This window comes from Hyla sarda, chromosome 10 (assembly GCF_029499605.1).
Source record: "Hyla sarda isolate aHylSar1 chromosome 10, aHylSar1.hap1, whole genome shotgun sequence".
In the NCBI taxonomy this organism is placed as follows: domain Eukaryota; kingdom Metazoa; phylum Chordata; class Amphibia; order Anura; family Hylidae; genus Hyla; species Hyla sarda.
Window position 1 is genome coordinate 4,387,022 of NC_079198.1, and position 119,270 is coordinate 4,506,291.

Sequence of the window (119,270 nt, forward strand, 5' to 3'; positions counted from 1 at the left end):
ATATATATATATATATATATATATATATACACCCACTGCACAGTATCACTTCTCCTGTCCTGTATACTGGATGTTAACCTCAGTATCTACTCTTATTCTGTGTGTGTGTGTGTATATATATATATATATATATATATATATATATATATATATGTATGTATACACTGCACAGTACCACTTCTCCGGTCCTGTATAATGGGTGTAATTCTCAGTATCTCCTCTTATTCTGTATATATATATATATATATATATATATATATATATATATATATACACTGCACAGTACCACTTCTCCGGTCCTGTATACTGGGTGTAATTCTCAGTATCTCCTCTTATTCTGTATATATATATATATACACTGCACAGTACCACTTCTCTGGTCCTGTATACTGGGTGTAATTCTCACGATCTGCTCTTTTTCCTTATACATACACACTGCACAGTACTACTTCCTGTGCTGTATTTTTATATATAAATGTATCATTGTCCTGTATTAATCCATTCTGCTTTTCCTCTCTGGTCAGATGTTGGCTGAAGGCTACGTTATCGGTTCATCGTTCCAGGCTCCTGACTCCCTTTGTCGCCATGGTTACTTAAAAACCTCTTGGTCGCCCACGATGACAGCCCCCTTGCTCAGATGGCGTGATGGTCCTGTGTCCCAGGTAACAGTGCTAAGCAACAAGCTACCGTATGAGAGCACAGATTGGGGGGGGGGGGGGGTCACATAAAATGGCCGCTGCTTATATATTCAGGGGTCCTTCAGCAGAGACGTCGAGCCCCAATAATCTGATCAGGAAAATCATGGTGTTCAGCAATCGCTCATATCTGTAGACCCTTGGTCTCCAAACTGTGGCCCTCCAGCTGTTGCAAAACTACAACTCCCAGCATGCCCGAACAGCCGTTGGCTGTCCGGGCATGCTGGGAGTTGTAGTTTTACAACAGCTGGAGGTCTGCCTTTCGGAGACCACTGGTGTAGAGCAGTGATCCCATATTTTTAGACTCAGTTTCCTGCGTTTTAGTCTGTTTCACAGTATATTTAATTTTGCTATATCTTTCTATCTATATATGTAAAAAAGATATATATATATATACCAGATTGGTATCCCTATATAGTGTGTGACATGCACCAGTTGTACTGCGCAGATTTTCTGTGTGTGTGTATATATATATATATATATATATATATATTACATTATTTGAAAAAAAGAAAGAAAAGAAAAAGTAAGTCAATGGGAAACAGATAGCATACAGCAGCATCCAATAGTTACTGTCATTTGAACAAACTTTGCATAGATCAATAGTACAAGCAAATATTAGAAACTTTGTAGTATATCTTTTTAGGCAAAAATGCTTCTTTCTCCTGTTATCAAACTTCTTCCTCCCCCCCCCCCGCCCTCATCCTTACCTGATGAGGAGTCTGTTTCAGATCGGAAAAGCGTAAATTTATGTGCAATCTACAATAAGTGCTTTTGTTATGGGATTGAGTGCCGCAGACTTTATTGCGGAGATAGCACCCATTTAAGTTCCCGCTTTTCTACATCCCAGTTACTGTTTTGTACTGGTCGGAGATACCTGTATCCAGTTGGTATAAATGCTGCATTCCCGCTATTGATAGGTCTGAATAGGTGTGGCGCCCTACGCGCAACAATACTGGGTGAGGGTGTTTCCTTATCACTCTGCCAGCCTCCATTACGGGGGCTTTAATATGGATGCGCAATAAAAAAAATTTGGTTTTCAACCTGAAATGAAAGGTACACTTTAGGGTAGGGTCACAAACAGCGCATACGCAACATATTTGTCACTGCAAGAAATCTGCCGGGCAGCGGGAAAAACGCTAAATATGCACTATGAGCAGACAAAAAGGATCTCCCCGCCACAGCCCTGTGTGTGCAGTAAAATTTGAAGGCAGGCCTCCGAACCTTACTGCACACACAGGGCTGCAGCAGAAAAAAATGTGCCTGCTTCTAGCGCATACACAGTGTATTTTTCTGCTGCCTGGCAGATTTATCACAGCATCAATTATGCTGCGTATGTGCTGTGTGTGTGACCCTACCTTTAACACCTTCTCGCCCGAGAATGTATAATTACATCTTCGGCGGAAATACATAAATGTTAAAGGACGTATATTTACGTCCTTCCATTTTAACTGTACTCACTGTTTGTTTTCCAAAGCGAAAATGTTTTTATTAACGCAAGCCGGGGGGGGTCACATAAATAGTTAATAAACATATTTTCACATTGGAAAAGAAAAAGCGAATGCCGGGATTCATTTCATCACATTTGGATTCGTATTGTCCTCATGCACCACGGCACACTCGAGGGCCGCCCTCCATCTTTGAACTATGAAGAGGTAGTTGCTGCTATGGGCAGTCAAGACTCTCTGCTAATGCCAAAGTTGATTGCGGGATGTAAAAGCTAAAATTACTGGGGCTGGTGGGTTTGGAGGTTCTGATGGGGACCTCCGAGGGGTAATCGCTGGATCCTTACCAGCTAGGATGACGGCCAGAAGTCACATACCCTTCGCTGTGCCATCTGATCCCAATTTTCAAATAAAATCATGTAAATAAAATATCATATGTGGTATTTGTCACATGCGGAAAATTTCAGAACTATTAAAATATTACGTTAGTAAAACCGCATGGTGAACAGCATATATAAATAAAAAGCGATCAAAAAATATTGTCAAAACAAAAATAGTACTGATAAAAACTACAGATCACGGCACAAAAAAAAAACCTAGCCCTTATACGGAAAAATAAGTAACACGCGTACTTATTTTCTTACAAAAAGTTCAAAAGTTTTTTTAAAGTAGTAATATAAAACTTGGGTATCCTTGTATTGATACCGACCTACAGAATAAAGATAATGGGGTTTATTTACTAACGTGATCCCGACTCTTTTTTGTTGGGTTTTCACCCAAATTGTGTTGCACGTTCCATGCGACACAATTTGTGACCAAAAATAACAAAACCCTTCATTTTACAAGAAGACCCCCAAAAGGGGCGTGGCCATGGGAGAAATTGGGCGTGGTACCGACAAAAGGGGCATGACCTGACAGTTTTTAAAAATCCCAACATATTTACTAAGGTTTCCACCGAAAATGTGGTGGATTTGAGCTGAGGAAAACCCTACAGATCAGAACAGTTGTAAAAAAAAAAGCAAAACGTAGGGAAAAGTGCAAAATGTAGGGAAACCTTAGTAAATACCTTGGAAAAATTCCTGACGGAAATCAAAACCAACAAAGAAAACTACACTCCACTCTTAAATAAACCCCAATATGTTTTTACCAATAAGTGCACTGCGTTGATACGAAACCCTACAAAAGTAGCAAAATTGCTAATTTTTTTTTTACTTTTGCTGCACAATTTTTTTTTTTTGTGAAAAAATTTATGAAGTCAGTACAAAGTACAATTGGTACCGCATAAACATGCCCTAATATGGGTCTGTAGGTGGAAAAACGAAAGAGTTTTTAAAGATGAGGAGGAAAAACCAAAACGCAAAAACAAAAATTGGCCCGGCCATTAAAGGAGTACTCCGCCCCTGGCATCTTATCCCCTATCCAAAGGATTGGGGATAAGATGTTAGATCGCCACGGTCCCGCTGCTGGGGACCCCGGGGATCGCCGCTGCGGCACCCCGCCATCATTACTGCACAGAGCGAGTTCGCTCTGTGCGTAATGCAGGGCGATACAGGGGACGGAGCAGCGTGACGTCATGGCTCCGCCCCTCATGACATCACGGCCCGTCCCCTTAAGGCAAGTCTATGGCAGGGGGCGTGACGACGCCCCCTTCCCATAGACTTGTATTGACGGGGGCGGGCCGTGATGTCACGAGGGGAGGAGCCGTGACATAACTGTTACGCCGAGCGCTCCGGGTCCCCGTTCCTCCCCGGAGCACTCACAGCGTTCTCCTATTCGCAGCGCCCCGGTCAGACCTGCCGACCGGGTGCGCTGCGATAATGTTCCCAGCCGGGATGCGCATCCCGACTCGCTTACCAGACCCGTTCCCCGTCTGTGCTGTCCCGGCGTGCGCGCGCCGCGCCGGGTCTTTGCAATTTAAAGGGCCGGTGCGCCACTGATTGGCGCATTAGGTTTTAATCAGTACCTTCACCTGTGCACTTCCCTACTTATACCTCACTTCCCCTGCACTTCCTTGCCGAATCTTGTTGCCATTGTGCCAGTGAAAGCGTTTCCTTGTGTGTTCCAGACCTCCTGCCGTTGCCCCTGACTACGATCCTTGCTGCCTGCCCTGACCTTCTGCTACGTCCGACCTTGCTCTTGTCTACTCCCTTGTACTGGGCTTATCTCAGCAGTCAGCGAGGTTGAGCCGTTGCCGGTGGATACGACCTGGTTGCTACCGCCGCTGCAAGACCATCCCGCTTTGCGGCGGGCTCTGGTGAATACCAGTAGCAACTTAGAACCGGTCCACCGACACGGTCCACGTCAATCCCTCTCTGGCACAGAGGATCCACCTCCAGCCTGCCGAATCGTGACAATAACGATGCTCCGGCCCCTGTATTGCCCGTCATTACGTGCAGAGCGAACTCGCTCTGCGCAGTAATGATGGCGTGGTGCCGCAGCGGCGATCCCCGGGGTCCCCAGCAGCGGGACCCCAGGGATCAGACATCTTATCCCCTATCCTTTGGATAGGGGATAAGATGTCTACGGGCGGAGTACCCCTTTAACATCAAAATGACCCCACATAATTAAAGGGTTAAAGTATATGTTTTTTTTCTTAAAAAAACTAAACAAAAAAAAAAAACATAACAGAAACAAAAACACGTGAACGCACGTTAACACTGATAAGCACAGAGAAGTAGCTTCAGTACATTAGCAGTGCAACCTATTAGCGGTACAGGCAGAATCATAAAGTATTTATAGCGACATGATTTACGTAAATGCTCTAAGAATATGTGAATGCGGCGTATTTTTCTCATCTGATTTCTGCCGTGGGTTTTTACTCTTCTGTTTCGTGTTTGTAAACGGATGAGCTATTGGCTTCCTGCGCGGATGTGTCAACTGAATTGCCCAATATTGCCCCATGTAACAGACCCAGTGATCAGCAGATAAATGAGCAAATGAGACTTCTGAGGGAGGAAAAAAGGCTGAATTCACATTAAATTTGCTGCATATTTTTTTATAATGTACACTGATTTTTAATATAAAAATTTCCACATTTTGCAGGATACCACTCCTTAAAGGGGTACTCCGCCCCTAGACATCTTATCCAAAGGATAGGGAATAATATGTCTGTTCGTGGGAGTCCCGCCACTGGGGACGCCCGCGATCTCCCTGCTGCACCCGGCGTTCGTTTAGAGCATCGGGAGCAGCACCGGTGGCTCGTGACGCCACGTCCCGCTCGTGATGTCACGGCCATGCCCCCTCAATGCAAGTCTATGGGAGGGGGCGTGACGGCCGTCACGCCCCCTCCCATAGACTTGCATTGAGGGGGCATGGCCGTGACGTCACGAGCGGGGCGCGGATGTGGTGTCACGAGCCTCCGCCCTGCATCCAGCACAGTGGAGTTCGCTCTGTGTACTGGATGTCTGGGGTGCAGCAGACATTGTGTGAACCCAGCTTCACTTAACATTATGGACAGAAATGTACATCGTGATGCGCTGGGACTTAAAGGAGTAGTCTCATGGATAAAAACGTATCCCCTATCCAGATACATTTTAGATTGCAGGGGGTCTGAATGCTGGGGCATCAAGCCCCCTCCATATAGCTCTATGGGACAGCCATTTGACTATCTTCGGCTTTCCCATAGAGCTATATGGAGGGGTGTGGCGGCCCCCGCTTCAGGCGGGGGTCTTGACGTGTCGCTCTGGGGGAGAGCCGGGGCTCCATATAGGACATCCATTTATGATCACGGACACACCTGAGTACTGATGCCGACACTCCAACGTGTCACACCCTGCCCTAGACAGTCCAGGGGGAGGGGCCAGAGCCGGCAGCAAGGGGCCCCATTTTATGTTTAACTTGGCCGTAGCCCCTGACAGCACTGCCCTGATAGTGGCCCTGGATATACCAATGAGTACACACAGCAAAATGATAAAATTGTATGACTTTCGTATACTTAAATAGGGGGATCATTTATCACTAGCGCAGATTTTTGCACAAGTTAGTGGTTGTCACGGCTGCGGCACAAAATTTATTATGTTATGCCCATATGACAGGAAGTTGCTGGGAAGGAAAAAAAAAAAGAGAAGGGGTGAAAATCACGCCCTCATCCCCACGCCAACCGGAGTACAAATTATTTTTGTGCAAGTGATAAATTCAGCACACCAATCAGCGCACCTAATTACCATACTCCGTTTGAGGTGCAGAAAGCCAGCGCAGACAACATAAAACAGCGCAAATTCAATAATTTCTGTGCAAGTTAATGCACAAAATAAAAAAAACACAATCTTTGCGCAATTTTTAGATGTTTCGTGACCACGTTGCGGCGCGTATTCAGTAATCACTACCCCCCTTCCCCGTATGGGCGTTTATATCCGGTACAGTTGCTGATTTTTGACCAATAAATCATAGCGATAATTACCACACTCTGTTTGAGGTGCAGAAAGCCAGCGCAGACAACATATAGTAGGGTAAATTCGATCATTTCTGTGCAAGTTAATGCACAAAATAAATTTAAAAAACACAATCTTTGCGCAATTTTTAGATGTTTTGTGACTACATTGTGGCTCCTATTCAGTGATTACTACCCCCCCCCCCCCTTCACCGTATAGAAGTCTACATCCAGTACAGACGCTGATTTTCGACTAATAAATCATAGCGATAATACGGCCCTATCCTGCGCCGTCCGGAGTGCGTTTTGATATTTCACACATTTTTGACTTCCTGACAGGCGCCCCTGACATTGACAAGTCTCAAGCTATGGGCTCTGCGCCTAGCAACCGATTACCGCCAGTAGAACCGCACCGCGCATGCCCAGCTCCATTTCACGCGCCCATCTCCCCCCTTTCTCATTGATCAAACCGCCTGGTAACCGAGTGCACCTGCGCAGAACGCCGCCCCCTCTCGCGCGCTTGTGCGCGTGCTCGTCTCTGCGGCAGACATCGCTGCGGATTCGCCTTACGCATGCGCCTTGCTTTCAGACAAGCCCCGTCAGAGGGGGGAAGAAGAAAGGGAGGGGTTGGTGTGGAAGCTTCTGGAATTAGCGGAGGCAGTAGCTTCCGAGAGCGGAGGGGTTCGGCGGCGGTGGCGGCAGCAGCAGCTACGGAACCGGGATTTAACCCTTGTGGATTATTAAATAAAATGTCGTGGTGTGTGTTATAGTAAAGAAGCGCGGTCACGGAATGAGGGCGGCCATGGAGCTCTTTATCTACCCCCCGGGATATAAACGCTTCTCTGACCGGATAATCTCCGCAATGTTTCCTCGCTGCCTCGTTATGTGGGATCTTTATTTTGCCCCGGTGTCGCACTTTCCTGTTGTCTGGATTATTATTATTGGCGCCGCCATTTTGTGACAGCAGAACGCAGAGAGCGGCCGACATTTTGAGTGTTGTGTGGGCGGCGCATGCGCAGAACGTTGCTGGTCATCTTGCCGCTTTTCCCGCCCTTTTTTTCCCCTGTCAGGTTTTGCAGAGAGGCTCTGGTTCCACAATGAGTGAGGAGACGCGGCCAGTGAGGGGGCTCCAGTGCTCCCAGTAACCGGCTCTCATACTGGGAGGTTTTGTGAGGTGATTTCTATGTCACGGTGGAATTTGCTATTCGTGCCTATGAGGCTGTGGTGATTTTGTCAGTAAAAACAAGATAGTGGCCGATATTTGGCTGGGGCTATGTACTGCTTCATGCACATGTCATTTTTCTGCAGTGTGATGCAAAACTACAACTTCAGCTGCCAGGGCATGATGGGAGTAGTAGTTCTGCAACAGGTTGAACACCACATTACCATAATGTAAATCGTGGGTTCATTTCTAAAAAGTAAAACCGCAACGTCCTCGAACATCTGTTTGAACAGAGGCAGATGATCCTTTTTCACTATTGCAAAACTACAACTCCCAGCATGCCCTGACCTGGAATACTGCAAAATATGTAAACCGAGGGAGAAAAACCAGCGCAGCAGCTTCTTCCCACATAGCGTGTTGCTTCTATTGTAATCTGCTGTAAGAAGAAAACTAGTTTAACCCTTTAATTATCTAGATTGTTGTAAAGAACTGCAGGGATTTTTTATTTTTGTTAGACCTGGTTCACACTGTTTTTGTCTCTTTTAGGGCAGGGTCACACATGGTGCTCCTGCAATGGCTGTCACTGGGTAGCTCTCTGTGTCTGCAAGTAGTGGTGGATTTCCCGCTGTAGAAATTGGACACAGAGCTACCTCTGCTTTTTGTCGGTGACTGTCGTCGGCGCATGCGCAGAGTAAAATACGCTACTGATGTGACCCTGCCTTTAGGGCACGTTCACATGAGCGACTTTCCTCCAGTAATTTTCATCCGTAGCTAAAAAAAAATTCCACAGCAAAATGGAATCTGCTCTGGCATTTCAATGAGATCTGTTGTGGACAAACTTGCTGCGGCCATCTTGGTTTTTTTTGAACAGATTTGATCAAATACAAAATGCAAGTAAAGGAAAATTTAATCCCAATACATAACAATCTCCTCATAAAAACTAGTGAACATATTGGGGGAGATTTATCAAAACCTGTCCAGAGGAAAAGTTGCCCATAGCAACCAATCAGCTTGCTTTCATTTTTAACAAGGCCTCTGCAAAAATTAGTGATCTGATTGGTTGCTATGGGCAACTGGGCAATTTTTCCTTTGCACAGGTTTTCATAAATCTCCCTCATTGATTATAGAATCTCGCTTCTAAATCTGTCTGTGTGAACTTACCCTAAGGGCTCGTTCACATGGACTGATCCTGCTGCGGATCCGCCAAATATGGACCCTGCAGATTTGCCTCCAGCTGTGCCTGCTCATAGCGGCAATCCGTCGATACAAGCAGACACGCTGCGGTGTGCGAGTCTCTACACGCATGCGCAGTAGGGATCAACCAATATCGTTTTTTAGGGCCGATACCGATAATCGGTGGAGGTTAGGGCTGATAACTTATACCGATATTCCGGTATAAGTTATCGGCTATTTATCCCCCCGCGACAACGCTGCAGATCATTGATTTAAAGCGGGCGCTTTAAATCAATGCACTGCAGTGGCTTTTGCGGTGCCAAAGGCCGCCGCCGCCACCCGCTTCTCTCCCCCTGCCTGTCTGGGGGTCCTGAGACCTATCACCGCTCCCCGCACCGTGACCGCCCCCGCCGCACCGCGACCGACCACCTGCAGCGGCCCCATTGCCTCCCCCATCTCCGGTTTTATAATTACCTGTTCCCGGGGTCCACTCCACATCTGGCTCCGGTGGCGTCGTCCTGAACTGTCACTGTACGCACTGACGGTGATGTCACGTCACTCATCATTGCACACAGCGTAACGCAGGACGGAGCAAGAAATAGCGTGGGTTCTGGGAACAGGTAATTCTAAAACCGGGGATGGGGGAGGCAATGGGGGCCGGGGGGGGGTGCAACCGGCTTATCGGCAAGGTAATTGCCGATACCGATAATGCCCAAAAACGTGATTATCGGCCATACCGATAATCGGGCGATCCCTAATGCGCAGTATACGTGCACACATCGCGGCCGCTCTCCCTGAGCCATGCAGGGAGCAGCCGCGATGTGTGTGAATATACTGCGCATGCTCACGGCGACTTGCACATTGCAGTGTGTCTGCTCGTAGTGGCGGATTGCTGCTCCGAGCAGGCACACTGTAGGGGTCCATTGTCAGCAGATCTGCAGCGGAAATTACGCTGTGGATCCACTGTGCGAATGAGCCCATACGAGTGCGTTCACATGTGCATATGCCCATTGACTTCAATGGAGGTTTCCAGATTGAAGACCACTGATCTTGTGGATGGTTCTCGTCCCCACACACAATGTAGAAGGGCATTGACAAATACTATTTAATTTTTTTAGTGACATACTTTATCTGGCACTCTTCAAGTTTCTACCGTATGTGTGTTCGTATGAAATACTTTCGTCTTTAGTTGTGGCTAAAGTTTCCACTATTGCTCCTCTAGATTCACACAACATCAAAAAGATTAAAGGGGTACTCCGGTGGAAATTTTTTTTTTTTTATTTAATCATCTGGTACCAGAAAGTTAAACAGATTTGTAAATTAAATACAACAACCAAAGAAAAACGTAAGTGCACTCACTGTCGCGTCTGGATGTCTGGTAACGGGTAGCCGGGTCATGGCATAGGTGCTGGTATTGTGTGGCGCTCTGAGGCTACGCCGGCAGTTTTGCACTTAAAGGGGGTCTCCGGTGCTTAGACATCTTATCCCCTATCCAAAGGATAGGGGATAAGATGCCTGATCGCGGGAGTCGTGCCGCTGGGGACTCTCGGGATCTTGTACGCGGCACCCCGTTTGTAATCAGTCCCCGGAGCGTGTTCGCTCCGGGTCTGATTACGGACGACCACAAGGCCGGCGGCGTGTGACGTCACGCCTCCGCCCTCATATGACGTCACGCTCCGCCCCTCAATGCAAGCCCACGGGAGGGAGCGTGACAGCTATCACGCTCCCTCCCGTAGGCTTGCATTGGGGGCGGAGCGTGACGTCACACGCAGCCGGCCTTGTCGTCGTCCATAATCAGACCCGGAGCTAACACGCTCCGGGGACTGATTTACAAATGGGGTGCCGCGTGCAAGATCCCGGGGGTCCCCAGCGGCGGGGCTCTGCGATCAGGCATCTTATCCCCTATCCTTTGGATAGGGGATAAGATGTCTAAGCACCGGAGAACCCCTTTAAGTGCGTGCTTCCGGCAGAAGAAGAACGCACTTACGTGCGAAACTGCCGGCGTAGCCTCCGAGCGCCACATGATACCAGCGCCTATGCCGTGACCCGGCTACATGTTACCAGACATCCAGACGCGACAGTCTCAGCTCTGCGGTGAGTGCACTTACGTTTTTCTTTGGTTGTTGTATTTGATGCTTCATATCTGTGTACGTGCACCCCGCAGGAGACTCCTATCTGAGGTCGCCGAGGACTTTGCTATACGCATCATTAGGTGATATAGTTCTGTGTGCTCTCCCTACATTTCTATCTTGGAATTTGGCAGATTTGTAAATTACTTCTATTAAAAAATATTTATCCTTCCAGAACTTATTAGCAGCTGTATATTAAAGAGAAAGTTCCTTTCTTTTTGGATTTCTTTTTTTTTCTGTCAACAGTGCTCTCTGCTGACACCTCTGTACGTATCAGGAACTGTCAAGAGCAGGAGCAAATAAACATAGAAAACCTATGCTGTTCTGGAGAGTTCCTGATATGGACAGAGGTGTCAGCAGAGAGCACGGTGGACAGAAAAGAAAGAAATCTAGCCCCTAATAAGTACTAGAAGGATAAAGATTTTTTTTAATAGAAGTCATTTACAAATCTGTTTAACTTTCTGACACCAGTTGATTAAAAAAAAAGTTTTCCACCGGAGTACCCCTTTAAGGACTAATGTATTTAGTTTTTACGCAGTGCACTCTATGGCAAAACTAGACACTTTGTGGGTCAATACTAATAAAACGATATCAATGCTCGACTATAATTGTACTGCTTTTAAAAAAAAGTTTACTTTTTAACAAAATAAGTGTGTTTAAAATATCTGACCACCTATAACTTTATGTATATAGGACACATCATGTGTGCCGTGTTCTTAGTTTTTATTGGTACCAGTTTTGCATATATGCTACTCTATATAAAATTTTTTACAGGAATGTGATGTGACCAAAAATATACTCCAACTTAACCCCTTAAGGACTAAGCCCATTATGGCCTTAAAGGGGTACTCCAAAGTATAGGGGATAAGATGTCTGATCACTGGGGACCCCGCGATCTTGGATGCGGCACCTTAGACATTCGGTGTATGGAGGGAACTTTACTCTGTGCCAGAAGACTGGCAGTGCGGGGCAGAGGCTCGTGATGCCACGGCCGCTCATGATGTCTTGGCCACGCGCCCTCAATGCAAGTCTATGGGAGGGGGCGTGATACCTGTCACTCCCCCTCCCATAGACTTTCATTGAGGGGACGTGGCCGGGACATCATGAGCGGGGCGTGCCTCTGGCGCTGCACCCGACTCTCTAAACGAACCCCTTTAAAGGACAAAGCCAATTTTTGTTTCTGCGCTTTTCGTTTTGTTTCCTCCTCCCCTTTTAAAAATCATAACACTTTTAATTTTGCACCTACAGACCCATATAATGGCTTGTTTTTGAGTCATTAAATGTACTTTTTGTAATGACATAATTTCATAACAACATCTGCAGCAAAACAAACATTTTTATGGGATGGAATTGAGAAAATGTAATTTTGTTACTTTTGGGGGGATTCCGTTTCTACGCAGTGCACTTTTCGGTAAAAATGACACCTTATCTTTATTCTATAGGTCCGTACGGTTACAAGGATCCCCAATTCAGGTAAGTTTTTTTTTTAATTTCATTTTACTTTAAAATAAATTATAACTACATGCTCTGAAATTAGTATGTTTAAAATTGTCAACTTCTTACCCTTATAACTTTTTTATTTTACCGCATACGGGGCTATATGAGGGCTCATTGTTTGCGCAGTGATCTGTAGTTTTTATTTCTACCATTTTTATTTTGATGGGACTTTTTAATCACCTTTTTATTTTATGCCATATGAAGTGACCAAAAACTCATCATTTATTTATATTTTTATAGTACATTTAGGCACGTGGTGGTATCACATGATTTTCATTGATCAGTGTTATTGGTGCTCTGCTGCTCCAGCGTGCTCAGCTCGTGAGCACGCTTCAAACAGTAATGGGTAATGGGACCAGGGAGTACAGGTACGCCCTCCGTCCTTAAGGTGTTAAGGGATCACTTAAGAGGTGAAACCAAATATTTTACATTTCTTAAAAGGGGGATGGGGTCAATTTGTTTTTTGTAGGGGATGGCTTATTCACTTATTTATTTTTATTTTTTTCACATCCCCATCGAGAACTACACTGCTCAAAAAAAATAAAGGGAACACTAAGATAAAACATCCTAGATATGAATGAATGAACTAATCGTATTAAATACTTTTGTCTTTACATAGTTGAATGTGCTGAGAACAAAATCACACACAAATGATCAGTGGAAATCAACTGTATCAACGCATGGAGGTCTGGATATGGAGTCACACTCAGTGGAAAACCACACTACAGGCAGATCCAACTTTATGTAATGTCCTTAAAACAAGTCACAATGAGGCTCAGTAGTGTGTGTGGCCTCCACGTGCCTGTATGACATCCCTACAATGCCTGGGAAGGTTCCTGATGAGGTGGAGGATGATCTCCTGAGGGATGTCCTCCTAGACCTGGACTAAAGCATCCGCCAACTCCTGGACAGCCTGTGGTGGATGGAGCGAGACATGAAGTCCCAGATGTGCTCAATCGGATTCAGGTCTGGGGAACGGGCAAGCCAGTCCATAACATCAATGCCTTCCTCTTGCAGGAACTGCTGACACACTCCAGCCACATGAGGTCTAGCATTGTCTTGCATTAGGAGGAACCCAGGGCCAACCGCACTAACATATGGTCTCACAAGGGGTCTGAGGATCTCCTCTCTGTACCTAATGGCAGTCAGGCTGCCTCTGGCAAGCACATGGAGGGCCGCGCAGCCCCCCAAAGAAATGCCACCCCACACCATTACTGACCTACTGCCAAACCGGTCATGCTGGAGGATGTTGCAGGCAGCAGAACGTTCTCCACAGCGTCTCCAGACTCTCACATGTGCTCAATGTGAACCTACTTTCATCTGTGAAGAGCACAGGGCACCAGTGGTGAATTTGCCAATCTTGGTGTTCTCTGGCAGATGCCAAATGTCCTGCACGGTGTTGTAAGCACAACCCCCACCTGTGGATGTCGGGCCCTCATACCACCCTCATGGAGTCTGTTTCTTAATGTTTGAGTGGACACATGCACATTTGTGGCCTGCTGGAGGTCATTTTGCAGGGCTCTGGCAGTGCTCCTCCTGCTTCTCTTTGCACAAAGGTGGAGGTAGCGGTCCTGCTGCAGGGTTGTTGCCCTCCTACGGCCTACTCCACGTCTCTTGATGTACTGGCCTGTCTCCTGGTAGCGCCTCCATGCTCTGGACACAACGCTGACAGACACAGCAAACTTCTTGACAGAGCTCACATTGATGTGCCATCCTGGATGAGCTGCACTACCTGAGCCACTTGTGTGGGTTGTAGACTCCGTCTCATGCTACCACTAGAGTGAAGCACAGCATTTAAAAGTGACCAAAACATCAGCTAGGAAGCATAGGAACTGAGAAGTGGTCTGTGGTCACTACCTGCAGAACCACTCCTTTATGGGGGGGGGGTGACTTGCTAATTGTCTATCATTTCCACCTGTTGTCTGTTCCATTTGCACAACAGTATGTGAAACTGATTGACAATCAGTGTTGCTTCCTGAGTGGACAGTGGGATTTCACAGAAGTGTGATTGTCTTGAAGTTACATTGTGTTGTTTAAGTGTTCCCTTTATTTTTTTGAGCCGTGTATGTATAGCAATATTTTGATAGCCAGTGCATTACACTGAACAATATTAGCAATCTGCGATCCACTTGTATAGCTAATCCATCCAACGTAGTGCAATCTCCTTTGTAACTAAAAACAAAGATTCCCTAAGGAAAGTACGGACATGATGTTGCCATACCTCTTCATCCAAAATACCAAACAAACCAAATCAAGGGGTCAGTCGGAATAGAAGGGGCCAATATAGAATTTAGTTAACATAAGACTTCCCTCTATAAGGATGCCACATAGGAGCACTCCCATATAAGGTGCCAAAAATCTGCCCTAGGGGTCGAGCACCTGTGACAGGCATCCGAGGACACATGTCCCATCTGACACAGACTAAGCGGAATAATGTAGCAATAATGGATTATATACAATTGGATAAGTTTGTTATTGGCAGCTGGAGAAATCAACAAGTGGGAAGACTGCATGTCCTCACAGTTCTCAGTAGTTTTAGAAGGGATGTGGGGCCTCCAGTGCCATTCAGCAGGGAGAGGAGACAGTGAAATCTTGGCTTGGATGAGGTGAGTATACAGGATGGACACCAGATCCCTAGGACCCTGTGACTGCAACACCCCAATCAGAGGGTAGGAGGAGATGGGAGGACCAGTAGCTGTAAACTGGGCATTCACGGCATGGCGCAGTTGAAGGAATTTATAAAACGCTTCCCTAGGTACACCAAAAACTGTTTTTGAAGTTGAAGAAAGGAGCACAACACACCATCCTCAAATAGATGCTCCAGCATAGTCAAACCACACCCTGACCAGAATTCAGTATCCGGGGAGCTAACTAACTGGGAGAGATGAGGATTATGCCATAATGGCAGGTCAGACATCAGTGAAACAATGAATCTGCTTGGTGGCCCTCCAAACCTAAATGGCCAATTTATGTAGAGGGAGCAAATCTCCTGCGGGAGGACCCTCCAATAAGGGGCAAAGAGAGGGGAGTTGGACATATCTAGCAAGAGTACACTCCGCACCAGGCAGGGGATCTGGAAGTACCCAATGTCATAAATATCGTAATTGGCCAGCTAAATAGTATAAATGAATATCTGGCAGAGCCACCCCTGCCGCCAACTTCAGACACTAGAGTGTAGACAGTTTAATTTAGTGTCTATTAGGGCCCCAAATAAAGGGGGTAAATAAAGAATGCAAGGTGGTAAAAAAGGACTTAGGGACAGGAACAGCAGCATGTTCCAATATGCATAAGCACTTAGGCAAAATGATCAATTTAATCAGGTTAATAGAGAGAGATCCCCACAGGCGGAATCTGTCCCGTATATAAGGCAGCAATGGCATAACATTAGTGGGTAGATCACGGGAGGAGCCCCTATTAATGTGAACGCCCAGGTATTTAAACGTGGAGACCACCAGCAGACCACACATCACCGATGATCATAGGAATCTAGAAGGGGCATGAACGCAGACTTGGACCAATTAATGCAAAGTCCAGAAAATGTACCAAATCTACCAAGTAACTGTATGGAGTATGGGAACATAACAGTGGGGCGGGATCTAAAGAGCACCATGTTGTACGCGTAAAGGCCAATACATTCCTCCCAACCCCCAAGGGACATACCCATATAGAAGGTATCCTGTCTAATTAGCAGCGCCAGGGGCTCCACCGCAAAAAGAAGCGGGGACAGCGGGAACCCCTGTCGTGTACCCCGGCCCGAGGTAAATGATTGAGAGGAGATACCATTAACTAGGACCTGAGCCATAGGGTTCTTGTACAGTATAGAGACCCAGTGTCTGAAATTTGCACCAAAATCGTACCTTGGAAGAACCTCAGAGAGGTATCCTCACTCAACTGAATCAAAAGCCTTGGCCGCATCAAGTGCCGCCAAGGCCCAGTCCCCATGATAAGCCACTCCCACCTGGACAGCCACCTGCACCCTTCTGATGTTATCTGAAGTCGATTTGCCGGGCATAAAACCGGACTGGTCCAGGTGAATGATGGATAGAATCACTTTATTCAGGTGATTGGCCAGTCCTTTAGCAAAAAGTTTATAATCCAAGTTTAGTAAAGATAGAGAGCGATAGAAGCCACAATCTGTAGGGTCCTTATCCAGCTTTAAAAGAACTATAATGGTAGCATCGTACAAGGAAGGGGAAAAGCCCCCTTCCCTAAATGCCACTGTATACATATCTAGGAGCGGCGGCAGAAGCGTTTCAGAGTAGACCTCCAGAGGGAGACCATCCGGTCCAGGAGATTACCTTTGGCCATGTCAGAAACGACATCTTGCAGTTCAAGCAAGGTAAGGGGAGAGTCTAGAAAATCACGATGCTCAGCAGAGAGGGTTGAAAAATCATTGGCATCCAGGTAGGCATGTAATTGAGCAGGGCTATAACTCACCTTAGACATATATGTCAGCATAAAAGGAGGAGAACCGGCTGGCAATGTCAGAGCTGTCAACCAGCAAGGAGCCATCTAAGGCTCTACTCTTTAGGAGGTGTGGCAGTATGCTGCCGAACCAAGTGTGCTAACAATTTGCTAGATTGATTCCCATGTTCAAATAAAATTGCTTTGTAAAGAATAATTTCCTATTCATTTTCTCATTGAAGTGAACCATTTATAAACGGCCCATAGAGAGCCACGCCTGCTTATTCGGAAGGGTCCAAGATATATGCTGCCTCCAGCGCCGAACACTTGCCAGCCAGCTCCACCTCCCGCCTAGAAGTGTCCTTCTTAATGAAGGAGATTGTAGAGCGAAGACACCCCTGAAGGAACGCTTTCATAGTCTCCCATATCAGGCAAGCCCTCAAGCAAGTTATGTTGCAAAAATACTTGTAGTTGGTCCGGGATCCTATCATTCTCCCCAATGAGCTCCAACCAAAATTAGTGAATTTTCCACCTCCTAGGGCCTGGGGAGCTAGACATGAGGAGAGAAACACACAAGGGGGCTCATAAATGAAGAATCCACCTGGAAATAACAGCATTACAGAAGGCCAAGTCACTGCGTGAGAGGGCATTCCTACCAATAGTAAAGCAGGAGTATACACGGAATCCAGGGCAATGAAGTAGGAACGCATCAAGCCACCCATCCCCCTCCAAAAGTGAGGAGAGTGTGGTCGAGTATCGGTTGGGTACAAAATTAAAATGGGGTACATATACAAAAAGAAAGACATAAGGACTATTATTCACAAAGGCATGTATGAAAATAAATCTCCCATGCGGGTCTTTACGGACAAGGGTGGGCTCCCATCTTACACACCTATGCACAAGAACAGATACCCTCCGGGAAAAGGAGGTGTGGAATGTGTGCTGCGACCACTGTACCCAGGGGCGAATAAGTAAATTAACTCTTATCTGGAGTCTCCTGAAGGGCAATAATCTGAGGGTTAAGTTGACATATTTGTGTAATAACTATCTCTTTTTAGGCGACCCCAGCCCCCTCATATTCCATGAAAGTACCTTTAAAGGTGCAATAACTAGAGATGAGCGAACTTACAGTAAATTTGATTCGTCACGAACTTCTCGGCTCTGCAGTTGATTACTTTTCCTGCATAAATGAGTTCAGCTTTCAGGTGCTCCGGTGGGCTGGAAAAGGTGGATACAGTCCTAGGAAAGAGTCTCCTAGGACTGTGTCCACCTTTTCCAGCCCACGGGAGCACCTGAAAGCTGAACTAATTTTATGCAGGATAAGTAATCAACTACCGAGCCGAGAAGTTCGTGATGAATCGAATTTACTGTAAGTTCGCTCATCTCTAGCCATAACCTTACATAGTCATAAAGGAGTAAAATCAGTGGCAACATAGGCATAAAGAGTGAATATTAAGGACCGTGACACATACAGAGCATCATGGGTAACAAAACATAATGTGGGTATTGAATAGATAGGACCCACTGACCAGAGTACCGACCAGGTAACGAGGAAAGAACAAACATACTGTGAAGAACAGCATACAGAGGAAGTTTCCCTGTGATTATAGCTCTATCTAGTGGGGAGAGCCTGCAATGACATGTAAGAACGTGCTTCTCAGAGACAAAAACTAGATGAGAAGGGCCAAGGAGAGTAAGAGGAAACCAGAAGAGAAAGAAATGAAAAAGGGAGAGGATGGGGAGACATGGGAGGAAGAGGGAAGAAGAGAAGGAAAAGAGGGGAAGAGGAAGGGAGGGGAAAGAGAGAGAAGGAGGTAGAAGGCAGGAGGTGCAAGGTATAAAGGATGACAAGAGGAGAAAAAGAAGAGAAGAGAGAGACCAGAGACAAGAAAAAGGATGCAAAGGGAAGAGGAGGAAGAGCAGGAGAGAGGGAGGATATCCAGATGGGCAAAGCAAGGAGAAGAAGGGACAATAATATGGTAGGAAAGGGACCGAGGGCAGAAGTCAGGAGAATAAGGGAGTGATCCCAACCAAGCAGTATGCACAATAGCACAGCAGCAGAGGTAGTCAGCGTCCAGCCAGTAAAGAAAGTGAAGCCAGGGATCTTCAGCAACAGCGCACGTGACCACGCCATCAGAGGAGGGAGAGTAAGTCACTAAGCAGCAGCATTGGATCACACAGTCCCGGATTAGCTGGGACGCGGTGCGCCCCCTCCACTGCAAATGCCGGCAAAGAGTGCACATCAGGGAACAGGTCTTTGAGCCAGCTCTCTACAAATGCACCCGGGTTTTTCCCCTCTGCACGTTCAGGCATGCCTATAATCCTGATGTTGTTTTGGCGCAGCCTGTTCTCTAAATCATCATTCTTCAGCTTTGTCTGCTCCACCTGAGTACGTAAGGTAGCAATAGAGTCCGGGATTGGGCCCATGGTGTCCTCCAGCACGGAGACCTGCTGCTCCGCCTCCGTCACCCGGTCTCTAAGATTATGTATGTCCTGGCGCAGGAGCCCTACGTCCACCCGCACCTCTTCCATCTTTCTCGTGAGGAACGTGCTGCTGGTCTGTTTAGTGGTAAGCAGCATCTCACTAACCTCCCGTAGAGTCAGCTCGGGGACATCTGATTCTGGCTCCGAGGTGTCAGTTAGTGCAGGCTGGGGTAGAGAGTCAGAGCAGGAGGCCTGGGCCACAGATGCGCGGCCGGTGCCATCTTGTTTACCAGCCCGGGCGAACCCTTTTAGTTTTTCTCCTGCCCTTGGCTTGGATCTTGCTTAGGGGCCATCTCCTTAGCTTTAGATCTGGTAATCGGTGTCTGGGAAGCCAGGATGGGTATTTAGGATGGAGATTCAGCAGGTTCTGAGCGGGAGCACTCACTCTGTGCGACCGCTCATACCAAGCTCCAGGCCACGCCCTGCAGTGTCTAATGTTTGAAAGAAAAATAAAGTGAATAGTAAAACTCTTTTTGATTACATCCTGTGGATTTTACCCACATGAAATCTGCTTGTGAGCATGCTACATGTGAACATACCCTTGAGGTGCTGGTTACTGTATGGGAATCAACCTCATTATACAGCATGTGCCTCACTACATGGCTCATTGAGGACTATTATATGAGCCACAAAGGCTGTTATAAAGCTTTCCTGGGTTGCTAAACTACAAATGCCTAGTTACTATGCAGCAGTACAGGAGCTGTCGCTGCATATGTAGTTGTGCTTAAAAAGCAGGTTATAACAACCCCTTAGAGATGTAATGGCGGCCATTTTGGCTATAAAAGTGCAATAGGATTCTACATAGGGGGGGGGGGGGGGGGGATTGTAAATGCTGCACACTGAGGATCTGACAGCTGTGACCTCTACTAATTTGGATGGGAATAGGAATTAATGTTCAGATATTTATCTTCAGGCACTGAAATCTTACTCTGACCCTTAGTCCTGCTCACACACCTGACATCTATGTTAGTAACTTGCATTTCCCCATCAAATTACATAGCAGATTGGCTACGAACGAGGGAGCTAGACAGACCAATATCTACTCAAGACCCCTGCAAGTAGAACAGAGTATTGAATGTGATGAAATCCAACATGTCTGATCTGTCTGTGCCCTGGGGGAAACAGTCGGGCCGCTCCGTATGCATAAGATTTTCTGTGAATTATCATGTCCTGTAAAAGGGCAGCTTTCCCCTCACTGATATATAATGTGTTTGGCATCTCTTCCTTCACCGTGCGACATCAAAATCCAATCACAGAAGAGCAGACGCCGTCCTGAAGGATAGATGGCTTTGTCTTATGGCCATTCTCACTTGTGTCTAGCACAGTGTTTCTCAACTAGGGTGGCTGCAGCTGTTGCCGAAGGCTGTCCTGGCATGCTGGGAGTTATAGTTTTGCAACAGGAAACATTGGTCTAGCATTTTGTGATGCATTTAGGCTTCTATTTGCCAGTTTTGACAAATGCGGTGGAAAGAATTGCACCGCGTGCAGCACTATTCATATGGTTATAGCAGTGGAAACCATGACATACCATATTATAAGTGTGATTCGTTGGGCACTGGTTTTATCCATGTTATGGCTCCTGTTGTAAATGAAAGCTACAGCATTAGTGTGAACAGTGCCTAATTTTTATTTTCATTTTTTTTTGTTTGGTAGGATAACTGCAGCATTGCCCTTGTAACGTAATGTCACCACGTAGCAAAAAAAAAAACACTCAGGTTTTTTTTTATGTTGTATGAAAAAGATTTATAAAATCACTACAGTGTGGTAAATGACTGTGTCCACCAAACTACACAAGCAGCAATACATGATGCCACGTTGGCCTCTTTTGCCTCCTTGGCTTTTATGTCGGTAGTGATGTGGCGCAGCAGAGAAGAGGATCTGAGAAGAACGCCTGGGCTGATCCGGCACAAGGCATCCGCGCTAATTACACACAGGAGATTTGTGCTGCTGATCAGATGATACAGGGCGCAGCTCCGCCGGCACCCTCAGGGGGTCCATGTGTGAATTTCTCTGAACTCATTATGCTGGGAAAGTGTCTTTCCCATGGTGCCCCGCTCCCAGCACATGTACCGAGCCCCTCATTACATGGCCGACGGCTCTTTTTCCTGCCTGGTTTTCCAGTAAATTCTAATAGATTCACAGATGACGCTGCATGGGAAGAAATGCGGATCTGCACCTAATGAACCAAGTGCTAAAAATAAGAGACAGACTGTATCTGCTGCAGCCGCCCATCCTGACCCAAATAAATAACATGCTTAATGGGCACATTCACACGTACAGGATCTACTGCAGGCAGGGGCTGCAGGTTTGATGCTTTGATAAATAATTTAGTATGATGTTACATGTTGTTTTTTTTTTTTTTTTTTTTTTATTAACTGATGTGTTATAGTTGCAAGTGTTTGTTTTTATTTTTTTTTTCTGTAAGGCTTGTGTTCACACAGAGTAAATCAAGATTAATTCACGCCGAAAAATGTATGGGCGGAAAACAGAATTTAATTTTCGCGCGGAATTGCGCGTGGAAATGGGGGAGAAGGAAGTGAAGGGTTTTTCAGCCATTTCCGCGCAAAAATGATGTCGGGTGGAATTTTTTTTTTTTACCATTGACTTCTATTGATTTCTGCTAGCGGATTTTGGTGGAAGAATGAACATGCTCATTCTTCAAGCGGAACGGAATTCAGCGTCGGAATTCCGCTAGCAGAATTTCCGCAGTGTGAACAGGACAGCGGAAAAAACATTAAAGTCAATGGGCAGAGGAGATGTGAATTAGTTTGGAGCGGAGAATTCAAGAGGAATTATTTGAGTAAATTCCTCTTGAATTACTCCGTGTGAACGCAGCCTAAGGCCGCATTCACCTCAGGATCTGACCTTCCAATGCACAGATACAATTTCGGAAGCTCAAATTGCCTGAAATCGTGTCTGTGCATGGATAGGTACAGACAGATACGGAGCCATTAGATGGGCACTCTCATTAAAACAAATTTTTGCACTCCATATGGTAAATAAAAAATATTTCTAATATACTTTGTTTAAAAAAAATATAGTTTTCTATGTTTTATTTGTGCTTAAAAAAGCTCAAGAGCACATTTTCCCCCATCTTATACACAGACTTAGGACCGAGGTCCAAACACAGGATGTGCAGCCTGGAGTGCTGAGGGGGGGGGGGGGGGTCATCCAACAGCATATGGCAGTTAAGTGTGAGAGGAGCTATGATTGGATGAGGCTGGACACATCCTACTCAGCACTCCAGGCTGCACTTTCTGTTCTAAGTCTGTGTTTAAGATGGGGGGAAAATGGGCTCTTGAGCTTTTTTTAAGCACAAATAAAACATAGAAAACTTCATTTTTTTAAAACAAAGTATATTAGACATATTTTTTATTTACCATAAGGAGTGCAATAGCAAAAATTAGTTTTAGGATGCGTTCCCACACGGCATATACGCAGCGTATTTCACGCTGCGCAAAATTTACGGCAGCAGCGGGAAATACGCTGCGTATTCCTTGCTCACTATACACACAGGGCTTTCCGGCGGCAGCCCTATGTGTGCAGTGAGTTTTGGAGGCGGAGCCGCGCATCACAGTCACTCCGGCACACGACCCCGCCTCTAAAACTCACTGCACGCATAGGGCTGCTGGTGGAAAGCCCTGTGTGTATAGTGAGCAAGGAATACGCTGCGTATACGCCGTGTGGGAACGCACCCTTAATGAGAGTTACCCTTTAACTATTATGGGGCTGCAGACCCGATCGTAGTCAGCTAGTGAGAAAATGACCAGATTGTATTCACTAGCTGACTACAATCGGGTCCGCAGCCCCACAATTGTTAATAGCTCCGTATCTGTCCGTACCTGTTCATGCACAGATACGATTTCAGGCGATTTGAGCTTCTGAAATCGTATCTGTAAGGTCAGATTGTGGTGTGAATGCAGCCTAACAGATCCTGTGATCCAGTGATTCTTCCTAATGTGGAAATGCCATTAAAACAAACTACACATGTTTTTGTCAAAGCTAGAGAAAAAACAAACAAACAAAGGCTGTCTAAGGCCGCATTCGCACGTCAGAAAATGTGTGTCATGTCCGCACGGAAAACACGTGAACATTCCGCACATTTGACTAATCTGGCGGGTGTTAGGACCATTAGGAAATGCGCGGGATTAAAATACCGCACCTGGAGCATGTTGCATTTGCAGTGTGGCATTACTGCAACAAAAATGCACCCAAAGAGAAGAAAGGTGAAACAGAAAAGAATTGTTTGTATTGCATTTATTCTGTTCTTCTTGCCTCTATATTTGGCTGCAGTTATTGTTTTTTACTTACTTATTTATTTTTATTTAATAAATTGCTATGATTTTTTATAAGTCTTCTAGGGTAGAGATAAACGTGCCATTTTTTGTTTACATCATTTTATTTTGTAAGTCTACCCTATTACTTGTTTCATCTTTACTTACCGTATATGATGATTCAGGGATTTTTGTGTACATAACTGTGTTGCTTATCTTTATAATAAATCTTCACTGTTTGAATCATACATTGGTCTCCTGCTCATTCTGCAGAGAGACTCAGCTCACGCTGGGTGGTACAGTTGCCAGGGTAACAGTACGATGCCCAGTGAGTTCCATATACGAGGCCTTTTCTGATGACTTGTGCACAGAGCATGCTGGGCATCTTTTGGTTGCTCTGGTAACTGTACTGCCCGATGTGAGCTGCGTCTTTTGCAGAATGGATGTGAGACCATCGCTGGATATACTCTTTTAAGAGGCTATTCATTTTTTGTAAAATTGATGGCCTTTCTGCTTGTTCCCTTGTCGCCGTACAGTGGTCCCTCAAGTTACAATATTAATTGGTTCCAGGATGACCATTGTATGTTGAGACCATAACTCTAAGGAAACCTGGTAATTGGTTCTAAAGGCACCAAAATGTCATCAAAAATTGGAAAAAGTGATAATTAAAGAAAAATAAGTAGATAACTAATACAGATAAAGAAAATCCTTACATATAAAAGTAAGAAAGATCTACTGGGAGCTGTAAATCACTGTATGTCAGTGTTTCCCAAGCAGGGAGCCTCCAGCTGTTGCAAAACTACAACTCCCAGCATAACCGGACAGCCAAAGGCTGTCCGGGCATGCTGGGAGTTGTAGTTTAGCAACAGCTGGGGGCACCCTGCTTGGGAAACGCTGGTCTATGTATAGGACAGGAGCTTCTTCAGGGTCCTGTACAGTACACGCAATGTACTAAAAAAAGTAACATGGAGCCGCCCTCACCTGGTATCCAAAGGAGCAGCTAACCCTGGCACAGGTAAAGAGTACAGAACATGTAATACCTCCCTGTACTGTAGGGGACGCTACCAGACACCAGTCAGTGCATACACTTCAGTATTACAGGTAAAGAGTACAGAACATATAATACCTCCCTGTACTGTAGGGGGCGCTACCAGACACCAGTCAGTGCATACACTTCAGTAATACAGGTAAAGAGTACAGAACATGTAATACCTCCCTGTACTGTAGGGGGCGCTACCAGACACCAGTCACTGCATACACTTCAGTAATACAGGTAAAGAGTATAGAACATGTAATACCTCCCTGTACTGTAGGGGGCGCTACCAGACACCAGTCAGTGCGTACACCACTAATACAGGTAAAGAGTATAGAACATGTAATACCTCCCTGTACTGTAGGGGGCGCTACCAGACACCAGTCAGTGCATGCACTTTAGGAATACAGGTAAAGAGTACAGAACATGTAATACCTCCCTGTACTGTAGGGAGCGCTACCAGACACCAGTCAGTGCATGCACTTCAGTAATACAGGGGTTTTACCAGTAAATTGCCCATTCTGATTGGTCAGTTCCAGCCATTGACACATTTCACAGATCTGGACTGTCCGTACATTGTATGTTGAGTCTGGTTTCAACTTACAATGGTCCAGAAAAGACCATTGTATGTTGAAACTATTGTATGTTGAGGTCATTGTAAGTTGAGGGATCACTGTATTTCTAGTAACATTGTCACATTCAAGTAAAAGCGGTAACGTTGCAGTACCATTCCAAGCTGCCACAGATGGTTTTGTAATGAGGGAACAAGCAGTAGTGAACACTAAAGAAGCTGCTGCAATCACTGCAGCCTCTGTGAACAGATGGATGCTAGGAATTAGACCCCTGCCAATCTAAAATAATTCCACATGCCCAGGAGAGGCCTTAGGTAAAGCAGGACAACCCTCTGAAAGGTATTTTAATGTGGATTTTTGCAGCGTATTATAGTAGCAGCAATGGGAGGAGGTTGTTATTTATTATACGGTTTGAGTATTGGCTAGAACTGATTGTACAAATCTATTGACATAAATAAAAATAAATATTTAAATAAAATTTGCCATGTGAACAAGCCCAAAGGCTGTGGGGCATTATGCCATTCAGATTATGACGCAGCACAAGAGTCTATATTGAAAATCCATTACCATTAGAGCATACGGATGTAATGGAGGAATGTTATGAAAAGAGACTTGCTATGACATTCTGCATTGAACCAATGTTGTACTGCTCTACTATTCATGCACCAATTGACTTACTGTATAATTATCAATGTATCTCTCTGCAAAACAAAGTATTGGGCATGAAAAAATCCAATATGTCTGCTGTTTGTTCCCCGGGGGATAGCTTCACATATTAATGTACTTGTATGAGGGCCGTCGGGGCCGCCTGGGAGAAAAGTGGGAGAAAAAATACTGTGCAGTCTTTTCCTCCCGCTACTCCTGATGAGGAACAGCGCGCCTGACGGACCCCATTGACTATAATGGGGTCCATTGGGACCCGCTGTTGCCCGTTGTGCTGGCCACTAAACTCATTAAAAAAAAAAAAAGACTGACGGCCGTTCTCAACATGGCGCAAAGGCAGTGTGAAAGAAACCTAATCTGGATAGGCAGCTTTACCTTAGTCTGTGTGACATCACCGTCCACACTCTATGACATCACCATCCAGTCAGAGGTGAGCAAATAAGAGAGGGCCTTGTATTGATTCACAGCTGTTTCTAGCATTTCATAGTGTTTTTTGCTTGGCTTGTCACTGCATCATTACCTCTGTACTGTAATGTCACTATGCTGAAGAAGACACGCTGAGGTTTTTAACATTGTGTGAGGAAGATTTTATAAAATCAGAGTGTGGTAAATGATTGCGGCCACCAAACTACACAACCAGCAATACATGCCGCCATGTTGGCCTCTGTTGCCTCCTTCACTTTTCTCTAGATAGTGATGTGGCACAGTACATGAAAGGATCTGAGAAGAACACCCGGGCTGATCCGGCACAAGGCATCCGCGCTAATTACACACAGGAGATTTGTGCTGCTGATCAGATGATACAGGGCGCAGCTCCGCCGGCACCCTCAGGGGGTCCATGTGTGAATTTCTCTGCTCTCATTATGCTGGGAAAGTGTCATTCCCATGGTGCCCCGCTCCCAGCACATGTACTGAGCCCCTCATTACATGGCCGACGGCTGGTTTTCCAGCATATTATAATAGATTCACAGATGACGCTGCATGGGAAGAAATGCAGATCTGCACCTACTGAACCGAGTACTAAAAATAAGAGAGAAACTGTATCTGCTGCAGCCGCCCATCCTGACCCAAATAATATACTAAGGCCAATTTCAGATGAGTGTTGAACGTCACCTTTTTACAGCCATATTACAGCATGTCCCAGCCTGCAGACCCAAACTGAATACATCATAGATCAATATAATACTGTCAGTTCAGGCCATTAAAGGGGTATTTAAAGTTAGTGTAGTTCATAATATAGTGTCTGTACCTGTGTTTCATGGTGGTCTCGCAAATCTGTGACTTTTGCCCCTGTTTATTTTTAACAGCATACAAAATTAGTGTCATCTTAGGTTTTCCCAGGTTACAGTGCAGCCACAGACATTACATCACTAGTCAGGTGATCAGAAGGAGCCTGTCTGTGATTCAATGGGTGGAGCAACTGCTGGGTGGGAGGAAATTCATTCTGTCATTGCAACAGCTGGAGGCACCCTGGTCCGAAAACACTGGTCTATTGCATTGAAGGGATTACAGGTTTGTTTCAATCTGTGGGGTGGTTGATGTGTGGGAGGAAGAAAAATGACCTCACACAAACAAGGAATCATGGGATTTGTAGTTTAAGGGAACAAACTCCAACAGGAAATAGCCAGTTCTCTAAAAGATAGCCTCGGCTTTATGGTAACCTCACAACACCACAACACAGCCATTTAGCCCCAAGACCAGCCCAGATCCTTCCTAAGCATGGCTATTACTGTCTGGCAGGTAAGTACAAAAATAACCTTATGGTGAAAAACCCCTTTAAACTCCTGGTCGGGCCCAGACACAAAAATGCTGCTGTAATTACACTGGTTTAAAACCATCTGGAGTACACTTTTTTTAATGTTATTTACTGTGCTAAATAAAGAAAATAATTAGTTTGATAGTATGGCTCATAGACGGTAATACCAAGTAAGTGCAGGCTTTTCTGTCATTGGTTTTACCAGTAATAAAGTATTTTTATTAGTGCCATGGTGCTTTTTGTATTTTTTTTTTTAACACCCTAAGGGTACATTAACACGAGCGGATTTCGCTGTGGTGAAGGCCCGCTCTATGCTGTCTTTACATGTACCTGCTCGTAGTGGTAGTATGCCGCTACGAGCAGACACACTGAGATGTGTGAGTCGCAGTATACTCGCACATTGCAGGAGCTCTGTGCCTAGCTCAGAGCAGGGAGAGCGGCTGCGATGTGCGAGTACGCCATTCAGCGTATTGCAGCTACGAGCAGGCACATGTAAAGACAGCATAGAGTGGGCCTTCACCAGCGGATCCGCAGTGTAAAATGCGCTGTAAATCCGCTCGTGTGAACGTACCCTCAATGAGAATCTGACAGCTGGTTCACCTGTACTAAACCCAGTATACTGGGCTATAGTGCTGGTGAAAAGCGCTTTTTTTTTTTTTTTTTTGGGTGGCCTTTGTGCAGAATTCTTTTATTCATATTGCGCTCCATAGCACAATGGAGGTGAGGAGCCAGCTTCCCTGCCTCATCAATGTTCACTCCCTGGCCTGCCTCTTTTGTTACATGACAGCCTGCAGGGGGTAGGGATGAGCCTGCAGGCTTTCACGTCACGGAAGGGGTCGGAGAGTGAATATTGATGAGGCAGGGGAGTTGGCGAGCCAGCTTCTCCCCGCCTCTACTGTGCACTGGAGCACAATATGAATAAAAGCACAGAACTCTGCACAGAAGCTACCAAAAAAAAGTAAATGACCCTTCATTTTAAAAGAAAACTGTCAGCCAGTTCACCCACACTAAACCCAATACACTGGGCTATAGTGTGGGTGAACAGGAGTCCATACACGGGTCGCTTACTTTTTTAGGTCTTCTTGCTGCCAAGTTGTCATCTGCTAAAGTTCTATAATTTTGGCCTTCATTTGCGCTCTGAAGGTTTGTCCCCCACCGGCAGCCTTGCTTTGGGTTTCGGAGGAATTGGCCTTAGCCCGCCCCCCTTGTTCGCATATTCATTTTCCCCCTAAGTGCAGCGCTCTGTCTCTGCAAAATGCAGATTTTTCTCCGCAAAATGCAGATTTTGTGCGGCATTTGCACGAAATTTAATTCAGCAATGAATTAAAAGCACTAAAGAATTTATGCGAAAATTACGGAATTCCGTGGCTGCCTTAAAGGGTAGCTCCCACCATCCTATTTTTTTAATTTTAATGCTAGCCCGTTGTCCCCCCCCCCCCCCCCCCCCGCTATGGCACTAGCCCGTTCCCTCATTACACTTGCAGTTACTGCAGAGTCCGGCAGCGGTCGTGCAGGGACAGCGGCGGCGATGTGCGGGAGGAGTGGCCTCCCAGCCAGTGGCCGGGGAGCCAATGCACTCGCTCCCGCCTGTGTGATTGACAGGCAGGGAGCGAGTGCAGCCTAACTGAAAAAGGACTGATTGCCACTCCAAAATCAGTCCTTTTTCAGTGGCCGGTTTTTTAATGTAAATTAAACCTTTTTAATGAAAAAAATTAATAATAAAAGTATATTAGAGATATGTTGTAGTACATAAGTACTACAACATATCAAAAAATAAAGTTGGTGACAGTGCCCATTTAATTTGGCCGGAACTCTGCATCTTTCCACAGAATTTCTGACGTGTGAACATACCCTAACTCTTATTTTATTTATATGCAGACCCCATATGAGGGGTGGTTTTTTGTGGTACCCATTGAACTTTGTAATGACACCTTTCATTTTTCCAAAAATTAACTGTAAAACAATAAGGATAAGCGGACATAGTTACATAGTTAGTACGGTCGAAAAAAGACATATGTCCATCAAGTTCAACCAGGGAATTAAGGGGTAGGGGTGTGGCGCGATATTGGGGAAGGGATGGGATTTTATATTTCTTCATAAGCATTAATGTTATTTTGTTCCAGGAATGTATCTAATCCTGTTTTAAAGCTGTTAATTTTTCCTGCTGTGACCAGTTCCTGAGGTAGACTGTTCCATAAGTTCACAGTCCTCATGGTAAAGAAGGCGTGTCGCCCCTTGAGACTAAACTTTTTCTTCTCCAGACGGAGGGAGTGCCCCCTCGTCCTTTGGGGGGGTTTAACCTGGAACAGTTTTTCTCCATATTTTTTGTATGGGCCATTTATATACTTATATACGTTTATCATATCCCCCCTTAAACGTCTCTTCTCAAGACTAAACAATTGTAACTCCTTTAATCGCTTCTCATAGCTAAGATGTTCCAGGCCCCATATTAGTTTAGTCGCGCGTCTCTGCACCCTTTCCAACTCCGCAGTGTCCCTTTTATGGACAGGCGACCAAAACTGAAAAGCATATTCCAGGTGAGGCCGTACCAATGCTTTATAAAGGGGGAGTATTATACACTATAGACTGTACCAATGCTTTATAAAGGGGGAGTATTATGTCCCTGTCCCTTGAGTCCAGGCCTCTTTTTATACATGACAATATCCTGATGTTATCTTGATTCTTCAGGCCAGTATAAGAACAATACCCATGCTTGTGACTAAGGGATGAACTTTTTCTTTAAAAATGAATATGCCTAGAATTGTCATTTTCTGACCCTTTATAAACTTTTTTTTTTCTACCTATGGAGCAGTCTTTGGGGCTCATTTTTTGCACAGTGATCTGTATGTTTTTTTTATCAGTATTTTTTTGGCATAGAGTGAACTTTTTGAACATAAAAAAAAAAAAAAAAAAAAGCTGACAGATACCGAATATGGAACAAGCTTGGCTCACATGTTCTTTCTATTCACCCTAAATATCACCAAGACAGATATGTAATGAGTTGTTAAAGGGTTAACACTTGACCACATTTAGCATAGCATATTTTTTTCACATTTATTTTTTTAAGTTTTTCTGTGACGGTCAGAATTCGTAATAATCCAGAATGGTAGTGAACTGGACTATGCATAGAGTTGTGTGTTATGAGACAGCACTCAGTCTAGACGCAGAGCAGTGTGGATGCCCTATGCTGTCATCGCCACCTGGTGGTCAGAAGTGGGTAATGTGCTAAATAACATCTGGCTTTATTTCTGACCCTTCAAACTGAGGCTGCTTTCACACTCTGAGCATTCATCCATTATTAAACGTCCGTTTTCTGTGTAAAAACGTACGTTTAATAACGGATGAGATAACGGGTGCTAACGGCTGAATAAATATTCATCTGTTACCCTTATCCCTCATGTATGGCCGAACACCTCTGCCTACAGACTCCCACAGCTGGGACTACTACTACTCCTCCTAGGACAGACAGAACAGACTTGTTTCCATGATGGGAGTAGTAATTCCCTGGCTGCGGGAGTCTACATTAGTGTTTGTACTACAACTCCCATCATGGAACAGAGTATGTTCCATGAAGGGGGTTGTAGTACAGGGGCTGAGGGATTGATCGCACCGGGTTTCACTTCTGAAATCCGATGCGATCTGAAGTTATTAAGCAGGGGAGCGGGCGGCAAGCTCCGCAGCTCTGCGATGTCTCAGTGTGTTTTAACTTTCATTTTTTACCGAGGAGCCATTCAGGGCTCTCAGCGGGGGATTTAAAAATGAACATTGGAAGTAGCAGGGGGGCCATATCTATATTAAAAGCACTGTGGGGACGGGGGGGAAGACATATAGCCTATATATCTAGCACCCCAGCAGCGCATTAGATATGACCCCCGCTGGCTCGGTAATAAATATATACCCCCTGCTGGCGCATTAAATATATACCCCCCGCCGGCGCATTAAATATATACCCCCTGCCGGCGCATTAAATATATACCCCGCAGCGCACAAATAATGTAGCCTTGCAGCGCTTCTATATATCTATGCCGCTGCAGCGCTATATCTGAAAAGCATTCTAGCAGCAGCATCGGGCGCCCGATGCTGCTGATAGAAATACTTTTCATACATAGCGCTGCAGCGGCATATACCTCACCAGCTGTCTGCAGACTCCCGCAGCGAGGGAATTACTACTCCCATTAAGGAAAACAAGTCTGTTCCATGATGGGAGTAGTAGTAGTCCCTCAGCACTGCAGGAGTCTGCTGATGTCACCCCTTCTGAGCATGCTCAGTAAAAATAACATCTGTTATAATAACTGACATTAACGGGTGTATTTATTGACGTCTGTTGGACATAGACTTCAATGTTAAAAATAACGTCTGTTAATTTACCCGTTTCTTGTGACGGGCAAAAAATGAGTGCATGTCCCGTTATTTCTCCCATCACAACTAACGTCCGTTAGTCATGACGGGCTATAACGGGTGATAACGGGTAAATGAAAAAACCCATTGACTTGAAAGGGGTTGTTTAACTGGCGTTAATAATTATTTTTCAAACGTACGTTTATTAACGGGTGAACATCATAGTGTGAAAACAGCCTGAGTTGAATTATCAGTAAATTGTGAAGATAATGCAGTATTAATGTGAGCACTGACAGACTCTTTTCCATAGACTTTCATACAACTAACTGGCGGGGGAAAAAAAAAAAAAAAAGTAAAGCATGTATTGTGAAAACCAAACGATTTAGGAGATTTATCATTCTTTTCAAACATGTGACTTACTTTTGCTTACATGTGACCTATTTATCAAATAGTCGCACAACCTTGATAAACAAATCACATGTAAGCAAAACGCGGGAAACCCGTTTACAAAAGCATTTTTTAAAGAAGAAAAGTTTTCCCTTATATTAATAGCCGAAGTTCTTTATCTACCCTTTATTACCAGTAACGTTGCTAGAGAGTGACAGGGAGGGGGGCGTACTGCATCGGGTGACACCCTGACTGGCCTGCCATCCACCCTCCCCAGAAATAAAAAAATATTAAAAACATACTATGCCGCACCATGAATATCCGTACTCTGGAGGCTTTTTTGTGTAATTCTGAGCCCGCATTCTGTGATGGTTGGTGGGCGGAGTCTTGTGTTGCTGCGCTGAGGCCGGAGTTTACATCAGGAAGGAAGACAGCGCAACACCAACAGGAGCCACGGGAAAAAAAAAAAAAAAAAAAACAGCTTGGTACATTACCCACCCCAAAATGTGCATGAAGCTGTATTACTATGGAGGTTTCTTTTTTTTTTTTGTAGGAAAAATGTTAGTGCCACATATGGGTTATTTACATGGTCTGTAAAAATTCTTACACAATTATTTTGTGCCTTATTCTGTTTTAACACAACATTCATTTTAAAATTTAGCGGGTATGCCAGCATGTACGTGTCTTAAAATTAACAAGGTGTGCGGTGTGTATTTTCAACCTTAAAATTAATAGTTATTAGTTATATAATTAATTTTTTCTATAATTAACTAACATTAATGTAGTAGCTTTGTTTTATGATGCAGAACAAGAAGAGTTGTTAAAGTGGGTGTTAAAGGGGAACACCGGCGCTTAGACATCTTATCCCCTATCCAAAGGATAGGGGATAAGATGCCTGATCGCGGGGGTCCCGCCGCTGGTGACCCCCGTGATCTTCCACGCCGCACCCCGTTAAAATCAGTCCCCGGAGCGTGTTCGCTCCGGGTCTGATTACTGTCTATCACGGGGCCGGAGCGTTGTGATGTCAAGGCTCCGCCCTGTGTGACATCACGCTCCGCCCCCTCAATGCAAGCCTATGGGAGGGGGTGTGACAGGGGTATGCACTTTCTGTAAGCCAGGTTGGACCTGGAATACATATGCAACTTTTTTTCTTCATAAATAGCGACTATCGCATTTGATAAATACCTGACCACTGCAAAGTAAAAAAAAGAATTACTACGTGAGGAGATTTCAGAAATGTGCTTTGAAATAAGCAAAAATCAAAAAGTCACAGCAACTACGTGCGACTCTATGCAAAAAATCTACTACGGAGCTTGATAAATCTCCTTCTTAATCTTTTTACAATAATTGAAACTGTGTTAGAACTTTGGCAAAAATGTACTTGTACTATCCACAAGATATGAGATGAGTAGCTGATCTTGGGGGGTCCGACCACTGGGATACCTCGCAATCTCCGGGACCTGACACTCAGTGAGGCGTGTGTACTTCAGACAGCACGCACTCCATTCATTTCTATGAGAGTGCCGAAAAGACCATCAGCGATCCCATAGAAATGAATAGGAGCATGTGGCGTTAACTTATCCCCTATCCTGAGGATAGGGGATAAGTTAACTTTTGCTGGAGTTCTCCTTTAATTATCTTCCGAAATTTTGGCACACACCACGTGAAAAGTGGTACCTGCTCCACTTTTTAAACCATGCATATCCTGAAGTCAGCATGCTGTAAAAAGTGCCACCGGTGTGTGCCAAAGTTTGTGCAAATAAATATTAAGCTGTGTGTCAGAAAAAGCAATATTGTTTGATAAAATCGGTGAAACAAAATACACGCAAAAAAAAAAGGGAAACATGTTTCTGCCCCAGGAAAAATTTTCAGGCATTAAACCATGCCCCTTTTTGTGAATGCTGGGAGTTGTAGTTTTGAAACAACTGGAGGCATCCTGTATATTACTGCTGCTTTATGATGTCATCCTGTATATTATTGCTGCTTTACGATGTCACCCAGTATATTACTACTGCTCTGTGATGTCATCTTCTATATTACTGCTGCTGTGATGTCACCCTGTATATTACTGCTGCTGTGATGTCACCCTGTATATTACTGCTGCTGTGATGTCACCCTGTATATTACTGCTGCTCTGTGATGTCACCCTGTATATTACTGCTGCTCTGTGATGTCACCCTGTATAGTACTGCTGCTCTGTGATGTCACCCTGTATATTACTGCTGCTCTGTGATGTCACCCTGTATAGTACTGCTGCTCTGTGATGTCACCCTGTATATTAGTGCTGCTCTGTGATGTCACCCTGTATATTAGTGCTGCTCTGTGATGTCACCCTGTATATTAGTGCTGCTCTGTGATGTCACCCTGTATATTAGTGCTGCTCTGTGATGTCACCTTGTATATTACTGCTGCTTTACGATGTCACCCAGTATATTACTACTGCTCTGTGATGTCACCTTCTATATTACTGCTGCTCTGTGATGTCACCCTGTATATTACTGCTGCTCTGTGATGTCACCTTCTATATTACTGCTGCTGTGATGTCACCCTGTATATTACTGCTGCTCTGTGATGTCACCCTGTATATTACTGCTGCTGTGATGTCACCCTGTATATTACTGCTGCTCTGTGATGTCACCCTGTATATTACTGCTGCTCTGTGATGTCACCCTGTATATTACTGCTGCTGTCTGATGTCACCCTGTATATTACTGCTGCTGTGATGTCACCCTGTATATTATTGCTGCTCTGTGATGTCACCCTGTATATTACTTCTGCTCTGTGATGTCACCCTGTGTATTACTGCTGCTGTGATGTCACCCTGTGTATTACTGCTGCTGTGATGTCACCCTGTGTATTACTGCTGCTGTGATGTCACCCTGTGTATTACTGCTGCTGTGATGTCACCCTGTGTATTACTGCTGCTCTGTGATGTCACCCTTTATATTACTGATGCTGTATGATGTCACCCTGTATATTACTGCTGCTCTGTGATGTCATCCTGTATATTACTGCTGCTCTGTGATGTCACCTTGTATATTACTGCTGCTGTGATGTCACCCTGTATATTACTGCTGCTCTGTGATGTCATCCTGTATATTATTGCTGCTCTGTGATGTCACCCTGTATATTACTGCTGCTCTGTGATGTCATCCTGTATATTACTGCTGCTCTGTGATGTCAGCCTGTATATTACTGCTGCTATGTGATGTCACCTTGTACATTACTGCTGCTGTGATGTCACCCTGTATATTACTGCTGCTCTGTGATGTCATCCTGTATATTACTGCTGCTCTGTGATGTCACCCTGTATATTACTGCTGCTCTGTGATGTCATCCTGTATATTACTGCTGCTCTGTGATGTCACCCTGTATATTATTGCTGCTCTGTGATGTCACCCTGTATATTACTGCTGCTCTGTGATGTCATCCTGTATATTACTGCTGCTCTGTGATGTCACCCTGTATATTACTGCTGCTCTGTGATGTCACCCTGTATATTACTGCTGATATGTGAATATGTGATGTCAACCTCTATATTACTGCCGCTCTGGAATATAGGTTGATGTTAAAATATCGTTCGCAGACTACAGACATGTTACATTTTGCAATAATAACCTCACAGTTCTAAAAATATCGTAAATTATTCATGCGATTCAGCAGCCTTAGTATCATAGACACATGTCTCACGTGTCAGGAATGTTTGGCGCAGCGTGTTATCAGACTGATACCAGAACAGAACAGGCTGTGCCCCCCCAGCCATGTGATAACGCAGGTTTATATAAGGAATAATTGAGTCGGGTCTGTTGTGATTGAATTTATCACTGATAAGTACAGGATGTGCGGACACGGGTGATACATGTGGAGACGACGCTCCATACAATCAGCACAGTCTATATTAAGGTGCAAGGAAAAGGCGTCCGAATTCTATGTAATGTTTTGTCTGGCAGGAGGAAGGGTTTGGAAATGCGCCACATTGAGCCCCCTCCTATTGCGTAGCTTGGGGTGCTGGGTGAGCCTGGCTTTTCCTGGTGTCAATTGTCAGATTTTGCTCTTATTATAGGGAATTTGGATGTGATAATAGTGAAGTTCGGGTGCCTGTGACATCAGGATTGGGTTGATTCAGCATCATATCACCCCCCCATAGTTATGACACCTCTTTTTTCTCTGACAGGTGACAGGACTTGCACAGTAAATAACCATTCAGGGGGAAGCAGCCGCTATCTGTTGGCTCCAAGGAAAGCAGTACTTGACATTTCTGGAAGAAAATACAGAAGATTTTCAACATACAATGGTATTTCCTGGACCAAACTCAACATACAATGCTACAGAACAGTGTTTCCCAACCGCTGTGCCTCCAGCTGTTGCAAAACTACAACTCCCAGCATGCCCGGACAGCCAAAGGCTGTCCGGGCATGCTGGGAGTTGTAGTTTTGCAACAGCTGAAGCAGTGTTTCCCACGTAGGGTGCCTCCAGCTGTAACAGAACTACAACTCCCAGTGTGCACGGACAGCCTTTAGCTGGCCAATCATGCTGGAAGTTGCAGTTTTGCAGCAGCTGAAGCAGTGATTCCCACGCAGGGTGCCTTCAGCTGTTGCAAAACTACAATTCCCAGCATGCAATACTGACCTCACAGCGATAGCAGTTTTCATGGTAGTTATTTCCCATACACTCAATCTTATAAGAATCCTGCCCATTTTTCGGTATAATGGGTTGATGACACAAACCACATATCGGAGCATATTTCCTAAGGGAAAATATACATTGTTAGTATTATATATATATATATATATATATATATATATATATATATACACACACACACACTATATTACTGCACTGTATCATATACACTGAGTGGCCCCTTTATTAAATCCTGTTGCCCACTCATGAATGGATCTTTACTGTATAGAGATCAGACCCATAAACCCTGGAGTGTAGCATAAAATCCAATGATCAGTTCTCTGGGATCAGTCTGTGTCACTCCAAATTAGATAGGAAAATCCACTGATTGGTGCAAGGTCTGGTCATTAAGGTAGACGAGTCAGGTCTGGATGTTACTGCCAGCCTTGGGAAGTTTTCTAATGTTATGATGGAGAAAGTATACATAGATAGGTGGATCCAGATCTCTGTGGAGAAATATGGCCTGGTCAGATGGATCCAGATCTCTGTGGAGAAACATGGCCTGGTCAGATGGATCCAGATCTCTATAGAGAAACATGTCCTGGTCAGATGGATCCAGATCTCTATAGAGAAACATGGCCTGGTCAGATGGATCCAGATCTCTGTGGAGAAACATGACCTGGTCAGATGGATCCAGATCTCTATAGAGAAACATGACCTGGTCAGATGGATCCAGATCTCTATAGAGAAACATGACCTGGTCAGATGGATCCAGATCTCTATAGAGAAACATGACCTGGTCAGATGGATCCAGATCTCTATAGAGAAACATGACCTGGTCAGATGGATCCAGATCTCTGTGGAGAAACATGGCCTGGTCAGATGGATCCAGATCTCTATAGGGAAACATGGCCTGGTCAGATGGATCCAGATCTCTATAGAGAAACATGGCCTGGTCAGATGGATCCAGATCTCTATAGAGAAACATGACCTGGTCAGATGGATCCAGATCTCTATAGAGAAACATGTCCTGGTCAGATGGATCCAGATCTCTATAGAGAAACATGGCCTGGTCAGATGGATCCAGATCTCTATAGAGAAACATGGCCTGGTCAGATGGATCCAGATCTCTATAGGGAAACATGACCTGGTCAGATGGATCTAGATCTCTATAGAGAAACATGACCTGGTCAGATGGATCCAGATCTCTATAGAGAAACATGTCCTGGTCAGATGGATCCAGATCTCTATAGAGAAACATGACCTGGTCAGATGGATCCAGATCTATATAGAGAAACATGGCCTGGTCAGATGGATCCAGATCTCTATAGAGAAACATGTCCTGGTCAGATGGATTCAGATCTCTATAGAGAAACATGACCTGGTCAGATGGATCCAGATCTATATAGAGGAACATGACCTGGTCAGATGGATCCAGATCTATATAGAGAAACATGGCCTGGTCAGATGGATCCAGATCTCTATAGAGAAACATGTCCTGGTCAGATGGATCCAGATCTCTATAGAGAAACATGGCCTGGTCAGATGGATCCAGATCTCTATAGAGAAACATGGCCTGGTCAGATGGATCCAGATCTCTATAGAGAAACATGTCCTGGTCAGATGGATCCGGATCTCTATAGAGAAACATGGCCTGGTCAGATGGATCCAGATCTCTATAGAGAAACATGGCCTGGTCAGATGGATCCAGATCTCTATAGAGAAACATGACCTGGTCAGATGGATCCAGATCTCTATAGAGAAACATGTCCTGGTCAGATGGATCCAGATCTCTATAGAGAAACATGGCCTGGTCAGATGGATCCAGATCTATATAGAGAAACATGGCCTGGTCAGATGGATCCAGATCTCTATAGGGAAACATGGCCTGGTCAGATGGATCCAGATCTCTGTGGCACCATGCTTATTGGATTGTATTTTGCAGCATAAATTGCTGATCCCTTTCTATTAGGTATGAACAGTGGTGAAGAAGGTGTAATAGTGGGGGCATGTTTCCTTAGCGTACCCTGGCTTCTCTGATCCCTTTGGATGGATATTTGGACAGTAATTCTTATCTAAGCATTGTGGTGACCATGTTCATCCCTTCATGGTAACTGTTTCACTTATGGCAGAAGAAGACTGTCAGCAGGAAAATGCATCTTCCAAAATCTTTTTATAGTCATAGGTTGGCTCCAGGAACATGACAGGGAGTTCTCCTTTTCCGGCCTTCACAGTCAACACATCGTAATCCTATAGACATCTCTATGCCGAGGAAGAACAAGATGTTCAGAGCACATCAGGGCCTCTATCTAAGGCGCTGCGACAAGAAATCCTGTCCACAGGGGCAGATATTCCTCCAGAACAATTTCATCACCTAGTAGAATCTATGTCACCACGTACTGCTGCGGTTCTGAAGGCCATAGGAGGTCCAACCAGGACTATAAAAATACTGTACACAACATATAACGTTATATTATATACATGCCGTTCTCTTCAGTCTCTACCTGTAATAATCCTCAGCGCAGTGAACGTCATTATACTCATCCACAGCAAAACTCTCATCTGCGATTGGCCGGTTACACACCACACACGTGAAGCATTCTGGGTGGTATCCATTACCCAACGCACGGACGATGTGCTGCAGGATCAGCGTCTGGCACTTGGCGCACTTCTCCAACGTTTCCTAAAATAACACAAAACACACAGTAAGTTAAAGTTTTGCCAGCAAAACCTTTAATGTAGGAGTTCATTTAGTAACATAATAGAAAGTCACCTTTTAATGTAAACATTGTTCCTATTTTGTTCTATTTTCAAGTTTTCTGCATTTAGCCTGCAGTGTAAAGCATGGAAATTGTAATTGCCAGGGCTATGTACAAAGACTTGTGCAGATGTATATAGAGAATGGGGACAGAAAGGTCTGGAGGAAAGGGCAGGGGAGTCTGGAGGGAGGAGGGCAGAGGAGGGAAGAGGGCAGAGGAGTCTGGAGGGCAGAGGAGTCTGGAGGGAGGAGGGCAGAGGAGTCTGGAGGGAGGAGGGCAGAGGAGTCTGGAGGGAGGAGGGCAGAGGAGTCTGGAGGGAGGAGGGCAGAGGAGTCTGGAGGACATAAGGGTCTAGAGCAGTGATATTGCAAAACTACAACTCCCAGCATGCCCGGACAGCCATCGGTTGTCTGGGCATGCTGGGAGTTGTAGTTTTGAAACATCTGGAGGTCCACAGGTTGAAGACCACTGTGGACTTCGTCATCATCCAGATGTTTTCTACTCTCCTCCCCTCGGTGGGAAGGAAGGGTGAGCTGGTCCGGACCATCTATGCTGCAGGGACCGACCGGTGGGGAGGTTAGTCGTTCCAGGCTGTCCATTTTCACCGGGAGGCCCCCTTCTCCGCTCCGGGCCGGCCCCGGCCTAGTGACTTTACCTTGACGATGACACACAGGGACATACCTGCGCATGAACGTTCCTGTGCGTCATCGTCAAGGCAACGTCACTAGTCCGGGGCAAGCCTGGGCTGTCCGGGCATGCTGGGAGTTGTAGTTTTGCAACATCTGGAGGTCCGCAGGTTGAAGACCACTGGTCTAGAGGGAGGAGGACAAAGGAGTCTGGAGGGGGGGGGGGGGGGGGGAATGGAGGAGGACAGAAAAGCCTGGAGGAGAGGACAGGGGAGTTTGGGGAAAGAAAAGAACAGAGGAGTCTGGAGTAGAGCAGAGGAGTCTGGAGGAGGACAGAGGAGCATGGAGGACATAAGGGTCTAGAGCAGTGGTCTTCAACCTGCGGACCTCCAGATGTTGCAAAACTACAACTCCCAGCATGCCCGGACAGCCAACGGCTTTCCGTGCATGCTGGGAGTTGTAGTTTTGCAACATCTGGAGGTCCGCAGGTAGAAGACCGCAGGTCTAGAGGGAGGAGGACAAAGGAGTCTGGAGGAGGGGGTGTGGGGGGGGGGAAAGAATGGAGGAGGACAGAAAAGTCTGGAAGAGAAGGACAGAAAAGTCTGGAGGAGGACAGAGGGGTCTGTTAGGCTGGGTTCACACCACATTTTGTTAAATACGGCTGGGAGGAGGCGGGGCTTAATCGCGGCGCCCGCACTCAGCCGTATTCGGGAACCATATTTAATGCATGTCTATGAGCTGACCGGAGTGAACCACAGCCTCAGGTCGGCTTCGTTTTCGGCCGTATGCGGTTTCCCGACCGCAGGCAAAAACGTGGTCGACCGCGTTTTTTGCCTACGGTCGGGAAACCGCATACGGCCGAAAAACGAAGCTGACCGGAGGCTGTGGTTCACTCCGGTCGGCTCATAGACATACATTAAATACGGTTGCTGAATAAGGCTTAGTGCGGGCGCCGCAATTAAGCCCCGCCCCCTCCTCCCAGCCGTATACGCGAACCGTATTTAACAAAACGTGGTGTGAACCCAGCCTTATATGTATTGTTTCCAGTACAGATAATTGTTAGAAAGCTGAATACATCAGCACAAATCTCTTTCCTGCCATATTTCCTACAATGTATCAGTTGAGGAGACTATCTAGACTGGATACAACATGTAAACAGACCCTGATCCAGGTTGGCTGTCTATATAAACATTCATGTTACCAACTTTAAATTCTTAAACTAGAAAGAATTCCGCTTCTGTTTTGCTGTCATCTATTCTCTGTTAGGTTGCGTTCACACGGATTAATTCCTCTTGAATTCTCCGCTACAAACTAACGCACATCTCCTCTGCCCATTGACTTTAATGTTATTTCTGCTGTCCTGTTCACACTGCGGAAATTCTGCTAGCGGAATTCCGACGCTGAATTCCGTTCCGCTTGAAGAAAGAACATGTTCATTCTTCAATCGGAATCCACTAGCAGAAATCAATTGAAGTCAATGGTAAAAAAAAATTCCGCCCGACATAGTTTTCGCGCGGAATTCGTGCGCAATTTGCACGGAAATGGCTGAAAAACCCTTCACTTCTTTCTCCCCCATGTCCGCGCACAATTCCGCATGAAAATAAATTTCTTTTTTTCGCCCGTAAATTTTTCGGCGTGAATTACTCTTCATTTACTCCGGGTGAAGGCACCCTTATCAGCCATTTTAGCAGGGATACTATACCTTATAGCAATGGTCACATATGGGCTGTCCATCTTTCTGGTAGTACATCTGCCCGGCCAGAAGTCGGTGACACTTCCGGCAGGTGAAGCAGTTGGCGTGGTACTGCTTCTTCATGGCTTCTATGGTGGGGACACTGGGTTGGATGGATTTATGGCAAAAGGCGCAAATGTCTGAAGTAAAAAAAAAAAAAGAGAAGAAAATTTTTTATTACAACCATAGCATAGTGATCCTAAACCTGCAGCTGTAGAGTTATAGCAAAACTACAGCTCCCAGCATTGGAACCGTGGAGGACAATGTCCGGTCAGCGTTACTGATCATCAGACATGTATATAATATGCTGGACAATCCCTGGGTCCCACCCTTCACCCACTTACACTAAATGGCACATTCTGCCCCATTCTACATGTAATTGTTTGGATCTGAGCTGTATAGAAAGCAACAACTTGCCAGGGAGCCATATTTTATGCCCAAGTCTCCTGGGTTCCCTTTGGCCCAGTGCTGACACTTAACCAATCATTTACTATCTTTGCTGTGCGCTGGATCATGAGAATTTTCCGCATGCTGGATTAGTGGATTTTAACAGAAGCTACATTACAAAGCAATTTAAAGCTGCTGCTGTTTCATGTTGATGCCTTTCTTGCCTCGCGCTGCCTTCTGAGCTATGATGCCAGGTACATCTGCCTCGGCATGTCCTCCCTGGCACTCCCTGCATTTTTAGTCTATCTTGAGAACGTTTCATTGTGGGATAGGAACGCGCTGCACTGACAGATTCTAATGTACCTGAGCCCTCCTGCTTCCCTCTGTGGCCATTTACACTCTGTTTCCCTGGAGTGAGTTCCTCTCTCTTCTGTTGGTTATGGGGCACAAGAGGCGGCTTTATAGACTGGGATAATGGAGGTATCGCTTGTTTCTGTACAAAATAGATAAAAAATGTTTTTTAAGAAGTCATGTGACTTGTATATGGTGTTGTAATCTGTATACAGTACAGTGATGATCAGTGTGAATTGAAAAAAAAAAAAGAAACAACTGTCCTGTAGCCGAATGTGACCTGAGCTCAGCACAATCAGCCCTTCTCAGAGCTGATCACTGTTAGGGGTTAAGGTTACCTTATTAGCTTCTCACATGTTGAAGATGGAAACCATATAAATCGTTTCCAGTACTGAATATTGCAGAGCTGCACTCATTATTCTGCTGGTGAGGTCACTGTGTACATACATTACATTACTTATCCTGTACTGATCCTGAGTTATATCCTGTATTATACTCCAGAGCTGTACTCACTATTCTGCTGGTGAGGTCACTGTGTACATACATTACTTATCCTGTACTGATCCTGATTTATATCCTGTATTATACTCCAGAGCTGTACTCACTATTCTGCTGGTGGGGTCACTTTGTATATACATTACATTACTTATCCTGTACTGATCCCGAGTTATATCCTGTATTATACCCCAGAGCTGTACTCACTATTCTGCTGGTGGGGTCACTTTGTATATACATTACATTACTTATCCTGTACTGATCCTGAGTTATATCCTGTATTACACTCCAGAGCTGTACTCACTATTCTGCTGGTGAGGTCACTGTGTATATACATTACTTAACCTGCACTGATCCTGAGTTATATCCTGTATTATACTCCAGAATGTACTCACTATTCTGCTGGTGAGATCACGGTGTACATACATTACATTAATTATCCTGTACTGATCCTGAGTTATATCCTGTATTATACTCCAGAGCTGTACTCACTATTCTGCTGGTGAGATCACTGTGTACATACATTACATTAATTATCCTGTACTGAACCTGAGTTATATCCTGTATGTTATATCCCCAGAGCTGTACTCACTATTCTGCTGGTGAGATCACTGTGTACATACATTACTTATCCTGTACTGATCCTGAGTTATATCCTGTATTATACTCCAGAGCTGTACTCACTATTCTGCTGGTGAGATCACTGTGTACATTACATTACTTATCCTGTACTGATCCTGAGTTATATCCTGTATTATACCCCAGAGCTGTACTCACTATTCTGCTGGTGAGATCACTGTGTACATACATTACATTACTTATCCTGTACTGTACTGATCCTGAGTTATATCCTGTATTACACTCCAGAGCTGTACTCACTATTCTGCTGGTGAGGTCACTGTGTATATACATTACTTAACCTGCACTGATCCTGAGTTATATCCTGTATTATACTCCAGAGCTGTACTCACTATTCTGCTGGTGAGATCACTGTGTACATACATTACATTAATTATCCTGTACTGATCCTGAGTTATATCCTGTATTATACTCCAGAGCTGTACTCACTATTCTGCTGGTGAGATCACTGTGTACATACATTACATTAATTATCCTGTACTGAACCTGAGTTATATCCTGTATGTTATATCCCCAGAGCTGTACTCACTATTCTGCTGGTGAGATCACTGTGTACATACATTACTTATCCTGTACTGATCCTGAGTTATATCCTGTATTATACTCCAGAGCTGTACTCACTATTCTGCTGGTGAGATCACTGTGTACATACATTACATTACTTATCCTGTACTGATCCTGAGTTATATAATGTGTTATCCTCCAAAGTCTGCATTCACTATTCTGTTTTCCTGTTTGTTCTCAGATCTTTATTTTTTGGTTCAGCATCTGTACAGAGACTAGTTGCAGTGCATTGTGGGAGACAATAGTGTTCACCCCAGACGAAGCATGATAATTTGGGGTTTAGTAAAGCTAAAAAGTTTTTGCACAGCAGCGTTGGGAATGCAGCTCTGGGTTTCAGAGTATGTTCCATCAATGTCTCCAATGGGTGATAGGAGGACCTGCAGATACCTGGGAAGGAGGAGGTCGGCTGAGTTCCAGTTTCTGTAGTTCCAGATTTAAAGAGTCTGGGATAGGAGCAGGAGAAGGTTTTAGGGGGACACGTTTAGGGGACAGCAGCAGAACTGGAGGAGGTGGGGGCGGAGGTGGGAGGTCCGGACTCAGCAAGTCCTCTGTGCTTGGGATTTCATCAAGGAATGTGGTGGGAAATGATGGAAAATCTGGAGAAAAAAAATGGATAAGTTGTTAGCACAGACGTCACCACTATATGTGGAGAAACACTCAGTGATACCATCAGTATTACACCAGCTCAGATGTGATGCTGCTCCGCCATGACTGTGGCCCTGGATGGCGGTAAAGGGGCAGCAGGAGGTGACTCAGGAGCTCGACGAGGGCGGAGGGGAAAGTCTTTTAGATACTTGACTTTCTGGAGAAATGTTTGCACAGAGATCTTATCGGATATGAGGAATGTGTGATGTAATATCCCGTATCTCCTCATCGGGTAGAGCAGCTCTGGGTAACTCCTAGTCATGTTCCTGCAGAAAGCGCCCTGTAATCTGCATGCACAGATTCTGCTGCGTGTGAACAGAGTTTTCTCCCAATCCCATTCACATGCACTGAACCTTTGGATTTTCTGCAGGTAATGCATCATGTGTGAATGTGGCCTTAATGTGACTTTACATTTAATGCAATTATGGCAAAGACTATCCAGACAGAGACAAGTCTGAGGAGATGATACAGATCTGCTGATCCTCCGTTACTGATTCACCTTGGGCCTTACACCCCCTCCCCAGTATAGAATGCAGATGACCCAGGCGGCCCAGGGGCGGAGGGGGGTAAATTCCTGGAATTTCTATGTGGGGCTGATACAATACAAATGTCTACTTTATCTGGAATGTGGAACAATGGTGGCCCCTGTGTATCTTTCACAAGATAAATGTCACCCTATCTGACCAACAACAGAGCTGCCATCTCCAAACAGGGACAATAGAGATCTCCAGTGCTGAAAAACTTATCCCCTATCCTAAGGATACAGGATAAGTTTCAGATCGCGGGGGGGTCTGACCCCTGGGGCCCCCCCGCGATCTCCTGTACGGAGCCCTGGCTCGCTGGCCAGATAGCGAGTGTCGACCACCGCACGAAGCGGCGGCTGACACGCCCCCTCAATACATCGCTATGGCAGAGGCTGAGATTGCCGAAGACAGCGCTCTGGCTCTGCCATAGAGTTGTATTGAGGGGGCATGTCAGCTGCCGCTTTGTGCAGTGTACAACACGACCCCTTCCCACGTGCTGCCGGGGCCCCGTACAGGAGATCGTGGGGGGCCCCAGAGGTCGGACCCCACGTGATATGAAGCTTATCCCCTTTCATTAGGATAGGGATAAGTTTTTCAGCACTGGACTGCTCCTTTAATCTAAAATATCGGTACTGGAGCGTTATAAGAGGAGCGTCTGATATCAGTCACATATGATGTAATATATAGAGGTTATATCAGTACTGGAGCGTTATAAGAGGATGATCTCATCACATATGATGTAATATATAGAGGTTATATCAGGACTGGAGCGTTATAAGAGGAGCGGCTGATATCAGTCACATATGATGTAATATATAGAGGATATATCAGTACTGGAGCGTTATAAGAGGAGCGGCTGATATCATCACATATGATGTAATATATAGAGATTATATCAGTGCTGGAGCGTTATAAGAGGAGCGGCTGATATCAGTCACATATGATGTAATATATAGAGGTTATATCAGTGCTGGAGTGTTATAAGAGGAGCAGCTGATATCATCACATATGATGTAATATATAGAGATTATATCAGTACTGGAGCGTTATAAGAGGAGCGGCTGATATCATATATGATGTAATATATAGAGATTATATCAGTGCTGGAGCGTTATAAGAGGAGCAGCTGATATCATCACATATGATGTAATATATAGAGGTTATATCAGTACTGGAGTGTTATAAGAGGAGCGGCTGATATCAGTCACATATGATGTAATATATAGAGATTATATCAGTACTGGAGCGTTATAAGAGGAGCGGCTGATATCAGTCACATATGATGTAATATATAGAGATTATATCAGTACTGGAGCGTTATAAGAGGAGCGGCTGATATCAGTCACATATGATGTAATATATAGAGGTTATATCAGTACTGGAGTGTTATAAGAGGAGCGGCTGATATCAGTCATATATGATGTAATATATAGAGGTTATATCAGTACTGGAGTGTTATAAGAGGAGCGGCTGATATCAGTCACATATGATGTAATATATAGAGGTTATATCAGCACTGGAGCGTTATAAGAGGAGCAGCTGATATCATCACATATGATGTAATATATAGAGCTTATATCAGTACTGGAGCGTTATAAGAGGAGCGGCTGATATCAGTCACATATGATGTAATATATAGAGGATATATCAGTACTGGAGCGTTATAAGAGGAGCGGCTGATATCACATATGATGTAATATATAGAGATTATATCAGCACTGGAGCGTTATAAGAGGAGCGGCTGATATCAGTCACATATGATGTAATATATAGAGATTATATCAGTACTGGAGCGTTATAAGAGGAGCAGCTGATATCATCACATATGATGTAATATATAGAGATTATATCAGTACTGGAGCGTTATAAGAGGAGCGGCTGATATCACATATGATGTAATATATAGAGGTTATATCAGTACTGGAGCGTTATAAGAGGAGCGGCTGATATCACATATGATGTAATATATAGAGATTATATAATTACTGGAGTGTTATAAGAGGAGCGGATGATATCATCACATATGATGTAATATATAGAGATTATATCAGTACTGGAGCATTATAGGAGGAGCGGCTGATATCACATATGATGTAATATATAGATTATATCAGTACTGGAGCGTTATAAGAGGAGCGGCTGATATCATCACATATGATGTAATATATAGAGGTTATATCAGTACTGGAGCGTTATAAGAGGAGCGGCTGATATCAGTCACATATGATGTAATATATAGAGGTTATATCAGTACTGGAGCGTTATAAGAGGAGCGGCTGATATCACATATGATGTAATATATAGAGGTTATATCAGTACTGGAGCGTTATAAGAGGAGCGGCTGATATCATCACATATGATGTAATATATAGAGATTATATCAGTACTGGAGCGTTATAAGTGGTTTGGCTGATCAGTCACATTGATGTAATGTCTTATAATGTCAGGTTCCGTGTCCCTTTCTTACCTCCGTTGGGCAGATCCTTGGGGTCCGGCCAGGCGTCATTATGATGAGGTGTAATGTTGGGCACAGGAGGAGGATCCAGCCTCTTCTGCTCCGCTCGCGTATTCTGGGGTGGGGTCTGATTCTTTTGTGATAGTTCTGCTCTCCATGGAGGAGCCAAGGTGATCTGGACAGATGACACCAAGCGTTTGCCGGACATCTCCTGCCAGGGAACATGATAAGTGGAGAATGAAACCTTCACCTTCTCACCGCACGGCTACAATTGTATCAATATGATTTGTGAGCTGAACCGTCCGATACAGTGGAGCCATATGTCAGGACAGGAGACGGGGTGGAGAAACTGGGACTGATACCTGTGGTTAGGAGCAGTGCCCTGCACTGTGTATAGTAGATATATACCTGTAGATGGGCAGTGCCCTGCACTGTGTATAGTAGATGTATAACTGTAGATGGGCAGTGCCCTGCACTGTGTATAGTAGATATATACCTGTAGATGGGCAGTGCCCTGCACTGTGTATAGTAGATATATAACTGTAGATGGGCAGTGCCCTGCACTGTGTATAGTAGATATATAACTGTAGATGGGCAGTGCCCTGCACTGTGTATAGTAGATATATAACTGTAGATGGGCAGTGCCCTGCACTGTGTATAGTAGATATATAACTGTAGATGGGCAGTGCCCTGCACTGTGTATAGTAGATGTATAACTGTAGATGGGCAGTGCCCTGCACTGTGTATAGTAGATATATACCTGTAGATAGGCAGTGCCCTGCACTGTGTATAGTAGATATATACCTGTAGATGGGCAGTGCCCTGCACTGTGTATAGTAGATATATACCTGTAGATGGGCAGTGCCCCCTGTGTTCTGGGTGCCGTGTGTCAGTGCTGCCGGCCAATGGGTGTGCCAGGGTGTGTGTATGTTTACTCTGAGTGAAAGTGACGTCCCCACTTGTCTCCATATACACACAATGTGACCTTTGCCTTTCGACTATATCTTCTGGCCCATAAAGTAGACGAGGGGCCCAAGTGCAGTTTATCCAGGTGCTTTTACACACTGTATATATGATTTTTTTATATACATATATACTGTATTCTTCAGGGGATTTCTGAGAAGATTACAGCAGTCTTATTACAGAGTCCAAAGTTCCATCTCCTCTCACCCTCATACTTTAACTCATTGAGTGCTGGTAGGATGGATGCTGAGCTCTGCTACAACAAGAACATGGAGCCTTGTCCTATGTCAATTAGGAACATTGCCTCACAATGGTGCAAATATGAAGCTACAGGGAGGGTCTCTTCTCATAATCCTGAACGTCCATTAAATAATTGATTGGATTTTATTGATCAGATGACATGACCAATAATCCTGGGGGAGGGTCTTTCTTTTCCGACCAAGCTCTTATTTTTCTGCAGAACATGATTTTAATGTATGAAGGGGTGGGATGGGCTGTACTGGTGCCCAACATAGGGGTAGCAAACTGTGCCCAGCACCCTGAAACCCATGTAGGGGTGATAAACTGTGCCCAGCACCCTGAAATCCATGTAGGGGTGACAAACAGTGCCCAGCACCTTGAAACCAAAATAGGGGCTACAAACTGTGCCCAGCACCTTGAAACCCAAATAGGGGCTACAAACTGTGTCCAGCATCTTGAAACCCAAATAGGGGTGCAGTTCTCAGTAGAGGGTTAATGGTGGACCCTTCCATGTCTCACCTCTAATACTGTATATGTCCATCTGTATCTGTCCTGCACTTCTACTGTATATAGCGTATTGTGGCTCCTGTATATAGTATATCGTGGGTCCTGTATACAGTGTATTGTGGCTCCTGTTTATAGTATATCGTGGGTCCTGTATATAGTGGATCGTGGCTCCTGCATATAGCGGATTGTGGGTCCTGTATACTTGCGGTGCCGACTGAAAACAATCACAAATTATAAAGTCATGAAAGTGTCAGGAAGGAAACTCATTACCGTCTGGTTCCTACAGCCGCCCCGGCTGATAATCTGCCCCCGCATACAGAACAAAGGAAAATATACACCCCCTATATACAGCATATACTGCACTGAACCCTTGTATTACAGATACAGCCCTGCATCTCATCATGTATGATATCGCCTGCTGAGCTGATGTATCTAATGTTGCCGATACACATTAAATTAAATAGTTTTTCCACCTTCTTTAAAGATGGCTCCTTGCCCCCTCCTGCTGAAGGTGGTTGGGGAGCCAAAAGCTGCCAAAGTGGGTAAGTTAAGCAAATTGTGTAACAACCATTGACTTTGCCAGGCAAAATGTGCTAACGGCATAGCCCTGCGAGTTAGGCTGTCTATGTATCTCCCAGAATTACGTAAACGGCGTGGATATGCCGCTTGCATATTGGGCAATGGTTGTTACGCAAGTTGCGCAACTCGCCTGCTTTGGCTGCTTTTGTCTGCCTGACCATTTCCAGTGGCCGCAAATGTGTGCCATAAACGACCCAGATGGGAATACCCCATCTGGAATAACAGCAATAAACCGCCCACTATCACCTCACCCCATATACATGTACAGTGGGCTCGGCTGAGTGTGCTTGAGTTCTGAATAGGGAGAACGGAGTTTGCCACTGCAAGACCACCTATGCTCCCCACAGACCCCTCTCTCCCTCTCAGACTACTCTGTCCTCTCCCAGACTTCTCTGTCTCAGACTAAGGGGGGGGGTCTAGTTTACAGGGGTCAGGAAGAGGACAGAGGGGTCTGGCAGTAGTTTATGTGGCTGTGGTTTATGGACCTCACCAGTATATAGACCCCTGGTCCCCGGTAGATATAGACCCCTGGTCCCCGGTAGATATAGACCCCTGGTCCCCGGAAGATATAGACCCCTGGTCCCCGGTGCGTGTGTATATATACGGTATATAGACTTCTGGTCCCCAGTATAAAGATGGCTGTGGCCTTTGGGCTCCTATAGTCGGGTCAGGGATCAGTTGTGCCCGCCGTGCTCCGTTACACATTGCTGGCCCCGGTAGATATAGACCCCTATGGTCCCCGGTAGATATAGACCCCCTATGGTCCCCGGTAGATATAGACCCCTATGGTCCCCGGTAGATATAGACCCCTATGGTCCCCGGTAGATATAGACCCCTATGGTTCCCGGTAGATATAGACCCCTATGGTCCCAGGTAGATATAGACCCCTATGGTCCCCGGTAGATATAGACCCCTATGGTCCCCGGTAGACATAGACCCCTATGGTCCCCGGTAGACATAGACCCCTATGGTCCCCGGTAGACATAGACCCCTATGGTCCCCAATAGACATAGACCTATGGTCCCCCGTGTGTGTGTATATATATATATATATATATATATATATATATATATATATATATATATATATATATAGACTTCCGGTCCCCAGTATAAAGATGGCTGTGGCCTTGGGGCTCCTATAGTTGGGTCAGGAATCAGTTGTGCCTGCTGCGCTCCGTTACACATTGCTGGCCCCGGTATATATAGACCTCTGGTCCCCAGTGTATATAGACCTCTGGTCCCCAGTGTATATAGACCTCTGGTCCCCAGTGTATATAGACCTCTGGTCCCCAGTGTATATACACCTCTGGTCCCCAGTGTATATACACCTCTGGTCCCCAGTGTATATAGATGGCTGTGCCCTTGGGGCTCCTATAGTCGTATCAGGGATCAGCGGTGCCCGCCGCGCTCTGTTACACATTACCGGCCCCGGTCACAGATGGTTGGACACAGGTTAATGATCTCCTGACTGCAGAGGACGGTTAGGGGGTCAGAGCTGGCACTGCTTGGCAGGGCATGCTGAGACTTGTAGTTCTTGAGTTAGTAAAGACTGTCCATTGTACATATGGGCACAGATAGAAGGCATTATAAGATGGTCACCTCAGGAGGTGAAGCAGCTCTGACCTGACGAGCTGACCATTCATATGTCCACAAATAAAGTTAAGCACATTATGGAGTCCTCTACCCCCTCCAGGGTCTGATCATTGGGGATGGGGGCAGTGTCCTACCTGGCTGCTGCGGTGCTGGGTGGGCAGTGTCCTCAGAACAATAGGAGCCCGGTGTCTGCTCTCAGATCCTGCGGAGCATTGTACAGGGGTCAGTGACTGAGCCTCCCCTGACATCACTCCAATCCTGCCCCTCTCCTCCCTGTCCTGCCCCTTCTCCTCCCTGTCCTGCCCCATTCCTGCCTCCATCCCTATCTTAGTCATAAAAGGTGGAGGCAGGATGGGGGTGGGGTCGTCCTATACCTGCCTTCAGTGTGTATACTAGTGTTTCTCAACCAGGGTGCTTACAGCTGCTGCAAAACTACAACTCCAAGCATGGGGCAAGCTGGGAGTTGTAGTTTAGCAACCGCTGGAGGCACCGTGGTTGGGAAACACTGGTGTATACAGTCCTGCTGAACCTCAGGTTGTGGGGGCTGTATACAATCAGTGACCTCCTGCCTATATTATATACCTCAGGGTATTGGGGGCTGTATACAGTCAGTGACCCCCTGTCTATATTATATACCTCAGGGTATAGGGGGCTGTATACGGTCAGTGACCTCCTGTCTATATTATAAACCTCAGGGTATAGGGGGCTGTATACAGTCAGTGACCACCTGTCTATATTATATACCTCAGGTTATAGGGGGCTGTATACAGTCAGTGACCTCCTGTCTATATTATATACCTCAGGTTATAGGGGGCTGTATACAATCAGTGACCTCCTGTCTATATTATATACCTCAGGGTATAGGGAGCTGTATACAGTCAGTGACCCCTGTCTATATTATATACCTCAGGGTATAGGGGGCTGTATACAGTCAGTGACCTCCTGCCTATATTATATACCTCAGGGTATAGGGAGCTGTATACAGTCAGTGACCCCCTGTCTATATTATATACCTCAGGGTATAGGGAGCTGTATACAGTCAGTGACCTCCTGTCTATATTATAAACCTCAGGGTATAGGGGGCTGTATACAGTCAGTGACCCCCTGTCTATATTATATACCTCAGGGTATAGGGGGCTGTATACAGTCAGTGACCTCCTGCCTATATTATATACTTCAGGGTATAGGGGGCTGTATACAGTCAGTGACCTCCTGTCTATATTATATACCTCAGGGTATAGGGGGCTGTATACAGTCAGTGACCCCCGTCTATATTATATACCTCAGGGTATAGGGGGCTGTATACAGTCAGTGACCCCCTGTCTATATTATATACCTCAGGGTATAGGGGCTGTATACAGTCAGTGACCCCCTGTCTATATTATATACCTCAGGGTATAGGGAGCTGTATACAGTCAGTGACCTCCTGCCTATATTATATACTTCAGGGTATAGGGGGCTGTATACAGTCAGTGACCTCCTGTCTATATTATATACCTCAGGGTATAGGGGGCTGTATACAGTCAGTGACCTCCTGTCTATATTATATACCTCAGGGTATAGGGGGCTGTATACAGTCAGTGACCCCCTGTCTGTATTATATACCTCAGGGTATAGGGGGCTGTATACAGTCAGTGACCCCCTGTCTATATTATATACCTCAAGGTATAGGGGGCTGTATACAGTCAGTGACCCCCTGTCTATATTATATACCTCAGGGTATAGGGGGCTGTATACAGTCAGTGACCCCCTGTCTATATTATATACCTCAGGGTATAGGGGGCTGTATACAGTCTGTGACCCCCTGCCTATATTATATACTTCAGGGTATAGGGGGCTGTATACAGTCAGTGACCTCCTGTCTATATTATATACCTCAGGGTATAGGCGGCTGTATACAGTCAGTGACCCCCTGTCTATATTATATACCTCAGGGTATAGGGGGCTGTATACGGTCAGTGACCCCCTGTCTATATTATATACCTCAGGGTATAGGGGGCTGTATACAGTCAGTGACCCCCTGTCTATATTATATACCTCAGGTTATAGGGGGCTGTATACAGTCAGTGACCACCTGTCTATATTATATACCTCAGGGTATAGGGGGCTGTATACAATCAATGACCTCCTGCCTATATTATATACCTCAGGGTATAGGGAGCTGTATACAGTCAGTGACCCCCTGTCTATATTATATACCTCAGGGTATAGGGGGCTGTATACAATCAATGACCTCCTGTCTATATTATATACCTCAGGGTATAGGGGGCTGTATACAGTCAGTGACCTCCTGCCTATATTATATACCTCAGGGTATAGGGGGCTGTATACAGTCAGTGACCCCCTGTCTATATTATATACTTCAGGGTATAGGGGGCTGTATACAGTCAGTGACCTCCTGTCTATATTATATACCTCAGGGTATAGGGGGCTGTATACAGTCAGTGACCTCCTGCCTATATTATATACTTCAGGGTATAGGGGGCTGTATACAGTCAGTGACCTCCTGTCTATATTATATACCTCAGGGTATAGGGGGCTGTATACAGTCTGTGACCTCCTGCCTATATTATATACTTCATGGTATAGGGGGCTGTATACAGTCAGTGACCTCCTGCCTATATTATATACTTTAGGGTATAGGGGGCTGTATACAGTCAGTGACCTCCTGTCTATATTATATACCTCAGGGTATAGGGGGCTGTATACAGTCAGTGACCCCCCCTGTCTATATTATATACCTCAGGCTATAGGGGGCTGTATACAGTCAGTGACCCCCTGTCTATATTATATACCTCAGGGTATAGGGGGCTGTATACAGTCAGTGACCTCCTGTCTATATTATATACCTCAGGGTATAGGGGGCTGTATACAGTCAGTGACCTCCTGTCTATATTATAAACCTCAGGGTATAGGGGGCTGTATACAGTCAGTGACCTCCTGTCTATATTATATACCTCAGGGTATAGGGGGCTGTATACAGTCAGTGACCTCCTGTCTATATTATAAACCTCAGGGTATAGGGGGCTGTATACAGTCAGTGACCCCCTGTCTATATTATAAACCTCAGGGTATAGGGGACTGTATACAGTCAGTGACCCCCCCCCCTGTCTATATTATATACCTCAGGGTATAGGGGGCTGTATACAGTCAGTGACCTCCTGCCTATATTATATACCTCAGGGTATAGGGGGCTGTATACAGTCAGTGACCCCCCCCCCGTCTATATTATATACCTCAGGGTATAGGGGGCTGTATACAGTCAGTGACCCCCTGTCTATATTATATACTTCAGGGTATAGGGGGCTGTATACAGTCAGTGACCCCCTGTCTATATTATATACCTCAGGGTATAGGGGGCTGTATACGGTCAGTGACCCCCTGTCTATATTATATACCTCAGGGTATAGGGGGCTGTATACGGTCAGTGACCTCCTGTCTATATTATATACCTCAGGGTATAGGGGGCTGTATACAGTCAGTGACCCCCTGTCTATATTATATTCCTCAGGGTATAGGGGGCTGTATACAGTCAGTGACCCCCTGTCTATATTATATACTTCAGGGTATAGGGGGCTGTATACAGTCAGTGACCCCCTGTCTATATTATATACCTCAGGGTATAGGGGGCTGTATACAGTCAGTGACCTCCTGTCTATATTATATACCTCAGGGTATAGGGGGCTGTATACAGTCAGTGACCTCCTGTCTATATTATATACCTCAGGGTATAGGGGGCTGTATACAGTCAGTGACCTCCTGTCTATATTATATACCTCAGGGTATAGGGGGCTGTATACAGTCAGTGACCCCCTGTCTATATTATATACCTCAGGGTATAGGGGGCTGTATACAGTCAGTGACCTCCTGTCTATATTATATACCTCAGGGTATAGGGGGCTGTATACAGTCAGTGACCTCCTGCCTATATTATATACCTCAGGGTATAGGGGGCTGTATACAGTCAGTGACCTCCTGCCTATATTATATACCTCAGGGTATAGGGGGCTGTATACAGTCAGTGACCCCCTGTCTATATTATATACCTCGGGGTATAGGGGGCTGTATACAGTCAGTGACCCCCTGTCTATATTATAAACCTCGGGGTATAGGGGGCTGTATACAGTCAGTGACCTCCTGTCTATATTATATACCTCAGGGTATAGGGGGCTGTATACAGTCAGTGACCTCCTGTCTATATTATATACCTCAGGGTATAGGGGGCTGTATACAGTCAGTGACCTCCTGTCTATATTATATACCTCAGGGTATAGGGGGCTGTATACGGTTAGTGACCCCCTGTCTATATTATATACCTCAGGGTATAGGGGGCTGTATACAGTCAGTGACCTCCTGCCTATATTATATACCTCAGGGTATAAGGGGCTGTATACAGTCAGTGACCCCCTGTCTATATTATATACCTCAGGGTATAGGGGGCTGTATACGGTTAGTGACCCCCTGTCTATATTATATACCTCAGGGTATAGGGGGCTGTATACAGTCAGTGACCTCCTGCCTATATTATATACGTCAGGATATAGGGGGCTGTATACAGTCAGTGACCTCCTGCCTATATTATATACATCAGGGTATAGGGGCTGTATACAGTCAGTGACCTCCTGCCTATATTATATACATCAGGGTATAGGGGCTGTATACAGTCAGTGACCTCCTGTCTATATTATATACCTCAGGGTATAGGGGGCTGTATACAGTCAGTGACCCCCTGCCTATATTATATACTTCAGGGTATAGGGGGCTGTATACAGTCAGTGACCCCCTGCCTATATTATATACCTCAGGCTATAGGGGGCTGTATACAGTCAGTGACCCCCTGTCTATATTATATTCCTCAGGGTATAGGGGGCTGTATACGGTCAGTGACCTCCTGTCTATATTATATTCCTCAGGGTATAGGGGGCTGTATACAGTCAGTGACCCCCTGTCTATATTATATACCTCAGGGTATAGGGGCTGTATACAGTCAGTGACCCCCTGTCTATATTATATACCTCAGGGTATAGGGGCTGTATACAGTCAGTGACCCCCTGTCTATATTATATACCTCAGGGTATAGGGGGCTGTATACAGTCAGTGACCTCCTGTCTATATTATATACCTCAGGGTATAGGGGGCTGTATACAGTCAGTGACCCCCCCTGTCTATATTATATACCTCAGGGTATAGGGGGCTGTATACGGTCAGTGACCCCCTGCCTATATTATATACCTCAGGGTATAGGGGGCTGTATACAGTCAGTGACCCCCTGTCTATATTATATACCTCAGGCTATATGGGGCTGTATACAGTCAGTGACCTCCTGCCTATAATATATACCTCAGGGTATAGGGGGCTGTATACAGTCAGTGACCCCCTGTCTATATTATAAACCTCAGGGTATAGGGGGCTGTATACAGTCAGTGACCCCCCTGTCTATATTATATACCTCAGGGTATAGGGGGCTGTATACAGTCAGTGACCTCCTGCCTATATTATATACCTCAGGGTATAGGGGGCTGTATACAGTCAGTGACCCCCTGTCTATATTATATACTTCAGGGTATAGGGTGCTGTATACAGTCAGTGACCCCCTGTCTATATTATATACCTCAGGGTATAGGGGGCTGTATACAGTCAGTGACCCCCTGTCTATATTATATACCTCAGGGTATAGGGGGCTGTATACAGTCAGTGACCCCCTGTCTATATTATATACTTCAGGGTATAGGGGGCTGTATACAGTCAGTGACCTCCTGCCTATATTATATACCTCAGGGTATAGGGGGCTGTATACAGTCAGTGACCTCCTGTCTATATTATATACCTCAGGGTATAGGGGGCTGTATACAGTCAGTGACCCCCTGTCTATATTATAAACCTCAGGGTATAGGGGGCTGTATACAGTCAGTGACCTCCTGTCTATATTATATACCTCAGGGTATAGGGGGCTGTATACAGTCAGTGACCTCCTGTCTATATTATATTCCTCAGGGTATAGGGGGCTGTATACAGTCAGTGACCCCCTGTCTATATTATATACTTCAGGGTATAGGGGGCTGTATACAGTCAGTGACCTCCTGTCTATATTATATACATCAGGGTATAGGGGGCTGTATACAGTCAGTGACCTCCTGTCTATATTATATACCTCAGGCTATAGGGGGCTGTATACAGTCAGTGACCTCCTGTCTATATTATATTCCTCAGGGTATAGGGGGCTGTATACAGTCAGTGACCCCCTGTCTATATTATATACCTCAGGGTATAGGGGGCTGTATACAGTCAGTGACCTCCTGTCTATATTATATACCTCAGGGTATAGGGGCTGTATACAGTCAGTGACCCCCCCCCCCTGTCTATATTATATACCTCAGGGTATAGGGGGCTGTATACGGTCAGTGACCTCCTGTCTATATTATATACCTCAGGGTATAGGGGACTGTATACAGTCAGTGACCTCCTGTCTATATTATATACCTCAGGGTATAGGGGGCTGTATACAGTCAGTGACCCCCTGTCTATATTATATACCTCAGGGTATAGGGGGCTGTATACAGTCAGTGACCCCCTGTCTATATTATATACCTCAGGGTATAGGGGGCTGTATACAGTCAGTGACCTCCTGCCTATATTATATACTTCAGGGTATAGGGGGCTGTATACAGTCAGTGACCCCCTGTCTATATTATAAACCTCAGGGTATAGGGGGCTGTATACAGTCAGTGACCCCCTGTCTATATTATATACCTCAGGGTATAGGGGGCTGTATACGGTCAGTGACCCCCTGTCTATATTTTAAACCTCAGGGTATAGGGGGCTGTATACAGTCAGTGACCCCCTGTCTATATTATATACCTCAGGGTATAGGGGGCTGTATACAGTCAGTGACCTCCTGTCTATATTATATACCTCAGGGTATAGGGGGCTGTATACGGTCAGTGACCCCCTGTCTATATTTTAAACCTCAGGGTATAGGGGGCTGTATACAGTCAGTGACCCCCTGTCTATATTATATACCTCAGGGTATAGGGGGCTGTATACGGTCAGTGACCTCCTGCCTATATTATATACCTCAGGGTATAGGGGGCTGTATACAGTCAGTGACCTCCTGCCTATATTATATACCTCAGGGTATAGGGGGCTGTATACAGTCAGTGACCCCCTGTCTATATTATATACCTCAGGCTATAGGGGGCTGTATACAGTCAGTGACCTCCTGTCTATATTATATACCTCAGGGTATAGGGGGCTGTATACAGTCAGTGACCTCCTGTCTATATTATGTACCTCAGGGTATAGGGGGCTGTATACAGTCAGTGACCCCCCCCCCCCTGTCTATATTATATACCTCAGGCTATAGGGGGCTGTATACAGTCAGTGACCTCCTGTCTATATTATATACCTCAGGGTATAGGGGGCTGTATACAGTCAGTGACCTCCTGTCTATATTATGTACCTCAGGGTATAGGGGGCTGTATACAGTCAGTGACCCCCCCCCCTGTCTATATTATATACCTCAGGGTATAGGGGGCTGTATACAGTCAGTGACCTCCTGTCTATATTATAAATCTCAGGGTATAGGGGGCTGTATACAGTCAGTGACCTCCTGTCTATATTATAAACCTCAGGGTATAGGGGGCTGTATACAGTCAGTGACCTCCTGTCTATATTATATACCTCAGGGTATAGGGGGCTGTATACAGTCAGTGACCCCCTGCCTATATTATATACCTCAGGGTATAGGGGGCTGTATACAGTCAGTGACCCCCTGTCTATATTATATACCTCAGGGTATAGGGGGCTGTATACAGTCAGTGACCCCCTGCCTATATTATATACCTCAGGGTATAGGGGGCTGTATACAGTCAGTGACCCCCTGTCTATATTATATACCTCAGGGTATAGGGGGCTGTATACAGGCAGTGACCCCCTGCCTATATTATATACCTCAGGGTATAGGGGGCTGTATACAGTCAGTGACCCCCTGTCTATATTATAAACCTCAGGGTATAGGGGACTGTATACAGTCAGTGACCCCCCCCCCTGTCTATATTATATACCTCAGGGTATAGGGGGCTGTATACAGTCAGTGACCTCCTGCCTATATTATATACCTCAGGGTATAGGGGGCTGTATACAGTCAGTGACCCCCCCCCCGTCTATATTATATACCTCAGGGTATAGGGGGCTGTATACAGTCAGTGACCCCCTGTCTATATTATATACTTCAGGGTATAGGGGGCTGTATACAGTCAGTGACCCCCTGTCTATATTATATACCTCAGGGTATAGGGGGCTGTATACGGTCAGTGACCCCCTGTCTATATTATATACCTCAGGGTATAGGGGGCTGTATACGGTCAGTGACCTCCTGTCTATATTATATACCTCAGGGTATAGGGGGCTGTATACAGTCAGTGACCCCCTGTCTATATTATATTCCTCAGGGTATAGGGGGCTGTATACAGTCAGTGACCCCCTGTCTATATTATATACTTCAGGGTATAGGGGGCTGTATACAGTCAGTGACCCCCTGTCTATATTATATACCTCAGGGTATAGGGGGCTGTATACAGTCAGTGACCTCCTGTCTATATTATATACCTCAGGGTATAGGGGGCTGTATACAGTCAGTGACCTCCTGTCTATATTATATACCTCAGGGTATAGGGGGCTGTATACAGTCAGTGACCTCCTGTCTATATTATATACCTCAGGGTATAGGGGGCTGTATACAGTCAGTGACCCCCTGTCTATATTATATACCTCAGGGTATAGGGGGCTGTATACAGTCAGTGACCTCCTGTCTATATTATATACCTCAGGGTATAGGGGGCTGTATACAGTCAGTGACCTCCTGCCTATATTATATACCTCAGGGTATAGGGGGCTGTATACAGTCAGTGACCTCCTGCCTATATTATATACCTCAGGGTATAGGGGGCTGTATACAGTCAGTGACCCCCTGTCTATATTATATACCTCGGGGTATAGGGGGCTGTATACAGTCAGTGACCCCCTGTCTATATTATAAACCTCGGGGTATAGGGGGCTGTATACAGTCAGTGACCTCCTGTCTATATTATATACCTCAGGGTATAGGGGGCTGTATACAGTCAGTGACCTCCTGTCTATATTATATACCTCAGGGTATAGGGGGCTGTATACAGTCAGTGACCTCCTGTCTATATTATATACCTCAGGGTATAGGGGGCTGTATACGGTTAGTGACCCCCTGTCTATATTATATACCTCAGGGTATAGGGGGCTGTATACAGTCAGTGACCTCCTGCCTATATTATATACCTCAGGGTATAAGGGGCTGTATACAGTCAGTGACCCCCTGTCTATATTATATACCTCAGGGTATAGGGGGCTGTATACGGTTAGTGACCCCCTGTCTATATTATATACCTCAGGGTATAGGGGGCTGTATACAGTCAGTGACCTCCTGCCTATATTATATACGTCAGGATATAGGGGGCTGTATACAGTCAGTGACCTCCTGCCTATATTATATACATCAGGGTATAGGGGCTGTATACAGTCAGTGACCTCCTGCCTATATTATATACATCAGGGTATAGGGGCTGTATACAGTCAGTGACCTCCTGTCTATATTATATACCTCAGGGTATAGGGGGCTGTATACAGTCAGTGACCCCCTGCCTATATTATATACTTCAGGGTATAGGGGGCTGTATACAGTCAGTGACCCCCTGCCTATATTATATACCTCAGGCTATAGGGGGCTGTATACAGTCAGTGACCCCCTGTCTATATTATATTCCTCAGGGTATAGGGGGCTGTATACGGTCAGTGACCTCCTGTCTATATTATATTCCTCAGGGTATAGGGGGCTGTATACAGTCAGTGACCCCCTGTCTATATTATATACCTCAGGGTATAGGGGCTGTATACAGTCAGTGACCCCCTGTCTATATTATATACCTCAGGGTATAGGGGCTGTATACAGTCAGTGACCCCCTGTCTATATTATATACCTCAGGGTATAGGGGGCTGTATACAGTCAGTGACCTCCTGTCTATATTATATACCTCAGGGTATAGGGGGCTGTATACAGTCAGTGACCCCCCCTGTCTATATTATATACCTCAGGGTATAGGGGGCTGTATACGGTCAGTGACCCCCTGCCTATATTATATACCTCAGGGTATAGGGGGCTGTATACAGTCAGTGACCCCCTGTCTATATTATATACCTCAGGCTATATGGGGCTGTATACAGTCAGTGACCTCCTGCCTATAATATATACCTCAGGGTATAGGGGGCTGTATACAGTCAGTGACCCCCTGTCTATATTATAAACCTCAGGGTATAGGGGGCTGTATACAGTCAGTGACCCCCCTGTCTATATTATATACCTCAGGGTATAGGGGGCTGTATACAGTCAGTGACCTCCTGCCTATATTATATACCTCAGGGTATAGGGGGCTGTATACAGTCAGTGACCCCCTGTCTATATTATATACTTCAGGGTATAGGGTGCTGTATACAGTCAGTGACCCCCTGTCTATATTATATACCTCAGGGTATAGGGGGCTGTATACAGTCAGTGACCCCCTGTCTATATTATATACCTCAGGGTATAGGGGGCTGTATACAGTCAGTGACCCCCTGTCTATATTATATACTTCAGGGTATAGGGGGCTGTATACAGTCAGTGACCTCCTGCCTATATTATATACCTCAGGGTATAGGGGGCTGTATACAGTCAGTGACCTCCTGTCTATATTATATACCTCAGGGTATAGGGGGCTGTATACAGTCAGTGACCCCCTGTCTATATTATAAACCTCAGGGTATAGGGGGCTGTATACAGTCAGTGACCTCCTGTCTATATTATATACCTCAGGGTATAGGGGGCTGTATACAGTCAGTGACCTCCTGTCTATATTATATTCCTCAGGGTATAGGGGGCTGTATACAGTCAGTGACCCCCTGTCTATATTATATACTTCAGGGTATAGGGGGCTGTATACAGTCAGTGACCTCCTGTCTATATTATATACATCAGGGTATAGGGGGCTGTATACAGTCAGTGACCTCCTGTCTATATTATATACCTCAGGCTATAGGGGGCTGTATACAGTCAGTGACCTCCTGTCTATATTATATTCCTCAGGGTATAGGGGGCTGTATACAGTCAGTGACCCCCTGTCTATATTATATACCTCAGGGTATAGGGGGCTGTATACAGTCAGTGACCTCCTGTCTATATTATATACCTCAGGGTATAGGGGCTGTATACAGTCAGTGACCCCCCCCCCCCTGTCTATATTATATACCTCAGGGTATAGGGGGCTGTATACGGTCAGTGACCTCCTGTCTATATTATATACCTCAGGGTATAGGGGACTGTATACAGTCAGTGACCTCCTGTCTATATTATATACCTCAGGGTATAGGGGGCTGTATACAGTCAGTGACCCCCTGTCTATATTATATACCTCAGGGTATAGGGGGCTGTATACAGTCAGTGACCCCCTGTCTATATTATATACCTCAGGGTATAGGGGGCTGTATACAGTCAGTGACCTCCTGCCTATATTATATACTTCAGGGTATAGGGGGCTGTATACAGTCAGTGACCCCCTGTCTATATTATAAACCTCAGGGTATAGGGGGCTGTATACAGTCAGTGACCCCCTGTCTATATTATATACCTCAGGGTATAGGGGGCTGTATACGGTCAGTGACCCCCTGTCTATATTTTAAACCTCAGGGTATAGGGGGCTGTATACAGTCAGTGACCCCCTGTCTATATTATATACCTCAGGGTATAGGGGGCTGTATACAGTCAGTGACCTCCTGTCTATATTATATACCTCAGGGTATAGGGGGCTGTATACGGTCAGTGACCCCCTGTCTATATTTTAAACCTCAGGGTATAGGGGGCTGTATACAGTCAGTGACCCCCTGTCTATATTATATACCTCAGGGTATAGGGGGCTGTATACGGTCAGTGACCTCCTGCCTATATTATATACCTCAGGGTATAGGGGGCTGTATACAGTCAGTGACCTCCTGCCTATATTATATACCTCAGGGTATAGGGGGCTGTATACAGTCAGTGACCCCCTGTCTATATTATATACCTCAGGCTATAGGGGGCTGTATACAGTCAGTGACCTCCTGTCTATATTATATACCTCAGGGTATAGGGGGCTGTATACAGTCAGTGACCTCCTGTCTATATTATGTACCTCAGGGTATAGGGGGCTGTATACAGTCAGTGACCCCCCCCCCCCTGTCTATATTATATACCTCAGGCTATAGGGGGCTGTATACAGTCAGTGACCTCCTGTCTATATTATATACCTCAGGGTATAGGGGGCTGTATACAGTCAGTGACCTCCTGTCTATATTATGTACCTCAGGGTATAGGGGGCTGTATACAGTCAGTGACCCCCCCCCCTGTCTATATTATATACCTCAGGGTATAGGGGGCTGTATACAGTCAGTGACCTCCTGTCTATATTATAAATCTCAGGGTATAGGGGGCTGTATACAGTCAGTGACCTCCTGTCTATATTATAAACCTCAGGGTATAGGGGGCTGTATACAGTCAGTGACCTCCTGTCTATATTATATACCTCAGGGTATAGGGGGCTGTATACAGTCAGTGACCCCCTGCCTATATTATATACCTCAGGGTATAGGGGGCTGTATACAGTCAGTGACCCCCTGTCTATATTATATACCTCAGGGTATAGGGGGCTGTATACAGTCAGTGACCCCCTGCCTATATTATATACCTCAGGGTATAGGGGGCTGTATACAGTCAGTGACCCCCTGTCTATATTATATACCTCAGGGTATAGGGGGCTGTATACAGGCAGTGACCCCCTGCCTATATTATATACCTCAGGGTATAGGGGGCTGTATACAGTCAGTGACCCCCTGTCTATATTATATACCTCAGGGTATAGTGGACTGTGTACAGTCGGTGACCCCCTGCCTATATTATATACCTCAGGGTATAGGTGGTTGTATATGGTCAGTGACCCTCTGCAGGCTATTGTTTTCTGTTACCAGCCATTTTAGGCTGTGGAGAGGTGACTGTAGGACAGGTGAGTGCACGCTATTCTCTGTTATTAGCCATTTTAGGCTGTGGAGAGGTGACTGTAGGACAGGTGAGTGCACGCTATTCTCTGTTATCTGCCGTTTTAGGCTGTGGAGAGGTGACTGTAGGACAGGTGAGTGCACGCTATTCTCTGTTATCTGCCGTATTAGGCTGTGGAGAGGTGACTGTAGGACAGGTGAGTGCACGCTATTCTCTGTTATCTGCCGTATTAGGCTGTGGAGAGGTGACTGTAGGACAGGTGAGTGCACGCTATTCTCTGTTATCTGCCGTATTAGGCTGTGGAGAGGTGACTGTAGGACAGGTGAGTGCACGCTATTCTCTGTTATCTGCCGTATTAGGCTGTGGAGAGGTGACTGTAGGACAGGTGAGTGCACGCTATTCTCTGTTATCTGCCGTATTAGGCTGTGGAGAGGTGACTGTAGGACAGGTGAGTGCACGCTATTCTCTGTTATCAGCCATTTGAGGCTGGGGAGAGGTGACTGTAGGACAGGTGAGTGTGCACTATTGGTCTCTTATCAGCCATTTTAGGCTGGGGAGAGGTGACTGTAGGACAGGTGAGTGCACGCTATTCTCTGTTATCAGCCATTTTAGGCTGGGGAGAGGTGACTGTAGGACAGGTGAGTGCACGCTATTCTCTGTTATCAGCCGGGGACTATAGGATGATTCTATAAGCGGAGAAGTGAACGTGCAGGAACCTTCTGGGTTCCGAATCCTCCTGACTCAGCTCTGTCCAGACACTTTTCCCAGCACATTCCAGAGGCGCGGGAACAGCCTGGGGCGCCCTCTTGCCAACGCCTACCCAGCCTGATACAGCACTTTCCCTGCCAGACAAGTGCCAACCATCCAGTGAGAAAGATATGTGATACTATCCTCACTCATCTATACTACCCCATCGTTCTTATTAGTATAAAACAAATAATATCCCCATAAGTCAGTCCACCCCATATATATATATTTTTTTTTTATATAGTATCTGCCATAAATGAGTTTACCCCTTAGATAGATAGATATGAGATAAATAGATAGATAGATATGAGATAGATAGATATGAGATAGATAGATAGATAGATAGATATGAGATAGATAGATAGATAGATATGAGATAGATAGATATGAGATAGATAGATAGATAGATAGATATGAGATAGATAGATAGATATGAGATAGATAGATAGATAGATAGATAGATAGATAGATAGATATGAGATAGATAGATAGATATGAAATAGATAGATAGATATGAGAGAGATAGATAGACAGATATGAGATAGATAGATATTAGATAGATAGAGATGAGATAGATAGATAGATATGAGATAGATAGATAGACAGATATGAGATAGATAGATAGATATGAGATAGATAGATATGAGATAGATAGATAGATATGAGATAGATAGATATGAGAAAGATAGATAGATAGATAGATATGAGATAGATAGATATGAGATAGATAGATAGATATGAAATAGATAGATAGATATGAGAGAGATAGATAGACAGATATGAGATAGATAGATATTAGATAGAGATGAGATAGATAGACAGATATGAGATAGATAGATATGAGATAAATAGATATGAGATAGATAGATAGATAGATAGATATGAGATAGATAGATAGATATGAGATATGAGATAGATAGATATGAGAAAGATAGATAGATAGATAGATAGATATGAGATAGATAGATATGAGATAGAGCATCTCCTATAAGTTTGTCCACCCCTCACATTTTTGTAAATATTTTATTCTATCTTTTAATGTTCTCCCCCCTTAAAATAACTCAACAAATGCCATTAATGTCTAAACTTTTGCAACAAAAGTGAGTACACATATAGATAAAATCGGAGAGGCTCTTGTCAGACTAGTCACCACAAAGCCCTGAGACGCCCAACTGACACCTATACCCACGGTGTCCAGACACTCTAGAAATAAATATATGGATTTGGGGCTCAAGATCATGGATATTATAGCTATTTCAGTAAAATAATATTGGCATGTACCAGACAAGTAAATAAGGAGAGAAATACAGTATAAAATACAATAGATTCGCTTCTCAAATTAAAGGCAGACATTTATTATAGTAAATTTATATAGTAAAATTCCCTTTGGTATGTCACAGGGCCCTTGTGACCACCCTCCTGCTACTGACAGTAAAATTATTAAAATAATAATAAAAAAAGAATATAACAATACTGCTGCTAGTGATCAAAAGTGCATAGTGATATTCACAGATGATTAGAAAGGCATTGTGCGCCTTGTAGTTGGTGGAAAGTAAATGTAGTTTGGGACTTGTAGTCGCCGTAGTAGTTAATCACTCATATGCATATTGTAATCTTATGGTAGTGCAGATGCTGTTGTAGATACTAAAGTATTGCACGTAGATCCTTAAAGGGGTACTCCGCACCCCTAGACATCTTATCCCCTATCCAAAGGATGACGTCATGCCCCGCCCCCTCAATGCAAGTCTATGGGAGAGGGCGTGACGTACCTCCCATAGACTTGTATTGAGGGGGCGGGGCGTGACGTCACACGGGGCGAAGTCGTGACGTCACGCTCGTCCGCCATTGTGGTTGGGATCTGAAGCCTCCAGCATTGCCGGTGTAAGGTGGAAGCCGTACAGGTGGGTGCTGCAGCCGAGATCCCGGGGGTCCCCAGCAGCGGGACCCCGGTGAACTGACATCTTAACCCCTATCCTTTGGATAGGGAATAAGATGTCTAGGGGTGCGGAGTACCCCTTTAATAGAATGAATTAGCTACTCACTCCTCCGTATATACAGCAAGATAACGAAAGTCAAATGGTGCGCTGCACCTCTCAACTATCCCGGTAGTGTTCATAGCTCAGGAGAAAGCAGGTTAGTGAGGCTACGCTTGGCACTGGTCCTAGGAGTTGTCTGCGCAACTCACACTGGATTATGCTGTGATAAGCCGACAGCGCGCCGCTCTGGACGGAGATACGTGCAGAAATCGTTCTGCCAGCGGCTGTCCTGATGGAAGCTTCTTGTGAAGCGGGCACAGGTGATGTAGCGGGGATGAGTAGTTGCGGTGTCCTCGTGTATCCAGATAGGAACTTGTTTGATTGACAGGGTACTGACCATCAATATAGCCAATATCAAAGCAGCAGTATATGATTATACATATATTTAGGTATAGGCTGGACGCGTTTCAAGATCTCCGTAGGTAAATATAAAAAAAATTCCAAGAAAGCGAGATAGGACCGGCACTGCTAGCTCTGTGCATTATGGGAAATCAATTGCAATGTGGGAGTACTATTCACACAACAAGATGTGGTGGTGCTCTAGCTTGGCAACCAGATGAAAGCAATATTCAATAGAAACATGAAACGCTGGCAACTCACTGACTCTTCTCAAATCTTCTTTACTGATGTAAAATACTCACATACAGTTAACTATTGGTGAGGACACATACCGGGGGGGAGGGGGTACAAAGGCGACAGCAGCAGACGATGTTTCACACTGGTTACGTGCTTCGTCTGGCCTAGGCCAGACGAAGCACGTAACCCGTGCGAAACATCGACTGCTGCTGTCGCCTTTGTACTAGTGCTGGGCGGTATGGCCTAAAATGAATATCACAGATTTTTTTTTTTTTATTATCGCGGTATCACGGTATTACTGCCTGTGCCACCTCACCAACCCCGCGAGCGGGATCCTTGTGCCCACTAGCGGTGTCACAAGAATGCAGAGCGCTGCTCTGTTCCCCGCCCCTGTCAGCTTTCAGGGTACGGAACAGATTTAAAAGCCTCGCGCACAGCAGTACTACGCAAATAGCATAGGGCTAACGCTAGGCTCCTAGCGCTGCCTACGTTAGCCCTACGCTATTTGCGTAGTGCTGCGCCTGCGCAGTACTACGTTAGCCACGCGCGAGGCTTTTAAATCTGTTCCCGTACCCTGAGAGCTGACAGGGGCGGGGAACAGAGCCGCGCTCGGCATTCTTGTGACACCGCTAGTGGGCACAGGGACCCCGCTAGCGGTGATGGTAGCGATCGAGCTCGCGGGAGGCATTCTTGTGACACCGCTAGTGGGCGCATGGATCCCGCTAGCGGTGGGGATTGATCGTGCTCACGGGGACGCTGGGCTCTACAATTCATCTGGAGGGTGGGGGAGGGGCCCGACCGGTATAGCGGTATAGGCAAAAATCCATACCGTGGAAGGAAAAAAAATGGTATCCGGTTCATACCGGTATACCGCCCAGCACTACTTTATATCCCCACGGTATGTATCCTCCCCAATAGGTACCTGTATGTGAGTATTTTACGTCAATAAAGAATATTTGAGAAGAGTCGGTGAGTTGCCAGGGTTTCATGTTTCTATTGAATATTAAATATAAATATCTGGCTATAATTTGAGAAGCGAATCTATTGTATTTTATACTGTATCCCTCTCTATATTTACTTGTATGGTACATGCCAATATTATTTTATTGAAATATATATAATATCCATGATCTTGAGACCAAAATCCATATATTTATTTCAAAAGGGAGTATACCCCTAAGTGAAAATGTCCAAGTTGGGCCCAATTAGTCATTTTCCCTCCCCAGTGTCATGTGTCTTAAATCTGGGCTTATTGCTCTCCCACTCTCTAATACTTAGTCACTGGAAGTTCAACATGGCCCCTCATGGCAAAGAAATCTCTGGAGAAAAAAAAAAGTTTGAAAAAAGGATCTGAAAAAAAGAATTGTAGGTCTACATAAAGGCCTTGGCAATAAGAAGATTGTCAAGACCCTGAACTAAGCTGCAGCACGGAGGGCAAAACCATACAGCAGTTTTACAGGACAGGTACCACTCAGAACAGGCCTTGCCATGGTCGACCAAAGAAGTTGAGTGCACATGCTCAGCGTCATATCCAGAGGTTGCCTTTGGGAAATAGACGTATGCAAGCTGCCAGCATTGTCGCAGAGGTTGAAGGGATGGGGGGTCAGGCTGTCAGTGTTCAGACCATACGCCACACACTGCATGAAACTGGTCTGCATGGCTGTCATCCCAGAAGGAAGCCTCTTCTAAACATGATGAATAACCAAAGACTTCAAACAGTTTGCTGAAGACAAGCAAAGTAAGGACATGGATTACTGGAGCCATGTCCTGTGGTCCGGTGAAACCAGGGTAAACTTTTTTGGGTCAAATACAAACCTGGAGTCCTACAAACTGTAGTTTTGACAAAGCTAGAGGCGCCCTGGTTGAGAAACACTGGTATCTGGGGACCTTTTGTTCGCTTGTATTACTCCGGGTTTATCCTGCATTTCGTTCGTACGTCTCACATCTGTGTTTTGTCTCCGTACCCCCTTCTGCTGGTGTCATATATCCAGTCGGCCTCTCACAACATCGCCATTTCCTGCGGCAGGAGGTCGGAGTCCTCGCAGGTTGATAATTTGCGCCAGATGTAAAACCCGTCAGGAGGAATGAAGCCTGGCGCCCAGAAATAGGTGGGGAGCAGAGCACGGGGCGGTCACCCCCTGTGTAGTGTGTATTGAGATATTTATATATATATATATACATACATACATATACACACAGCGTTATCGTGGGGCACATGGTGTGATGTAACCTGTGGGCTCTGCCATGACATGCCACACAGCCGAGCGCCTCCCTGAGATGGATCCAGTTTCTGCTCACGTTCCTTTACCCTTTCAGCCCCAGGGAGTCACTTTGGATATCTGTATATAAACAAGGGCCCAACAGGCACAGAAAGGGTTAATGTAACAAATCAGTCACTTCCTCAGCTGGATTCCTGCCTGATTACTGAGCTCCGGCTCTTGTTCCCAGATGTGAGCCCAGACACAAGAGCTTGTGCACTATACAGTCACACTCATGTATAATCTATTGTGTCATGTATATAGCCATGGGGGTCTAGGATGCATCGACTGGCATGGGGTTCCAGGTTGGTACACTCCATGTATACTGACAGTCATGGGATTCTAGGCTGGTACAGTACATGTTTACTGACAATCATGGGATTTCTATGATTACCATGGTATTGGGTTTTAGGTTGGTACAGTCCACATATACTGACAATCATGGGGTTCTAGGTTGGTGCAGATCGGTATAATGACAGTCGTGGAGTTCTAGGATGGGACAGACCATGTATACTGAGGGGCATGGGGTTCTAGTGTGGTACACTTCATGTATACCAACGGTATGGCATTCAAGGTTGGTACAGTCCACGTATACTGACAGTCAAGGGGGGGTTCTAGACAGGTACAGGACATGTATACTGACAATCATGGGGTTCTAGGTTGGCACATTCCATGTATACCAACGTTTATTTGGTTTTACTGTAGGTTGATAAAGTTTGTGGAACAACAGGCATGTGGTTCTAGGCTGGTAGAGGACCTATATACTGACAGTCGGGATTCTAGGTTGGTACAGTCCATGTATACCAACAGTCATGGGGTTCTAGGCTGGTACATTCATGTATGTCAACATACATAGGGTTCTAGGCTGGTACAGGGCACATATACTGGCAGTCGTGGGGTTCTAGGTTTATACATTCTATGTATACCAACATGTTATTACAGTCAATGTAGAACTACATGCATGGAGTTCTAGGCTGGCAGAGGACACGAATACTAAAAGTAATGTGGGTTCTAGGCTGGTACAGTCCATGTATGTCAACAGGCATGGGGTTCTAGGCTGGTACAGGACACATACTGACAGTCATGGAGTTTTAGGCTGGTACAGGACACGTATACTGACAGTAATGGAGTTCTAGGCTGGTACAGGACACGTATACTGACAGTCATGGGGTTCTAGGCTGGTACAGGACACGTATACTGACAGTCATGGGGTTCTAGGCTGGTACAGGACACGTATACTGACAGTCATGGGGTTCTAGGCTGGTACAGGACACGTATACTGACAGTCATGGGGTTCTAGGCTGGTACAGGACACGTATACTGACAGTCATGGGGTTCTAGGCTGGTACAGGACACGTATACTGACAGTCTTGGAGTTTTAGGCTGGTACAGGACACGTATACTGACAGTCATGGGGTTCTAGGCTGGTACAGGACACGTATACTGACAGTCATGGGGTTCCATGGTGGCACAAAAACGCCCACTGCTTTGCACTTTTAGGCCGGGTTCACACTATGGAATTTCACTTAGGAATTTCGGTGGTAAATTCCGGTGCAGCATGGGAATTCTGCTGCACAGTGCACACTATGGAATTTCAGAGGCAAATGTTCCACCTCTATGGAGACAGCAATGTCGGCGCTGCCCGCATTTGGAATCTCTAGACGGAATTTCGTAGTGTGAACCTGGCCTTAAAGGGGTACTCCGCCCCTAGACATCTTATCCCCTAGCCAAAGGATAGGAGATAAAATGTCTGATTGCGGGGGTCCCGCCGCTGGGGACTCTCGTTTCTCAGCTGCACAGAGCGAGGATTGCTCTGTGGCTGGTGATGCAGGGGACGGAGTATCGTAACGTCATGGCTCCGCCCCTTGTGACATCACGGCCTGCCCCCTCAATGCAAGTCTATGGGAGGGGGCGTGACGGCCACCACAGCCCCTCCCATAGACTTACATTGAGGGGCGGGCCGTGACGTCAGGATACTCTGTCCCCTGCATCGCCCGTCATCAGCCACAGAGCGATCCTCCTTCTGTGCAGCTGAGAAATGGGGGTAACGGGACCCCCATGATCAGACATCTTTATCCCCTATCCTTTGGATATGGGATAAGATGTCTAGGGGCAGAGTTCCCCTTTAAGAAGACACAACGGAGCTGGCGGCAGAGCCGCAGCAATTCAAAAGGTAAACTGCACGCTATCTCAAGAACTACCGTTCAACCGCTACGATGAATACAACCAAATGACATGAGAAGCTTAGATACAGCAGCTTAGCTACAGTATCACACATTGTGGGGGAGATTTATCAAAACCTATCTAGAGGAAGAGTGGTACAGTTGCCCATAGCAACCAGATTGCTTCTTTCATTTTTAAAGAGGCTTCTGATAAATGAAAGCAGCGATCTGATTGGTTTCTATGGGCAACTGCACCGCTCCCCCTATAAGCTTAGATACAGCAGCCCAGGAAACAATTACACACAATAGGTTTAGACAGACAGTATCACACATCATAGGCTTAGATACAGCAGCATTTTTATTTACTTGTTTACCTAAATATGCTTAAAATAATAGTAATTAATGGTGGACGGTACAAAAGTGAAAAAAAAAATATATACCCCGTTTTTCAGTTTTGCACCATTTACAGGATCTCTGCTTTCTGTCAGTGAATTGTAAACTTTGGAAGCCTGGAAAACTACATTCCAAGGAGAGATATGGCTTCAAACAGGATGCTGGCTCCACGAGCGCAGGATAGACTCAGCATAAGACCAGGTAAAATGGAAAGTGGTTTATTCCCAAGATGCAACGCGTTTCACTTCATATGGAAACTCCAACTACAGCTTCAACTACATTGACTTAGACTTAAGGCTTTGTTACAGTTTTACCTAGTCCAGTGTTTCCCAACCAGGGGGCCTCCAGCTGTTGCAAAACTACAACTCCCAGCATGCCCGGACAGCCTTCGGCTGTCCGGGCATGCTGATAGTTGTAGTTTTGCAACAGCTGTAGGAACCCTGATTGGAAAACATTGATCTAGTCTAACAATCCTCTTTCAGTAGTGGAACAAATCTTTGTCCTGGCTTGATAGTTTTTGTTACAATGTATCAGTGCAGGTAACATCTATCAGTCTGGAGTCTGAATGAAAAGCAAAGTCTTTTAGAAAGCGGCAGAACGTTCACGGCCCAGGGATTTGTCTGTGATTTGTTTAGCACCACAGGCATCAGGGGGCGCCATCGTCCTCATCACATCATCAGGGGGCGCCATCATCCTCATCACATCATCAGGGGGCGCCATCATCCTCACCACATCATCAGGGGGCGCCATCATCCTCACCACATCATCAGGGGGCGCCATCATCCTCACCACATCATCAGGGGGCGCCATCATCCTCACCACATCATCAGGGGGCGCCATCATCCTCATCACATCATCAGGGGGCGCCATCATCCTCACCACATCATCAGGGGGCGCCATCATCCTCATCACATCATCAGGGGGCGCCATCATCCTCACCACATCATCAGGGGGCGCCATCATCCTCACCACATCATCAGGGGGCGCCATCATCCTCATCACATCATCAGGGGGCGCCATCATCCTCACCACATCATCAGGGGGCGCCATCATCCTCACCACATCATCAGGGGGCGCCATCATCCTCATCACATCATCAGGGGGCGCCATCATCCTCACCACATCATCAGGGGGCGCCAGCATCCTCACCACATCATCAGGGGGCGCCAGCATCGCACACACTCCGCAAAGTACGGGGTCTTACATCATCTCGCGCATCATACAATCCACCATACACCATAAGTCAGCATTTTTCCCAATCATGGCGGTTTCATACAGTCACTCAGGATCAGGGGACTCTCATCCCTCTAGGGTGGTCTCTGACTTCAGTGTTCTGGAGGGCGATAGTCTTGAAGAATAATCCTAGAGAAAAGATAAAAAGAAAAAAAAAATGCATCTTAATAATATGATTTATTTTTATAGCACCAACATATTCCATAGCACTTTACAATTCTAAGAGTATAGATAATAATCTGACATCACAAGAGGAGTGAGGATCCTGATCACAAGAGCTTACAATCTATGAGGAAATAGTGGGCAGAATATGGGAACAAGGATCTTAGAGAAATTTCCATACCAGAATGAAGAGGTTACACTGGGGCCCCCAGGTGCTTGATGCATCAATGTACTGGAGTGTGGCTTTGTGCTGCCATCTAGTGTCCACACATGGAAATTACAAGTAAAATCTACTTACAGCAGTCAACAACCTCATTAATCCAGTAATTATACGGTAATTCTTTATATAGCACAGTTTCTGCAGTGTTTTATACTATTAATATATATATATATATATTTTTTTTTTTTTTTTGTAGCATTTTTATGACTCCACAAGGCATACCAGCTGATTTGTTTCAAAATAGGACCCCCAAACCCCCAATAAATAGCCTTTGACTACACAGGTCATAAGCTCTTGCACTTGTTCTTGTGTGAGCTGCCCTGAGGGAGCTGAGCAGGTCACATGGTTAGGGAAGCAGTGAATATAAATGAGAGGGGTGTGTGTGTGTGTGTGTGTGTCCCTCAGCCAATCAGGGACAATCACACACTGCACACTGTAGACCAGTGGTCTTCAACCTGCGGACCTCTAGATGTTGTAAAACTACAACTCCCAGCATGCCCGGACAGCCGATGGCTGTCCGGGCATGCTGGGAGTTGTAGTTTTACAACATCTGGAGGTCCGCAGGTTGAAGACCACTGCTGTAGACTGTAGTGCTGGCTGTCTGAGCTGAGGAGAATTGAGTGTGAGGTTCCAAATGACATGTGCAAAGTGGTGCCCGACATTCATCATGTTTACTAAGAACTCCTGGAACAAGCTGAGAGAAACAGGGTATGTACTCAGCAAAGATTACACTTGTACATTACAAAAGTTAAATTATTTTAAGATGTGTAGCTATATAAAAAAGGTAATTTTATTTGGCCTGAGTTCTCCTATAATAACAGGAGGACGGAGCTGCCGAAACTTTTAAAAAATTTTTTTCTTTTGGTTAGAAATTAAAGCTCCTTGTAGCTTTTGCTGCATTCAATGATCTGAAGCCTAGGAGGTCAGTGCATATGGCAATCTATTTCAAGCATGCTGGGAGTTGTAGTTTTGCAACAGCTGAAGGCACCCTGGCTGGGAAACCCTGGCCTATGTTATGAACTGACAGATTCCTATATCAGTGGAACTGTTTATGTCTATATTGAACATAATAATATCTTAAAATGCGGCAACACAAAACATTTTCCTTCTGTTGCGCCAAAATATATAACCTATATATTGTTGTCGCTGGAATCGCATTGACCCAAGGAATAAAGCTGTCGTGGGGACATCATTGTCATCTCACCTCCTTTCTGCAGATGTCCAGCATGACCCCGGCATGGACCAAGCACCACAGCTCCCCGACCAGCGAGAGGACAATGTGTAGAATATCGGCCCACCTCCCCACCGTCATCATCAGGATCAGGAGACCCCCCATGCGAACAAACACTGTCTGGTAAGCCATCTGCTCCGTGGGGTTCTGGTGCTGCTCTTCTGCAAGACAAGACACAGCACGAGCATGAACACATGACAAATACAGGTAAAACCTTTTACAGTATGTAAATGTGTTGGTAACTGGCTCAATGATAGGAAGTGGAGGGTGGGGATCAATGGATCATAATCCAATTGGGTCACAACTAGAGATGAGCGAACTTACAGTAAATTCGATTCGTCACGAACTTCTCAGCTCGGCAGTTGATGACTTTTCCTGCGTAAATTAGTTCAGCCTTCAGGTGCTCCGGTGGGCTGGAAAGGTGGATACATTCCTAGGAAAGAGTCTCCTAGGACTGTATCCACCTTTTCCAGCCCACGGGAGCACTTGTAAGTAGGGATCGACCGATTATCGGTTTGGCCGATATTATCGGCCGATAATCACGATTTTGGGCATTATCGGTATCGGCAATTATCTTGCCGATAATGCCCCGCCCCGCCACCGCCACCCCCTCGACCCGCCGCACCGCACCTCCGACCCACCGCACCGCGTCGCACCCCCCACCGTGATGCTAGGCGGTATACCGGTGTGGATTTTTTCCCATACCGCTATACCGGTCGGGCCCCTCCCCCACCCTCCGAGTGAATAAAAAAATTAAACTTACCCGTAATGGGGGTGGTCCAGGCCATCCTTCCTTCATGTAGTGTCCGGGGGCGTTCCGGGTGGAGGGTGGTCCGGTCCGGGCTGTCCTTCTTCTCCGGCGGGCCTCTTCTCCACTCCGGGCAGGCTCCGGCCTAGTATGCTGCATAGACGCCGCTACATCAGGTGCGTCGCTGCGCACGGGCGTCACTGCGCAGCGACGTCTATGCAGCGTACTAGGCCGGAGCCTGCCCGGAGTGGAGAAGAGGCCCGCCGGAGAAGAAGGACAGCCCGGACCGGACCACCCTCCACCCGGAACGCCCCCGGACACTACAGGAACGATGGATGGATGGCCCGGACCACCCTGACAGGTAGGGGAGAGAAGCGGGTGGTGGCGGCGGCGGCCTATGGCCCCGCAAAAGCCACTGCAGATCATTGATTTAAAGCGCCCGCTTTAAATCAATGATCTGCAGCGGTGTTGCAGGGGGTTAAATAGCCGATAACTTATACCGAAATATCGGTATAAGTTATCGGCTATCGGCCCTAACCTGCACCGATTATCGGTATCGGCCCTAAAAAACCGATATCGGTCGATCCCTACTTGTAAGCTGAACTCATTTATGCAGGAAAAGACAAGTTCGCTCATCTCTAGTCACAATTACAAGTGTGAACCACAGGGGGCAGTACTGGGTCCACTTATTTTCAATATCCTTATCAAAGGAGAACTTTGGCAAAAAATTAATTATCCCCCTATCCACAGGATAAGTAGCTGATCGCAGTTGGTCTGACTGCTGGGACCACCCGATTAGCTACTTATCCCCTTATTATTTTTTGCTGAAGTTCTCCTTTAATAGCCTTGTAGAGGGATTAAAGAGGAGAATTTCAATATTTGCTGATGACACTAAACTGGGTAAAGTGATTACCACAGAGGAGGAGTACATAATATATTACAGAGGGATCTGAGGGAAGGTAGAGGAGCAGGGCACAGACATGGCAAATGTTTAATGTGAATAAATGTAAAAGTTATGTGTTTTAACAACCAGGGTGCCTCCAGATGTTGTAAAACTACAACTCTCAGCATGCCCGGACTGATATAAATTGACAAAGGCATAGTTTAAATCAAATAAATCATTGGTCATATAAAATCATTAGTCAGGCCACATATGGAGTATTGTGTCCAATTTTGGGCACCTGTATATAAGAAGGACATGGCAGGACTGGAGAGGGTGCAGAGGAGGCGACAAACATAATTAATGGTATTGGGAAGGGGGGGGGGGGGGGGAGGATTACAGGACCAGACAGGTTATCACTTGGGGTTATTTAGTTTAGAGAAAAGACGTCTTAGGGGGATCTGATCACAATGTACAAATATATGAACGGACAGGACAGAGATCTTTCTAGTGATCTTTATGTATCTAGGACGGTAACCATGCATCCTCTGCTTCTAGAGCTGTCTTTCCCAACCAGGGTGCCTCCAGCTGTTGCAAAACTACAACTCCCAGCATGCCTGGACAGCCTAAAGGCTGTCCAGGCATGCTGGGAGTTGTAGTTTTGCAACAGCTGGAGACACCCTTGTTGGGAAAGACTGGTCTAGAGGAAAGAAGGTTCCACCATCATCACAGACAGAGATTCTTTACTGTAAGAGCAGTTAGACGATGGAAGTCTCTGCCACACGATGTAGCAACAGGAGAATACAGCAGCACACTGCTAGCACAAAGATATAGATGAAACATGAGTATATTCTTTGGTTGTGCCACACGATGTAGTGATTGAGGATTCTCTCTGCCACACGATGTAGTGATGACGCCATAAACACATTTAGAGGGATATATTTTCTATCATGGCACAATCAGATTTGTTGTTCCAGTGGTGGAGAAGCTACGACAACCCCTCTGCGGGCTAAAACGGCCATACTAGTTGTTACCCATTTTTTTGAAACACAGAACAGGAAGAGCCTCCAGGACTTTATGTATAAGTGAAAAGATCATGGCCGTCCTCACCTTGCATGTATATCACCAGCAGTGTGTAGCAGATGGTCAGCGGGGTCCAGAATCTCACAGCCTCTGCCGTACTGAGGAAATCGCGGTTAATCACAGCCACCGCGGCAAGATCAGACACAAGAAATGCCACCTTCAGTGCCCGGCACAGCAGAGCAGGGATGTCACGCCAGCAGGCCAGCAGCGACAGGCAAACCCCACAATAGCGCTTACTACTGTGCAGCTGATACATTATTGCCACGTGCCGGCACATCCTCCTCGTCTGCCACACGATCAGCCCAGACAGCCCCACCGCCAGCAGCAGGTTCCAGGTGCGGTGAGGGGCCCCTTCATGCAGGTAATCCAGGCTGCAGGTGATTCCACATCCCAGGGAGAACTGACAGAGGAGAAAGAGCTGTGAACTCTGACCGCCCTGTGGAGACAAATACAAAAATCCAGATAACTGATCCAGAGTTACATCATGACTTATATGTCATCCGCCTCCAGAGCAGCATTCACAAGTCTGCTGATTTTCTGTTGGGGGAGAATACTATAAAAAGTGAAAAGGAAGGAACAAATAATTGTTTATAACTATATAGAGACATAAAATAAAGTATCCTATGTAGGTAGACATGAGGTGAAGTTATAACATGGTCTAGGTGTTGACAATGGCGCCTATCAGGGATAGATTGGCAAGTGGCTCGAAACGGCTGATACCTTTTACTTTCTGCTGGCGTCTGCCCATGATGTTGCAATTCTTTGTGTTGGAATTTGGTGGATCAGTAAAGAAGTAACAAAGGCCTTCTAGGATAGTGGTACTGCATACCCTTTTTTCTATGTTGTTTGGAGAAGGAAAAATGAGCAAGAATAAGAGCCGCATTGTGATGTGTACACAACGAAGTCAGATCATCTCCAAAAGGGCTGGTCATGTGGGTCCTTTATGGTATGGAGTGGTTACTACCTATCAAAAGTGTCCAAGAAGAGACAACCAGGGGCAAGGCCATGGAGCCCAAGGAAGAACAACTGGGGACAAGGTCATGAGGCCTAGATCCGCACAGGCACAAGACGTGAGGTAAGGATCCGCACAGGCACAAGACGTGAGGTTAAGGGTCCGCACAGGCACAAGACGCGAGGTTAAGGATCCGCACAGGCACAAGACGTGAGGTTAAGGATCCGCACAGGTATAAGACGTGAGGTTAAGGATCCGCACAGGCATAAGACGTGAGGTTAAGGATCCGCACAGGTATAAGACGTGAGGTTAAGGATCCGCACAGGCACAAGACGTGAGGTTAAGGATCCGCACAGGCACAAGACGTGAGGTTAAGGATCCGCACAGGCACAAGACGTGAGGTTAAGGATCCGCACAGGCACAAGACGTGAGGTTAAGGATCCGCACAGGCACAAGACGTGAGGTTAAGGATCCGCACAGGCACAAGACGTGAGGTTAAGGATCCGCACAGGCACAAGACGTGAGGTTAAGGATCCGCACAGGCACAAGACGTGAGGTTAAGGATCCGCACAGGTATAAGACGTGAGGTTAAGGATCCGCACAGGCATAAGACGTGAGGTTAAGGATCCGCACAGGTATAAGACGTGAGGTTAAGGATCCGCACAGGCACAAGACGTGAGGTTAAGGATCCGCACAGGCACAAGACGTGAGGTTAAGGATCCGCACAGGCACAAGACGTGAGGTTAAGGATCCGCACAGGCACAAGACGTGAGGTTAAGGATCCGCACAGGCACAAGACGTGAGGTTAAGGATCCGCACAGGCACAAGACGTGAGGTTAAGGATCCGCACAGGCACAAGACGTGAGGTTAAGGATCCGCACAGGGATAAGACGTGAGGTTAAGGATCCGCACAGGCACAAGACGTGAGGTTAAGGATCCGCACAGGCACAAGACGTGAGGTTAAGGATCCGCACAGGCACAAGACGTGAGGTTAAGGATCCGCACAGGCACAAGACGTGAGGTTAAGGATCCGCACAGGGATAAGACGTGAGGTTAAGGATCCGCACAGGGATAAGACGTGAGATTAAGGATCCGCACAGGGATAAGATGTGAGGTTAAGGATCCGCACAGGGATAAGACGTGAGATTAAGGATCCGCACAGGGATAAGATGTGAGGTTAAGGATCCGCACAGGGATAAGACGTGAGGTTAAGGATCCGCACAAGGGAGAATAAACCTGAGGATTTACAGCTGCTCCATATTTTATTATCAGATCTGAGGCCTCAACATAGGACACAGGAAAAAGGTGAAAGGGGCAGAAATTTGTCAAACACCTCTGGATGTAAAATGATATCATGTTGCAGAATCTTGTAATAATAATTAGTCCAATTAAAAAAAAGGTTTTACAAGATTCTACCACAGCAACATTCTATGATTTTGCATCCGCATCACTGGACTAATACGGCTCCTCAAAAACTACTCGAACACCTGAAAAATAGCTGCAACGTAAACATCCATAGGTGACGTCATCCTCTTATACAAACCTTCTGTAGAGACAAAATCATGGAGACCGCACGGAGGGAAAACTCCAGAACCACCAGAGCACCGACCCGCGGCCCCAGCAGGGAGTAGATGAAGGTGACGAGCAGGAGATGGAGGAGCTCACGGAGGCGAGATGAGGAGCTGAGCTGTGCCGCCGCCTTCTGTCGGTCAGGATCACTGCAGGCGAGAACAAGATGGTCACTATAGTGTAGACCAGGGTTTCCCAACCCGGGGGCCTCCAGATGTTACAGCCTGTGGCTGTCCGGCCATGCTGGGAGTTGTAGTTTGTGGAGACACCCTGGCTGAGAAACACTGGTGTAGAGAGTACTAGTCAGCAGTCTCTATCAGTGCAGTTAGCTGTGAGTACTAGTTAGCGGTCTCTATTGGTATATTTGACAGTCTCTATCAGTATAGTTCAATGTTTCCCAACCAGTGTGCCTCCAGCTGTTGCAAAACTAGAACTCCCAGCATGCCCAGACAGCCTTCGGCTGTCTGGGCATGCTGGGAGTTCTAGTTTTGCAACAGCTGGAGGCACACTGGTATAGTTAGTAGTGAATACTAGTTAGTGATCTATCAGTGTAGTTACTGGTTTGCACGGTTCTTACTTCAGACACATGATGTACAGATGAACCTTCATGAAGTTGTAAAGAACAGACACAGCGCAGGCTCCAACCAGACCTGAGGGAACAGACAAAATATACAGAGATCACGCGGGCGGTATATACACAGGGGACACGCGGGCGGTATATACACAGGGGACACGCGGGCGGTATATACACAGGGGACACGCGGGCGGTATATACACAGGGGACACGCGGGCGGTATATACACAGGGGACACGCGGGCGGTATATACACAGGGGACACGCGGGCGGTATATACACAGGGGACACGCGGGCGGTATATACACAGGGGACACGCGGGCGGTATATACACAGGGGACACGCGGGCGGTATATACACAGGGGACACAAAGGCTGCATATACACAGGGGACACAAAGGCTGCATATACACAGGGGACACAAAGGCTGCATATACACAGGGGACACACAGGCTGCATATACACAGGGGACACACAGGCTGCATATACACAGGGGACACACAGGCTGCATATACACAGGGGACACACAGGCTGCATATACACAGGGGACACACAGGCTGCATATACACAGGGGACACAAAGGCTGCATATACACAGGGGACACAAAGGCTGCATATACACAGGGGACACACAGGCTGCATATACACAGGGGACACAAAGGCTGCATATACACAGGGGACACAAAGGCTGCATATACACAGGGGACACACAGGCTGCATATACACAGGGGACACACAGGCTGCATATACACAGGGGACACACAGGCGGCATATACAGGGGACACACAGGCGGCATATACACAGGGGACACACAGGCGGCATATACACAGGGGACACACAGGCGGCATATACAGGGGACACACAGGCGGCATATACAGGGGACACACAGGCGGCATATACAGGGGACACACAGGCGGCATATACAGGGGACACACAGGCGGCATATACAGGGGACACAACGCTCTATGTGATGTTATACAGAGATTACACAGGTGGAATATCAGAGGACACAACGCTCTATGTGATGTTATATACAGAGATCACACATGTGGTATATACAGAGGACACAACTCTCTATGTGATGTTATATACAGAAATAACACAGGTGGAATATACAGAGGACACAACTCTATGTGATGTTATATACAGAGATCACACAGGTGGTATATACAGAGGACACAACTCTCTATGTGATGTTATATACAGAGGACACAACTCTATGTGATGTTATATACAGAGATCACACAGGTGGAATATACAGAGGACACAACTCTATGTGATGTTATATACAGAGATCACACAGGTGGTATATACAGAGGACACAACTCTCTATGTGATGTTATATACAGAGGACACAACTCTATGTGATGTTATATACAGAGATCACACAGGTGGAATATACAGAGGACACCACCCTTTATGTGATGTTATATACAGAGATCACACATGTGGTATATACAGAGGACACAACTCTCTATGTGATGTTATATACAGAGATCACACAGGTGGAATATACAGAGGACACAACTCTATGTGATGTTATATACAGAGATCACACAGGTGGAATATACAGAGGACACAACTCTATGTGATGTTATATACAGAGATCACACAGGTGGTATATACAGAGGACACAAATCTCTATGTGATGTTATATACAGAGATCACACAGGTGGTATATACAGAGGACACAACTCTATGTGATGTTATATACAGAGATCACACATGTGGTATATACAGAGGACACAACGCTCTATGTGATGTTATATACAGAGATCACACATGTGGTATATACAGAGGACACAACTCTATGTGATGTTATATACAGAGATCACACAGGTGGTATATACAGAGGACACAACTCTATGTGATGTTATATACAGAGATCACACATGTGGTATATACAGAGGACACAACTCTATGTGATGTTATATACAGAGATCACACAGGTGGAATATACAGAGGACACAACTCTATGTGATGTTATATACAGAGATCACACAGGTGGTATATACAGAGGACACAAATCTCTATGTGATGTTATATACAGAGATCACACAGGTGGTATATACAGAGGACACAACTCTATGTGATGTTATATACAGAGATCACACAGGTGGAATATACAGAGGACACAACGCTCTATGTGATGTTATATACAGAGATCACACAGGTGGTATATAATCCTATGTGCGGTGTGGTAGCTCTGGGGAGGAAGGGGTTAGTATGTGGCCCCTGGTCTCACCTTGTAGGAAGGAGTCCACACTACCCCACAAGCTCCAGGGCACGGCCGGCAGGAAGGAGGCCACATAGGAGAGGAGCCCCATGGTGATCGGATCCCAGCTCTTCCCTGTCTGCTGGATGAGAGTATAAAGGTCAGTGTGAGTCCTGCCAGCTAAAAACATTAACCCCCGCAGGCCCACGCTCCTCCCCAGGAACCCTCTGCCCTGAGGGCCCCGGCCTTTGGCCCGCACCTGCAAATATAGTAACACAAGGAACATTGACCCACAGCCACCTTCCATGTACAGTCTTTTGTTCCCTGTTATCAGCCATCTATGGTAAAGCTTAAAGCGGTTGAGACAGTCTGTTGTCCTCAGTTATCAGCCATTTCAGGATGGACAGATGACTACTGAGGGCACTAAAGAGTTTACACCCAATGTAAGAGGTTATTCAGGAATCAGTGATGAGCAGCAGGGGCATATTCGAATTCGCGATATTTCGCAAATATATTGACAATTATTTGCATATTCGCTATGTTTATTTGCATGGAAAATCTGCATAAAAATTTGTATTTGACATAACAAAAAAAAACATTTGTCAATATTGCGAAGTGCCGATATTCGCAATAAAAATTAGCATTAGGAATATTCGTGCTCAACACTATTCAGGAATATAAAAACTGCTGATTTCTTCCAAGAACAGCGCCACTCTTGTCCTCAGGCTGTGTGGTATTACAACTTGGCTCCATTTACTTCAGTGGAACTGAACTGAAATACCACACACAACCTGAGGACAAGGGTGGCGCCGTTTTTGGAAGAAACACAGCATGAACCCCATTAACATGCATTGTATTGTACAGTCTGCTCCATGACATAGGAGTCTGCCACCAAGAGATCTCGGTGACTGCGGGGTTAATGCTGGGATCAGCAGGTCCCTGACCAGGTGGGTGTGGAGGAGGCTCCTCCATGGGGGATTTCTGCAAGTAAATATTTGCTGGTGATAGGACAAGGCCGGGGTCAGGGATAGTAAGGGGCTGAGGTCAGACCCAGCAATGATTATAGATCTGGTGGTCCACAGTTTGGAGACCACTGGACTATAGTCTATACCAGTGTTTCCCAACCAGGGTGCCTACAGCTGTTGCAGAACTACAACTCCCAGCATGCCTGGACAGCCGAAGCTGGGGGCACCCTGGTTGGGAAACACCAGTTGTCTCCAAACTGTGAAACACACAAGGGTCAGGGAGCCTAGGCCTTATCTGGAGGGGTTGAGGGATGAGGGTCAGGGAGGCTAGTCCTGATCTGGAGGGTTAGAAGGATGAGGGTCAGGGAGGCTAATCCTGATCTGGAGGGTTAGAGGGATGAGGGTCAGGGAGGCTAGTCCTGATCTGGAGGGTTAGAGGGATGAGGGTCAGGGAGGCTAATCCTGATCTGGAGGGTTAGAGGGATGAGGGTCAGGGAGGCTAATCCTGATCTGGAGGGTTAGAGGGATGAGGGTCAGGGAGGCTAATCCTGATCTGGAGGGTTAGAGGGATGAGGGTCAGGGAGGCTAATCCTGATCTGGAGGGGTAGAAGGATGAGGGTCAGGGAGGCTAATCCTGATCTGGAGGGTTAGAGGGATGAGGGTCAGGGAGGCTAATCCTGATCTGGAGGGTTAGAGGGATGAGGGTCAGGGAGGCTAATCCTGATCTGGAGGGTTAGAGGGATGAGGGTCAGGGAGGCTAATCCTGATCTGGAGGGGTAGAAGGATGAGGGTCAGGGAGGCTAATCCTGATCTGGAGGGGTAGAAGGATGAGGGTCAGGGAGGCTAGTCCTGATCTGGAGGGGTAATGGGACAATTGTCTGGGAGGCTAGTCCTGATCTGGAGGGGTAGAGGAATGAGGGTCAGGGTGGCTAACCCTGATCTGGAGGGGTAGAGGGATGAGGGTCAGGGAGGCTAGCCCTGATCTGGAAGGGTAGAGGGCTGAGGATCAGGGAGGCTAGCCCTGATCTGGAGGGGTAGAGGGACAATTGTCTGGGAGGCTAGTCCTGATCTGGAGGGGTAAAGGGACAATTGTCAGGGAGGCTAGTCCTGATCTGGCTCACCCCAAGGAGTGTGCCCAGTTGGCAGATGAGGGGGATGTCAATTCAGAGTTTGCGATGCTGCAGCAAAACTCTGTCTGTGACCGGCAGCTGGGAGTCTGCTCCAGTAAGGAGGAGCACAGGGCAGGACAGACAGGTGCTGGTAATGGAGGACTTCATTACAGTGATCCCTCAACATACCATGGTAATTCGTTCCAAACGACCCATCGTTTGTCGAATCCATTGTATGTTGAGGGATTCGTGCAATGTAAAAAATGCGTCCTCACCGCTCCCGATGCTGTCCCAGGGGCTCCCGATGCCGTCCCGCTGCTCCGGCGTCTTCTTCGGGATCCTCCGGCGTCTTCCACATCTTCTCCGGTGTCCAGGCCTCGCTTTCTGGTGACTTCTTTATTGGGGGACAGACAGGTGCTGGTAGTGGAGGACTTCATTATTAGGGGGACAGACAGGTGCTGGTAGTGGAGGACTTTATTATTAGGGGGACAGACAGGTGTTGGTAGTGGAGGACTTCATTATTAGGGGGACAGACAGGTGCTGGTAGTGGAGGACTTCATTATTAGGGGGACAGACAGGTGTTGGTAGTGGAGGACTTCATTATTAGGGGGACAGGCAGGTGCTGGTAGTGGAGGACTTCATTATTAGGGGGACAGACAGGTGCTGGTAGTGGAGGACTTCATTATTAGGGGGACAGACAGGTGTTGGTAGTGGAGGACTTCATTATTAGGGGGACAGACAGGTGCTGGTAGTGGAGGACTTCATTATTAGGGGGACAGACAGGTGTTGGTAGTGGAGGACTTCATTATTAGGGGGACAGACAGGTGTTGGTAGTGGAGGACTTCATTATTAGGGGGACAGGCAGGTGCTGGTAGTGGAGGACTTCATTATTGGGGGACAGACAGGTACTGGTAGTGGAGGACTTCATTATTAGGGGGACAGACAGGTGCTGGTAGTGGAGGACTTCATTATTAGGGGACAGACAGGTACTGGTAGTGGAGGACTTCATTATTAGGGGGACAGACAGGTGCTGGTAGTGGAGGACTTCATTATTAGGGGGACAGACAGGTGCTGGTAGTGGAGGACTTCATTATTAGGGGGACAGACAGGTGCTGGTAGTGGAGGACTTCATTATTGGGGGACAGACAGGTACTGGTAGTGGAGGACTTCATTATTAGGGGGACAGACAGGTGCTGGTAGTGGAGGACTTCATTATTAGGGGACAGACAGGTACTGGTAGTGGAGGACTTCATTATTGGGGGACAGACAGGTGCTGGTAGTGGAGGACTTCATTATTAGGGGGGCAGACAGGTGCTGGTAGTGGAGGACTTCATTATTAGGGGGACAGACAGGTGCTGGTAGTGGAGAACTTCATTATTAGGGGGACAGACTGGTGCTGGTAGTGGAGGACTTCATTATTGGGGGACAGACAAGTACTGGTAGTGGAGGACTTCATTATTAGGGGGACAGACAGGTACTGGTAGTGGAGGACTTTATTATTAGGGGGACAGACAGGTGTTGGTAGTGGAGGACTTCATTATTAGGGGGACAGACAGGTGCTGGTAGTGGAGGACTTCATTATTGGGGGACAGACAGGTACTGGTAGTGGAGGACTTCATTATTAGGGGACAGACAGGTACTGGTAGTGGAGGACTTCATTATTAGGGGGACAGACAGGTACTGGTAGTGGAGGACTTCATTATTAGGGGGACAGACAGGTACTGGTAGTGGAGGACTTCATTATTAGGGGGACAGACAGGTACTGGTAGTGGAGGACTTCATTATTAGGGGGACAGACAGGTACTGGTAGTGGAGGACTTCATTATTAGGGGGACAGACAGGTACTGGTAGTGGAGGACTTCATTATTGGGGGACAGACAAGTACTGGTAGTGGAGGACTTCATTATTGGGGGACAGACAAGTACTGGTAGTGGAGGACTTCATTATTAGGGGGACAGACAGGTACTGGTAGTGGAGGACTTCATTATTAGGCGGACAGACAGGTGCTGGTAGTGGAGGACTTCATTATTAGGGGGACAGACAGGTACTGGTAGTGGAGGACTTCATTATTAGGGGGACAGACAGGTACTGGTAGTGGAGGACTTCATTATTAGGGGGACAGACAGGTACTGGTAGTGGAGGACTTCATTATTAGGGGGACAGACAGGTACTGGTAGTGGAGGACTTCATTATTGGGGGACAGACAAGTACTGGTAGTGGAGGACTTCATTATTGGGGGACAGACAAGTACTGGTAGTGGAGGACTTCATTATTAGGGGGACAGACAGGTGCTGGTAGTGGAGGACTTCATTATTAGGGGGACAGACAGGTGCTGGTAGTGGAGGACTTCATTATTAGGGGGACAGACAGGTGCTGGTAGTGGAGGACTTCATTATTAGGGGGACAGACAGGGCGATTTGTCACAAAGACCAGGATTGGCGCACAGTGTGTTGTCTTTCTGACGCTCGATTTCGGAGCATCACAGATTGGGTGGACAGATTACTTGGAGGGGCTGGAGTTGACCCGGTGGCCATGCTGCACATCAGCACCAATGACTAGGTGAGAGGTAGGTGGAGTGTCTTTAAAAATGATTTCAGCTGAAGGCTGTCCGGTCATGCTGGGAGTTGTAGTTTTGCAATAGCAGGAGGCACCCTGTTTGGAAAACACTGACCTCAAGCAACCATCCACTATCCACATGCATAAAGGAGATGCCCAATTTTAAGTTGTATTTTGGACTACAACTTTTGCCATGGCCCAAACAATGGCTATGAATACAGCAAAATCATTAGCCAAAAATACGTCTTTTATTGTCTAAAAATATGGCACAAATTTCTATATCACAGGGTTTATAAAATAAATGATGACCAATAAGAGGTAGTGCCTTCTCTTTGCCAGCAGGTGGCACTGCTCAACCCCTAGAAGAGCTGAGGCACCTGTCACATTTCTTATTACTGACACTTTCCATTATATGATCCGCAGTGATCTGTCCGGCTGGGGTTGCACAGGGTTGTAATGTGCGATGGTCTGCAGCCAGGGTGCCTGCGACTTAGGCTGCATTCACACCACGTTTTTGCTATACAGTTCCCGTATCAGGTTTTTGATTAAACGGATTCCTCAAAACCGGACTAAACTGTATCAAAACATGTGTACAAATTTTAACCCATATACGGTTTGAAAAATGATGTCCGGCTGCAGCCGTTTTTTAAGAAAATAACGTGTATATACGTTTTTAACTTTTCATTCCATTATGAATAAAATTTTACTTGTTTGTTTGAAATTTAAAAAAAAAAAACTGTGCAAAGTCACCATATGGTGAAAACCGGATAGAACAGTACGCACATACGGTTCTGTACGGTTCCCATTGACTCCCATGCTAAAAAAAACATATACAGTTTTTCTCCCGGACCAAAAACCGTGGTCGGCTACAGTTTTGGGTACGGGGAAAAAATGGACAAAACCGTACAAGAAGCAAAACGGACACAACCTGATGCATCTTTTGGCGTACGATTTTCAATGGAGAATCCATCCATACGGTTGTCAATACGGTTCCGTACGGTTTTCATATTGGAAACGTATACGGGAACTGTATTGCAAAAACGTGGTGTGAATGTACCCTTAGTCGTGTGTTTTAAATGTACGACTCTTTTTACACTATATGTCAGGTGACCCCCGACACATACCTGCACTGTATAGCTATGATGTCATACATAGACCACCTGACACATACCTCCACTGTATAGCTATGATGTCATACATAGACCACCTCACACATACTTCCACTGTATAGCTATGATGTCATACATAGACCACCTGACATATACCTGCACTGTATAGCTATGATGTCATACATAGACCACCTGACACATACCTGCACTGTATAGCTATGATGTCATACATAGACCACCTGACACATACCTGCACTGTATAGCTATGATGTCATACATAGACCACCTGACACATACCTCCACTGTATAGCTATGATGTCATACATAGACCACCTGACACATACCTGCACTGTATAGCTATGATGTCATACATAGACCACCTGACACATACCTCCACTGTATAGCTATGATGTCATACATAGACCACCTGACATATACCTGCACTGTATAGCTATGATGTCATACATAGACCACCTGACACATACCTCCACTGTATAGCTATGATGTCATACATAGACTCCCCGACACATACCTCCACTGTATAGCTATGATGTCATACATAGACCACCTGACATATACCTGCACTGTATAGCTATGATGTCATACATAGACCACCTGACACATACCTGCACTGTATAGCTATGATGTCATACATAGACTCCCCGACACATACCTCCACTGTATAGCTATGATGTCATACATAGACCACCTGACACATACCTCCACTGTATAGCTATGATGTCATACATAGACCTCCTGACATACCTGCACTGTATAGCTATGATGTCATACATAGACCACCTGACATACCTGCACTGTATAGCTATGATGTCATACATAGACCTCCTGACACATACCTCCACTGTATAGCTATGATGTCATACATAGACCACCTGACATATACCTGCACTGTATAGCTATGATGTCATACATAGACCTCCTGACACATACCTCCATTGTATAGCTATGATGTCATACATAGACCTCCTGACACATACCTGCACTGTATAGCTATGATGTCATACATAGACCACCTGACATACCTGCACTGTATAGAGCTATGATGTCATACATAGACCTCCTGACACATACCTCCACTGTATAGCTATGATGTCATACATAGACCACCTGACATATACCTGCACTGTATAGCTATGAAAGCCTGATGAAGAGGGGGTCCCCGCCCCTCGAAACGCGTTGCTGTATTGCATGCTGAAGGAATAAACCTTCTTTTTATTTTCCAAATACATCCGTGTCCAAGCGGTTTTATTTTACTAAGTTCTCGGAAACATCCACATACCTGTGACGGACTATATCTGTGACGGAGGTGAGCGCCCACAGAAGCACTTCTCTTTTTACTCGGGACCACGGGACCGATATTCTTCCATTCCAGTGACCGTCCTCCGCCGGTGAGAACGGGTCTAGTGCCGGCTGCACTCCTCCAATCTGTGTCCCCCAGAATAGTGGGAAACAAGCGTCTACTGGTGTTGTGCCCACGGTACAACACAGAAAGGTGAGCAAACCTAACATAATAACCTAAAACACTAATCTGGAAACGGCTGCTCCCCCCCTTCCTTGGAGCCGACATCCATTTTTAATTTAATTTAATTATTTTCTTTTACACTCAGATTATCTATATATATTTTTTTACTACGCTTAGATGCGCATTGTGTCTCCTCTGTCTTTTTCTATATATTTCTGTTGTATAGCTATGATGTCATACATAGACCACCTGACACATACCTCTACTGTATAGCTATGATGTCATACATAGACCACCTGACACATACCTCTACTGTATATCTATGTAGACCACCTCACACATACCTCCACTGTATAGCTATGATGTCATACATAGACCACCTCACACATACCTCCACTGTATAGCTATGATGTCATACATAGACCACCTGACATATACCTGCACTGTATAGCTATGATGTCATACATAGACCACCTGACACATACTTCTACTGTTTAGCCATGATGTCATACATAGACCACCTGACACATACTTCTACTGTATAGCTATGATGTCATACATAGACCACCTGACACATACCTCTACTGTATAGCTATGATGTCATACATAGACCACCTCACACATACCTCCACTGTATAGCTATGATGTCATACATAGACCACCTGACATATACCTGCACTGTATAGCTATGATGTCATACATAGACCACCTCACACATACCTCTACTGTATAGCTATGATGTCATACATAGACCACCTCACACATACCTCCACTGTATAGCTATGATGTCATACATAGACCACCTGACATATACCTGCACTGTATAGCTATGATGTCATACATAGACCACCTGACACATACTTCTACTGTATAGCTATGATGTCATACATAGACAACCTCACACATACCTCCACTGTATAGCTATGATGTCATACATAGACCACCTGACATATACCTGCACTGTATAGCTATGATGTCATACATAGACCACCTGACACATACCTCCACTGTATAGCTATGATGTCATACATAGACCACCTGACACATACCTCTACTGTATAGCTATGATGTCATACATAGACCACCTCACACATACCTCCACTGTATAGCTATGATGTCATACATAGACCACCTGACACATACCTCCACTGTATAGCTATGATGTCATACATAGACCACCTGACATATACCTGCACTGTATAGCTATGATGTCATACATAGACCACCTCACACATACCTCTACTGTATAGCTATGATGTCATACATAGACCACCTCACACATACCTCCACTGTATAGCTATGATGTCATACATAGACCACCTGACATATACCTGCACTGTATAGCTATGATGTCATACATAGACCACCTCACACATACCTCTACTGTATAGCTATGATGTCATACATAGACCACCTCACACATACCTCCACTGTATAGCTATGATGTCATACATAGACCACCTGACATATACCTCCACTGTATAGCTATGATGTCATACATAGACCACCTGACATATACCTGCACTGTATAGCTATGATGTCATACATAGACCACCTCACACATACCTCTACTGTATAGCTATGATGTCATACATAGACCACCTCACACATACCTCTACTGTATAGCTATGATGTCATACATAGACCACCTCACACATACCTCTACTGTATAGCTATGATGTCATACATAGACCACCTGACACATACCTCCACTGTATAGCTATGATGTCATACATAGACCACCTCACACATACCTCTACTGTATAGCTATGATGTCATACATAGACCACCTCACACATACCTCCACTGTATAGCTATGATGTCATACATAGACCACCTCACACATACCTCCACTGTATAGCTATGATGTCATACATAGACCACCTCACACATACCTCTACTGTATAGCTATGATGTCATACATAGACCACCTCACACATACCTCTACTGTATAGCTATGATGTCATACATAGACCACCTCACACATACCTCCACTGTATAGCTATGATGTCATACATAGACCACCTGACACATACCTCCACTGTATAGCTATGATGTCATACATAGACCACCTGACACATACCTCCACTGTATAGCTATGATGTCATACATAGACCACCTCACACATACCTCTACTGTATAGCTATGATGTCATACATAGACCACCTGACACATACCTCCACTGTATAGCTATGATGTCATACATAGACCACCTGACACATACCTCCACTGTATAGCTATGATGTCATACATAGACCACCTCACACATACCTCTACTGTATAGCTATGATGTCATACATAGACCACCTCACACATACCTCTACTGTATAGCTATGATGTCATACATAGACCACCTGACACATACCTCTACTGTATAGCTATGATGTCATACATAGACAACCTGACACATACCTCTACTGTATAGCTATGATGTCATACATAGACCACCTGACACATACCTCTACTGTATAGCTATGATGTCATACATAGACCACCTGACACATACCTCCACTGTATAGCTATGATGTCATACATAGACCACCTGACACATACCTCCACTGTATAGCTATGATGTCATACATAGACCACCTCACACATACCTCTACTGTATAGCTATGATGTCATACATAGACCACCTCACACATACCTCTACTGTTTAGCTATGATGTCATACATAGACCACCTCACACATACCTCTACTGTATAGCTATGATGTCACACATAGACCACCTGACACATACCTCCACTGTATAGCTATGATGTCATACATAGACCACCTGACACATACCTCCACTGTATAGCTATGATGTCATACATAGACCACCTCACACATACCTCTACTGTATAGCTATGATGTCATACATAGACCACCTCACACATACCTCCACTGTATAGCTATGATGTCATACATAGACCACCTCACACATACCTCTACTGTATAGCTATGATGTCATACATAGACCACCTCACACATACCTCTACTGTATAGCTATGATGTCATACATAGACCACCTCATACATACCTCCACTGTATAGCTATGATGTCACACTTTACTGTGCAATATATTTTTTTATGTTTACTAGATCTTTCTACATCATACACAGAGCGCCCGTCCGTCCTAACACATAATGTCACCTCCATTCAGAACCATTCCCTGCGCTGTTTACACCTGTGAGATATAATCCGCAGGGTCCTCTGACTCACCGACTTGCCTTTATTTTTAGTCTCTGTTTCCAGGTCCTGATTCCCTCGTGTCCAGCAGCATCCAGCACCTGCGCAGCACGTGGAGCCCGGGAGGTCAGTGCCAGTTTTATATAGCCTGAGAATAGAACTGGATGCTATCCACAAGGAGGATGGGAAGAATAATATGATATGGAGAGGACATAGTCTCTAACTCTGTATGACACTGCACAGTACTACTTCTCCTGTCCTGTATACTGGATGTAATCCTCAGTATCTGCTCTTATTCTGTATGTGTGTGTGTGTGTATATATATATATATATATATATATATATATATACATATACACTGTACAGTACTACTTCTCCTGTCCTGTATACTGGATGTAATGCTCAGTATCTGCTCTTATTCTGTATGTGTGTATGGATGTGAGTGTGAGAGGGGGGGAGAGTATGGATTCTGTGGGGAGTGAAAGGGATGCTGGAGTGGTTGGTCCATCAGTGGTGCCAAATAAGAGTTATGCTAGTGTTGCTGCCGGGTCACGTAGGCCACATGAGAGTCCTGCATCCTCTGGTCCTGGGAATAGTGACCTTCAGAGACGCTTTCTGGAGGCCTTGCGGAGGGGGGATAAATCTATCACTGTAGAGGGTAGAGAGGTAGAACTGTCCTTTTGGATAGAGAGGCACGGCCTTGGGGCCTTCCGAGAGCAAAGGAGAGGAGTCATGGTCACTCCCCACAGCGGAGTCTGGGGTCACCAGGAGGAATGTGGTCCGTCTTAGGTGGCGGGGCAATGATGGTAGATGGATTTCAGGGCAGGTGACATCTTTGCCCTGATACATCCTCATGGTACCACATTTTTCGATGTCAGTTTCGTCCGGGCTGAAGGTTTCAAGCTCTTTTGGTCTCGGTACGAGCTGGCAAAGCCAGAACCCGAGTGGCGAGATTTTGCTGTCCAGGCAAATTCTTGCCAAAATAACATCAAGAATGTGACGGTATTAACGTGTAACGAATCTCTTTCTTGCATAGATATCATGACCTGGATTGGGCGTTATGGAGAGGTGGTCAGCATTCCCCAGAATAACAGGGATGAATTCGGTATCTGGTCAGGGGCCTGGACCTTCATGGTCAAGTTGAAGGTTTCAGGTAATTCTGTCACCCACATTGCTTCCTCGACTTTTCTGGGGAGGGACAGGATCCTGGTTTTCTACCAGGGACAGCCGAAGGTCTGCCATAGGTGCGGTGACCCGACACACTTCAGCGCACAATGTAAGGTCCAGAAGTGCGCGTTGTGTGGAGGGTTAGGACATCTCGCCGCAACCTGTGGGGACATTCGTTGTCACCTGTGTGGGGATCTCAGTCACCTCTTCAGCCGCCGTCTGATCTGTTTTGCCAATACGGTCGAATCTTCAGCTGGGGTTAGCCGAGATGCTGACTCCACTGGAGAGGGTACCGGCGGAGGTGGGGAGACTACTGGTCCAAGGAAGAAAATTATACCTTCTAGGCTGAGGTGTTTGGAGGCACGCCAAAGGGAAAGGAAGGGGGCTCCTCAGGTGGCAGCTGAGGTAGCTTTACCTGACCCAAAGATGGTCATCTTTGGAGGAGACTTTAATAGTGTCACAAGGTCTCGTGATAGGGGAGGCTCCAGAGATCGGCTAGATTACGATAGCTTCGCCTTGAATAGAATAGCTAGTGAGTCTCGCCTGGTGGATGTCCACATCCGGCACACCCCAGGTCACAGCGGGTTCACTTACTTTAGAGGTAGAGAGATTAGGTCTAGAATAGATAGGTTTTTTTTGAAGGAGGAGTCTGTCTCTTCACCGTTGTGGGTTGTTGAGGTGGAGTTCTCCGACCACTGTTTGATTATGTTTTCTTTGACTGTTTCAGAGACTCCGGGATGGGAAGGGGATTGTGGAAGCTGAATTCGTCTCTCCTGGAAGTCAAGGAGATAAGACAGTCCTTTGAGGAGTTTTTGCAGAGCCAGGTACCATTACTGGACTTATGCAGCACTAAGTCAGAGTGGTGGGAGATGTTAAAAAAGCGGGCGGCGAGAATCTTCTGCCAAACTGCGAACCTTAGGAGTCTGAATAGGGATCGTCTCTATCAGGAAATAAGGAGGAAACTCAAGGTTCTTGTCTTGACTGGAGGTGACCGAGAGGAAATCTCCAGAGTGAATTCATTGCTAAAGAAGTGCCAGTATGATAGACACGCATCTTTGGTTTTCAAGAGGTATTTTGGGAAGTACCGCTCGCCCGACCCTTTAAGGAGCTGTAAGATGTCAGTGGATTGTAAGATCGTGACCGGCCTGATCGATAGTAAAGGATCTCTGAACAAGTCCAGATCGGGGATCCTGGAGGTCGTCAGAGCCTTTTACTCGCACCTTTTGGGGAAGAGGGATCTAGATCGGGGCAGGATGTCGGCTTTCCTGGCTGATGCCTTTTCCCAGTCAGGAGTAGACCCCTCTCTTAATGTTTTGACAGAGAAGAGGAAGTGAAGCTGGCGATTGAGAGGCTTGCCCTCAAAAAGTCTCCAGGGCCGGATGGCTTAAAGGACAACTGTAGTGGAACACTTTTATGTATGCCCGTGCCTCAAAAATAAACTCATACATACCTTCCTACGAGCCCCCGATGATCCGGCACAGGCCTCACGGTCCGGCAGTGCTGACCTCATTCCACTTCCTGGGGATGGGGAAACTGCAGAGCCGTTGGCGTATCACTGGCCGTAGCGATGTCTCGCCCCGGCCGTTGATAGGCTGAGCCCACTGTCGTGTAAGGAGCTCTGGCCGGCTTCTTACATGACAGTGGGCTCAGCCTATCATCGTCCGGAGCGGGACATCGCTATGGCCGGTGATACGCCGATGGCTCTGCGGCGTCCCCGTCCCCAGGAAGTGGAATGGCATCAGTACTGCCGGACCGTGAGGCCTGTGTCGGACCAACGGGGGCTCGTAGGAAGGTATATATGAGTTTATTTTGTTTATTTTTGAGGCCCGGGCACGGGCATATATAAAAGTGTTCCACTACAGTTGTCCTTTAACATCTGCGTTTTTTATAAGACCTTTAAGGACACTTTGGTTCCCCTCTTGACTGAGGTAATAAATGAGTGTCTATCCTCGGGCACTCTGCCGAAGTCAATGAGGAGGTCGGCTCTGATCATCTTGTCAAAGGGTAAAGACTCGTCCTGCATTGAGAATTGGCGTCCCATAGCGCTTCTCAATGTGGACAGAAAGATCCTGGCAAAAGTGCTATTCAGCAGGTTGGTGAAATTTGCACCCCAGATCCTTTCGGGGTCCCAGCACTGCTCTGTTCCCAGTGGTAGCACTTCTAGTGCGGTGCTGGGTGTCCGCGAGGCTGTGGAGCAGGGTCGGGCTGGTCACTGGAAGGGGTTTCTGCTGTCTTTGGACCAGGCAAAGGCTTTTGATCGCGTTGATCAAGAGTATCTCTGGTCCACTCTTTTGAAATACGGTCTGCTGGGAAGGTTGTGGATTGGCTGAGAATATTGTATGCAGGGGCTGAGACTTTTCCATTGGTAAACAATTGGGTGGGCCGCCCTTTTGGGGTGGAGTCTGGTGTGCGTCAAGGCTGTCCGTTAAGCCCTTTGCTTTATGTGTTCGCGATCGACCCCTTCATTCAAAGGATCGATCGGGGACCATTGGCGGGGGTGAGGATGGACCCGGCGGTGCCGGACTCTGCCTTAAGGGTAGTGGCGTACGCTGATGATGTCTCCATTTTTGTCTCTTCACAAGGGGAGGCGGAGTGGGTGATGTCGGAGGTGAATTGCTACTCGGAGGCATCGGGTCTAAGATCAACCGGGACAAGTACAAAAGTCTTTGGTTGGGAGGTGGAGACCCTGAGTTTTGTCTCCCGGATACCCTCCCTGTGCCCCAGGAATCTGCAATAATTCTGGGCATCGAATTTGGTCCCGGGGATTACCCCACACGAAATTGGGAAAGCAGATTGGAAGATGTCTCCAAAAGAGTGGAACAGTGGAAAGGTTGGTCTTTGACCTTTAGGGAAAGGGTCTTCTTGATCAGGTCTTTCTTGCTCCCGTTGTTAATCTATTTGGGCAATGTCAGCCTTTTACCCGAACCTCTCTGGGCCCGGATCTACAGTCTGTTCTTTCTAATGTTGTGGGGTAACAGACTAATTAAGAGGGAGGTGACTTACCACAGGAGGAGACTGGGCGGGTTGGGTATGGTCAAGCCGGTGGTATTCCTAGTGAATACCTTTTTAAAGACCAATATATCAAACCTCTGGACAGAGAGGGCTCCTCCGTGGGTAGTCTCTTGCAGGAGATGGTTTCAGCCTTTCTTCCAGGAATGGGAGAGAGGCGGTCAAGTGAAGGATCTTCGCACTTCACACGGGCATCTCCCGACTTATGCTGCACTGGTTCTGAAGGTCATCAGGAGGTGGGGGCTGGGGATGTGGAGGTAAGAACTCTGCCGAGGAAAATCCTTGATAACAGGGTCTTGCTGACTAATTTCCAGAAACCACTGTCCCTCAAGGATTGCCCAGGTCGGGATCAAGGGATTGGTTTGGCTCTTTTAAATTCACCTAGGATCCCCTTGAAGTTTTGGGACTTGACCTGGCGAGGCTTCCATGGTAAGCTATATGTAAGGGGCAATCTGAAGTACAGGAACTCCGATGAAAAGGGTTGTCCCAGGGAGGAGTGTGGGGGTGTGCTGGAGGACATGGACCACTTCCTGCTTCAGTGCCCTTTTAATATAGAGGTATATCAAAGGGTGGGAGCTTCCATCGGCTGGCCGCGGCTGGCTGCCCTTTCCTATGCTGGGTGGGTTTATGCGGCCTTCAAAGATCTGGGTGTCCGGGACCGGTGCACTTCATTTATAGTCAGTGCAGTGGTCAGGTATCACACGTGGCAAGCGAGGTGTTTAGTGTCGACGAGACAGAAAATCCTCCTCGTGGACGAGGTTTGTAGGAACACTCTCGGTGACCTGGTGAAGGTTCGTTCTTTGGAGTATGAAAAGTTGGGGCATTTGCAGCCTCTTCCCTGTGGAGGGGGTTCTCCTTTAAAGGGGTACTCCGCCCCTAGACATCTTATCCCCTATCCAAAGGATAGGGGATAAGATATCAGATCGCTTGAATCCCGCTGCTGGGGACCCCCGGGATCTCCGCTGCGGCACCGCGCCATCATTACTGCACAGAGCGAGTTCGCTCTGTGCGTAATGACGGGCGACACGGGACGGAGCAGTGTGACGTCATGGCTCCGCCCCTCATGACATCACAGCCCCCCCCCCCCCTTAATGCAAGTCTATGGCAGGGGGGGTGATGACACGAGGGGCGGAGCCATGACGTCACTCTGCTCCGGGGGTCCCCAGCAGCGGGACCCCAGCGATCTGATATATTATCCCCTATCCTTTGGTGATGGGCTGAAGCTGTCACCAGACATTTTTGTTTTGATAAAGATGAAAAGATGTAGGAGGCTTACAGACATCGAACCGGAGCCCTGAGGGGTTGGTGTTATGGTGTAGGGACTGTATATATGTATAGGGGTTGTATATATGTATAGGGACTGTATATATGTATAGGGACTGTATATTGTATAGGGGTTGTATATATGTATAGGGACTGTATATTGTATAGGGGTTGTATGTGTAGGAGTTGTATATATGTATAGAAGTTGTATATATGTATAGGGGTTGTATATGTATAGGGGTTGTATATATGTATAGGGACTGTATATTGTATAGGGGTTGTATGTGTAGGAGTTGTATATATGTATAGAAGTTGTATATGTATAGGGACTGTATATTGTATAGGGGTTGTATGTGTAAGAGTTGTATATATGTATAGAAGTTGTATATGTATAGGGACTGTATATTGTATAGGGGTTGTATATATGTATGAGTATTATCAATAAGGTTATAATATTTGATTTATATTTTGTGTATATTTTTGTGTAGGTTATAGGGAAGGTGGGGGATCTGATGAGTGAATTCTTATTTAGTTGTGTTTATTATTGATTATTGTTTTTGTTTGTATATATGTATTATTTATATAGGTATATGTTCTGTGTGTGTATAGGTATGTGATGTGTATATAGGTTGTGGGGTGTATACATAGATATGAGGTGTATATAGGTATGTAGTGTGTGTTGTCCTGGACCAGAAGGGATTTTGTGTTTGTGATATTATGATTTGTTATGTATTAGGTTTATTTGATTATCACTGTTATGGTTGTTATGTTGGTTTAGGTTTTGTATTTCTTTTTATAGAAAATAAGAGTTCCTCAGTATCTGCTCTTATTCTGTATGTGTGTGTGTGTGTGTATATGTATGTGTGTATATATACATATATATACACACAGTGCACAGTAAAACTTCTTTTGGGTGGGAGACTCAGGATCTGTTCTAAAGCTGTGTGTATAGTGCACAGTACTACTTCCTTTACACTAGCACTGCAGTTGTCACATTAATAATGATTCCTTGAGCAGATTTAGGTAGAGATTTTATTTGTGCTCCTCCAGCAGGGGGCGCAGTACACAAGGCACTTATATTATGTGGCTGTATTTACCTCCATCTTGACTCGTTCTTATGACAGACACTGATCCTTGTGATGTTGTCATTAGCTGGGTCACTGCTCTAGACAGGTGGAGTAGCTGTAGACAGATGGCGGTGCAGACAGGGTGGTGCCACATTAACCCTTAAAAGGGGTATCTAGGATTAGAAAAATATAGCTGCTTTTTGCCATTCTGGTCAGTAGGTTGTGTTTGGTTTTGCAGCTCAGTTTTCATTGAAGTGAATGGAGCATAGTTGTAATACCACACACAACCTGAGAACAGGTGTGGTGCTGTTTCTGGAAGGAAGTGGCCATGTTTTTCTAATCCTGTCTAACCTCTAATGAACCGAACAGGTTAAAGGGGTACTCCGTCCCTAGACATCTTATCCCCTATCCAAAGGATAGGGAAGAGGTCTGATCGTTCGTTTATAGCGTCAGGAGGCTCATGACTTCACGGACACGTCCCCTCAATGCAAGTCTATAGGAGGGGGCATGACGGCCGTAGACTTGCATTGAGGGGGCGTGGCCGTGACATCACGAGCCTCTGCTTCGCATTGCCAGTCATCCGGCACAGAGCAAAGTTCGCTCTGTGCACAAGATGTCTGAGGTGCCGCAGCCCATATCAGACATCTTATTCGCTATCCTTTGGATAGGGGATAAGATGTCTAGGGGGAGGTAAAACGGTAATAAATAGATGCTCTGACCAATGAGGTGACGGTGAGTCATGTGATCAGACCAAGTATAGACAGGTCACATGATACAAAAGCAGCATGGCATCAAGTTTAATATTGCAGCCCCATAATTTCCCTTCCCCCAATAACACAGGATAACCCCAGACTTCCATATAAGAAAAGTAGAACAGGCACCGACTCTATAATTCCTGCAGCAGCGATGAGCAGTCTGCCCCCTGGAGGAGAAATACACATATATGGACCCTGTAATCCGAGGGGGGGGGGGGGGGGGGGGGGGTGCCAGCACCCCAAATATTTAGAAAAATAACTAAAATCAGATGGTGACCGCATCCCAGCGACATGCAGCATCATCCCGCACGTAACGCCATCACTCATCCTACTCTTGGCACAATGAATGAGAACTTCTGCTCATTATTGTCACCTTCATTTTGTTTAGATACTGCCTCTTCCCATAGTCTCCTTCTGTGCCCTGAGATTATACGGGCCCCGTGTGCTGGGGCCCCAGAATTTAGGTCCATGTTGGCTTGGCCCTTAGTGGTGCTGGTAATAATACGTCATCTTCCTCAGCTCCTCCCAGAAGAGCAGGCTGAGAATGGTGTGTGGCCCCAGGCGGACGTAGGCTGGGACGATGCCCTTGTAGAGTGCCAGGATGCCCTCCTTGTGTGTAACCTTCAGGAAACAGTCCAGGAAACCCCGGTAGAGGCGGCCCTGAGGAGAGAAGACAAGAGTGAGGAGGATGTCCCTAGAGGAGCCACACTATGGACTGCGGAGCTGCGCTCACCCGGCCCTCGCTATCCACAGGCTGGTTATACAGTCGGGTGCTGATCACGTCAAATGGTGTCATTGCTACGGCAACGCCAACGCTGCTGATCATCCCTCCGGCCAATGGCACCAGCCAACTGTCATCTGAGAACCACTGGAGGGGGAGACACGTAAACAAAAACAAAGTCATTACACTGAGCCCCCAATAATGTATGGCATCCCCTACCGAGAACACCTGCCCCACTCCATCCCTTTCTATACCACCATTTTCTTCTATACCACCACAACCCCCTACACCCCCCCCACTATACCCCCCCCCCATACCACCTCCACCCCCTACACTACCCCCCCACTATACCATAACTACCCCCATACTCCAACTATACCACCACCACCACCCCCCCACACCACCACCACCCCCTACACTACCCCCCCAACTATACCACCACCACCCCCTACACTACCCCCCCAACTATACCACCACCACCCCCTACACTACCCCCCCAACTATACCACCACCACCCCCTACACTACCGCACCACCCCCTACACTACCGCCCCCCCCCCCCAACTATACCACCACCACCACCCCCTACACTACCACCACCACCCCCTACACTACCCCCCCCCCCACTATACCACCACCACCCCCTACACTACCCCCCCCCCAACTATACCACCACCACCCCCTACACTACCCCCCCCCCAACTATACCACCACCACCCCCTACACTACCCCCCAACTATACCCCCCCTACACTACCCCCCAACTATACCCCCCCTACACTACCCCCCCCAACTATACCCCCCCTACACTACCCCCCCCCTACACTACCCCCCCCCAACTATACCCCCCCCTACTATACCCCCCCTACTATACCCCCCCTACACTACCCCCCCTACACTACCCCCCCCAACTATACCCCCCCTACTACCCCCCCCCTACACTACCCCCCCCAACTATACCACCACCACCCCCTACACTACCCCCCCAACTATACCACCCCCCCTACACTACCCCCCCCAACACCATACTACCCCCCAACTATACCACCCCCCCAACTATACCCCCCTACACCCCCCCAACTATACCCCTCCCTACCCCCAACTATACCCCCCCAACTATACCCCCCCCACCCCCAACTATACCCCCCCTACTATACCCCCCCAACTATACCCCCCCCTACCCCCAACTATACCACCACCCCCCCCTACCCCCCCCACCCAACTATACCACCACCACCCCCTACACTACCCCCCCAACTATACCACCACCACCCCCTACACTACCCCCCCAACTATACCACCACCACCCCCTACACTACCGCACCACCCCCTACACTACCGCCCCCCCCCCCAACTATACCACCACCACCACCCCCTACACTACCACCACCACCCCCTACACTACCCCCCCCCCCCACTATACCACCACCACCCCCTACACTACCCCCCCCCCAACTATACCACCACCACCCCCTACACTACCCCCCCCCAACTATACCACCACCACCCCCTACACTACCCCCCAACTATACCCCCCCTACACTACCCCCCCCAACTATACCCCCCCTACACTACCCCCCCCAACTATACCCCCCCTACACTACCCCCCCCAACTATACCCCCCCTACACTACCCCCCCCCCAACTATACCCCCCCCTACTATACCCCCCCTACTATACCCCCCCTACACTACCCCCCCTACACTACCCCCCCCCAACTATACCCCCCCTACTATACCCCCCCCCTACACTACCCCCCCAACTATACCACCACCACCCCCTACACTACCCCCCCAACTATACCACCCCCCCTACACTACCCCCCCCAACACCATACTACCCCCCAACTATACCACCCCCCCAACTATACCCCCCTACACCCCCCCAACTATACCCCTCCCTACCCCCAACTATACCCCCCCAACTATACCCCCCCCACCCCCAACTATACCCCCCCTACTATACCCCCCCAACTATACCCCCCCCTACCCCCAACTATACCACCACCCCCCCCTACCCCCCCCACCCCCCCCCACCCAACTATACCACCACCACCCCCTACACTACCCCCCCAACTATACCACCACCACCCCCTACACTACCCCCCCAACTATACCACCACCACCCCCTACACTACCGCCCCCCCCCCCCAACTATACCACCACTACCCCCCCAACTATACCCCCCCCCACTATACCCCCCCCACTATACCCCCCCCCCCAACTATACCACCACCACCACCCCCCCCTACACCACCCTCCCCCCCCCAACTATACCACCACTACCCCCATCGGTCTCCAATACCTTCTGTTTTTTGACCCATTCTTTGGCATTAGCAAAAGTGGCTAACTGCACGGCAGATCCAACCATGACGCGCGGGACGGCTCCATTGACACCGCGCCAAAGTCCTAAGACTCCTTGCTTCTTGTAGATGGTCTCAAAGGCAGAAGAGACGCCCTGAGAGAGACAAAAGATTAATGAGACAATATTACACCACAGTGTCTGCAGAACATTGCGCATTTTACCTGAAAAAAAGATATAGTGAAGTATTCTGCAGATTATTACACCCCTGACCTCTCTACAGATCTGCAGAACTTTAAACCCTAGATGGTTGAAGTATTTGCACAACCCTTCTCCTGAGTGCCGGATACACGGTGATGGCGCCTGTTTTTCCTATTGCTATAGGATCTGTCATGTGACCTGAGTAGATACGTTTTTTCTGAGTCACGTTTTGCAGGTGCAGAACTAGAACAAAGGTGAATGAGATAATAAGAAAAACAACTGATAAAAGAGGAAACAGGACTGTGCGGGGGCGAACAACACTGCATATACCAATACTGATAGAAGTGACCAGGAACAGCATCATCTATTACTGCTGATAACCAGCCCGCCCCTATATCATGTCTAATAGGTAGACACCGCCCCGCCCCCTGTATGACATCACTAATATAATAGTAATATAATGACATGTGATCACAGCCCCGCCCCCTGTATGACATCACTGATATAATATAATAATAATATGATGTGATGTGATCACAGCCCCGCTCCCTGTATGACATCACTAATATAATAGTAATAAAATGACATGTGATCACAGCCCCGCCCCCTGTATGACATCACTAATAGTAATATAATAAGAATATAATGATGTGATCACAGCCCCGCCCCCTGTATGACATCACTAATATAATGACATGTGATCACAGCCCCGCCCATTGTATGACATCACTAATATAATAGTAATATAATGACATGTGATCACAGCCCCGCCCCCTGTATGACATCACTAATATATGACACTGATCACAGCCCCGCCCCCTGTATGACATCACTAATAGTAATTTAATGACATATGATCACAGCCCCCCCCCTGTATGACATCACTAATAGTAATATAATGACGTGATCACAGCCCCGCCCCCTGTATGACATCACTAATATAATACGACACTGATCACAGCCCCGCCCCCTGTATGACATCACTAATAGTAATATAATGACATGTGATCACAGCCCCGCCCCCTGTATGACATCACTGATATAGTAATATAATGACATGTGATCACAGCCCCGCCCCCTGTATGACATCACTGATATAATAATATAATGATGTGATCACAGCCCCGCCCCCTGTATGACATCACTGATATAGTAATATAATGACGTGATCACAGCCCAGCCTCCTGTATGACATCACTGATATATAATAGTAATATAATGACATGTGATCACAGCCCCGCCCCCTGTATGACATCACTGATATAATATAATAGTAATATAATGACATGTGATCACAGCCCCGCTCCCTGTATGACATCACTGATATAATATAATAGTAATATAATGACATGTGATCACAGCCCCGCCCCCTGTATGACATCACTGATATAATAGTAATATAATGACATGTGATCACAGCCCCGCCCCCTGTATGACATCATTGTTATAATATAATGAGATCCGCACACCTTATACTACAGCAGTGGTCTCAAATTGTGGCCCTGCAGATGCTGAAAAACTTCCAACTCCCAGCATGCCCGGACAGCCAACGGCTGTCCGGGCATGCTGAGATTTGAAGTTTTGCAACATCTGGAGGACTGCAGTTTGAGACCACTGCACTACAGGAGCAGCTATTCACATTACATACAGAGATATTCGCAGCAGATGGTCGTCGCGGAGTTTCTGTCTTTGGATATAAACACAAGAAATGTCGTCCGGAGATTAAGATGAATCAGGATAAACCCTGTAATAATAACTGCAAACAATAGAGATGAGAGACGCCATAGAGGGCGGACAGCTGGGGGATGTGAGATGCTCTGCAGAGCCTCATACTGCCCAGAGACACCGTCATATAAATCGCTACAAGCCTCACAGGTGACAACGTGACAGAGCGGAGGATACAGAAATATATTTATATCTCTTCCCAGGGGCCGGAATACAGAACTGACTTCTGATTGGACGATGAGCAGCGGCCGGCGCCACAATCATTAAACCACTAAGAGCGCGAGATGCGGCCCCCACCCCCCCTGGACTTCGTATCCTGAGACAAAACATTAACAACAGTAACCTGCAGAATATATATCGGGAGGGAGAGGGGACGGGAGCAATAATCTGCAGGATAGATCACTATGTATCAGGAGGTAGAGAGGACAGAGTGATGTTCTGCAGATCTGTAGAGAGGTCAGAGGTGTAATAATCTGCAGGATAGATCACTATGTATCAGGAGGTAGAGAGGACAGAGTGATGTTCTGCAGATCTGTAGAGAGGTCAGAGGTGTAATAATCTGCAGGATATTTATTTATTTATTATTTATTTATTTATATAGCGCCTACAGATTCCGCAGCGCTTACAATTATGGGGAACAAAGACAAGTATCAGACATAAAATTACACAATAACTATTCAAACAAGAGGTGGGGGATATGTTGGGGGATATGTTGGGGGATATGTTGGGGGATATGTTGGGGGATATGTTGGACTGAATTGGTAACTAGTGTAGTGACTGGCACAGGGAGGAGGCGTCGGTGTAGGGACTGGCACAGGGAGGAGGCGTCGGTGTAGCGACTGGCACCAGGGAGGAGGCGTCGGTGTAGCGACTGGCACAGGGAGGAGGCGTCGGTGTAGCGACTGGCACAGGGAGGAGGCGTCGGTGTAGCGACTGCACAGGGAGGAGGCGTCGGTGTAGCGACTGGCACAGGGAGGAGGCGTCGGTGTAGCGACTGGCACAGGGAGGAGGCTGTCTGTGTAGCGACTGGCACAGGGAGGAGGCGTCTGTGTAGCGACTGGCACAGGGAGGAGGCGTCGGTGTAGCGACTGGCACAGGGAGGAGGCGTCGGTGTAGCGACTGGCACAGGGAGGAGGCGTCGGTGTAGCGACTGGCACAGGGAGGAGGCGTCGGTGTAGCGACTGGCACAGGGAGGAGGCGTCGGTGTAGCGACTGGCACAGGGAGGAGGCGTCGGTGTAGCGACTGGCACAGGGAGGAGGCGTCGGTGTAGCGACTGGCACAGGGAGGAGGCGTCGGTGTAGCGACTGGCACAGGGAGGAGGCGTCGGTGTAGCGACTGGCACAGGGAGGAGGCGTCGGTGTAGCGACTGGCACAGGGAGGAGGCGTCGGTGTAGCGACTGGCACAGGGAGGAGGCGTCGGTGTAGCGACTGGCACAGGGAGGAGGCGTCGGTGTAGCGACTGGCACAGGGAGGAGGCGTCGGTGTAGCGACTGGCACAGGGAGGAGGCGTCGGTGTAGCGACTGGCACAGGGAGGAGGCGTCGGTGTAGCGACTGGCACAGGGAGGAGGCGTCGGTGTAGCGACTGGCACAGGGAGGAGGCGTCGGTGTAGCGACTGGCACAGGGAGGAGGCGTCGGTGTAGCGACTGGCACAGGGAGGAGGCGTCTGTGTAGCGACTGGCACAGGGAGGAGGCGTCTGTGTAGCGACTGGCACAGGGAGGAGGCGTCTGTGTAGCGACTGGCACAGGGAGGAGGCGTCGGTGTAGCGACTGGCACAGGGAGGAGGCGTCGGTGTAGCGACTGGCACAGGGAGGAGGCGTCGGTGTAGCGACTGGCACAGGAAGGAGGCGTCGGTGTAGCGACTGGCACAGGGAGGAGGCGTCGGTGTAGCGACTGGCACAGGGAGGAGGCGTCGGTGTAGCGACTGGCACAGGGAGGAGGCGTCTGTGTAGCGACTGGCACAGGGAGGAGGCGTCTGTGTAGCGACTGGCACAGGGAGGAGGCGTCGGTGTAGCGACTGGCACAGGGAGGAGGCGTCGGTGTAGCGACTGGCACAGGGAGGAGGCGTCGGTGTAGCGACTGGCACAGGAAGGAGGCGTCGGTGTAGCGACTGGCACAGGGAGGAGGCGTCGGTGTAGCGACTGGCACAGGGAGGAGGCGTCGGTGTAGCGACTGGCACAGGGAGGAGGCGTCGGTGTAGCGACTGGCACAGGGAGGAGGCGTCGGTGTAGCGACTGGCACAGGGAGGAGGCGTCGGTGTAGCGACTGGCACAGGGAGGAGGCGTCGGTGTAGCGACTGGCACAGGGAGGAGGCGTCGGTGTAGCGACTGGCACAGGGAGGAGGCGTCGGTGTAGCGACTGGCACAGGGAGGAGGCGTCGGTGTAGCGACTGGCACAGGGAGGAGGCGTCGGTGTAGCGACTGGCACAGGGAGGAGGCGTCGGTGTAGCGACTGGCACAGGGAGGAGGCGTCGGTGTAGCGACTGGCACAGGGAGGAGGCGTCGGTGTAGCGACTGGCACAGGGAGGAGGCGTCGGTGTAGTGACTGGCACAGGGAGGAGGCGTCGGTGTAGTGACTGGCACAGGGAGGAGGCGTCGGTGTAGTGACTGGCACAGGGAGGAGGCGTCGGTGTAGTGACTGGAGAGGAAGATGAGTCTGGCTGCGGCATTAAGGATGGACTGGAGAGAGGAGAGTTTGGCTGCGGCATTAAGGATGGACTGGAGAGAGGAGAGTTTGGCCTATTAGTAAAGAGTTACAGTATTCGGGGCCGGAGGGAATCAGAGCAATAATGAGAGTTTTAGCAGATTCAGTCGTGAGAAACGGGCGGATTCTGGAAATGTTTTTGAGATGCAGGTGACAAGAACGTGGAAGAGACTGAATATGGGGAGTGACTTTTGTAGTTATAATGTTGAGTTAGTTCCCTTTTGTTCCCGTCTGGTATAATTCTTGATGTCACACTTAAGAAGCACTTTAGATGGCAGAATTAGATGGAGTATTTGAATGTCTAACAGACCTATTGCCTCTGATATATAGTGCTAGGCTGAGCCAGAGAATTGGCAGAGGAGCGCAATCAGGTGTGAAACAGGGCGGGAGCAATACAGTTTGGGATGACTCAGGGGAAATAAATTGGGATCAAACAAAATAGAAACACTTGTCAGATAACAGTAATAAATATACAGGACAAGCAATGATGGGGGAATGGGAGTACACAATCACAGGATGAGGGACATACCAGGTGGATTATTTAAATACAGCTAAACAGATATGATGTGGTGAGATATCATTATGTATCAGGAGGTAGAGAGGACAGAGCGATGTTCTGCAGATCTGTAGAGAGGTCAGTGGTGTAATAATCTGCAGGATATATCACTATGTATCAGGAGGTAGAGAGGACAGAGCGATGTTCTGCAGATCTGTAGAGAGGTCAGTGGTGTAATAATCTGCAGGATATATCACTATGTATCAGGAGGTAGAGAGGACAGAGCGATGTTCTGCAGATCTGTAGAGGTCAGAGGTGTAATAGTCTGCAGGATATATCACTATGTATCAGGAGGTAGAGAGGACCGAGCGATGTTCTGCAGATCTGTAGAGAGGACAGAGCGATGTTCTGCAGATCTGTAGAGAGGTGTAATCATCTGCAGTGTCCCCTCCAGTCTCACCTGGTGATTGTGCTGATGTCCTACAGCAATGGCGGCCACTGTCTGCGCCTGGAGATGCGTCTTCACCTGCAGGAACAGAGCGGAGAATCGGGATGAGAACAATTGTTTAGGGCCCAGAACCTTCCATTATAGGCTGTGGCCGCGACCAATGGTTTGTCAGATCGCTCTGGTACAATGGACGCTGAGCCGTGACTATGTACAAATCTATAGATTTATCGAAATGGTCATAAGGCCCGTCCCTGTCCCCAACAACCAATCACAGCTCAGGTTTCATTTCTTAAACTGCTGTGGTAAAATGAAACCTGAGCTCTGATTGGTTGCTATAGGCAACAGGGACAGGTCTTCTCTTTGACAATTTTGATAAATGAGGAATGTCGCTACAATGGCGGCGCTAAAAATGTAATCTCAGTTTGTTTGTTTTTTTTGGGGGGGGGAGCCCTGTAATCTCCTCAGTTTTGGGGGGAGCCCTGTAATCTCCTCAGTTTTGGGGGGAGTCCTGTAATCTCCTCAGTTTTGGGGGGAGCCCTGTAATCTCCTCAGTTTTGGGGGGAGTCCTGTAATCTCCTCAGTTTTGGGGGGAGCCCTGTAATCTCCTCAGTTTTGGGGGGAGTCCTGTAATCTCCTCAGTTTTGGGGGGAGCCCTGTAATCTCCTCAGTTTTGGGGGGAGTCCTGTAATCTCCTCAGTTTTGGGGGGAGTCCTGTAATCTCAGTTTTGGGGGGAGCCCTGCAATCTCCTCAATTTTTTTGGGGGGGAGCCCTGTAATCTCCTCAGTTTTGGGGGGAGCCCTGTAATCTCCACAGTTTTTGGGGGAGTCCTGTAATCTCAGTTTTGGGGGGAGTCCTGTAATCTCCACAGTTTTGGGGGGAGTCCTGTAAACTCAGTTTTGGGGGAGCCCTGTAATCTCCACAGTTTTGGGGGGGGGGGGGAGTCCTGTAATCTCAGTTTTGGGGGAGCCCTGCAATCTCCTCAGTTTTTTTTGGGGGGGGGGGAGCCCTGTAATCTCAGTTTTGGGGGGGGGAGCCCTGTAATCTCCAGTTTTTGGGGGAGTCCTGTAATCTCAGTTTTGGGGGGTGTCCTGTAATCTCAGTTTTGGGGGGAGTCCTGTAATCTCCAGTTTTTGGGAGAGTCCTGTAATCTCCACAGTTTTGGGGAGAGTCCTGTAATCTCCACAGTTTTGGGGGGAGTCCTGTAATCTCCACAGTTTTGGGGGGAGCCCTGTAATCTCCAGTTTTTGGGGGAGTCCTGTAATCTCAGTTTTGGGGGGAGTCCTGTAATCTCCACAGTTTTGGGGGGAGTCCTGTAATCTCAGTTTTGGGGGAGCCCTGTCATCTCATTTTTTAAGATTTCTGTTTGCAGTCAGTGAATGGCAACATTCTTGAACAGACTTGTTACATTGTATCAGCGCAGCCTGGACTGACACATTGTAACAATCGGGGGGCTGTGCTGTGTGCAGCTCACAGAGGTGTTGAGTGTTGGGCAGGTGCAGCAGGTTCCCCTCCCCCGTTGTTGTCTCAGGAGTCTGGCAGCGTCAGCGCCACCGGTGCCAGGGAGCTGGCGATCTGCTTCATGTCAACACAATGGCGGCTGTGTGCAGATCCTGAGCAGTCACCCCTAAAAAGAGAAGAGACCCCAGTAATAGCAGCCCTAGAGTCTCCGCTGTCTGTCTCTGGGGAAGCCGGGTGACACCAATAAACCCCACAAGGGTCAGCACCCAAACTTTCCCAGACCCCAGAATGGAGCATCATATAAGACTGCAGGTCACATCTATACATTATCTGTACTCAGAGAGTTATCACTGTTATCTGTGGTGTTACATAGGACTGCAGGTCACATCTATACATTATCTGTACTCAGAGAGTTATCACTGTGTTATCTGTGGTGTTACATAGGACTGCAGGTCACATCTACTACATTATCTGTACTCAGAGAGTGATCACTGTTATCTGTGGTGTTACATAGGACTGCAGGTCACATCTATACATTATCTGTACTCAGAGAGTTATCACTGTTATCTGTGGTGTTACATAGGACTGCAGGTCACATCTATACATTATCTGTACTCAGAGAGTTATCACTGTTATCTGTGGTGTTACATAGGACTGCAGGTCACATCTATACATTATCTGTACTCAGAGAGTTATCACTGTTATCTGTGGTGTTACATAGGACTGCAGGTCACATCTATACATTATCTGTACTCAGAGAGTTATCACTGTGTTATCTGTGGTGTTACATAGGACTGCAGGTCACATCTATACATTATCTGTACTCAGAGAGTTATCACTGTTATCTGTGGTGTTACATAGGACTGCAGGTCACATCTATACACTATCTGTACTCAGAGAGTTATCACTGTTATCTGTGGTGTTACATAGGACTGCAGGTCACATCTATACATTATCTGTACTCAGAGAGTTATCACTGTGTTATCTGTGGTGTTACATAGGACTGCAGGTCACATCTATACATTATCTGTACTCAGAGTTATCACTGTGTTATCTGTGGTGTTACATAGGACTGCAGGTCACATCTATACATTATCTGTACTCAGAGAGTTATCACTGTTATCTGTGGTGTTACATAGGACTGCAGGTCACATCTATACATTATCTGTACTCAGAGAGTTATCACTGTGTTATCTGTGGTGTTACATAGGACTGCAGGTCACATCTATACATTATCTGTACTCAGAGTTATCACTGTGTTATCTGTGGTGTTACATAGGACTGCAGGTCACATCTATACATTATCTGTACTCAGAGAGTTATCACTGTGTTATCTGTGGTGTTACATAGGACTGCAGGTCACATCTATACATTATCTGTACTCAGAGTTATCACTGTGTTATCTGTGGTGTTACATAGGACTGCAGGTCACATCTATACATTATCTGTACTCAGAGAGTTATCACTGTTATCTGTAGTGTTACATAGGACTGCAGGTCACATCTATATATTATCTGTACTCAGAGAGATATCACTGTGTTATCTGTGGTGTTACATAGGACTGCAGGTCACATCTATACATTATCTGTACTCAGAGAGTTATCACTGTTATCTGTGGTGTTACATAGGACTGCAGGTCACATCTATACATTATCTGTACTCAGAGATTTATCACTGTGTTATCTGTGGTGTTACATAGGACTGCAGGTCACATCTATACATTATCTGTACTCAGAGAGTTATCACTGTTATCTGTGGTGTTACATAGGACTGCAGGTCACATCTATACATTATCTGTACTCAGAGAGTTATCACTGTGTTATCTGTGGTGTTACATAGGACTGCAGGTCACATCTATACATTATCTGTACTCAGAGAGTCATCACTGTTATCTGTGGTGTTACATAGGACTGCAGGTCACATCTATACATTATCTGTACTCAGAGAGTTATCACTGTTATCTGAGGTGTTACATAGGACTGCAGGTCACATCTACTACATTATCTGTACTCAGAGAGTTATCACTGTTATCTGTGGTGTTACATAGGACTGCAGGTCACATCTATACATTATCTGTACTCAGAGAGTTATCACTGTTATCTGTGGTGTTACATAGGACTGCAGGTCACATCTATACATTATCTGTACTCAGAGTTATCACTGTTATCTGTGGTGTTACATAGGACTGCAGGTGACATCTATACATTATCTGTACTCAGAGAGTTATCACTGTGTTATCTGTGGTGTTACATAGGACTGCAGGTCACATCTATACATTATCTGTACTCAGAGAGTTATCACTGTGTTATCTGTGGTGTTACATAGGACTGCAGGTCACATCTATACATTATCTGTTCTCAGAGAGTTATCACTGTGTTATCTGTGGTGTTACATAGGACTGCAGGTCACATCTATACATTATCTGTACTCAGAGAGTTATCACTGTTATCTGTGGTGTTACATAGGACTGCATGTCCTATGTACTCAGGGAATGATTATCACTCGGACACTTACCAGATATGCCGGACTCCCCACAAATGCCCCCAATGCTCCTGCGATTGCCCCTGCGGCCACGTTGCCCCCCGGCTGCTCGGTCAGCCCCATGTCCTCAGCGTGCGAGTACAGGTAGAAGCGCACGCCGTTCATCATCCCCTGGTACAGCAGTCCCGCCGCCAGTCCTTTCTGCAGCCCCCGCAGTCCGTCCGCTTGACCAACCGCCACCATGGCCTGCACGACCCCCCGGTAGTGTCTGGTATAGGATCCCCGGGCGCGCAGTTCACCCTGCAGCTGCAGCCGCGTCTTCACCACTTCCAGAGGGTTGGTAAATACGCACGCCATGCAGCACGCGGACGCCCCCAGCACGAAGTCCACCGACGGAGAGGTAGAGGTGACCGCGCCGGGCGGAGGGGTCGCCATGGTTATACTTTAAAATAAAAAACAAAAACCAGCGGTCACAAAGGAGACATGAAGTTATCCATCAGACGGCCATCGCTTCTGCTCTCTGGTGTCAGCCAAGGACAGTGACACAGACCGGTATCCAGTGTGCGGAGCAGCCATAGAGCTAATGCCTGCAAACTCATCACCTCTGGGATCCTAACTCCCATCATCCGGCCTCCATCCCACCCTCCGACCAATCTGCGGCCTCCTCTACGCACACACCTCCAGCACCCAGGGGTGGGGGGAGCAGCGGGGACGGCCCAGCCGCTCATCACATGTGGGGGAAAGGTCACCGGCTGTTGCTTCCTCTGCAGTTCCTGCTTTGTGTCTTTTCTTTGTCACCGAACCCTTTTTATATGCAAAACAATGTCCCAAAAAGTCCTCGACGCCGTCCGTCTATTTGGTTCAAACACTTTGCCTGTGGGCTTGTTCACACCAAGAAAATTCCCTTTGCAGTGCGGGACGGGATTCTGCTGCACTGTTCACGCGACGGAAGTTTCGTAGCGGAAACCTCGGACCGCGAATTGGATTCTGGACGAAGATTGGACATGTTCACGGAGTGGCGCACGTCGTTGGGACAGTTTATTCATGGCAGAATATCTGCACGGAGACATTTCGGGTGCACATTCCGCGTGTGACAGGACTGCTCGGACAGGCGCTGTCACCGTAGACCTGTGTTTGCCAACCAGGGTGCCTCCAGCTGTTGCAGAATTACAACTCCCAGCATGTTGTACTGTATAGTAGTATATAGTATAGGTCAGTGTTTGCCAACCAGGGTGCCTCCAGCTGTTGCAGAATTACAACTCCCAGCATGTTGTACTGTATAGTAGTATATAGTATAGGTCAGTGTTTGCCAACCAGGGTGCCTCCAGCTGTTGCTCAACTACAACTCCCAGCATGTTGTACTGTATAGTAGTATATAGTATAGGTCAGTGTTTGCCAACCAGGGTGCCTCCAGCTGTTGCAGAATTACAACTCCCTGCATGTTGTACTGTATAGTGGTATATAGTATAGGTCAGTGTTTCCCAATCCAGGGTGCCTCCAGCAGTTGGTAAACTACAACTCCCAGCATGCCCAGACAGCCGTTGGCTGTCCGGGCATGCTGGGAGTTGTAGTTTAGCAACAGCTGGAGACACATTGGTTGGGAAACACTATATTCATGTATGTATCATGTTGTAAAGGCTTCCTTCAATTGGGTGAAATGTAACCTTTAGAATGTATTGAGACTGTCTGGGCATGCTGGGAGTTGTAGTTTTGCAACAGCTGGAGGCACCCTGGTTGGAAAACACTGCATTAATGTATGTATCATATTCTAAAGACATCCTGCCATTGGGTGAAATGTAACCTTGGAATGTATGGAGACTTCCCTGCATTTTTACTATATACGTAAAGACTAGAGATGAGCGAACTTACAGTAAATTCGATTCGTCACAAACTTCTCGGCTCCGCAGTTGATGACTTTCCCTGCATAAATTAGTTCAGCTTTCAGGTGCTCCCATGGGCTGGAAAAGGTGGATACAGTCCTAGGAGACTCTTTCCTAGGACTGTATCCACCTTTTCCAGCCCACCGGAGCCCCGGAAAGCTGAACTAATTTATGCAGGAAAAGTCATCAACTGCCGAGCCGAGAAGTTCGTGACGAATCGAATTTACTGTAAGTTCGCTCATCTCTAGTAAAGACATGCCTTTTGCTGTTCAGGCATGCTGGGAGTCATAGTTTGGAAACAGCTGGAGGCACCCTGGTTAGGAAACACTGCATTATTGTATGTTTGATATTGTAAAGTCCTTCCATTGGGTGAAATGTTATCATGGAACGTATGGAGGCTTCTCTGTATTTTTACTATATAAGTAAAGACATGCCTTTGTTTGGCTGTCCGGGCATGTTGGGAGTTGTAGTTTTGCAACAGCTGGAGGCACCCTGGTTGAAAAACACTACATTAATATATGTATAATGTTGTAAGGGCGTCCTTCCATTGGGTGAAATTTAACCTGTAGAATGCATGGAGAGTTTGCTGCATTTTTACTCTGGTTGGGAAAAAACTGCTCTAGTAATTGAAGGAGCGGTAAGGAACAGTAGGGAAAAGTGAGGGCGGGGCTTAACTAGTGCTATGTGCAGGAGAGAGAATCTGGGCTGTGTACCTGCAATCGACCCTGTCTCCATCCTCTAGAGGATGCACTTGCCTCTTATGTCCCTTGTGTTCCTACTCCCGCATGTGCACAGAACCCAAAACGACAGTTTTCAGTTTTTTTTTCTGTCAATATTGCGTCCCCGTCCCCACTTTGCACTATATTTATGGTTTGTGCCGCTGAGCTGTTGCGAATACATGACATCACCTGAAATAACAACTGGTCATGTGACTGTGGCTAGAGAGTAAGGGGGGGGGGGGTGGAAGGACATAGGAAATACATGCACACCATTTACCATTCCTACCCCCATCCTAGAGGTCAGAGGTGAGGCAGGGGAACTACAACTCTCAGAAGACATCAACAGAAAACTGGTGCAATGTGCAGGAGAGTGACCTACGGAATGCTCCACTGCCACCTGGTGGACAAAATATGAAATACAAGGCTGCAAAAAACGGATTATGAGAGATCAGAAGAGAGAAAAATCATCTAATCCTGAGTATAATCCCCTAATCCAGACACCGAGAGCACATAAGACCTGCAGAACATTGCTCTACCTCCTGACAGATACATAATGAGATATCCTGCAGATTATTACACCACTGACCTCTACAGACCTGCAGAACATCGCTGTCCTCTCTACCTCCTGATACATAGTGATATATCCTGCAGATTATTACACCTCTGACCTCTCTACAGATCTGCAGAACATCGCTCTGTCCTCTCTACCTCCTGATACATAGTGATCTATCCTGCAGATTATTACACCACTGACCTCTCTACAGATCTGCAGAACATCGCTCTGTCCTCTCTACCTACTGATACATAGTGATATATCCTGCAGATTATTACACCACTGACCTCTCTACAGATCTGCAGAACATCACTCTGTCCTCTCTACCTACTGATACATAGTGATATATCCTGCAGATTACTACACCTCTGACCTCTGTACAGATCTGCAGAACATCGCTCTGTCCTCTCTACCTACTGATACATAGTGATATATCCTGCAGATTATTACACCACTGACCTCTCTACAGATCTGCAGAACATCGCTCTGTCCTCTCTACCTCCTGATACATAGTGATATATCCTGCAGAATATTACACCTGACCTCTCTACAGATCTGCAGAACATCGCTCTGTCCTCTCCTCCTGATACATTGTGATATATCCTGCAGATTATTACACCTCTGACCTCTCTCTGCAGAACATCGCTCTGTCCTCTCTACCTCCTGATACATAGTGATATATCCTGCAGATTATTACACCTCTGACCTCTCTACAGATCTGCAGAACATCGCTCTGTCCTCTCTACCTCCTGATACATAGTGATATATCCGGCAGATTATTACACCTCTGACCTCTGTACAGATCTGCAGAACATCGCTCTGTCCTCTCTACCTCCTGATACATAGTGATATATCCTGCAGATTATTACACCACTGACCTCTCTACAGATCTGCAGAACATCGCTCTGTCCTCTCTACCTCCTGACACATAGTGATATATTCTCTCTTCTGGCTATTGGTCAGTTAGGGGTAGTTGTTATGGGAGTGTAGTTTCTCTTCTCTTTAACCCCCCCCCCCAGCTCGTGCGGTTCGGTGTGGATTATACTGTACGCTGTGCGGTTGTTTATGTGGTTTTACCTTAGTCTTGCCATACTCATACGCCTTTGTGTTTCGTTGTTGCTCGTGTGAATCTCAGTTGCTTGTTTGTCTTTTAGTTTCCTCTCTTCCTGGCTTTGGTCTCTGGGTCCTAGTGTCTGCTTGACGCTTCTGCTAGGGAAAGTTAGTCTAGGGTTTCCATAGGGATAAATCAGGGACAGAGATACTTAGTGGCGTTTGGTTATAAAAGGATCTAGGGGAGTGGTCTCCAAAATGTGGACTTTTAGCTGTTGCAAAATTATGACTCCCAGAATGCCCGGACAGCCATTGGCTCTCCGGGCATGCTGGGAGTTGTAGTTTTGCAACAACTGGAGGCCACCTGGTTTGGAAACACTGGTCTAGATCAGTGGTCTCCAACCTGCGGACCTCCAGATGTTGCAAAACTACACCTCCCAGCATGCCCGGACAGCCTTTGGCTGTCCAGGCATGCTGTGATTTGTGATTTTGCAACATCTGGAGGTCCGCAGGTTGGAGACCACTGGTCTAGATAAACAGCAGTGATGTCACTTTACATTTATTTAGAAAGCAGTGATGTCACCTCCTGTTTCTCCATCAGTAATGTCACCGTCCATAACTCTAGAGCGCAGTGATGTCACCTCCTGTTTCTCCATCAGTAATGTCACCGTCCATAACTCTAGAGCGCA

The 119,270-nt window shown here is 46.5% G+C and overlaps 4 protein-coding genes across 18 annotated transcripts; 1 reads left to right on the forward strand and 3 right to left on the reverse strand.

The window, feature by feature from the left end:
* Nucleotides 1–429: 429 nt before the first annotated feature.
* LOC130294476 (uncharacterized) lies at nucleotides 430–97,173 on the forward strand. 15 transcript variants are annotated; one of them, XR_008848512.1, is made up of 8 exons: nucleotides 7,019–7,683; nucleotides 12,416–12,446; nucleotides 36,556–36,675; nucleotides 73,404–73,528; nucleotides 76,160–76,380; nucleotides 91,192–91,443; nucleotides 94,639–95,738; nucleotides 96,480–96,578. XR_008848512.1 is itself a non-coding variant. In XM_056544326.1 (7 exons), exon 7 carries the CDS (start codon nucleotides 95,396–95,398, stop codon nucleotides 96,512–96,514), a length of 1,119 nt encoding a protein of 372 aa, XP_056400301.1. In that variant the 5' UTR covers nucleotides 430–662; nucleotides 12,416–12,446; nucleotides 36,556–36,675; nucleotides 73,404–73,528; nucleotides 76,160–76,380; nucleotides 91,192–91,443; nucleotides 94,639–95,395; the 3' UTR covers nucleotides 96,515–97,173. The 15 variants fall into 15 exon arrangements, 14 of the variants coding, with proteins under 14 accessions (XP_056400301.1, XP_056400306.1, XP_056400310.1 ...); XM_056544326.1 differs by lacking the exon at nucleotides 7,019–7,683 and adding an exon at nucleotides 430–662 and having other exon boundaries at nucleotides 94,639–97,173; XM_056544332.1 differs by having other exon boundaries at nucleotides 7,016–7,683; nucleotides 94,652–97,173.
* FBLIM1 (filamin binding LIM protein 1) lies at nucleotides 36,019–52,321 on the reverse strand. Its single transcript, XM_056544322.1, has 8 exons — nucleotides 52,200–52,321; nucleotides 48,194–48,392; nucleotides 44,945–45,153; nucleotides 42,872–43,001; nucleotides 42,092–42,261; nucleotides 39,509–39,687; nucleotides 37,011–37,128; nucleotides 36,019–36,639 (listed from the first exon to the last, which is right to left on the reverse strand). Exons 1-8 carry the CDS (start codon nucleotides 52,311–52,313, stop codon nucleotides 36,529–36,531), a joined length of 1,230 nt encoding a protein of 409 aa, XP_056400297.1. The 5' UTR covers nucleotides 52,314–52,321; the 3' UTR covers nucleotides 36,019–36,528.
* Nucleotides 74,404–85,632, reverse strand: TMEM82 (transmembrane protein 82). The gene is made up of 6 exons (XM_056544323.1): nucleotides 84,222–85,632; nucleotides 81,983–82,055; nucleotides 81,380–81,554; nucleotides 78,912–79,320; nucleotides 76,147–76,334; nucleotides 74,404–74,689 (listed from the first exon to the last, which is right to left on the reverse strand). The coding sequence occupies exons 1-6, from the start codon at nucleotides 84,496–84,498 to the stop codon at nucleotides 74,627–74,629; spliced, it is 1,185 nt and encodes a 394-aa protein (XP_056400298.1). The 5' UTR covers nucleotides 84,499–85,632; the 3' UTR covers nucleotides 74,404–74,626.
* A 4,889-nt stretch (nucleotides 97,174–102,062) lies between the features above and the next one.
* On the reverse strand, nucleotides 102,063–115,685 carry SLC25A34 (solute carrier family 25 member 34). The gene is made up of 5 exons (XM_056544341.1): nucleotides 114,413–115,685; nucleotides 110,452–110,517; nucleotides 104,869–105,021; nucleotides 102,580–102,714; nucleotides 102,063–102,506 (listed from the first exon to the last, which is right to left on the reverse strand). Exons 1-5 carry the CDS (start codon nucleotides 114,812–114,814, stop codon nucleotides 102,330–102,332), a joined length of 933 nt encoding a protein of 310 aa, XP_056400316.1. The 5' UTR covers nucleotides 114,815–115,685; the 3' UTR covers nucleotides 102,063–102,329.
* Nucleotides 115,686–119,270: the final 3,585 nt, after the last annotated feature.

Bases quoted from the DNA above. Each gene is read 5' to 3' on its own strand.
- FBLIM1 (XM_056544322.1), bottom strand. From the start codon at position 52,313: ATGTCAGGGGAGGCTCAGTCACTGACCCCTGTACAATGCTCCGCAGGA. The intron at 45,154-48,193 runs GTAAGAAAGGGA...TTTTTTCTCCAG, and splicing joins CAAGGATCTGCCCAACGGAG to ATTTTCCATCATTTCCCACC. The intron at 43,002-44,944 runs GTATCTGCAGGT...TATTTTGTACAG, and splicing joins GCCGACCTCCTCCTTCCCAG to AAACAAGCGATACCTCCATT.
- TMEM82 (XM_056544323.1), bottom strand. From the start codon at position 84,498: ATGGAAGGTGGCTGTGGGTCAATGTTCCTTGTGTTACTATATTTGCAG. The intron at 82,056-84,221 runs GTGAGACCAGGG...CTGTTCCCTCAG, and splicing joins TGTGGACTCCTTCCTACAAG to GTCTGGTTGGAGCCTGCGCT. The intron at 81,555-81,982 runs GTAAGAACCGTG...TCTCGCCTGCAG, and splicing joins CTGTACATCATGTGTCTGAA to TGATCCTGACCGACAGAAGG.
- LOC130294476 (XM_056544326.1), top strand. From the start codon at position 95,396: ATGGATTTCAGGGCAGGTGACATCTTTGCCCTGATACATCCTCATGGT.
- SLC25A34 (XM_056544341.1), bottom strand. From the start codon at position 114,814: ATGGCGACCCCTCCGCCCGGCGCGGTCACCTCTACCTCTCCGTCGGTG. The intron at 110,518-114,412 runs GTAAGTGTCCGA...CTGTTCCTGCAG, and splicing joins TGGGGAGTCCGGCATATCTG to GTGAAGACGCATCTCCAGGC. The intron at 102,715-104,868 runs GTATTGGAGACC...CTCCCCCTCCAG, and splicing joins AATGGGTCAAAAAACAGAAG to TGGTTCTCAGATGACAGTTG.